The sequence below is a fragment of the Anguilla anguilla genome, chromosome 3 (genome assembly GCF_013347855.1).
Source record: "Anguilla anguilla isolate fAngAng1 chromosome 3, fAngAng1.pri, whole genome shotgun sequence".
Classification (NCBI taxonomy): Eukaryota; Metazoa; Chordata; class Actinopteri; order Anguilliformes; family Anguillidae; genus Anguilla; species Anguilla anguilla.
This window is the reverse complement of record NC_049203.1, coordinates 53,694,486-53,835,909: the sequence shown is the minus strand read 5'-3', so window position 1 is coordinate 53,835,909 and position 141,424 is coordinate 53,694,486. Positions and strand designations below refer to the sequence as shown.

General features: G+C 43.7%; 10 protein-coding genes and 1 long non-coding RNA gene across 78 annotated transcripts in view; 6 read left to right on the top strand and 5 right to left on the bottom strand.

Moving 5' to 3' along the window:
- Positions 1–5,446, bottom strand: part of fhdc2 (FH2 domain containing 2) — a 15,498-nt gene extending 10,052 nt beyond the window's left edge. The window contains exons 1-3 of one of the 4 annotated variants that reach the window (XM_035411760.1): positions 5,257–5,446; positions 2,100–2,648; positions 1,103–1,167 (exon numbers count right to left, since the gene is read on the bottom strand). In XM_035411760.1, the coding sequence (XP_035267651.1) occupies positions 1,103–1,167; positions 2,100–2,522 (488 nt within the window). In that variant the 5' untranslated portion in view covers positions 2,523–2,648; positions 5,257–5,446. Of the gene's footprint in view, positions 1–1,102; positions 1,168–2,099; positions 2,649–3,080; positions 3,135–3,214; positions 3,832–5,256 lie in introns of those variants that run through there. The other 3 variants (XM_035411764.1, XM_035411762.1, XM_035411763.1) reach the window with 3 other exon arrangements.
- A 32,067-nt stretch (positions 5,447–37,513) lies between these two features.
- ogt.1 (O-linked N-acetylglucosamine (GlcNAc) transferase, tandem duplicate 1) lies at positions 37,514–56,562 on the top strand. 7 transcript variants are annotated; one of them, XM_035408557.1, is made up of 23 exons: positions 37,514–37,997; positions 40,796–40,946; positions 41,606–41,849; positions 41,951–42,019; positions 45,665–45,781; positions 45,925–46,004; positions 46,103–46,313; positions 47,307–47,447; positions 48,121–48,221; positions 48,935–49,088; positions 49,195–49,296; positions 49,581–49,760; positions 49,938–50,096; positions 50,354–50,443; positions 50,633–50,758; positions 51,181–51,351; positions 52,197–52,313; positions 52,622–52,786; positions 53,213–53,260; positions 53,476–53,628; positions 54,096–54,348; positions 54,603–54,726; positions 54,971–56,562. In XM_035408557.1, exons 1-23 carry the CDS (start codon positions 37,961–37,963, stop codon positions 55,149–55,151), a joined length of 3,174 nt encoding a protein of 1,057 aa, XP_035264448.1. In that variant the 5' UTR covers positions 37,514–37,960; the 3' UTR covers positions 55,152–56,562. The 7 variants fall into 7 exon arrangements, with proteins under 7 accessions (XP_035264448.1, XP_035264445.1, XP_035264449.1 ...); XM_035408554.1 differs by having other exon boundaries at positions 40,766–40,946; XM_035408558.1 differs by having other exon boundaries at positions 37,515–37,997; positions 46,103–46,298.
- Positions 56,563–57,789: 1,227 nt separating this feature from the next.
- Positions 57,790–64,355, top strand: gcna (germ cell nuclear acidic peptidase). 2 transcript variants are annotated; one of them, XM_035408260.1, is made up of 13 exons: positions 57,790–57,882; positions 58,483–58,584; positions 58,925–59,108; positions 59,195–59,261; positions 59,362–59,411; positions 59,541–59,607; positions 59,853–59,932; positions 60,359–60,802; positions 61,175–61,340; positions 61,423–61,567; positions 61,920–62,055; positions 62,196–62,400; positions 63,493–64,355. In XM_035408260.1, exons 2-13 carry the CDS (start codon positions 58,495–58,497, stop codon positions 63,722–63,724), a joined length of 1,866 nt encoding a protein of 621 aa, XP_035264151.1. In that variant the 5' UTR covers positions 57,790–57,882; positions 58,483–58,494; the 3' UTR covers positions 63,725–64,355. The 2 variants fall into 2 exon arrangements, with proteins under 2 accessions (XP_035264151.1, XP_035264152.1); XM_035408261.1 differs by lacking the exon at positions 57,790–57,882 and adding an exon at positions 57,924–58,100.
- Positions 64,356–65,188: 833 nt separating this feature from the next.
- Positions 65,189–66,100, top strand: LOC118223205 (olfactory receptor 4C11-like). The gene has a single exon (XM_035409446.1). It carries the CDS (start codon positions 65,189–65,191, stop codon positions 66,098–66,100), a length of 912 nt encoding a protein of 303 aa, XP_035265337.1.
- A 2,125-nt stretch (positions 66,101–68,225) lies between these two features.
- On the bottom strand, positions 68,226–71,385 carry cetn2 (centrin, EF-hand protein, 2). The gene is made up of 5 exons (XM_035411699.1): positions 71,219–71,385; positions 70,525–70,683; positions 70,017–70,145; positions 69,633–69,770; positions 68,226–68,719 (listed from the first exon to the last, which is right to left on the bottom strand). Exons 1-5 carry the CDS (start codon positions 71,219–71,221, stop codon positions 68,630–68,632), a joined length of 519 nt encoding a protein of 172 aa, XP_035267590.1. The 5' UTR covers positions 71,222–71,385; the 3' UTR covers positions 68,226–68,629.
- An 8,864-nt stretch (positions 71,386–80,249) lies between these two features.
- znf185 (zinc finger protein 185 with LIM domain) lies at positions 80,250–106,943 on the top strand. 50 transcript variants are annotated; one of them, XM_035411630.1, is made up of 47 exons: positions 80,250–80,496; positions 83,307–83,368; positions 85,426–85,537; positions 86,228–86,347; positions 87,174–87,206; positions 87,315–87,377; positions 87,578–87,628; positions 87,953–88,033; positions 88,522–88,602; positions 88,885–88,944; positions 89,153–89,263; positions 89,597–89,656; positions 89,754–89,807; positions 89,906–89,965; positions 90,877–90,951; positions 91,809–91,886; positions 93,050–93,127; positions 94,287–94,364; positions 95,433–95,510; positions 95,798–95,875; positions 96,243–96,320; positions 96,449–96,520; positions 97,032–97,106; positions 97,556–97,612; positions 97,789–97,836; positions 98,083–98,130; positions 98,231–98,278; positions 98,379–98,426; positions 98,525–98,572; positions 98,673–98,720; positions 98,821–98,868; positions 98,969–99,016; positions 99,263–99,310; positions 99,411–99,458; positions 99,557–99,604; positions 99,705–99,752; positions 100,155–100,214; positions 100,413–100,502; positions 100,736–100,786; positions 101,165–101,245; positions 102,154–102,195; positions 103,320–103,367; positions 103,656–103,721; positions 104,141–104,203; positions 104,781–104,871; positions 105,186–105,284; positions 106,346–106,943. In XM_035411630.1, exons 2-46 carry the CDS (start codon positions 83,353–83,355, stop codon positions 105,282–105,284), a joined length of 2,916 nt encoding a protein of 971 aa, XP_035267521.1. In that variant the 5' UTR covers positions 80,250–80,496; positions 83,307–83,352; the 3' UTR covers positions 106,346–106,943. The 50 variants fall into 50 exon arrangements, with proteins under 50 accessions (XP_035267521.1, XP_035267536.1, XP_035267554.1 ...); XM_035411632.1 differs by having other exon boundaries at positions 80,272–80,496; positions 96,246–96,320; XM_035411631.1 differs by lacking the exon at positions 99,263–99,310 and adding an exon at positions 99,115–99,162 and having other exon boundaries at positions 80,272–80,496.
- Positions 106,944–106,953: 10 nt separating this feature from the next.
- On the bottom strand, positions 106,954–111,266 carry fut11 (fucosyltransferase 11 (alpha (1,3) fucosyltransferase)). Of its 5 annotated transcripts, none has more exons than XM_035411692.1 (4): positions 111,217–111,266; positions 109,233–109,915; positions 108,225–108,847; positions 106,954–107,847 (listed from the first exon to the last, which is right to left on the bottom strand). In XM_035411692.1, the coding sequence occupies exons 2-4, from the start codon at positions 109,911–109,913 to the stop codon at positions 107,700–107,702; spliced, it is 1,452 nt and encodes a 483-aa protein (XP_035267583.1). In that variant the 5' UTR covers positions 109,914–109,915; positions 111,217–111,266; the 3' UTR covers positions 106,954–107,699. The 5 variants fall into 5 exon arrangements, with proteins under 5 accessions (XP_035267583.1, XP_035267580.1, XP_035267582.1 ...); XM_035411689.1 differs by lacking the exon at positions 111,217–111,266 and adding an exon at positions 110,718–110,849; XM_035411691.1 differs by lacking the exon at positions 111,217–111,266 and adding an exon at positions 110,754–110,801.
- Positions 111,230–116,213, top strand: rab9b (RAB9B, member RAS oncogene family). Its single transcript, XM_035411698.1, has 2 exons — positions 111,230–111,483; positions 112,327–116,213. Exon 2 carries the CDS (start codon positions 112,374–112,376, stop codon positions 112,983–112,985), a length of 612 nt encoding a protein of 203 aa, XP_035267589.1. The 5' UTR covers positions 111,230–111,483; positions 112,327–112,373; the 3' UTR covers positions 112,986–116,213.
- plp1a (proteolipid protein 1a) lies at positions 116,063–124,697 on the bottom strand. Of its 4 annotated transcripts, none has more exons than XM_035411697.1 (7): positions 124,427–124,697; positions 121,776–121,962; positions 121,218–121,374; positions 120,619–120,787; positions 120,038–120,111; positions 119,824–119,889; positions 116,063–116,865 (listed from the first exon to the last, which is right to left on the bottom strand). In XM_035411697.1, the coding sequence occupies exons 1-7, from the start codon at positions 124,428–124,430 to the stop codon at positions 116,704–116,706; spliced, it is 819 nt and encodes a 272-aa protein (XP_035267588.1). In that variant the 5' UTR covers positions 124,431–124,697; the 3' UTR covers positions 116,063–116,703. The 4 variants fall into 4 exon arrangements, with proteins under 4 accessions (XP_035267588.1, XP_035267584.1, XP_035267586.1 ...); XM_035411693.1 differs by lacking the exon at positions 124,427–124,697 and adding an exon at positions 122,564–122,972; XM_035411695.1 differs by lacking the exons at positions 116,063–116,865; positions 124,427–124,697 and adding exons at positions 117,895–118,285; positions 122,564–122,972.
- LOC118224289 lies at positions 124,268–127,598 on the top strand. Its single transcript, XR_004764614.1, has 4 exons — positions 124,268–124,351; positions 125,040–125,105; positions 125,230–125,295; positions 127,163–127,598. It is a non-coding gene; the product is annotated as an uncharacterized LOC118224289 (long non-coding RNA).
- A 7,926-nt stretch (positions 127,599–135,524) lies between these two features.
- Positions 135,525–141,082, bottom strand: pcdh20 (protocadherin 20). Of its 2 annotated transcripts, none has more exons than XM_035411686.1 (2): positions 140,950–141,082; positions 135,525–138,141 (listed from the first exon to the last, which is right to left on the bottom strand). In XM_035411686.1, exons 1-2 carry the CDS (start codon positions 141,016–141,018, stop codon positions 135,610–135,612), a joined length of 2,601 nt encoding a protein of 866 aa, XP_035267577.1. In that variant the 5' UTR covers positions 141,019–141,082; the 3' UTR covers positions 135,525–135,609. The 2 variants fall into 2 exon arrangements, with proteins under 2 accessions (XP_035267577.1, XP_035267578.1); XM_035411687.1 differs by having other exon boundaries at positions 135,525–138,138.
- Between the last annotated feature and the right edge of the window lie 342 nt (positions 141,083–141,424).

Below are 141,424 nucleotides of genomic sequence, written 5' to 3'. Positions count from 1 at the left end.
CCTCTAATAGTGCTCCTGTACATGAGAAGTATTCATGAAAGATGCTGAAGTGGCAGTATACTGTGCATCTGACCACAACATTTTTCTCAGAGCCTTGGCATGTTTTGAAGTACTCTGTCACACATTTAGTTTTCTCTCTAACATGCAGAGCAATGACGGAAGCAATGCAGTAAAACAACAACAAGATTTGTTTTGGTGTACAGTAGCAATTCTGAATTTCCACCACAAGAGGAAATACAGTACAAGTTCTGACAGACAGTCATGGTAATTTTGGGGGAAAGTGCTCTTCAGCTGAAGTGCATGTGCACACAAACACACACACAGTGCATGTGCGGGCACAACAGCAAACCAGCTTTGCAAAGAGTTTAGCTAATTACCAAACACCTTCTAAAACACAAAAACAAACACTGATGTTTGCACACTTAATTAGCAACATTCACAGGCAAAACGCACGTGTTTACTTGTCAGAAATGCAAGGAAAATTTGTTTTTTGCCAGAATGACACAGGCAATTGTACGATACACACAGATTGTAAGATATAATAGAAAGCTTTTCACCCCCTGTACAGGATTCTAAGACACCTTTGAAAAAAGCGCAAAATTTTAATGAAGCCCTCCGACTTACTTAAGACACAGACAAAAGGAGAGGCGCTTCCTGTGGCCTTCTCCACGGGGGGCCACTCAGTACTAAAAAAGGGTTTAAGGTTCAAAGCAGGTGTCACCTCCGACCTCCTCGATGGCCATCAACCCCTCTGACCCAGCTGCTCACACAGGATGTCGGGACTATTCAAAACCGTCTGCCCCTTTCCCTGTCTTCACACCTACCGCCGACCCCCGCTTGGGCCACCCTGCCACCAGCAACGCCCCTCCCCCAATCCCCGCCCTTACCCCCCATTTCAAATGTTTACAACTCAAGCACTATTAGAGGGCCATGACCCGACGCATGAATGTTTTCTCTTCGAGACTATGAGGGATAAATTCAATAATAAACTGCCATTTTAGCTGCCAAAAGGAGGACCAGCTTTAGTCCATGCAAGTCTTTACTCCAAGTTTTAACTCTGCCAAAGAACTGAAGATGGTGGACATGAGAAAATGGCTCTTACCTCTTGAACTGTCGCAGAAATATCCCCACATTCATGCTTCGTTTGGCATCCAAAAGGGACACCTGCTGACAGACAGACGAGATGAGTCAGACTAGTCAAAAGCCAAGACTAGTTTTACAGGCAAGGCACCAGTAAGGCTGACATTCTGATATTGATCAGAAACAGACAGAAACACACAAAAAGCTAATGATATTCCATAAAGGAAAGAAATGCAGTGGCAATCACACAACCATATTCTAGGGTAGCATAATAACACTTCATTCATTAACATGAGTTCTCATCACAAAAATGCCCCATGTAAGCTAATAAAATAAGGCACATAACCAAACCTTTCTCTAAACGGCCAAAATATGTCAAAGGTTTTATTATCAGGCAGACAGAGTTGTTTCTGCATAACACCCGGCCAAGGGGTGGTTTTAGGCCAATAAACTCTTAATGGAGTCTACGTGCTATACATGCACCAGTATGCATATACACCATCATGCAATGATCTCAGTCTTTTCCCGAGGAGGAAATAACACTGCCAAAACATGGCAGTTTGAGACCTTCCAGACCTTTCTAGAAGCAGGTCAGTGCCCTGAGGGGAACCTGCCTGTTGATGGGATCCTAACTTGCTTCTTGTAAATCCTGGAATGGCTGAAGCAGTGCACACTAGGAGCACCATTTCTATCCCTTCTATGCCACGCTTGGTGTATGGATTTCTGTACTCCAGTGGACTCACTTTTCCCTGTTGTACATGGAGGGTCCCAAGGCCCTTAATTTCCAAGCAGAAAAGCTTCAGACTACTGTGCCAAACATTTGGCCAACTCCCATCCCTCCCCAAACCATGTTCTTTCTCCTCAAGTCCTGAAGAAACCCCTAAAGAAACACCTTATTTCTGCTCTCCAAGCAGTCAAAATACAAACTTACTTAAAATTTCAGACTCACAGGAGTACCACAAAGGCATACCTGTTTAAAGCCACATCCTCTGAAATGTGACATTGGCCAGCCTGCTCACCTTGTCGGCACTGGGGTCCTGGGGCGACCCGCAGCGTATGAGGCTGCGTCTGAAGCTGGGCACTTTGTCCGCGGGCTGCGTCTCCTTCTGGCTGAAGAGCTCGTCCAGCGAGCGCAGGTCGATGGCGAAGTCTTCGGCGATGGCCACCCCGCTCCACACGCTCCTCCGCCCCTCCACGCGCTCTTTGGGGATCCGCTCCCAGTTGAGGTTGCGCAGCCGGGAGCGGCGGGCGGAATCCCGGCGGTTCAGGGGGGTGAAAGCCGGTGGAGGCGGCGGGGGCGGTGGGGGAGGGGGGAGCGGAGGCGGCGGGACGGGGAGGGTGTCCATGGAGGTCACTTCCGCCGTGGAGCTGAAGGAGTTGCCCGGCGGTGCTCCATGAAAGGCCTGAGGCTCCTTGGTGGCCACACTGAGAGTAATCAGCATGGAGGCCGACGGGCGTGGCTACTCCCCGCCCTCCTGCTTACTGCACAGCTTCCTGCACAGCCTCTTCCACTCCGTGTTCAGCACAGTCCTCACACAGGCACAGCCTTCTGACAGCCACTATGAACTCTGCACAGGAAGGCAACAGGGATTTCAACACCTAGCAAATGGTATTTTTATGAGAAAATATTTTTGGGTAATCACATTTCATTGTTAATACATAAATATCAATGTGTGTGATTCAGAAATGATCCTGTACATGTCTCCTGTTGTGACAGTCTCAGACCACGTGATACCAGTAAAGTACTAAAATTATTTGCATTCTTCCAGACCCCTGATGCAAAATCATTGTATGAAGATTTCAAACAAACATGATTTTTTTATTATCAAAGTCAACGTTAAATTCAAATCCTCTGTGTCCTTTAAAGTAAAGGTCAGTGAACCCTTTTGTGGTTTACCAATACCTCTAGCACACACACGTTAATTAACAAGCAGACAGCGCCACAGAAGGCACACACGCTCCAACAGCTGGCAGCTCTTGGCCTGTAATTAGTCCCTCACGTTAGAATGCCTGTCCCGTGTGTGTATCCCTCGCAGCTAATTCAAAAACCGTTTAAAGTTCAAATTCTCAAAGTTAAACCCTTGATTTAACTCTCAGAAGCTGCTCATGATGCCGAGAGAGGCGGTGGATTTACGCATATACGACAGCAAGCGCGGCACTTCGGCGCGGTCCTCTCCTGCCCTCCTTTATGAACGGCTTGTTTGGTCCCACCCCGTTTACATTACATTACACTCTACGTTTCACTCCAGCTCCACGGCACAACCGAACGTCCACTCCCCTCTTTCTTGCTTGCCTTTTAATTATATACAATGAACTTCGCAATGAGAGAAAACAGCAGGGAAAATACGTTTCGAGCAAACTTCCCATGGTTTTACTATCTTAAATTGTCGGGCACTGCTTTAAAACAGCTGGGAATATAGCTGCATGAGAGTTCGGGAATGCATAAACTGCCCCGTATTTAAGTTTATCTGGCCTTTAAAGCAATCAGTCACCACCGCCTCACGCCTCTGGAGTGAAACTTTCCACTCTGATTCCAAGGAATAAAAACGTAGATCAATCGCCTCTCCTGCTGAACTCTCCAGTACCCACACCGCGTTAAATTGGGCGTTTCGGGCACGTTGGGACAGAAACAGCAGAGATGTAGTTTACTTATCTGTGCTATGGGTTCTACGCGTGTTCTCGGCCCAAACACGCCGAAATTCTGCAATTTACGGATAATGTTTCTCTTTTTAACGTTCGCCAGAATTCACCTGACTCATTCAGTTTGTTTTATTGCTCTTTACATGTAAGGATGGCGCATAAACCCAATTCATAAAACGATAAGATAGCATATCAAAATAAGTACACATGCAAAATTCCCCACAGGACAGTCATAGTAAGACGGTTATACCCTGTGGTGTTTATGTGCGAACCGATGGATGGTGGGGACTTCATTGACAGGTCAATAACACCTGAATCTGGTCGAGACCGTACAATGGAACTATTTCCCGACAAATGATAGAAACGTAATCCTACAGTAACACGACGGAAAACGCTCGAGACAAGAGTCAATGAGTAATGCCTGCACATAAAGCCAATTCTGTGGACGTGCAGTGGGCGGACTGTACTTTATTATTATTATTACTATTATTTAATTACAAGCCGTGACTCATGAACATCCCGAACTTATTTCAAAACGTCCATTAACTTTGCAAGTCAGGGCAATCACGGAGATTTTCACAATTCCCATTAGACCGTTTCCCATTAAAGACTGAGTGTCAAGAAACAATGCTGTCTTTTTTACCGACAGATCTTTCTACAGTTCATCTTTTGTGTGGTCCTACATTGCAGAACAATCATGTGTTAAACGCAGAACATAGGAAAACTTATACGATAGTGAAAATATAATAAGAATCTAATAAACTCAAAAGGCAGCCTGACCAGGGGCCACTGACTTCAAATATTTAGGCTATAGCTACTCTTGGCAGCGATGTACCTGCGAGGTAGGCTACTTCAATCCGTATCTGGGCTGTTTTATCAGTCTCAGATAAACGATTCCCTCGGGCACCACACAGGGGCGCTACAAACACTCACAGTTTGCTAAACCGAGCGGCACATAAATTAAGATTAAAGTTAAAAACAGAACGGTAATTGAATTTAAGTTTTATCTCAGCTGTAAAATACAATGTGCACTCACTGCTATATGTAACTTAGACGGTTTCGATGACGTATTGTTCAGGTCATTTAATGGTCAAGGACGAGATGGGTACTCATATTGCTGTAATTCTGATTCAAATCAAATCCTTCACCTTGGTTGCTATAGCCGAACGTGAGTAAATCTGTTGTGTTGGTGCAAGCGTCTGTAGTCAATATCGCTCCAGTACAATGCAGTACAAATCAAAATGCATTCAGGTTATTAATCACAATATGCTTCATAGTAGCCAAATAAAGAACGAAGCCTTGGCTATCTATATAACAAAACAAAAAACTGAACAAAACAAACTAGAACTCACAGCTGGCCACTCACTAACTCTTCATTGTGGTCCATGTCAGCTGTAAGTGCTCAAATATGTTAACAGCGCATCTCAGTTCAACGTTTACCTACTCCAGTTAAAAGTTTGGTAAATGCTTGTACAGACCTTGGTCAGACCTTATATTCAAGCAATCATGTTTTAATTAAAACAAATCCATACTTACAATGCGTTCCTGAGCGATGTACACGATTCCCGCAATGTTATTCCACTATCTTGCTGGCAACATACCATTATTTACCATCCCTTTACGTTCATGCAGTCCTTGCTCCAGGTTGCTTCTCTCACACTTCCAGACGCATTCTGCCGCTCAGTGTAGTTAGTTTCGAACTTCAGCAACGCCACCTAGAAGAGCGCTTGCGCGCATACACGCCTCAATGAAAGTGGGGGTGTTCACTGTTGCGGCCAAGCTGGATCTTGACAATATCGTTGTTGCCAATGCTTTGTCTCATAGAAGAAACAGCACTTTAGTCGGTGAAACTATGATTTCGTTTTATTAAAAAAAAGTTTCTGACATTGCTTATGCACATGGCTAAATTGTATGAATTAAAACACGTCTCCTCAATTGGACATCGATCAATCCAAATAATATTAACTTATAATAATCTATAACACATTGTCTATTAATTTAGACGTGTTATGCTAAGAATCATTTATTTTGCATTGGATTGAATGGTATGCCTTGACATACATGGAACTCAACAAGCATGTAAATTCAGAGACTCTGATTACTGAATTCTTACACTTTTGTTAATGGCAATGGTCCGTGATAAATTATATTACGTATTACATTACATGCATTTAGCAGAGTGACATACAATGAGATGGAACATCTAGTTTCTTATGAGAGCAACAGTGCCAGATCTGGTTGGCTACAAACATTCCCAAATCATTGAGTCAAACTACAATATCAATGAAACACTCAATGTAAGTAAACTTATGCCAGCCTTGAAACATAAATCCAATCAGATTCATATAGCTATTACCGATATTAAGCCACAAAGCATGCTATTACAATCCTATAATAATTACTTGTGCAAAAATGTGGTGATGAGGTGAAAATAAAAAGGGAGCCATAGATGGAGACTGAATTAGAGGGTCTCAAATACTTCAATTGATATACTTTAAATTTTCTGTACTGACTATACCCTTTTCAACACCAGTAAATTTATACAGATTATTTTCACTAATATTAAGAAGAACATTCTTTTTTCATTCAGTTGTACATTTGATTTGTAATCTTTTTTGTTTGTTTGTTTTTTTGGTTGAAAATTCACAGGAACCCGCTGAAGTGTTTTCAGACTTTACTGGCATCTAATGAGTTAAAGTATTTCAATAGCTTTCATCCTCGATCTGATACAAGGCTTGGTAATTCGAATAATATAATATATCAGTGGATAATAATGAGGAACATTAGTGGCAGCAGTAAGGAGGTAAGCGTTATCAATGTCTCATCAATGAATTAAGTGTAAGGACTTCTGCTAAGCAAATTAATAACAATGAAACTAATAATGAGGCCTAGTGCTATAGAGCCAGTGACAAGCTGGTGAGGTGTAGCTCTTTGCCTCTGTGGCAAGGTTCCCGAAGGAAGACTAACATGAAGATGCAGGACAGCCACTGGAACAAGGGGGCCTTGGTGAAGTGATGACTACCCCAGCACTGGGCTGTCTTCACTGGGGATGTGAGGCTGTGATCTCCCTGCCTGGCGCAGATGGCCTTGATCAGACACTGGGGGTAGTGATACAAGCTGCCACAGACAGATGGTGGGTATCAGGGTTTGGGAAACCATGTAGGATGATGGGAAAATACCTTTTTTGACCAATGAGATGACAGGAGGAAGGAGAGATATTTGAAAGAAAAGAGGGCTATAATAACAGGGAACTTGTTGACATTTTTGGCAGACCTCTAAAACTTTCTTGCATCGAGGACTGCTCTTTGGATTTGGGACCTTCCTGTATTCATAGTGAGTTTTGTCACTTTACCTTCTGAAAGTTTACAACCAGTACATGTACATACACCTGCCTAGTTGGGATTGCTGGTTCCTCTAACTTTCAGAATAACAGTTATCTTTATCTATGTTTTTCAAACTGTGCTCACACAGATAGAGTATAAATGAGAAAACACAATACAGAAAATGAAAAAAACATTATACAAAAGTAGGACAATACTGAACATTGCATCACAGAGCATTAAAAACAATAAAAAAAAACAAAAAAGTGACATCAATCTATGCCCAGAACCTAATATTTTCTAGTATTCCACAGTCTTGGGGCCAGCGCGGCATAAGCTGTCACCATTATCCTTTTACCAGGTTTTTGGCAAATGTTGAGAAACCTGTAGGACATAGCTGGCTTTCAGTTCAGCAGAATATTTAGGTGCTGAGCCGTATAACGCCATAAATGCAAATGTAAGTGCATTGTATAGGTGTTACAATGCTACTACAAATGTGTAACTAGGAAACTGACAAGTGTTGTGCACACCTTCCTGGTCAAGCTGAAGGAGACATTTTCTGAACTCTCAACATAAGGATCCGAGAGTGTAGCCGTGTTGGTTTTATGCAGAATGCTTGGGTCATACAGCATCACCACACCAGAGTAAACCTTCTCAGGAAAGGAGCCCTCCCCATGCACAGTTCAGAATTCAAGGAAATGCCACAGTACAGAGAAACATGTTGTTTTGCCAGAGTGAGGTCAAAGCAAATCAGCATCAAGAGCAAGATGTACATTTTAGAGGCCCAAACCCCATCAGGATGGATTTTACAGGGGAGCTGTGATTTAATGTGACTATGCAAACTTATTGTTCGTAATCATCTTTGTGTGTTATTACAGCATTATGATAGGAAACAGTTACTGTGTGATGCTAACCTTATGGAACCCTTATTAATCTGTAACATCCCAGGTTTGATCATAACCTTTCCTGAAAGAATGTGAAAAGGGGTTGAGTAATCTTGCAATCTGAGTTCATGAACTCAACCATGAAACTTCAATATTAGGGACATCACATCTCTGTCATCTTGTGAATATCTTTATCTGTCATAAATGTCAAGGAAATCTGTTAATCCTTTGTTAATGTGTTGTTTTAATACATTTTTCTGTTGACAAATGACCAAAAAATATTTTTAAATGATTCTTGCAAAAAAAAAAAAAAAAAAAAAGCCTATGCTGAGATAGGCTTGTTTTTCCCCTTGGCTGAACGCCAGGTTTTCAGTGGATGAGCTTAACTGGGTACAATGTACGTCATTAAAACGCTACAACTGATGAAATCCTTTCTACTTGTAATATGTAAATGATGCAACAGAACAGACATGATGGATTGGCAATTTGACCTACCACAAGCTATCAATAATTTAATAACTTTCGGTCTTATATGTGGAATTTAAAAAAAAAAAAAACTTTTTTTATTTGGTTGTAATGTCCAGAGTTTGAGACTGTTATTGAGTGATGCTAGTGTACAATAACTCAGTGCTACAATGTTATTATGCATTGAATGCTGTGCATGTTTAACTGTACAATGGTAATGCCTAGCTTATGTTGCTTTCTGTCGTATTGTCGGGTAGTCTAATGTTACTACCTACCTACTGGACTACCTGTTCCAACCTAGGGATGAGGAATGTCTTACATATGAGGTGTCTTAATGATATGAATATTAATGAGCTGAGGAAACAAGCTCATCCTGTCCATATCTGCAGAACAGGTCATAATAATCTAATCATATTTATAACAATCTAATGGTAATAATTGGGTTTAAAACTTGAAAGAAATATTAAGAAGGCAATGGATTGTCACTTCATTAGGGAATATAACCACTATTTGAATCCAGCTTCCTGGACCTTTAATCATTATTCGATATGAAGGATAATTCATATGATAATGTATGTCAATATACAGTACTTGATTATATTCACTACATGTAATACAAAAGCTCTATGGTGTAATTACATTACAGGCTGATGTACTGAAATGAAATATTTTTTCTGTTTATTTTGAGAGGAGCACAGTAATCCATGCTTTATACAGGGATATTATCTAAATACTCCCAGCCTGCCAGTCTGGATATCTGTTGTGTTTGGACACGGCTGCTGTGGTTGTTTGCCCGGACTATCTGTTCTGTTGTGCAGATTTAGGACACTGTTTTGCATCATATCACAGGCGTTCTTGTGTGGGTGTGAATTGATTAGAGAAGAAACAGAGAAACGGTTAAGAATGTTTTGAGTGCAAATGTGTGAGTTAATGTGTTGGGGAGTGAGAGAGTTTATGAATACATGAGTTTGTGAATGGGATTGTGTCAGTGGGAAACTGAACTGGTAAGGGGGCATATGAACATGTATGGGCATGTGGACATGTATGAGTAAATGAATGAGTGAGTGACTGAGTTGTGTAGTGAGTATGATCTTGTGTAAGCAAGTGAGTCAGTGAGGGAGTTGGTTAGTGGAAAAGTGAGTAAGCGGTTGGGCAAAAAAAACTTTGTCTTGAGAGTTTTTACTTGTTAAATATATAGATGCAAGATAGTCCTATCATACTAAAGTTAAAGCACTTTTGTAAGTTTCTCTGAATAAAAACAAGTGTTAGACATTTGCACTTACAAAAATAATTTCCTCACTTTAGTTGCTCACCAAAATGATGTGAATGTAGTGTGTGAGTGAGTGAGTTAGTGGGCAACTGAGTGTGTGAGATTGGGAGTGACTGAGTTAGTGAAGGGGCTGGTTGGCTGGTGAATAAGTGAGTTGGTTAGTGGCTGAGTAAGTGAATGTGTGATTGTGTGAGTAATTGAGTGAGAGAATACGTGTGTGAGATAGAGACTGGGTGTGACAGTGGGAACCTGTACTGCTGTGAGAATGTTCTTGTGAGAGGAGTCCCTGCCCTTTCTTGGGGATCAGCCCGTCAGGGTCTGTGCGTTGAGTGGCTCCTTGACGGGGGCCTTGCCAGTGGATTAGGACACTCTTTTGAAATCTTAATCTCCAGCCTTTGATGAGCCCGCGGGGGTTACGTAAAGAGAGAGAGAGAGGGGTCTGCTCATCCTTCCCGTACGACCTGTTGTTCCTCGCCAGCACGGCGTGTTATCACGGTACAGTAGACACAGACGACCCCATTCCCGCTGTGCTGGAGCACCAGTCTCGCGGTTTCCCACCGCCTCAAACGATCTGTTTCTCTTTTTAAAATACGTTAGGGGAATTTTTATCCAAAAAGCACCTAAAAGCCACAGCTGGAAAAACCTTGTATTCCTGATCTTACTGTGAGCTTACTGAACCTGTTTGTCCGGTGAAATAAGGGGACATATTAGTGAATAACTAAGATTAGTTGTGCCTAACACTTGACTAATATGTGCCTAATAACTGAAAATAAAGTGCACTTCATATAAGATTATATAAATTATGTTACAAAGATTGGGTTACTTCAAATAGCAAAGCTTATACCAGGAATTACAAATAATGGATAATGTAGCCATTCAAATATAAACAATGTTTCATTTGATTACAGACATTCATCAATGAACCCAATTTAATTGGGGCTAGTTTCTCAAGATGTAGCCTATAGTAAACACATCACATGTACACAAAGGGAAACTTATGTGATGATCATAAAATAATTTTAATCACAAATAAAATACTGAAACAAGAGACCCAAAATTTTAGGAGAAACACATCATTATAAACATTATCATCCTTGCTTGTCAGGAACAAAGATGGCCTTTTGGAATTACGTAATTAGATTAATTGTGTCAGCGAACAGTACCCCCCAGAATAAATGTGAATTGTGTAAATTGTCCAGTCAGCCAGTAGTGGGTTTCTTAGCACAGCTGAATCAACCAGGGAGCAGATACAGGTGAGCTGTTGAACAGCTTAACATTTTCTGTCACCTCACATATAAAAACAAGACAAGACACCGCAAAGAGAAATGACACTTAAAAAGGCAAAGGAGTTGGCAGGCAGACAGCCAGGTAGGAAGACTGTTACAAACAGACGTATGGACACAAACTCTGCTAGCACACGGAGAATCAAACAGAAAGGTCGTGAGACAGGCTGTTGCACACTGATATAAGCACACTGATAGAGAATCTCCAAGAGGATGTCACAGACAGATCCAAACAGACAGAGGGACCAGGAGAAGCAGAGGAACACAGGCAGCGAGATGGAAAGTCAAACAAACCAGCAGTAGAGCAAAGACAGGAGCTCAGCGGCACAAACGAAACCAGGCCTCCCCGTCTCTGTAGGTCCTCTGAAGCATGAGACGTGTCTGTTAGCCTTTTACGCTCGCTGTTATTTTAGCGGCCCGGTCTTGGCTGCGAGCCCTGCAGTGGCGACGTCTATGGGAGGGCGAAAAGATTCCTCAGTTTATCCGATTTCTGTTGTCTGAAGACTGTGAGCTTTCATAGACGACTCCTGATTCACTCGTCTGCGTTTCCGTGTTTGGTGGTCCGCCCTCGGGACATAACTGAAGCAAGCTAATACCTGTCACCTTAAATGCTGCTGTGCCATGGCAGAAGTAATAAAGGTAATTTAAGAGAAAATCTGACAGTGCTAGAAGTCGTTACCAGTACTCTTGCAACAAGCAAAATAAAAGCTTCCGTATTTGAATTGTTTTTATTTAAGTACGCATGATAAGGCATTATAATGCTTTGGTATTTTAAACTGCGGTGGTATTCCATTTTAAAGTATGTGGACCATTCAGTCAAGCAGTGAAAACATCTGCTTCTGTGATCAGGACCCAATCAGTGATAAATGATTTTGAGAAAACTTCAAATGAGTAAAAAGAATTCATAATTTTCTAGAAGCATGTGTGTGTACATTTGAGTGTATATTCACATAAACCAACATATGTTTGTGGAGTGAGTGTGTGAGTGAACAGTTGTCTGTGTGTGTGTTCATGCTGTCACGTACGTGTACGTGTGGTTCTGTGTGTACTATCGACACCTTTGAGAGTGCGGTGGGTGGTGCATTTGTTTTTCCGTGTTATTGGCAGCTTCAGCTTTGCTGTGACACATCTGGTTGTACAAGGCTTCCGACTCCAATTAGGATATCCTGAGACTTAATAAAAGGGATTATCGGCCTGTGCAAACATTGTCCCAGACTCCCCCCCACCCAGACACTCCTTCCTGCTCCCGCTGCCACAGCGATCTCATCAGCCAAGCAGTGCTGTGGTCTCACACTCCTCGACCCTTTGCAGTCACGTGGAAACACCACATGGCTCCATTTCCAATTTACAGTCTTTTTTCAAAGCAGGTCTGTACAGCACAGGGCTGCAGTTTAAGCATACTTATTGCAGATGGTGCCTGAATGGGATATGCTGTTGGCTGGTGAGGGGTTTCATGCTACATACCTGTTTCAGCCTGTGAGCAAGAAACAGGGAGAAGCAGAGAACTTAATATTAGGGCATCACAATTCCTTTGTGATCTTTTCTCTTGCTTTAATTATGACAAATTGATAGCAAAAACAAGAAGAACTGGGGTCCTTCTCAGTACCAGGCGCTGGATGGTTATCAAATAAAAAACAAACTCTCAGTCCTTTCCATTTCCTGTTCATCCTCAACTCCTGCTCGAAAAAATCCGACCTGCAGCAAGCTCACCTCGGCTTCCTGTGCCCTATTTCCCCCCTCGCTGCAGTTCACCATCCGCCAACGCTGCACCCAAACATCTCACCTCCACCCTCCACTCTGCAGACAATGGGCAGAGCTGAGAGCTCAGCCGGGGCAGAGCTTTCTCTCTTTTTTTTTTTTTTTTTTTTTTGGCGGAAGCTTTCTGGAACGGGGCCTAAAGGAGGCTTCTTGTGCGGTGGGAGTGATTGCTCAGTTAATATTCACAGGCCCGCACCTTGTAAAGGGTCCGCGTGAAAGAGAGTTGACAAAGCACGTCCGGCGCACAATGGGCCATCGCGCAAGCAGAGCTGAGAGGGAGGAAGGCCGGGCTTTGAGAGGGCAGCGACGTCCACAGCGAGCCATCAGCCTAAATCACCACCACCCCCTCCATTTGCTGTCAAAGGAAGCCCTTACCCCTCCTTGTCCTAATGTGGATCACAGTCTTTCTGTCGCTATTTTTCCTTTTTTCTACACTTAATGTTCATTTTCTACACCCCTCACTCTGCTTTCATCCCTCCTGCTTATTCTTTACTTTTTTTCTCCTCTGTCATATTTTTTTCCTTCTGTTTAGTCTGCCGATGCTCTTTCACTTTCCAAGCAGCTTATTCTCTCCATGTCTTCGGGGGTATATTACAGATGCTGCTATGCTTATAACCAAAAAATGAAATCAATAGCCAAAGCATCATTATTTCAGTTCCAAGAAGAGCTTTCACAATCTCATAGTTTTACTTTCACACCTGTAAAAGTTCAAGATCACATTACACTGTGATATACAAAACTACAAACTGAAAATCATAGGCAAATTACAAATTGGAAAATGATTCATCCTCAAATAACTCACTTATACAGTGAGCTCCGTAATGTTTGGGACAAAGACATATTTTCTTTCTTGATTTGGCTCTTTACGCTACAATTTTAGATTTGTAACCAAACCGTTCACATGTGGTTAAAGTGCAGATAGTATATAAATGAATAAAAAGTGCTCTAATTTCTACCTGGTGAAGCCAAAGTGTATAAAAATACCCTTAAATAAAAGTGGACAATCTGCACTTTAACCACATGTGAATTGTGGATTATAAATCTAAAATTGTGCGGTATAAATCAAGAAAAAAAGGCTTTGTCCCCAATCACTCACTGTATACATTTTATGGCTCTGCTGTTTCCTGAAGGACAGACGCACAAACACACACAGACACACACTCTCACACACACACACTCGCACACATACACACACAATATTACATTGCATTTAAACACATGCTGACGACTGTATTAACAGGTATTGTTGCAGTAAATGGCACACAATTAAGAACTTTTTCTTTCATATTTATTATTGTCAACTGCTTTGAATTATTCAGAAGCACACATGCTGGAATTATTGTAATATTACAATGTGTCACCACTTTCATTTGGGATCATGCTATTATGTGCAGCCCTAACAGGAAAGTATACATTACCCAACAAGACAGTGCATTATCCATTACAGATACACCCTGACCCTTCTCAAACCCCGAAACAGTACTCAAATGCCTCTAGTGTGTGACATAAAAAGATGAACCCAAACAAACACACACTCACACATTCCTGTTCTCTGACCATTTCCAGCTCATTTTCCCCCTCCCCCTGCTTTTTTGTGCTAGGTGATGATGTCATCCCAGAGACCATGGAGAGGTTGGCAAGGGGCCGTGTGTTGGGGGGTGGGGTGTTGGGGGTTCTGGGGGAAATTCTGGGGGGGGGGGGGGGGGGGGCAGGCCTGGTCCTGGCTGGCCCTTGTGTTTGGGGCCATGGGGATTAGCGCTCCTGTTAGCGAGCGTATGGCTCCCAGGGTCCGCCAGGCTGAAAAGACTCCCTGTTTATTCACTCTGCGTCCGATTCAGACGCTGCCCCATCGCAGCCCATTCAGAGGGAGAGGAAATCACAGCGGTGATGTTGGGGACTAACCCCCCACTCCTGGGATTAACCCCAAACTCCATCTCCCCAACCTATCCTTGGCCCACATTTACAGCCCATTTTGTGGCTCCTTCACATTGCCAGTGGCCCCGGAGCCATTACATAACAAGTGTGGCCTGTCTTTCACCCAGGCTTTCATAAACGGTGGTTAAACAATCTCCGCCCCCTTGCCCCTGCCTTGGCACTGTGGTCCAGTTCCTCCCTGCTCCCCTTTTGAGTACCAGGCCGCTACGTGACACACTGAACACAAGCAGCTTGCGTCACTGGTGTGGCCGTGTGGTGAGGAAGGCACCAATGGACAGCTGGTAGTGTCTGGGGGCCCTGGTGGGGTGTCAGAGAATGCTGGGGCCACACACTGTCAGTAATATAAGGCTATGTGATGTCCCCACGGGCAACTGACCAAAAGCTCTTCTTGGGTGCCATTATTGCAATCAGCACCTTTTGTTCCTGTTCTGTTATTTTGAAGGGATGTAAGATTTAATTGACATTGGACTGGCAAGACTAGTAGGTTGAGTCCGCCATACTTGTGGGCAGGTGTGTCTTTGTGAGTCTGTTATTTGGAAACGCCTACGCTCCCTTGCTTCCATTCTGTCACTCAGAAATATACAGGCGTTTTTGGCACAGATAGCAGAGGATAAAGCATGTGGGAAGGGCAACCGATTCGGGAACATGATGAACGGTGGAGTTATTTTGTTGATGGTAAGTAAACTAGTGTGGAAGGGTGGGGGGGGGGGGGCTGTTGCTAGGCTGCCCCATAAGGGACAAAGAGCGCAACGGAGAGGCAGTGAAGAGGAGAGGCCCTGTTTGCCCACTGAAAAACCTGCATTCAGCGCAGATCGCAGTCACCACCAATTAGGGCTATTATACACACAGCCTGGGCCACTGTCACACAACAAGGGCCATGGAGAAAGTAATGAGCAAAGTATCTACATCACATTTAAAAGGGCCAGTGATGTAATAGCATAGTTTTGAATATAAACAGGAAAATGAAACAATGCAATGGATTGGTGTTATAACAAATGGAGCTGTCCTTGGAATCAAATGGTTTCTTGGGCAAATCCTAGTGCAAAGCTGCTGTTGCACACTTGGATGAGAAACTTCACAAAGATTGCTTCAGTAAATATCCAGCATTGAAAAGTAATCTAATTAGTTCAGCCTGTGTAGGTGCATCAGCCTGGGTAGGGGCAACTGAGTTTGTAACCAGAAGGTTGCAAGTCCAAATCCCAAGTGAAGCTATGCTTTGAATGATCTCTGTTAACGGCCAGGTATATGAATGCCTGCCACAAGGGGATCAAAATAAGTAAAATAATATGCACAGAATGTACAGAGATCAGTATACATCCCATGCATGTTATACATTTCATGCTAGGTACGTTATTAACCCCTTCCATGCTGTAAGGGGCTTCTAGGGGTTTCCCACTGTTCAGGTTCAGCTGAATCAGAATTGATTTGAATCTGTCACCTGGAAACTCCCCTCCAGCCCATCCACTGAAACATCTCATACCCGGTCTGCAAACACAGGCATACGCACGTGGCTCAGTCAGGGTGTTTTCACTTCAAACACACCCCATTCCAGGCTGTTTTTTTGGTTTGTTTTACCACCCTGTGGAAAATGTGAAAGTGTCCCTGATAAACAGGGCTGCTCTACTGGGCCTTGTGCCAAGTGTCCCTCCTGCTGTTATTGGTTTGGTGCCCCCTCTACCTCAGGACCCACATACAAGCAGACACACACTCACGCACGCACGTGCGCACACACACACACACACACACACACACATGCCTGTGCGGTCAAGGACTATGCATATACCAACACACGCTATAACACATACTATACACATGCACACATACATACATGAACATACAAACATACATACTGTACTTACACAGACACACACACATTTTCACATGCATATTTTCACATAAACACACACATTCGATGTTGTGCAAGTTCACACACACACACACACCAAACATTTTCATGCAAACAAGCACAATGTTTGGCAGATCCCCTTCAGTATCTTCATCTGTAGAGTAGATTTAGACTCTTTACGTAGATCCATGTCCCTTCCAGTGGTGCTCAATCACCACACTTTTATATGGATCCATGTGCCCTGGGGAATTCCCAGGGAGTCCCTAAAGTAATGTGCTCTGGTCTAAAACAGATGAAGATTGTCGAGGGTCACGGGCCCCGATGAAGGTCAGGGGTTAAGGTCAGAGGTCATTGCTGGTTATTGCCGATGATTTAGATCATTACTCAGATGGAGGAGGCCCTTGTCTGGCCATCCAGACACTTTGCTGTAAGCTATCCCGTTTCAACAGACCTCAGGCTAACTTTTGACTGTCTTTTTTTTGCTCAAAGCAGCCTCAGCATGTCTTTTCCTTGGACGACAGTCTAAATATGGGGGAAGAGAGAGGAAGCCATGAGCCAGCAGGGAGGGGTGGAGGTGTCAAGCCCTGTCATCCTGTTGTTGACAGACCACACCTGCCTATTGTGCCGGGGGTTGTAAGACAGCAGGGATAACAGAGAGCTTTTTCATTGCCTGTTTGTCTGTGTGTGTGTGTGCGTGTGTGTGTGTGTACGTGTGTGCGTGCATATGTGTGTGTGTTTGTGTGTGTGTATGGATATGTGTGATCGCCTGTGTTTAGGAAGTACACAATTCATTCCTGTTATCTGAAGTTTGTAGATCGCAGGATTTATACCCCATAATTCCCTGGGGCACGGGGAATCCCTGGGGAAGCACAGGGGACAACTCAGCAAGATTGTGTGACTGTGGGCAGCTCACTTTGGGGACGACCAGAAGACTATGTCAGGTTGGGATCCAGCATATCAATACACATTGAAAATTCTGGCCATAAAAAGCAGAAATCACAAAACAAATCAAGAATTGTACCAAACTGTAAATATTTCAAAATCAGAAGTAGGAAATTTCATTGTTGCATGACTTTTACTTTCACTTGCTTCTGTCTAGCTGAACTTTGACCTTTTTCTTAGTTTCTATCTAAATAGGAGCCAGTGAAGTTTCACTCATCAAATAGGGCTGGATATTACCAAACCTTGAATGCTGTTGCATTTGTTTAAACAAAAATCCCACTGGTGTGGAAGGCATGTGCATTTTTTATAAGAGAAACTTAACCTCTAAAGGCCTGAACATTTCCAGTCAGGCAATGTATTCTGAAAATAAAGATATGAGGATAGTATAACAACATAGTTTAAGCACATCACTGAAAAACCAACACTTTTACCTATCCCAGCTATGTGAGCACCAACACCATACAGTGGGAATAATTATTTGAAGCTAGGCAAAAACCTTTTTGAAACTGAACTTTTTTTGTGTGCTCCCACCTGCTTGCACTGGATTAGCCCTGTCTGTAAGTCTTCTGAGATGAGCTGTGCTTTTTTGATCTTTAAGTACACCTTAAGAGCTCTCCAAGATCCATATCCAACAAGGCAAGGCCAGTGGCAACAATAACGGTATCTTCTGTTAGCCAGCCCGTTGAAAATGGACCACAAATGGCCTGGAGCTAGGGTCTTTCTGATTGTCATGGTTCCCAGGAAAAGGTGATTGAGGGCAGTGTGTCTGAGGCAGGGGTCAAACAGGAGTGCTGTGTTCTTAGTGTTGACTGTGTGCGATTAATCACTCTCTTCACGGATTCCATTTCTGTATAAAATGGCTCTTTTTCTGAAGGAAGCACAAGCTTGTTCCCCTGTTGTTCGTGCGTCCAGCTGGAAAGCAGACATGCGGTCATGTCCAACAGTGCCATGTGTTCCTGGTTCTCGCACTCTTAGCATGCTGCCTAGACAATACACAGACACGCATGCAAATACACACTCACACACACATGCACACACACACACACAGATATATACATGCAGGCATGATTCCCTTGCTCTGACTGACCGGATGAATGCTTTCAAAGGTTCTGGCTAAATTTCCAAATTCCACATTTCCCACTCTGCAACTCTGTGACCCCAGTGAGAGAGCATTAACAACCCAGAGATGAAGGTAACAGGGACAGAAAAAAGATTAATCAGCACACAGAAATGAAGATATCTTATTGCATGTAAGACTCCTACTTCTGCTGGAATTGACACTTGAGTACACTCTCATATGACGGTGATGCGTTAAGAAACAGCGTATCACATTACACTGAATGTACTCAAAACACTGACATTGATTTGAACCCATGAACAGCCTGACATGCAAATTTATACCTCAGTCTTGACTTCAGAATCAAGGCACGGCATTTGATATTTCCATCTGTTGACACAAGACGAGAGAGTAGATGGCCATTGATGATATTGAAGATAATGATGACATCATGGATTTAAAGTTTTTTCTTTCAGGCGATGAGTCCCATAAAACTTTTTGATTTATTGCGTTACCTGCTTGCACAGTGACATGATATTAGATTAAGCCTTTTGTTTTGATCCCTGTGCTAACATGCAGTGGCACGTATGGGATAAGGAGAGCTCACGAGTGACTACACCTCTCCCATGATTCATTGAAATCTAATTACCTTTTTGGATTTCACATGTGAGAAACCAGGCCAGATTTTATTTTGGGTAATTAATGAATTATGTTTCAAGTGAGCTGTGTTTCAACTAGCAAACTCAAAGCGTTTTTTTTTTTTTTAATTAACCAAATAATTGCCGACACTTGAAAAAGACAATTCAATTTCCAACTATTATTTACATGCCTATAGTGCACGCTGCCACTGAGTCTCAGTGATTCCTGCATGAAGAAGTGTTATGTCGCAGCAGCATCCAATCGGCCTCCACGCATCCCTGCTCGGCCACAAAAGGGTCTCTCAAAACCCATCCCAGCTGTTAAACGCGCACTTTCTCTTCTGTGGAGATCTAGCCTTAACAAGCCATGCTTGATTTCCCACACACGACGCCACAACAATGTGGGCAGCGGTATGGAGAGACGTTGCCCGCTGAGGATCAGCGGGTTCGATCGGAGCTTTCATCCCCGGTGCCCCCGGTTATATTGCCCGGCGGAAACGTTGGGGCAGCAATCGAAGAACCACGCTCGTTAACAGGTGCTCGTGGCTCCGCCTCCCAGGTGGAGAAGCCTCCGTTGAAAACCATGGCAACCTCTGTAAATACGTTTCTGTAGAAATGAATAAGAAGCAGGGATGGTGATATAATCGCCCCGGGACAAAATGGTGTCACAACAAATAAGACACACCTGATTCAGAAAGAGTTTGGAGCTTGAAGCCAGCAGCCGGTAAAGGCGATGGTGCAGCTGAGGTGATTTATGACAGCAAACAGTCGCACAGCTACGCCCCCGCACCGACTTCCCGCCCCCGCACCCGTGCCTGCCCCTCCCCCTCGCCTACGTGCGATCTGAAGTGGAGGAACCGGGGAGGCAGTTCTTCTCCCCGCTGTGGTAATGACAGGGGCAGAGCAAGGCTTTAATTCCACACTGTTGTTTTTCGCAGGTTCCCCTCAGGTGCCACAGATCCTCGCATTAAAACAGACAAGCGCTTGCCACAGAGCCTCAGGAATCTTCTTGAAGAACAAAAAAAAAAAAAAAATCAGCAAGAGTGTTTGCTACATGTAACACCAGAGGCAAACACTGGCTGCTTTAGGATAAGGGCGATGCACCTCTAGTGTCCCCGCTCCTGCATCTCATCTCAGTTGATCCTGGATGACACTTTTTGTATCATGCTTTCTTTGATCAAATGTCTCAGTTCACATTGGCCTTTACTCTCACTGGGGTGTCTACCAGGCATTGCTAATTACAGGGCTAAGCGTTGCGGAATTTTGTATGACACAAAAAGAATGTGACAAAATGCAAAAACCCTTAAGAGGCAGCATGGAAGACAAGCCCCCGGGCACATGTCAGATGCCTGGCTGAACGAGAGAAATCCAGCGACCCTCCAGTGATCTCCTTCTTCCGAGGACTGGGGTGGGGGGGGGGGTCTGCCCTTCCTCCAAGCGGCATACAGAAGAGGGGATCGAACTTTATGGGTGGCGTTCTAGAATAAATAGCGTTGATATAATTGCAGCCCTACTCAGGAACTTCCTCCATGTTCCGTCCCCCAAAAAGCTGGTCATGCTCGTAGCTTAGATGTTTACCAGTCGAAGAGTTGTTGAACTGGGCCTTGTTTCATGAAGCAGGATTACTAAGTTAGTCGGATAACTGCGCTGACTGAAACGCAGAACAGCTCTTTGTACTTCAGTACATGTTCCAAATCTAGGAGGGTTCCGGGTTTTACCCAACTAGCTCACTAATCCTGTTTTGTGAAACAGGTCTTCTTGATGGCTGATGAGGGTTCAGGTCTGGATATGGTTTCAATAAGTCCAGTGCAGAGAGAGAGAGAGATAGACAGAGAAAGAGAGAGAGCGAGCGAGAGAGAGAGTAGGGCAGGGCTGCTTTCTCATGAGCGTTTATCTGGACTGATGCCCTGTATGGTCAAATCCATCATCATAACTGATTATTACTTTCACAAAAAACAGCAGTGTACTCCTGCAGATAATATCCAGACCAGTCCTCCACATAGCTCACTGACACAATAGCAAGCCTGGCTATAAACATTACTTCATATTTTAGATTTCAGATACAGAGATTAAATATTAAAATCTATTCTGGACTGAACACGTTTAGCATGATTTGAATTTTTGCTAATGCTAACAGGGCAGAACTCTAAATATCTCTTAATCATTTTTTACGTGCAAAAACATCAATGTTTACATTTCATTTAACCAAAAAGCTAGAACACCAGCAATCTGAAAATCTGCAGTCATCAGCTTGAAGCAGAACAATAACAGGAGTAAACAGGGTCCTAATTCCCTGATACACACACTTCCTCTCTCCGTCATGGTGTATCCAATTTTTTCGGCCGGCACATCAAAAGGGCTTTGGAGAAAGGCCTGTGAAGCCAAACATAACACAAGAACAGATTTGTTAAATGACCGGACAGCTCAGCCAATTAAACAAGGGGGCTGAGATATGTGGGAGGGAGGGGGAGGGGGCACTAATGGCCAGAGGCCTGACAGGACGTCTTTGAGCCATCAGTAAAACGTAACCCCCGGTCAGTTCACTGTCAGTCAGGTGGCCAACAGATCAGAGAGACAGACAGAGCAAAGACTCTGTTATTGTTGACCTGGATGCCCTAGATAAGACAAAAGAGGTGGGTGGTGAACATCAGGCAGAGAGGAAAGAAAGTTTAGGAGGCACGGAGCAGGATTTTTGGGGCAGACAGATTGATGTCTGCGTGGAAATGGGTAATAAAATCAAGGGGAAGAGGAAGGGCGAGAGAAAATTGATTTTAAGTACCAGGGTATTTTGTTTCTGCTGGCTTCTTATTTTTAAAGACTGTTTTCCCAAACCCATTAAGCGCTCACTTGCAACCCTGCTGTCACTGCATGCGGTTACCTCTGACAAACACGAGGCAATCAATCGACAGTAGGTTTCATTCAGTAACAGCTTGAAGCAGAAGCTCTCACCTTGTCACTCACCAGCCTTCCTCCCCATTACAATAACAGCCCAGCACTGCCGTGTAGGGTGTGTGTGTTTGGGAGGGGGGATTCACAATTCTCTCCTTTCAAAGACAATTTCACATTAAGCAGAGCATCACCATCCTGCCTCACTAACTTGACTTGAATTTGCATTTTGGATTTTAGAGTTCCTACAAAAAAGTAGTCATCTGAAATCTAAAGCACAATGAAATCAATAGCCTCAACATGGATTTTTTGTGTACACAAATTCACATCTTCATTAAATAAAACTTGCCTAATGATGCTGTACTCAGCTAAGCTAACTGCTCCACCTGCTTCGATAAATTGGGACAAGCCAATAGGGCAGGTGGAGCACTGGGAACAGCATTTTTCACATACCAAACAGATTACAGCTGAATTTTACTGGGGCCAAAAAAATTAGAGAAGAGGCAACGTGTTACTACAAAGAAAAAAAGAGATAAGAAGCGCAAAGCATAAATGAAAACATCAACAAAGGTCAGGCGCGAAAGTAAAATAAAAGAGAAGAATGAAGTAATTGAGACAGAAAGAAAGATGTTTCCCTCCTGTCACTCTCTAGACCCGATGTCTGTGGCGTTCAGTCACTACGGTGAAAGGCCACGACCCATACTGATCCCTAATGACCTCTGACCCCCCAATGACCTCCTTAAACCCCATGGATCCCCTTGGTTGTGGTCTGGTCCCTTGAAGCAGCAGAATGATGCTGAACCGCAGGCTCTGGTTTCGCACATACACATAAACACATCAGTACATGGACACTTTTATGTGTGCACGCTCTACTTTGTTAGCACCACAAAATGCCTTGATCTGATGAGTAAAATATGGTTAAATGCTGATTTAGTGAATATGAAAATGTCCCCTGATGCTTCGAGCTCTTCTTCTACAAAGGAAGCTCCAGCGAGGCACTAAAGTTCATTGCCTGGCAGTGCAATACCACAACCATACACACCATTCTTCAGACAGATTCATGGCATATGAGACCAACCTTGAGCGTTTGGCTCAACCTCGAGTTCTGCTAGAGACCTGGAATGGTACAGGCCCACCGTAGCAATGACTGCATGGTGGACAGGTACGGTGCGTTGGGCATGAGAGCGCCGGAGAACGGGCCTGTTTTCTGGGTCAGCCGCACATGAGAGCGTTGATTTTGGCACGGGGAGCGAGCAGCGGAAGGCCCAGCCGTTCCTGCTATTGTTTAAGGCCGAATGAAGCAGGGAAGGCAGGGGCTAAATCAATGGCTGCCAATAGCTGCCAGGAGAGCATAAATCAGCACTAAGACTCTGCAACACAGCCGTGCTTTCTGTCACTCACGCTCCCGCTGTCTTCCTCTCTCTGCTCATGGACATACATAAATACACGCAGAGTGAGCGGGATTCTGCGTGTAAACTTGTTGGGAATCTCTCGGCCCATTAGTGATGAAAGCACATGCGGGCCACCACCAGTCAACCGTGTATCAGCAGTGGAGGGTACCATTCCAACTTCTGTACTGGGTAGGTGAACTTAAACATAGATCAGCTGAGCACGCAATAGTGCCACATTTACTTAACATCTGTATTACTTTGCATTAATTAGACTAAGATTTTGATGGATTGTAAAAAAATATGTGTTGGGACTTACTGAAAGTCTTGTTCTACATTGCACTGTAAAATAAGTTACTCAATCTATAAAAGTTATCTAATGCTTGGATAAAGATAATCAGATGTCTGTCTGTCTAATAATAATAGCATGCCTGTACTGATCAATTCATAAGGGCACATACATGAGTAAAGGAGTACATAGTATCCTGGTGTAAGCAGTGGTGGGGGTATTCTATTTTCAGAGTTGTGAACGAAAAATCTGGGTGTCTCTTGAGGCTTCAGCTGCTGTACTACAAACCCCAGTTTAACAGCCAGCTGTCCAAGGTGCCCATCCTCTGCCCCTCCAACCTTAGAAAACGCAAGGTTAACGGCACAACCCCAGAAATAACCCCTCAAACCCCTCAAGTCCTGCTGTGCAGCCATCTTTGACACCAAGTCTGTTTTCAGCCCCAGCTGTGCTTCTAATCTTACCCTTGAACCAAAGGGCCTCCCCGCCACACCCAGCAACGTCACTCAAAACAGACGCACAATCCCGCATTTACGGCATGGCCCTCTCTCGTTCCTCAGACAGTACGTCCAGACAGTCGGAGGCACGAGACATTATTGGGGAGTTTTATTAGCAGCCCTGGCAGTTAAGGTGAAGTATCCTGTTTGTTTTCCCTGTGGTCGGCTCCCCTGTGAAAGCATTTAACCTGTCTGCGTTGGTGTTTTAGTGTCCAGCCTGGCAGAAAGCTCAAACCCCTTTTTTTGTGACTTCCTCTCTTGGTCATTCCAAGGCCCCTGCCAGTGTCACAGGGTTAATTAAGTCTGACCGTCACATCCATACGCTGGGAATTTCCCCTTTACTGCCTTTCACACCGGCCATCTTCCCAAAAAATTCCTACAATAATTACATTAATATTCTTGTATGTTCTTCCAGTACAAGAGATCAAGCATTTACAATGGTGGGTCATTTATCATTGAATCAGCTAACTTTATGCTACTTTGATAAGTGCAAGGCATGCTGTGCTTTTGATAAGGCAGCCTCCAAAGTTCAGATGGAAATTTTCCAGTTATCCATTAAATTTCCACAGCTGCAGTTTATATATACTCACATAAAGACATTCACACATAATTGCATTCTTATGAAGCAATTACATATCCACCAATAAAAATGTAGATCAACCTGTTAAAAGTGAATAGGAATCAGTTTAAATAGAAATGCGGTTGCCTGTAAAACTGCTGTGAATGCTGCTCCTGAGATGGCTTTGCTGTTGGTCAGGTCACACATTTCTCTCTGCGGAGGCTGCTCGCTGTCGTTTGGCAGGCCTCAGCGCAAACACGGGGCTCGGCCCGGTTATTGACGTAAGCTGGGAGACGGTGTCGGGCTTGACTGTCGGAAATTTGAACCCATTTCCTAAGATTTCTATAGTGGAGAGCAGTGTGTAAACAGGATTCCCAGGAAAGGGAAAGAGAAACACGGGAGGGGAGTGGTGCGAAAAAAGGGGTGGCGGGGGGGTTGTGGGAGCGGGGTGGGGTTTTTCAGAAGATTAAGCATCAGATTTATCCAATCAAAGGAAGGCCTCATGTCATTTATATACAGTTTAAATTACAACAAGACCTGTGGAAGAGGAAGGAAATAAATGTATAGGGAACTACGACTTTGAGGAGGATAAACAAGGGCCTGCCATTACATCACTGATGCGTATATCAATCTTTTACTGTGAATGATACACTTTGATAATATGCCACATCACAAGGCTAAATCCAAAATCTCACCTCCGCATCACATTAACATTCACTTCTGAAATTCACATTTAATATTAACCATCATCTCTCACAGATGAGCCCCAAATGCCATCCATCATAAACTAAAGGTGGACCAATACACTGTGACATGGTTTTGGAACCGAGACAAGGTGATTTTGTGGCTGATGTTATGACCGATGTTATGACAAAGGAACTTTATGATGGGAGGTGGGAAAAAGCTGCCTGGGCACAGAGAGAGGAGAAAAAGAGGGGGGGGGGGGCTGCTTTCTGCTTTCACACAATGTTCCCCAGTAGGGGCAGGTCACAAGGTACCGTTGGTTATGCAACGCTGGGGTGCGGGGAGGGGAGCATTCGACAGGGGTGACATGGGGGTGATCCATTTTGCTGGACGCGGCTCTCCTGCGTGAGAACTGGGGATGACGCGGTCGTATTTGCCGAAGGCTGGGCGCAGGTCAAACATGCCGTAGCTTTTCATGGTGGGGCACCTGTCACATCCAATATGTGCACAGGGGACGTAGGACTTTTGCCGGCTTTTGATGGTTGCCATAGAGACGACATTGCGAAACCTGCGAGGTGTTTGGTCACTTGTAGGTATCTTAATTCCCGCGGAGAGGCCGGACCACTTGCTGGAGAGACTGTAGTTTTTAATTGCATAAATACAGTGTTCAATGTGCACTGAGGTGAAAATGAGTAGGCAGTCACAGGCACCTCCTTTAAGAGCCATGGGAATTACAGTGATCAAGAGTAATGTCGTTATCATGCACCAATGGTCATTATCAGATTACCTTGAAGGAGATATAACATTTTGTGAAAGGAGAAAAACTGCAGGAAGATAGTGAGAAGATTTACAAAGAGGGGTACTACTGTAATGCAAGGAAAGCATAGGTTTTGTAATATAGCATAGGTTTATAGGAACAGAAATTTATCATTCAGAGTGGTGCTCTGTTACTGTACCCTTGATGAAGCAGTTTAGTCCTAATTGATTAAATTATCAAGCTGTATTAACTAAGAAGTGATAATGAGCCAAATATATACTGAACAATTAGTAGAGGTATATTTTTCTCTTCATCACCAAGTGCCAAACACAAAGCAGAGGTAAGAGTCACATGGAGATTGATGAGATTGGAAATTTTCCACTGTGGGTCTACAGCCCAGCAGACCACTGGCACTCCCACACTGAGCTATGATTCAACAGTCCATACATGGGCCAATAAATCCCCCTCTCTGCCTCTCTGTCTGTGTGTTTGCACAGCACTCACTGGGACCCACACATGGATCTAAATGAGATCTGGCAAACACTAGGAACTGTGGAGTTTTCTGTCTGAACTGAAAAGAGCTCAGATTAAAATGGATTAACGGTAGGGCACATGGGAAATATGGATGGGGGGGATTGGGGGGGGGGTGTTCACGCTAATCCTTAAGACAGTTCCACAAAACTGTACTACACCACCAAATTTTTATGACTCAAAATAGTTTTTTAGTTACCGGAATAATTAATAAACACGTAACAGATTTCAGCATTCACAGATCATGGCCAGAGCACAGATTGGGTGGAGAACAGAGAAAACAGGGAAAGCCCAGAGACACTCATATTCTGAGTACTACGGAGAACAGAGCATAGCACTGATACAGCACTGTCTCATTGGTGACACACATATTGGCGCTCAGAAGCCTGTAGGGCAACTGCTTCCCTGGTGATGAAATGGGATAATGGTACACCAAACCTTCTGGTCATCAGGAGGGAATGACTGAATGGCACACGCACACAGTAAAATATCCAGTGCTATTATAGCTCTAACAAAGTCTGAAATTGATTAAATTTAGTCTCTCTGAAGTGTTCTCTATCAGCATTCATTTAATGCTAATATTTCACTTTACTTTGGCTCATAGCTATTCCTTCAGGATTACCCAAGGGGAAACAGAGAGCCATTGAGTCAAGAGCCCAGTAACAGTTGACAAGCAGAAAAGTTTGAAGTGTTACCTGGATTATGGCGTTTGAGGGCGGGGGACAGGTCATGGACAGGTCTCAGCACCTATTGATACGAAGCACTCAACGTGTCCCAAGCTGCCATCCTCCATGGAAGCTGATCCCCTGGGATCATCACACGAACAGCACTAACAGGGGGTGCTGATTGAGCCCCCTGCCACCGTGGAATGTTCTGGAACATGTTAGGTTCTAGAGCCTTTATGTGGTCTTTCACATGCACGTTGGCACTGATTATTTACTGACTTCAAAAAACTGCCCTTTCAGAGTTTACAAGGCACATATACTCATAATTGTTTTGTTCCGGCAAACAAGCCAGCCGCAAAAATGCGCCGTCGTAAAAACCTTAGCATTACTTCTTGTTTGAAAAATGCACTAAATCAAGTCTAGGTACTTCAATCAAACAGTCTGCACCTGATGTTTAAGATACTGCAGCTGGCAGGCACTGCTGAGTCTCATTATGTTAAGCATCTTGAAAGACACCTGGAGTGGTTCTCTCAGCAAACAAAAACCTAAGGGCAAGAGTTTGGTTAGACTTTGCCATAAATAACCTTTGCCATGTCTATTCACAGTGGGATTGTGCTGCATGCATACAACTTGTATTATTAAGGTTCAAAGCAAGTAGTACATACATCCTATTGTTTTTGCTGGAATTATTTCTTTCTTTCTTCTTCAAACATTCATCCCGCAAGTCAAATTGATGCCAAATGTCCTGCAAACATTCAGGCTTTCCAGATCTACAACTTTTCCATTGGGGCTATTCATGTCCACCATCTTGATTGACCGCCATTTTGTTTTATATGTAAAACTGTTTTTTTCCCCTATGGTTTTTCTATTGGTCCTGTTTGTATTGGAAAGCAAACATAAACTCAAAGAAAAAACAAACATACCACATATCAAAACAATTACACAAACCGTTTGGCCACGATTTCCAAATGAATTTGCATAAGTTACACCGAAGTAGCTATACCAACATTTCATTTAAAATGATCAATAGGGGGCACCACAAGTGTTTTTTGTTAATTCCAGTTAGCTCGTTAAAGCTAGCATGCTGGAACTCATCACATAACCAACAGGCATGTCTCAACACCAAATAAGGACATAATTTCATAAGAGCACGATTGGGCCAAGGGTGACACTACAATGGCCTTCCAAACTCAAAAAAAAAAAAAAAACAGGTATGAAATCTTAACACTTTGGCCTAGAGAGCTGAAATGTTTTCAGGACATGCTAGCTGAAGTGAGATAAATCTTTCATACACCAGTACCTACCACTGATACTGCAGCTGACCCACTCTGTTTATAGCTGTTATCCCACAGCATTACCTTCCTAAACCATAGGTTACAGATGCCAACATGATCTTTGAAGTCATCATACATTTATTAACAAATATACAAAAAAGTATTATGATATATATTAAACTGGGCATACATTAGACAGAAATGTCAAGTTGTAATCAGTCAGACTTATTTAATATTAATACATTGGGTTTTCAAGAAAATTGTTAATGCACGTTTTCATTTTGAGTCTTTTGTTAATGTTCCAGGAAGTTGTTATTTTGTGACAGATTTTTTGACTGTGAAACATCAGTGCAATGTAGTGATGTACTCGGCAAACCTCAGCTGCTCTGTGCAGGATCCATATTCCAGTGTGTTTCCATGCACAGTTGTGACCGCCCAGGTATGCTGACTGGATCAACAACATCAACACGACAGCCCGGAGACACAGCATTGTACACCCGCCCTCTTCACTGTGTACCCACCCAGCTCCTCTTAATAAAAAAACCTCACTAAAAAACAGACAGATAAATGCTTCAGATGAATTTGTTTTGTATTGTCTTGGGTCATTTGCAAATGTGCAATGTAAAGTCATTGCATGCTGTGAGCTTTGTGTGCTCAGGTTATATGATAGGGAGTAGCACTTGGAAAAGGAAATATGAAAAAATATCATAATAAGAGTAAGAGGTCAAAAAGCAGTGGAAACATAAGTACAGACAGAGTGCCATGTGTGTTTTGTGGGTGTGCGTGTACATGTGCCTGAGCGTGAGCGTGCTTGTTTTTGTGTGTGTGCGTGTGTGTGTGTGTGTGTGTGCTCTGTTTTCACTTTCTGACTGACTGACTATGAACTGCATTCTTCTCCAGTGTCTGTTACTCAAATGGTGACAACCATTGCAAGATTATTGTCACAACAGAGTGGCATGTCTCTCTTCACCGCTCATTAACAAAAAGTGATGATTTCTCCATGAACACTCTGGCAATAGCATACTCAGTGAAATGCCTTTGATCTTACTGAGGTATTTATAGGAAATATTGATTGATCCAGTGTTTCCTTTTCCTAATTGACCTTATTTAGAAAGCAACAAAATTTCCCAAGAGAGAGGACAAGACTTTCAGATTTTATGTCATTTCATTTTCATTAAAATTGCACTCAGCAAGAAGAACAATGCGCTTGTTTTTGTGCCAAGAGAGAAATAAATCTTTTCCTCCTCACACAATACAATGCCATTTCCTGACCCAAATAACAGTTTTGCACTGTGGATTAATGCTGGATAAATAGGAGCTGTTTGCCAGCTAAACAAAGATGGTTTGCCAGGCTTTGAAGAGCTTTTCAGCACTCCCAGCCCCAAACTCCTGAACCAGGGGAGCCGATTGAATTACAACCAGATGTTAATACGAGTACAGCTTTCATTTCAATTTTTCTTTCTGAAGTAGCAATCTTTATGTACCTCTGTGTGTCAGTGGGAAGGGGTGTATATGTGTGCACATTAATGCAGGCTGAATATATATATATATATATATATATATATATTTCAAATGAGATAGGATTTAGGAGTTGGGAGCTAGGTGGTACCATTAAGCTGTTACCCTGAGATTCCCCCTCTCTGCCTCTTATTTCCAACCCTCCCCCATTCTTAATCTCCCTTAGAATCTAACCTCCTAACTGTCCAGGCCTGGCCTTCGTGGGTTCTTAAAAAACTAAATCAAAGCAGAGTGTATAAACATGTAAATCCAGAGAATGTGTAATGTTACACCTTGGTATTTCCCTTAAGTGCCTCTGTATCTATGTAGCCACGGTGTAATGGTGTCTAGATATCCTAGATTGAAGTCTTCTTTCACATGAGCCGCTCTTATAGTCCCTCTGCTGGCTACTTTGCTGATTGCAGGCATATGAACTGGAAGCAAAGTTTGAAGAAAAAGAGAATCACAATGAACTTTTATTTGTCATGGATGAACAAATTTGCTTTCTGCAGAAAATAGATTGAAATTTTATTTTTATTTGTGGGAAGAGTGTTGTGTCTATGTGTGGTTCACATCAAGTCTATGGTGAAGTGAATACATAGAGATGTGTCAAAACATGACCAGGACAGTACAGCGCAAACTTGGGAGAGGGGGGATTGAGGAGGTTCAGAGTGGACCCATTTTCAGCAAGGCCAAATACAGCATCAAATACACATTACTGCACATTACAACCACTTAGCAGGCACTCTTATCCAGATTGATGTATAGAAGTGGTGTAATTAACACCAGTTTTATACTCAGGAAAACAAAACTGTGTCCTGAGATAATTAAGCAATTAATATCCCAGCACACTCAAGGTCACGAACAAAAGTATAAGTCCGGTTGCCAATAATTGTGGCAAGAAGGCCAGACCTCAGTGACTTTGAAAGAGGGCTGTGGCAGGCGCTTCAGTGATAAAAACAGCTAATCATGCCGGTATTTCACAGGGTCTCCGGTAAAGTTGGCTTGAATGCCTGAGTGAAAGACATCTTCAGCTAAGGGCAACTGCAGCCGTAAGTGTATATACCTATATTATGATGCTCTTGCATTAGTTTGGGATCCAAGGCAAAACAAGTGAGAAATTATTGGGGTCTATTAACCCCAAATATCATCCTAGGTTCCATGCCGACATCACCTCAGACCCTGTTTCTTATGAAATATCAGTAAGTTGAGCCGTCTTCATTACTGAAGCTCCTGCCAGGAGTGCCCAAAGGCAGGGCACAAATCACTCATCACACCTGGCAGTACGTGTTTGTGCTTACAGTGGTGCAAAGAGCACAGGCAATGGACTACTGAGCGGTGGAGAAATGTTATGTGGTCAGATGAATCAACCTTCGCCATAGTCATAACAAATAGACATGGGCACATGCACTGCATGCCTAAAGACACTTCCAGGCTTGAGTGCTTGGTGAAGGATTCTGCTGGTTGCGTAATGGTACAGGTTCTATTCTCCTAACATGGTTTAAATTACTTCCATCTTTTTGACAATGCCCTGTGTGTGTGAATTCATATGTATATGTGTGTTGGTCTATGTATAAACAGCTTATATACCTATGCTTTGTCCCTTAGAATCCCTCTGTAATGATTAAGCGTATTGCCTATACAGCCAGAATATCTGCTTGCATGCTAGTGTGCATCAGGTCACCAACACAGTCCGTGTATGTGGAGAAGTGAATGTAGCTCTGAATGGGTTTTTTCTGGATGTAAATCCAGAGAGACTGCCATAAAGCTCTTCCTCTTGCAAGCTAAATAATTGTAAAAGGAAAAACAAAACCCACTGAGTCAGTGCACCTTGTATATTTTTATTGCTTTAGTCAGAGGGGAAGCTTGAGTTCTCCTCAGCTGCTTCCCAGTTTTGGAATAAATTTTGCGCAACTTTGCTGTTGTATTTATCGTGAAGGCAAGTGCTTGATATGTAACATGAACGTAATGACAAAGAACAAACAAACAGACACACAGACTCATGCACAGATGCTCTCTCTCTCTCTCTCTCTCACACACACACACATACGCAACATTGGAAAGCATATGTTCACTCTTCCTTTCAAGTTCAGTCAAAACTGACATTTTTAAAGTGATTATTACTTGTTTAAACACAGTAATTAATCCTCTCTGAGAAAGTGGAACTCAACGCACCCTGATTAGGGAGAGGTTCTCTCCTAAGGTGCACAATAAATTGCACGGACTAAACAAGCTGATCAGAAATCAGGACATCGGCATGGCTAAATCTGGCTGGTACCAGCGGTCATTGGAAAGCACTTGGCAAGGATCTGGACACAGTCAGTGCTCTGTGGATGGAAACTGGCAACTTCTCCCAGATTCCTTTGGTTCAGTCAGCCAGTGCAGGCCCCTCACATACACCCAACAGGTGGCACTTATTTGTCACATTTGATGTGTGTAGGCAGCTTGGACATAATGTGTTACAATACTTGCTTGTGAGAACGCTGGCGTCAAAACCCTTTAGGAAATGTCAGGCTGCTAGCAAGGAGCAGAGATGTTTTTATGCGCTGTAATATTGTGCTTTGTTTTAGGATAAATTTTGTCAACGGACTGTTTTTTCCAAGATTTCTGGAAGCCAGTGTCTTGATGCCCTTTCATAAAGACAGTCTTGGAAAAGGGGTGAGAGAGTTTGTTAAAAGGAAGAACACAATTCTAAAAAAAAAAATATTTATAGAATGACACACAGAAATAATGGAATGACATAATGGCGGTATCATATCACCACTGGGTCACATACATATCATACCAACTTCTGAGCAGGCATGTAGAACACATTAGAACTCTGATCTCCTCCCCTTGATATTTGTGTATTCATATCTTCAAAAAAAGCTCTGTAAACTTGTAGTTCCAGGACTGGTTCAAAATGTAAAGTACAAGAGAACAGGGTACCAACAAAATGGGTGCATTTGCATGGGAATAAGCACAGATTTACTCACCCCCCAAGTAAGGCTATCTGCTTTGCAATTTTTGTAATAAAAAAAAAACTCAGCACAAATGAACAGTGTTTAGGGCTGACAGAACTGGCAGAGCGCACCAGCCCATCAATTAAAGCCCCGAACCCCAGACATCACCTCGCTGGGAACGGGGGCTTTATTAGGAACCCTAACAAGATCAGATCGTGACCCCCTCACATTAAAGCAACTCCCAAAATAGCCTTTGTGAGCGGGGAATACACTGTAATGATGAAAGCCGGGCTCACCCCATCAGTGGAGAGGTGTCCACATTGCCCAGCCAGTGCTGGGCCTTGCACAAAGATAAAGCATGTCAAACGTGATCGCCGTAGACACAACCATGACATCATCCTCGATGAGCCATTTTTTTCCCAAGACGACGGCCAAGCAGAGCAGAGGGGAAAAACTGGGGCGCGTGAGCGGGCTCGAACTCGGACGCGTACGCACACAGGCACATACGCATACCGTGTCTGAGCTAACATGTGCTGTGCACACACGGCAACGATGATGTCAGCCCTCTCCTGAAGAGAGGTGCTGAGAGACAAACAGAGGCACACAGGACCCCAATTTCCCCCCATCCTGAGAGGAAAATGTGAAGTTAATGAGTCCCACATCACAGGCCTGAGAGCTCAAGGGCCCTTTTAACAGATACCGCCTGTGTCATTCTGTCAGCAAGGCTCGAGAGAGGCGAGGGATTGAATTGGGCCTGTTTACTTTCCTGCCTTAATTTGCACATGATGTGTGGGTAAAGAGAATGGACACTGGACAGATGGAAAGAGAGACTAAACCAAAATGAGAGGTTCTTCTGTGCAAGAGCCACTTCTTTTATTTTTTTCAACTGCCAAACTTCCAGTCCCACAAGAGAAATCCTCCATAAAATAAGTACATTTCCTCATTTTTTGATGTTCAGACTGTTTATCATCTAGGGTAAATTAAAACAATTTACATACGAGGCATATTTTGTTTCCTGACTCAGATAAGCATGAGAGTTTTCACTACATGGAAGGAAAACACGTTTCAAATGGAGGGAGATCTATCCCCATGTAGTATTTACCACATCAGGATGGCCGTGACTGTATTTAACATAATTTATGGCTCAAACACTGATACTGTACATGAAGAGACCATAACCATCAAGTTTGAGACTGTACATATTACAAGTTACACAATGTCAGTGAACTCCTGGCTGTTGATGAATGGGCATAAAAGCATCTTCTGGCTTAGACCAGAAACCCCCAAATGCCCATATACCAGCCACTGTAAAGTTGGCTGGTCATCAGAAACTTTGGTCAATATCTAAAATTCAAAAATATCCTTCATAGTGCACGAAAACTTACTGGGCCAATGTGTTTGCTATATGTGTGTGTTTGTGTGGGTATGCATGTGTGTGTGTGTGGGGGGGGGGGGGGGGGGGCTGAATATTATTTGAACCTTACACACACTTCTGTGCATTTATGCGTCAACATGTGTATGCCTGTTTGGATGAATGTTTGTGTGGGGAAGAGAGAAAGAGAAAGTGTGGTTGAAGCAGCATACACATGGTTAATGACAGCTGGGCTTAATTCATTTCCAAGCTCTGAGACAAGGCAACCAATCTCCACGGGAGAAAGTAGGGAATGTGGCAATGAGCTCATCTGTGTGTGTGTGTGTGTGTGCATGCATGCATGTGTGAGTGTGTGCGAGTGTGTGTGTGAGAGAGAGAGAGAGAGAAAGAGAGAGAGATTATGTGAATTTGATGTTGTGCTCTTAGTTTGCAGTTGAATGTCTGTACCCAAATTTTTAAAAAAAAACATGTATGAATCTTGCTTGAATCTTAAAATATATTGCTTATGAAATGCTACAATGCTGTTGTCCACCCCCTCCAGGAAAACCACATTTCTGAGCATAGAAACACCACTCTTGTTGTATCTGGCAGACACAACTGACTAATTTTCCATCCAGTAAAAGGATTATGAGAATGAAAAATGATGGCTGGCATGCAAAATACTTCAGAATAAAGAACATTACAATAAAAAAATGATAGATTAGATCCACTAGAGAATGGATAGTGGGAACTACATGTAAAAAAGGAGTTACACCCAACATGTACCCAAATTAAAGATTCAGGGAATTTCAACCTCACTCCAGCCCAGTGGTTCAGGAGACCATGCAACTAGAATTAGTAACTGCCCCCTGGTGGTCATAAGCTGAAAACAGGGGAGGGTGGTTCTGATAATGTTGGTTACCATTATCAGGGAGTAGTAATAGCAGTTTTTATAGCCTTCTTATAAACAGAATGGCTTAGCAATTGTATTATTATTATATGACACAAATAAAACAAAGAGAATTAAAACCAAAGACTTTAAACAAGTAAAATCAGGACAACACAGAAAAACATCATGGCAATTTCCTCACCAGCACAAGACTTCTGATCAGGATGCTTTTAATTACCCTCACAAATACTCAGTTGATCAATTTGGTTATTTTTATATCATTGTTACTTTTTTCCTCAGGTAGTTGTCATGTCTGAATCTCACCAGCTATGAATGTTGACATTACGATACTAAAATATACTTCATTTTCTGTTTGAGTCTGCTCACTGATTTTGGCTCGCTTCTGCTAATAATGTGTTTTGTTTATTTTGTAACCTGTGTCAGATCTTTAAATATAAATTACCTTTTAATATACAGTGGACATGATCACTTCATAAACCTCCAAGGAAACAGCATTTGCAAAATTCAAGCAACCAGGGGAAAATTCTGGTCCTGGTTTGTGATCATGAGTGTGGCCATGGGACTGTGTCAACAAGAATTTTAGTTCTTAAAAAAAGAAATACTCAGAAAAACAAGTTTTAAAGGAATAATGGCATTATAATAAATGTACTCTATATAGCTTTTGACTTCTTCCATATGTTTGAGCTTAAAATATACAGTAGCTCAGTAATGAAGTTGCTTATTCTATACAGGCTTTCCCCCTCATTTTCAACAAGGGTGCCAACAATTCTGGAATTGACAGAAAATTGCAGTGATAGGTGTATCATTTTTTAAGTGTGGCATAATCACCTCACACATCTAAATTTGGGAATATACTTTCATGGGACAATTTAAACTTGCACCATACATTGGTAGTATGGGAGTAGTTTGCAGTGCATCCTGCATTATGTTCCTTCTGCCGTATTTACACGCTAATACTACCAAACCCCTATATTTAAATGGTAAATGGACTGCATTTATATAGCGCTTTTATCCAAAGCGCTTTACAATTGATGCCTCTCATTCGCCAGAGCAGTTAGGGGTTAGGTGTCTTGCTCAAGGACACTTCGACATGCCCAGGGCGGGGTTTGAACCGGCAACCCTCCGACTGCCAGACAATCGGTCTTACCTCCTGAGCTATGTCGCCCCCCACATTTATGATAATATATTTACATTAGCTTAATTTACATTTAGTTGTGCAGATGAAGCAATGTCTTTATACAGGGCTGGCCCTAACCTTTGTGGGATCCCGAAACAAAATTTTATTTTGGTCCGTCTGAAATGAAAGATGTGGAATTATGATGGGGGAGATTATTCTGTCATGTTCCTTCCAGACTGGGCCCCCAAAAGCCCCCACTCCCAATTAAATAAGCTGGATGTGCAGGCCTATGTTTAAGTACAGCATGCTGATGAAGTAGGAGCATGGTGTAATCACAGTCAGAAAAGTGTATGGACTCCAATGGCAGTTAATGCTCAGTAGTCCTACAGTTGGTGATTTGAGGACTATTTCATTTTACATCTACTGTGCGTCCTCTGATAAGCCTTAAACTGGTCAAGTACAAACGTTGTTTTGGAGGCTAATACTTTATTTCTCTCGTTTTCCATGAGGCCTTTTTTATTTGAGAGCTCACTATCAATGTACAATGTGCGCTCATAACAGTAGCCGTTAGTGACTGTATACATTTAAAATCAGACTGAGATTCATCAGTCATACAATATTCTGCTAAATGTGTGCAGGCATTTATGCATGTCATACAGTCATTGTTTGCGATTCTTGTGAATCTACGGCCGATTTTTGAAGGATATCACTCAGATTCCATGTTCTTCAGAATACTTCTGCTACCAACAAAAACATAATGGAAATGAACTCTCTTTCATATCGAGAATTCTAGATAATACTGCATTGTTGCGCGAAGTGATACAACATGATCATAAACACGCCAGTATCTTCCGCCAGTATCGTCACACGATTTCGTCGAAGCAAACCCTTCTAAATACACGCGGCTAAACGTTACTTTATCTTTAATAAATGTATGAAACGGACGTTTAGATAGAAACACCCTTTTTATTTATATTTTTTTTTAGATAAAGCTATTTTCAACCAAGTCGGCTGTTATGGATCTAGCTACTTTGTAATTCGAAAGAAGTCCCAGTCAAAGCCGCCATTTCAGAGTAGAGCAGACGCTTTGTTAGCATAGACCGATCCGGAATATTGCTGCAAAGGTTGACATAAGTAGCCTATACCTTGAGTATCAAACGGTAAAATTACAGAATCGAAATTCCGAAGTATCTAGTTAGTAGTAAGGTGTCGTCGGTAGGTTCGACGAAGAAAATAAAGTTATAACTGTGCCAGTGACCTTGCAATTTTAGTTTAGCGTGATGTCTGATTAGCTCGCAGGCTAACGTTAGCTAGCTAGCTAGTTCCCAGATCAGTTTTCACGCCGGTCCTAGCTATCTGAGCATTCGGCCTGTGACTGGGCGGACAGTAGTATCAGCTAGCTAGCTACGATAACGGAAGAGCAAAATAGCTAAATTTCTTAGTTACTCAAACTACAAAACTGACGACCGCTTTGCGGAATTCTGAAACTGAGGAGGAGATGGCGAGCTCCGTTGGAAACGTGGCTGACAGCACAGGTACGTAAGCGAACATTGGTAGCTAACTGGCGTACAGTTAGCATGCAAACAGAAATAATCGTAACAAATTATCCATATCAGGCGCTTCCTAGCTAGCTATAATCTGTGAATACTACTAGCCACAAACAAGCAACTTTAGCACGAGTAAAGTAACTAGTCTATCTGGTCAACTAGTTTCGAATTTGCGTACGTCGTTAGTCTAGCTCTAGTTCCACGTTGGTGATACCTGGTTAACTTGGGTCACTGTTTTTTCGGTTCCGTTGCCAACCATTTTATATTTTTTTTTACTTCACTAAATGTGAGTTAGTCTAGCTAGTCGTATTTCGTTTGTGTGTGGTTAACGTTGTGTATCCAGGTAACATAGGTGTTTGGTTATAAAGGTGGCCAACTAGATTTTTATTACTAGCTGTGTGGTAGCTAGACGTTTAGCGCTAACTTAACGTTTGGTTGATCGAGAACAGCTTGGCTATATCATAAGGTGGCGACATATAATGGCACAATTCACTCTAGAAATGTAACTTGAATGTTAACATTGTAACGTTAGCTAGTTGCAGGCTATCGAGTTACGGTATACAGCGAGCAGTAAAACCATTATCGTTAGCGTGAACTATGGCCATGATGATGCAGTTTTTAGAATTGGTGGCAGCAGAGTTTTCTATCTAGTCCAGTCTACTATTTATCCTTTCAGCTTATTTAATTTATGTTGTGTCCGTTCATTAGCAAACATTACGCGCGAACTAACCTGGGCACGACTAGTTGGCTGATGGTTAGCCCAACGTAGCTATCTTGGTAGCAATCAAAAGGCTGTGATTAGCGCCTAATGTAAAGTTAGGTGACTCCGCAGCCGTCAGAAATGGAAAATTACTTTGGAAATACTTATTATAACATGTTATTATTTGTGCCAACATATTTCGCTGACTTGCTTCCACTTCCAATTGCTTACGCATTATGATTTCCACCCTCCTCCCAACTATGCTGTGTTGTTTCCCTCGCCTGCTGGACAGCTAGCAAGCTACTCTAGCAGCTATTTTGCTAGTCTAACCATATTTAAACCTCGTAGACTTTCGCTTCGGTAGCTCCACGACATGTCTGCATTTAATTTATCCACTTTCACTCCCATTTTTAATGGTTGTTTAATTCTACGTGTTTACGTAGAATCATCCCTTTTATGTAAATAACAATTTTCACTACGCTGTCAGTTTTTTTCTGACATTAGACACGGAGGCAAGAAGGGAGCTTTCCCAGCGGTAGACTTAGCTATTGTTGTTAGAATTCAGCCGGTCGTGCGTGATATTAAAATATGTATTTATCTTCTCGCTAAATTTAAAATTTTCCGCGTTAGACAGAAAGGAATGTCACACTGGTCTGTTTTGGCACTCTAGGACTGTCCCACGTTAGCTAATAATTAGTTCGCTATGTTAACCCAAACACCCATCCTATAGCTAACAGTGCTAGTGAAACGAATCTTGGCTACACAGCTTGGCTAACGTTATGGTTGCGAATCTGTTCTGATGTCGCAGTTCCGGACAAATGTGTGTGTCGCGCGCATGAATCGCGGGTTGATACCGAGTTACCATAGGAAGTCATTTTGTTAGCTCATGATGTGGAGCAACCCCATTATAGCTTCTGTAAAATGCACATGTTCAATCTCTGCATAACAGTGTTGCGCAAGGTGCTTCGGAGTTAATGCAGTGTGTTTGCTTACTTTAGACCACAGTCCTTCAAAATGTCCTCATACTATCCATTGTAAAGGCGGCAGTTTTCCCGAAAGTTCTGTAAATATTTTTAAAATCTTTCATCATGCACAACAATGTCTGGCCCAATTGAGGAAAAAAATGACAAACATGAAAACATCTGGCGCACAAATAGCTATTTCCATCCTCTTCGACGTGTAAAATATTCATACAAAAAGGTGCTGACCACATTCGAAGTAACTTAGAACTAACATTAAAGTTGTCACAAGAGCTTTAGTTAGCTTATGCTGACAGATTTGGCGACCCAAAGGTGTCACATTACTGTTTTTAAGCAGTGTGGTTATATATGCTGATCATAAGGTATGTGGCTGCATTTGGGCATTGTAAAGGGAACCTCCACAGGAAAGAAAAGAAGCCCAAATGCGGAGGATGAAAAATTAAGAATATACTAAGCAATGTTTGGTACCATAGTTTCCTCAATTTTTTAAGGACATAGGTATGGGAAGAAAGTTCTTCAACACCCAAACTTAGCAATAGATTCTGTCTGTATTGTTCAAGAGCCATTCTTCTCTTCAGCCATACTTACTCTGTAGTGCAAGACGCTGTGTTACAAATGCAAATGCTTTGGCTAATTCAAATCAGCAGCTGTTAACACTTTGCCCCTAGATACAGAGAACCGTGTACGCCCCTTTAGAAAGCCAGACCTTCGAGCCAGAGAGGGAAAGCAATCCCAAAGTAAAAGAAAAAGTCCCAGCTTTAAAAAAAATATAGAAAATTTTACGTGGAAACCAAATAGGATATTCTTAAGTGACCTTTCTCTGCATTTTGAATTCATATTTCTCCCCAGCTGGGGTTTCCTTTAAATGACCTAGTCAGTATTGATACAACATACTGAAGGATGGATTCTGTGGTGATCAGTGGTTATATACATCATGTCATATTCATGAAACTGTTCTCCTTGTCATTTTTTGTTTCTTCTATTCATGTTTTATTTTCTCCTTCCATTTTTTCTAACATTTTGTCTTCCCCCCCCCCATCCCCCCTCCCCCTCCCTGGGTTGTGTTGGTGCTCCAGAACCGACCAAACGTTTGCTTTCCTTCCAAGGGTTGGCAGAGCTGGCACACCGGGAGTACCAGTCTGGGGACTTTGAGGCCGCAGAGCGGCACTGCATGCAGCTATGGAGGCAGGAGCCCGACAACACTGGGGTGCTGCTGCTGCTCTCCTCCATACACTTCCAGTGTCGGCGGCTCGACAGGTGAGGGAGGGAGGGGGAGGGGCGTGGCCTGTGCTCACAAAGCCCGCCCACTGGGGAGTATGTCCCTGCGTGGCAGTTTGGTTTACCTTTTCGGTACGCCTATGAAGCTTGGTTATTCCATTTTTAAAAAATGATGTTTTATTGCTTGGACTAATATGTAATGCTTACTACATGGGGGAAATGTTTTGTGGCAGATGGAAAAGGCTGTGTTTGATATAAACGTCTGTGTAAGGAGAGGGGTGTGATGGAACACTGTTTTATGCAGATGAGGTCTAATAGCGGGCAAAGCTAACACACTCGAGTCTACGTCTGGTTCCAACTGAGTCTGTCAGTCGTGTTGGAGAGCGTGTTTCTGGCAAGCTTTGGCACTGCTTAAAGGCACTCACTTCGGGTATTCCTCTTCCACTTCCTCTCGCCTCACTTCCTTTTCTAAAGCCTGTCCTTTCTCTTCAGCGGGGCCAGAGGTCCTTTTTCCTCCTTACAGGCCGTCTTTGGGCAGCGCTGGTGCCTGGGTTTCTGTCCCCTTCTTTCTCCTTGTGGTTTCGACGTTGCCGCAGGGGCAAAGGAGTGCCGCCCGGCCACCCGGGAGGCGGAGCCCCCAGCCAGCCCCCTCGAAAGGGCCACTCGCCTCTGACGCCTCTCCCCTCCCGCCCCCGCAGGTCGGCCCACTTCAGCACCCTGGCCATCAAGCAGAACCCCATGCTGGCGGAGGCCTACTCCAACCTGGGCAACGTCTACAAGGAGCGCGGCCAGCTGCAGGAGGCCATCGAGCACTACCGGCACGCGCTGCGGCTCAAGCCCGACTTCATCGACGGGTACATCAACCTGGCCGCCGCGCTGGTCGCCGCCGGCGACATGGAGGGCGCCGTGCAGGCCTACGTGTCCGCCCTGCAGTACAATCCCGTGAGTCGTCCCTCGCCACCCCCCCCTTTTCTGTTTCTGCTATTTCAAGAGACCGTCCCCGAGTTTCTCCTCTGAACTCTGTGTTTGCGTTGGTCTTGCAGGATCTGTATTGTGTGCGCAGCGACCTTGGAAACTTGCTCAAAGCCCTCGGGCGACTGGAAGAGGCCAAGGTACGTCCCAGCGCCTCTTCTCCTGCGGTGTCTTGTTTTGTCTTTTTTATTTATTTTATTTTAATTAGATTTTTTTTTTTTTTTACTTTTTTTTTTTTATTCCCCTTAGAAAATAGTTTAATTAGCTTTAGTTTATTTGAATCCCTGAGCCCCTGGCCCCCGGCCCCCATCTCCTCCTGTTGGAGTGACTGAAACTTCTGTTTTCCACCTCCCTGCTCTCTTTCTAGAGAGTAGCGCTCTGTAGCAGCGGCCCTCAGTCCTTCTCCCTGCCACCTCACCACCCCCCCCCCCCCCTTCCCCTCCCGCGGCCTGGTCACTGTAAAAGTACCCTGGGCTTACCGCTGTCCTCGATGGAGAAACGGGCAGAAGACTGCCGGCCCTCCATCCCACTCCCTCCGGCTGTAGCTTTCCTCTGCCGCACGAAGGGAGCTGTTCTCAGGGCTGATCTCGTTCTCTTCCCTGTGGTCTGAGGCGGGTGCGGTGCTTTTTGTTTTTTCGTCGAACGCCTGTACTATGTACTCTCGACCCCGCCCCCATTCCCCGCCCACAGAGACCTTTTTATTTATTGTAACTTAAGCCACAGGCCCCTCCCCTCTACATGTCTTTTTACCCCTCTTGTCTCAGTGCAGATACTCTGCTTCACCCTGGCCTATCTCTGTGTCAGTGCCTTTCCACACAGGAAGAAAGGCTGGACTCTCCCAATTGCAAAACGAATTAAATTCAAGCAGGAAATTGAAATGCTTTGACTTTTGCTAACGGCACATTTCATTCTCAGGAGGGATAATGCTGGCTCGGTCTTGAGTAAATAAATGGACTGATGAAGTTAGTGATCTTTGCAATGCCAAAAAAATAAGATGGCTTCTAACCAAAGATTTGCATAATTATTTCGGTTGAAGCACCATGCCCCCGCCCCCCCACACCCCCTGAATCAAAAGGCAGGAACTGCAGCTCTGTTCATATAAAGCAGACCAACTACTGTTTGGTTTATGGCTCCCCCTCCCCCCGTGCCCCCACTCCTTGAGAATGGTGAGCAGCCAGTGAACTGAATGGTGAACTGGTTTGGAAGTGGCCGTTTTTTTCGGCCGTTTGTCGGAGCTGCCCTGCTGTCATTTCTGCCGGTTACAAGCCATCTTATTTGGTGCCCACGGGGGGCGGAGTGGGGAGGAGCGCCTGGGCGCTGCCTATGCCGCGCCCCCCACCCCCCCCTTTGCTCTGTCGCTCCGCCCCCCCGCGCGCGCTCGCTGAGGGCCCGTGGAGTGCGCGCGCGTGGAGCTGTCTGCCTGACCCCCTCAGCCCCGCCCCGAGTGACTCTGCCAAGTCCCCAAACCGCCCCGTGACCACAAACCCCCCCCCCCACCAATGAAAATACCCCAACCCCACACTCATTACGCCCTTCACTCCTCAATTTGTTTGGCCTTGGCCTCTGGGTTTGGAGTGGGTGATCGCAGTAATCGGGCCTCCTCATTGGTGAAAGCCCCCTGGCCCCTCCCCCCTCCGGGCTGCGTCCGGCACACAGCTCGCTCTCTGCACTCCACCGCACGCACCAGATGCTGGGATAGTGAGACAGATCGATCGCACGCGCAGCAGCGACAGCGTTACCTCTTTATTCCAGATCTGTGGAAGCTTCTAGAATAAAACCATTAAATCCCAGACTTCTCTCTTTACCCATTGGCCAGGACTCAGGCAAGCAGGACAGGATAAAGACAGCAGGGTATTAAACCTGTAAAAGAAAGAAGTAAGGCAGACAAAGAATGAATATATATACATATATATTTATAATTTCTTTCCTTTTCTTTCCCCAGTATGCGATGAATATATTATTACCAATTAAATGTGATCAGTTCATTTGGGGAAGATCAAGCCAGCCAGCCTCCCTCTTTAACAAGTAAAAGTGAATCCAGTAAGGAGTATTTTCAATGTGGGACCAAAATGTAATCACTAAACAAAAGCCTTTCTTCTCTCCTTACAACCCCCTGCCCCTCCCTTAAGCATTTGTATTTTCTATGGAAACCAATGGAAAAGTATGTTTTGCATGAGAAAAATGTATTTAGCTAAGCTTTTGGTTTTTTTTTTTTTTTGTTTTGTGTGTAGAAGATGATTTTTTTTTCCATGTGAAAAGAATGTATTGTTTGCAGACTTTTACTAACGTTCTTGTTTTCTTATTTTGTCTCTCCTGGTTTTTTCACGACTGATATTGTTATTGAGAAGGTTTCAGGAGGGTGACTCTATTCCTGCGTAGGTGCCTGGCGGACAGGAACACTCTAGGGCAACATCAGTCCTCCTCTTCCAGCTGCGGGCGCCCCCCAGAAAAAGTCCAAAAATGTGGTAACGGGTTTGTAACTGCCAGCAAAAAGAAAATCACTCTTCACTCCATGACTGAGTCCTTGTGTTGTGGCTTCCATTGAAGAACAAAAGAAAAAACAAGAGGAAAAAAAAAACAAAAGTAAATAAATGAAAGAAGAAAAGTAGTACTCTTTTAATTTTACTGCCTAGAAAACAGTCATCTTTTTAAGTAATACAAAAGAGACTTGGATTGGAAGCAAAAAAAAAAAAGAGAAAAAAGTAAGAACTCTAACACTTTTTTTTATTTTACTTTTTTGTTTTTACTTGTTAATTATTTTTTTCCTGTTTTGGTTTGTTGTTTTTCCTTCTTTATTTGGAGTTGCAGCGTTCTGCTGAGCAGATGACGCGCTGTGAGTCTGCAGTAACGCAGGGGCTGCGCAGCGACACGGGACAAGCGTGCGCGTGCGAGCTCCCCCCTCTCTCCCCCCCCACACCCCCAGACTCCAGCTCTGCCGGCTGCAGACCCGCCCGCCCGCACCGCCAACACGTCACCCAGCGGCCACCCCCGCGCAGCACAGGGCACCATTGGCCTCCAGACCCCCCCCAAAAATGCCCCCTAACTCACGAAGACGACTCCTCACCTTACCTGAGCGTTTTAGCTCTAGCAGCAGCAGCCCCGCCCCCCCACATCCTGTTCCTGGCAGCGGGGGAGGTACAGGGAGTGTGGCGGCCTGGCGCGTTGCGGGCAGCGCCCGGTCTGCAGCCGGCGCTCGGGGCCGGAGTCGGCGCAGGCGTGGCGCGGCAGCGGGCAGAAGCGACGGGCGCGGCCTCACTGCGCCTGCATTACAGGGACCTTCGCCCGCGCTCAGCACCCGCCATTCAAGGTTGTGGGAGGGGCCCTCCCGCCGACGCACACGGCAGCCCCATCAGGGTCCCCGCGCCCCTACCACACGCGCTCTTCAGCAGCGCCCTTAGGAACGGTCCCGGGCGGGGCGGGCGGGGCGGGCGGGCGGGATTTCGGAAGGCGGGGGACGCGGGACGGAGCCCGAGGCCGTAACTGAAGAATGGCAGGCTGAGCGTGGGTGCCGGTCGGATCCGCGCAGCGTAGGGAAAAAAGCAGCAAGCTTTAGCGCGGCAGATACTCGCGCAGGCAAGCCCATGCTGCAGACTCACTTTTTGCTTTTGTGGAGAGTGAGCACTAACATGCCTTTTGTCTGCTTTTTTTGTTTCTTTTCTTCCTTTTTATTCAATCTATTTTATTTTATTTTATTTTTTTACAACCCCCCAACCCCCCCTCCTCTACCTGTTCTCCTCGCACCTCTCTGCCTCTTTCTCCCGTTTTTTGTTGTTAAACCTTAAAAGGCCTGTTACCTGAAAGCAATCGAGACTCAGCCTAACTTTGCGGTGGCTTGGAGCAACTTGGGGTGTGTGTTTAATGCCCAGGGAGAGATCTGGCTGGCCATACATCACTTTGAAAAGGTGAGCATGTCTGCGGGATACTTGCTGTAGTCATACTTTAACAGTTTAACAGGCTTGTTTGTAGTCCTCAGTGTGCAACGTTCCAGGTAGGTGTGCTGAGAGAAGATTCCTCGATTAACTCTTACTGTACCTTCCCCTTTCAGGCTGTGACGTTGGACCCTAACTTCCTGGATGCCTATATCAATTTAGGGAACGTCTTGAAAGAGGCTCGTATTTTTGACAGGTGGGTGACCCGTCCCTCAGTGCAGAGTGCTTTGCCTGTCAGAGCGCAGGCGAGGCTGTGCGGTGCTGACGGGCACGTTTGCACTCTTCCCTCCGCAGGGCCGTTGCCGGCTATCTCCGGGCCCTGAGCCTGAGCCCCAACCACGCCGTCGTCCACGGCAACCTGGCCTGCGTCTACTACGAGCAGGGCCTAATCGACCTGGCCATCGACACGTACCGGCGCGCCATCGAGCTGCAGCCCCACTTCCCCGACGCCTACTGCAACCTGGCCAACGCCCTGAAGGAGAAGGGCAATGTAAGGATGTACACGGTGTGTGTGTGTGTCCGCAAAAATGTCCCCACCGCCCAGAGCAGACCCACGGAGTCCTGTACTCTGGCCCTGCTCCTTCTACTTGCTCTGTGCATGCGTCTTGCCCCACTCGTGCCAATAGTGTGTCCATGCAGCTCTTTCCCCTTGCATGCGAATAGCGTGTCATCCAGATTTCACCATGCATCTGAGTAGCATATCCATGCAGCTTTCCCCACACATGCAAGTAACGTATCCATGCAGCTTTCACCTTGCATAAGAGTAGCGTATCCATACAGCTTTCCCCACACATGCAAGTAGTGTGTCCATGCAGCTCTTTCCCCTTGCATAAGAGTAGAGTATCCATGCAGCTTTCACCCTGCATAAGAGTAGAGTATCCATGCAGCTTTGCCCTTGCATAATAGTAGCGTGTCCATGCAGCTTTGCCCTTGCATAAGAGTAGCGTGTCCATCCAGATTTCACCATGCATCCGAGTGACGTGTTCAGGCAGCTTTCCCCACACGTGAAAGTAGCATGTTCATGCAGCTTTCCCCCATGCATGGGAGTTGCGGGTCCAAGCAGCTTTCCTCTCACATGCGAGTAGCATGTCCATGCAGCTTTTCCCGTGCATGCAAGTTTTGTGTCCAAACAGTCTTCCCCATACATGTGGATAGTCTGCATGGTTCTTGCCCAACGCACACGGGTTTCATGTCGCCTTGTGCTTTAGTTTCGTCCTTTGCCGGTGTGCTTACTTATGCATCTGTGGTGTGCTGTCTTGTGCCTTCATACCGTTGTTGTGCAACAGATGCTTGGACTATCTGCTGCTTGACTGCTGTAAAGGCGTGCTTTTGCACATGAAGTGCAGTTGCCCCTCGGGGCTGCAGTACTCGCTGGTTTAATGTGAAATCTGCAAGCTGCGCGCGTACGCAGCCTTCCTGCCTGCATCTGAGGCCTCGCCCCAGCGCCCGCGCGGTGCGGCCTAAGGCCTGACGGCCGCCCTCTTCCTCCCCGTTTCAGGTGTCCGAGGCGGAGGAGTGCTACAACACAGCCCTCCGGCTGTGCCCCACCCACGCAGACTCCCTCAACAACCTGGCCAACATCAAGAGGGAGCAGGGCAACATCGAGGAGGCCGTGTCACTGTACAGGAAGGCCCTGGAGGTGAGGGCCTTCACAGTCTCTAATGCTTCATGACGAGCAGTGCAGGTGCTACAGGCTCAGTGTAACAGGAAGTGGGTAAATGAAGGCTGGGTATGCTGTAGGCTTGTTGTTCCCTCCCAACTGAAAATGCAGACAATGGAAAACTTACTGTCTCCTGTGTGGTTTGTTTCTTAATGCTGCTGAAGTTGTATTGTTAGTCTATTTTAAGGTCTATTCATAAACACAGTGGTGCAATACATGGGATTATTGCCTGTCTGGCTCCAAGGCCTTTTTAAAGGAGTGGTTCACTGTTCTCTGTGTCCAGGGGTGGGGTTTTAAGTCACAAATTTTAAACCAAGCCATTCTGTTGAATACAGATGCATTAATCTGATCAACAACCATGCCAAAACACATCCCTGGATACCAAGAACTGTGAACAGTAAACAATTCACCGGAATCTAATTAGATTCTTAATGTACCGTTCAGTGCATTTGAGTTTGCTACTGTCCAGTGGAGATTCCCTTTAATGCCAGGCCTTTGCTGGAATCATTGTTTAAACTGTTGAAGGCAGCACCTCCTCTACATTGTTAAAGCACAAACCTTTGGAAAATATGTAATTGGAGGGTAAATGAAGGAAAGGAGGTGTGAGATGGGTAGGCAAGGCTAGTGTCTGACTTAAACCGTGTGTTGGCAGGTGTTCCCCGAGTTTGCGGCAGCTCACTCTAACCTGGCTAGCGTGCTGCAACAGCAGGGAAAGCTCCAGGAAGCCCTGATGCATTACAAGGAGGCCATCAGGTATGAGAGACCTAGAGCATCCTCAGACTTATATAAGGGCACTCATTCTGTACTTTCAGTAAAATGTCATTACTATAGAATCAGCTCCCTCATTATTCTGATTAGCTGCTTTCACTATCAAAACCCATTAAAGTTATTTTGCCTCGTATATGCATGCCACAGGCTCCTCTTTCTCTCTTTCTGTACTGAATATTTTGCACTGAGACACATTTGTGGAAATGCATGTTAACCCCAGGGCAGGGCTTTGAGAATGCCTATCTAGCTCTGATTGGCCCGTCATGGCTAGATTTGCTCTGATTGGTCAGGTCTGTGTACCAATGTTCGTGTTAGCTAGACTGTTGTGAATACATATAGTCTACACTCTTTCATTGCTCTTTTAGACACATGAGTAAATTAATACCTAATATGTATTTATTTATCCCTCTGTATCTATTAGCCTACGAAAGACATACCTAGCTAGCAACAGAGATGGCTAGCTAGCTCTCACTAGCTAGTGATCTAGAGAGAGAGATGGCTAGCTAGCCATCAAGAGCTTGCTAGATAGGTAGATATTGAGAGCTTGCTAGACAGATAGCTATTGAAAGCTTACTAGGTAGCTAGCTAGTGAGACGGTCCACATTCCGTTAATGCGTTTCGCCATTCAGTTATGCATTGCTGCGTGTTCTGTGCATATGCGATATGCCCTTCAGCGTATCTCCGTCTGCTTACTGCAGGATCAGCCCCACCTTTGCCGACGCCTACTCCAACATGGGCAACACGCTGAAGGAGATGCAGGACGTGCAGGGCGCGCTGCAGTGCTACACCCGCGCCATCCAGATCAACCCCGCCTTCGCCGACGCCCACAGCAACCTGGCCTCCATACACAAGGTGACCTCTGACCCCGCGCTCTCAAAGAGCCCTTCTCCCGCCGTCGCGCCCCCTCACCGTACCACCACACCCCTTATCCTAACACCCCGCCTCTTGTTCCCCTCAGGACTCTGGAAACATCCCAGATGCCATTGCATCTTACCGCACAGCCCTGAAGCTGAAGCCTGACTTTCCCGATGCCTACTGCAACCTGGCACACTGCCTGCAGGTAACTCCACCCCTCCAGACCTCCGCCCTCCCACGGACTTTCTTATCTGTGTATGACATTCTGTCTGGGGAGAGTAAAACCCTGGGAAAGCGTTTGGTTAGTCTCTTGTTTATATGCTTACTCAAACGTAGTGCTTTCTAACTTTAATTAATAGTAGATTTCACTGAGCAGTATTGCAGTCTGCAGTAAGGTTTGGATGAAAGAAGAATGACATCCTTAGCCGCAGGCTGTCGTATGCAAATGTTGGGGAGCTCCATACCGACCCGTCCGCTCTCTTCTCCCAGATTGTGTGTGACTGGACCGACTACGACGAGCGCATGAAGAAGCTGGTGAGCATCGTGGCCGACCAGCTGGACAAGAACCGCCTGCCGTCGGTGCACCCCCACCACAGCATGCTGTACCCCCTCTCCCACGGCTTCCGCAAGGCCATCGCAGAGAGGCACGGCAACCTGTGCCTGGACAAGGTACGCGCGTCACATGCAGAGCGCGATCTGTTCATGAGATCATCATTTATTCTCGGGCAGCGCCAGTCAGGGTAGGCCTTCCTCGGTCTTATTTTGCCTGCGCAGGAGTGTTTCTTGCTGGATACGCGGTGTTGTGTGCTAAGGTGCCGCTCTCTGTGCCTTTGCCTGAAACCACAGATCAACGCGCTCCACAAGCCGGCTTACGAGCACCCCAAGGACCTGAAGGCGAGCGGAGGGCGCCTGCGCGTGGGCTACGTCAGCTCCGATTTCGGGAACCACCCCACGTCCCACCTCATGCAGTCCATCCCTGGCATGCACAACTCCGAGAAGTTTGAGGTACACGCTAGACTCCGGCCAGCCAGTCCATCTCCAGCCTCGTTCAGGCCAGCACCTCATTCTTAGCCTGTTACCTTGCCTCAGCACGATAATTAGCTGTATGCACCAATGCCTGCCTGCCTGTGTGTGAAATCTAGCGAAAATGTCGGTATTAATGAATAAATTAGAGCAAAAGTGAAATCCAGAAACAAGTACGGCCCACATGAGATGGTGAGGGCTGTATTGGGCCTGTAGGTGAAACCCCTCTCTGTCTCCAGGTGTTTTGTTACGCCCTCAGCCCGGATGACAGCACCAACTTCCGCGTGAAGGTGATGGCGGAGGCCCACCATTTTACAGATCTGTCTCAGGTGAGCACCCCAAAAGCTTCCCCCCCCCACTGCTGTACCTTCACGCGTGCTCACCTCTCTTTCACGCATACTCGTCACTTCACTCTTTCTCTCGTACTCACCTCCTCTCTTTCACTCTTACTCACCTCCTCTCTGTTTTGCTTGTACTCACCTCTTCTCTCTCTTTCTTCTCCCTTGTCCCTGTCTCAGATCCCCTGCAATGGGAAGGCCGCAGACCAAATCCACCAGGACGGGGTCCACATCCTGGTCAACATGAACGGCTACACCAAGGGAGCGCGCAACGAGCTGTTTGCCCTGCGGCCCGCCCCCATTCAGGTCAGAGGACGCTGCGTTAGGGCCCCTCCAGGGGGTTCCCCGTCAGGTGTTCCCACACCTTTCCTTCCCCAAATTGACCATCATGCAGCATCCTCATCTCAATTAAATTTTCAGAATCTTTAGCAGACACCCACGACAGGCTCAGGCTACAATTGTTGATATTTGATGTACTTGTACATGGAGGAAAGTTTAAATGATGATTTTATGTGATAAATGATCATGGATCATATCATGGATCTATTTGAGATGTGGCTGGCAGTATGTAAGATGGATATGACCAGATATTTGGAGAGGTATGAATGTTGTTCATAGGACCCCATTTCTAGTGAGCAGATGAAGACATGGTAGTGCCGGTTTATAGCGCCCCCCCTATGGGGCTGCACAGTGTTTGACGGTGGGTCTGTTCTGCCCCGGAATCTCAGGCCATGTGGCTGGGCTACCCAGGCACCAGCGGAGCTCCCTTCATGGACTACATCCTCTCTGACAACGACACGTCCCCACTGGAGGTGGCAGAGCAGTACTCTGAGAAGCTGGCCTACATGCCCAACACCTTCTTTATCGGGGACCATGCCAACATGTTCCCACACCTCAAGGCAGGAGTTTTTCTTTTGTTTGTTTTGTTTTTTAACATACCCTTATGAAAGACCTGAAAGAAAAGCCTGTGCAGGCAGGGTGGGCTGGATGCTCGTATGACTTTAGGTTATGGAAGTTAACAAGTTCTGGCATGTTTTCACTTCATTGTACAATTTGCAGGAATGTGTACATTTGAATGATTTTTTTTTTTTTTTGGTAAACATAGGCCTTATTTTTCTTATTTACTGTTAAGGCCTCTATAGACGTTCTGGAGAGGGAGTGGGCAGTTGGACCCCTGTGTATGCTGGTTTTGTTCAAACCGCAATTGCAATCCAAGAATTTTAACAAACTGTTAATTTTTCATGCTTTTCGTGTTTTGAGGGGTTATTCACCCTCTTAAGACATATTATGTCAAATAGCTATACATTGATTCATCGCAATTGCAATCCAAGAATTTTAACAAACTGTTAATTTTTCATGCTTTTCGTGTTTTGAGGGGTTATTCACCCTCTTAAGACATATTATGTCAAATAGCTATACATTGATTCATCGCAATCTTTCATTTGGTCAGTTAAAAAATGTATTGCCTCATTTTATTGTAATTGTTTGCAGTATAAAGCACAATAAGTACTATGCAAACATGGGACCTTTATTTTTCATGGCACCCATAGCCATTTCTGACTATGGCTTAAGAGGGTAAATAATCCCTCTTAACAAAAAAGCATCTCATTAAGAAGAATCTACAGCTTGTAAAATTCTGGTATTGCAATTGTGGTTGGGACAAAAAGCACACCGTTGTCCCTCAGGACCGAGATTGGGAACCTCTGCTCTAATGGATGTGTTTTGGTTCCACTGTTCTCTACAGAAAAAGGCCGTGATTGACTTCAAATCAAACGGACACATTTTTGACAATCGCATTGTGCTGAACGGCATTGATCTGAAGGCCTTCCTAGACAGCCTGCCGGACGTCAAAGTAGTGAAGGTGAGTACACAATCAGAACCTTTATGTTGCTTATGTTCATTTTTATTTAATGGTTTATGGCACAGGACAAGTCCCTCACCAAAGATTTAGTTTTCTGATTGTTCACGTTAGGAGGTTCTGGTTGGTTAGGCATTTTTAGTACTGTATTACAGTTCATGAATGTTAATAGTGGCACACCCAAGCATAGAAGCTTTTACCAAGTTTCGTACTTGGTCGTGCCCTGTAATAAATATTCATGAGCTGCATCAAATTTAAACCTTCTGGTTTACATTTGATGTGACCTCTAACCCCTGACCTTTCCTCTGTAGATGAAGTGCGACGGGCAGGAGGCCGGCGACAGCAACGGCGCCCTCTCCATGCCGGTCATCCCCATGAACACGGCCGCCGAGGCCATCATCAACATGATCAACCAGGGCCAGATCCAGGTCACCATCAACGGCTTCACCGTCAGCAACGGACTGGCTACCACCCAGGTACTGCGCCCCTCCACAGGCCCCCGCCTGCTGCTGTAGTAACTGCAGGGGCTGACCTCCTAAACGCTGTAGCCACCTTCTGTCAGATGTCCTGCCCCCAGCATCAGTGCTCCGTGTCCCCCTGGAAAGAGCAGGGCAGCACAGGAGATCTGTTATTGCCTTGAGGAGGAATCAGTCAGGTGTAAGATGACCATCTGGACTTTTAATTCCCCCTCAATAGAGGATTCATGTAACATCTCCTGTGGCATTAGAGGACCATTAACTGTAATTGAGCCCTGCTTGAGAGTGCTTTTGAAACACTGCGCAATTTAACCACAGAATTTCTTAACATAGCAGCTGGGTGTAAAACGACCCCTGTTCCTCAAAAGACAACGGACTTACTTTGGTAGGAAAGTTGTCAAATTACCGCATTTGGTTGTCTTTCAGATATTTACTTTGGAGGAGGTTGTAGTATCTGGGACTATATCCTTGGAGGTATGGGTTTCTCTAGTGGTGCGCAGCAACATGCTTGAGATACCGTAACACCCCCTCCCCTTTCTGTCACTTGGACTGGGGTCTTTCTCACGTCATGGTGAAGGGTCTGGGTGGGCACACAGAACAGATGTAGAACACGCGGCCTCTGGCTTTTTCTTATAACTGCCCCTGCCCCTCGGGCACGCCCTCACTAACCCCCAAACGTGCATCTGCAGATCAACAACAAGGCTGCTACCGGAGAGGAGGTCCCACGCACGGTCGTCGTGACGACGCGCTCTCAGTACGGGCTCCCGGAGGACTCCATCGTCTACTGCAATTTCAACCAGCTCTACAAAATCGACCCGCCCACTCTGCAGATGTGGGCTAACGTAAGTGCAGGAAAAAATCTTGCCACCCGCTTCTGTGACCACAGTCACCGGCACCTGTGACCAAGCAAAAAAAAACAGCTTTTTACAGTGCACCAACGTCTGGTGAAATGGCTCGTTTTTCTGTGGTAGCGTTAATGAACCAGCCTCAGTTTTAAGTTTCATATCTACGTGGATATTCACACAAACGCCATTCCATGCAATGAAGTACTGAGCTCTGGTATTAAGGGAACAGCGCTTAGCCTGCAGCCTGCTGCGGTCCCTGTGCTGTCTGCTCTTGGACACACTCCATAGATGGGGGGGTGCAATGCAGGATTAGGCTGGGGCTGCCTCTGCAGTGGTTTGATAAGCGGGTGTGTCCGTACATCAGCATGCGTTCTGTTCCTCGTTGCCAGAACTGTCATATCCTGGGTGCAGGCGGTCTCGTTTGCTCTGTCGTTTGCTGATCCCTTTTTCTGGGCACCCCGCAGATCCTGAAGCGCGTGCCCAACAGCGTGCTGTGGCTCCTGCGCTTCCCGGCCGTGGGCGAGCCCAACATCCAGCAGTACGCCCTGAACATGGGCCTGCCCGCCGCCCGCATCATCTTCTCGCCCGTGGCGCCCAAGGAGGAGCACGTGCGGCGGGGCCAGCTGGCCGACGTGTGCCTGGACACGCCACTCTGCAACGGCCACACCACCGGCATGGACGTGCTGTGGGCCGGCACGCCCATGGTCACCATGCCAGGTGAGCGAGCGGCTCAGAGCTGGGGAGGGGGGACGCACGCTCCCTCAGGGCCCGGGTCCAGAATGACAGCACCGCGTGCTGAACGGCCCTCAGGCTGGCATTGTTGCTTTTCTAGGCACTGACTGATTTATCATGTTAGTGAATGCAGTTTCTTGCCTGTGTTGCTGGAAACTTGTCATTCCTATTGAGGCTTATTTGAGGCCTGTGGCTCTCTGACGGTGATGCCTCTTCCTCTGGGTCCCCCTGCCTTCTAGGTGAAACCCTGGCCTCCCGAGTGGCTGCCTCCCAGCTGACCTGTCTGGGCTGTCTTGAGCTCATTGCGCACAGTCGCCAAGAGTACGAGGATGTGGCTGTTAAGCTAGGCACCGACATGGAATAGTGAGTTTCCGTCTCTCTTGCAGTCTCTTCTACTCTCACTCTGTGTATTTCAGCTCGTACGCATATTTACTTGCCACACAACCTTATCCTTGACTTTTTTATGTGTTTTATTAACATATCCACCTTATCCAACCATGATGGCTGCATGTTGTAATGGGCTTTAGATGAATTAGCTGGCAGTGGCTGCAGGCGTAGTTTCTGCGCCCTCTTCCTGACTCGGTATTGAGACGCGCTCTCCTTGCAGCCTGAAGATGGTCCGTGCTCGCGTGTGGAAGCAGCGCATCTGCAGCCCGCTCTTCAACACCAAGCAGTACACCATGGACCTGGAGAAGCTCTACCTGCAGATGTGGGAGCGCTACGCCGCCGGGGGCAAGCCCGACCACATCGTCAGCATCCAGCCCCTGGAGGCCAGCGAAAGCGCCTGAACCCTGGCCTCTGACCTTTCAACCCTCACCTCTCACCCCCGACCCTGTCCGGCTTTCCTCTCATCTCAGAGACTCTGCTGCGGAGCCTGCACGTTTTTACTCGTCCCCCCGCCCTTCCCCCGTGTTTAGCAAACACCCCTTAGAGCCAGAGGAGAGCCCCGGCTGTTCCGCTCTCCCACTGAGACTCTGCTGACGCACGCACACATGCACATGCTTTCTCTCTCACTCACTCTCTCTCTTTCTTTCTCTCTCTCACACACACCCACACACAGTGGGGCTGGCTTTGTTAATAAGCGCTTCCTACACAATACCCAAAAAGCACCAGTGGCTTTTTTTTTTCTTTTAAGTTAACCAGTATGTGTTTTTGATTGAGAAGTCAAATTTGAGCCCTGCACCAAATTGAGTTTTGTTTTCTGATTTGTTTCTTTTGTTTACTGCAAAAAAAAAAATTACATTAAAAAGGTATTGAAAATGTTGCTGTTTTTCCTGCCAAAAGTGAAGAGGGATTTTATCTAATATGAAGTTTATATGTCAAATCAAATCAGTCCAAATGTCTTTGGCCTCTTCCGTGTTAGACCATGTCTCTGAGCACTAAACAATCAGGATGCATAAAGATGCAGAGGAGTTATTCAGAGGGCCCCCTCACACAGGTTCACTTCATTCATGACCTATGTAAAGGCAGACTTATCAGGAAAGGCCCGGGTAAGTATTTTCACAGCTTTTATTTGGTAAATGTTTCATTGCTGACCATTAAGTTTTTCCTGTATGCGTGAGCAGGTCTTTTGTTGAAGGAATTTTGAAGGCTCTAATTTACCCTGTTCAGAAACAACAGAGGCATGTGGTCTATTATTCCTTCTTGTAGAAAAGAGCAAATGTTCTGTGGTTCCTTAGAGTAAGAGAGTAAATAAATTGATGTCCAATTTTATTTTATTTTAAGATCTGGAACCACTCCTCAGAGCGTGAATGGGTTCTTGGCAAAACAGCCGATTTTGTCACAAATTTCCAAATTGTCACCTTAGTTGTATAAAAACTGCCTTACCTAAGTTCTCTCTCAACTGCCTACTTCTGTGTTCATTGGCAGGGTCGTCTTCAAGACATTGTTTTGTTAACTGGACTGAAAGAGTTGAGAATTTCGGGTGATGTTTTGCTTGCTTTGTTTCTCATTGTCATATAAAATGTTCCAGGTTGTGAATGCCAATTTAGAAAACTTATTCACTGGATCTTGACCGTACTTGAGCCCCACACATTGATGCGGTGAGACGTCTACATGTCATCGTCCAGGTGTTTGTCAGAAGCTTGACTATTCTTGCCTCCAGTAGCTCTTGCTTGGTGTTGGATGTCTTCAGTAATGTGGCCACACTATTGGTCACCCGTTCCAAGTGATTCTGTAAATAAACTGGTTTGCTCAGTAGTCATTTTTTTGTGTTTTTCTTGTGCACTCATAATTTATTGGTACAAACTGCATGCATTTTTGCATTTAGCAGACATTCTTGTCCAGATTTGATTTCATTTAACAATCCATTCATACAGGATATTTTAATGAAGCAATTCAGGTTAAGTACCTTGCTCAAGGGTATAACAATAGTGGTACAACTGGTGCTGCAACCTTGGGTGAGTTTCAAGCACAGTTCCCTAGCCATTACATTATATGGCTTACAGCTGCCAGGGTTGCTGTTTACATTTAATACATGTAATTTGTGCAAATGAATTGGGGGTGGGCACATTGACCACTGTTTTACCACTATGGGTTTAAAGCCAAGTTTTTTTTTTGTTTGTTTTTTGCAGCACCTTTGTGGAGGATTTTTTCCCTATGGGAAACGCTGAGCCAGACTCATTTTGGGGAGTGCCCTGTACAATCAAAACAAAAGCAAAGGGGTGCAAACTAAATGGGAGGAAGTAGAAGACAATTTCAAGTAAATAAGAGTCAAATATGATTAGACTAAAATAAAATAAAACACCCGCATCAGCGCTGGTATTACAGAATCAGGAAATTAGCCAAAATTATATTGTCTTTGAAACAATACATGGGGATCACAACCATATTTTACTGCCAACCGCAGTCTACTACAAAATTAGAAGCAGAAGTATTTTGGATAAGACATTAAAATTATAATCTTTTGATAGAGCACACGTTACGAATTGTATAGGTTTGACAGTGTAACCCCAGAACTATTTTGTTTTATTTAGATTTTTATTTCATTTAGGATACAGATTACCCTTTGCTGCCATCTACTGCAGTAGTGAAGAAAATATCTCAGATAACATTTTAGGCTTTTGGAAGTGACTTAGAAGTGACTTGTGAAGCACGTTACTTAAAGTGAAGCTCGTGAGAACGAAAAATAATCATGTCTTGGCAGGGGCTATAGCGACTAGGTAAGCTTAAAACCGCAAAATGTCCAATGTGGATATTTCTGAATTCATTGAATTTTTCCCCAAACTCGAACAAAATGGCGGCAAAAACGGCACAATACCCTGCATGAAAACCCACCTTCTTACTAAAACTGCACCTGCACACTCGGTTTAACGAATATTTCTTGATTATTCCGAGTACTGTTTCAACATTTTAACTGATATTTGAGATAATAATGCAATTAGGTGGTGTCGCACTAACCACTCAAGCGTTCGCTACATAGGAAGTTGTAACTTGTAGCTAGGTCGAAACAGTTGAAATAACTTCCGGTGCGCCAGATTTGAATAGGCTCCTTTTAAAGGAAAGCTGGTGATACGGGAGGTATGATCCCAAATAATGTTTTGTACACCTAGTTGTAGCTAAATGTATGTTTTTTTGTTGCTGGTAAAATACAGAGAGAGAAAGAAAGCATATGACCAGACAAATGGTTAAATCGACTTAACTGAGAGTATCTATCGACAGCATGCACATCACTAGCTAACTTGGATATCGTTACCTCGGATAGTGACTTGTTACCAGAATATGAGTAAATAAAACGCGTAAGTTACTAGCTAGTATTTCTTAATAGACTACTAGTTTGTTGACGTAATTATCGTGTTGCCTGCTAGATTATTACGCCGACTGAAGGGTCGGTAAATTAGATGAGCTATCTAGTACATAACTTTGTTTTTAGGTATGACACACGTCATTTACAATGAAGTGGCATACAAGACACAGGAGCTAGCTAGCTTGCCAGCATCAGTTTATCCAGTCGATACCGCTGACATCAGTACACGGAATAGCTTAACGTTAGTTATTATATATTACTTATGCATTTCGAACCTTACACTGTATCCTACGCCTGACTTCTAGCTACTTGTTATGTCGTATCCCCAAGAAACTCGTCGAATTGGCCTAGGTAACGGTCTGTTCCGAATATAGGAATTTGCGGTGATGGACGATGAGACCAACAACCTGTTTAAGAGGGTGGCTGGGAAGCTGGGCTGGGTCGGACCAGGAGGACTGGACTCAGCCGAGAAAGAGGTGCATGGACATGTTGACTTTCGTGCTCATTTCTTTAGTTGATCTGTCATGCGTCTGTGGTGGAAAACAAATTCTGTAGAATCTTGCATGATTTGTTGGTTGAACCATTCAAAATTTTGTGTTATAAGTGGGGTTTATACTAAGACCTAGCGTTAAACCTCTTTCGTCTTTATAAATTCAATATATTATGGTGTAGCTTCCTTTTAACGTGGGAGCATTATAAAAACTGTGCTGTGCAGACAGAACCACTGGTGGTTACTTGTTGACGTTTTGCGCTAGTGTCTGGAAACAAGTTCTTGCTGTGAAGCAATTGCACTCACCTGGCTTGCTTAACTTTCAGCTGGCCAGACGCATAGGGAAGGGTAGGCATCCGCTAACTGAAGATCGCAATGCTGGTCCTGCATCGACTGTCGCGCTCGAGCTGTCAGACAGTGACAGCTCGGGTAAGGAGAACTGGCCGGGAAACGAGGAGTGCCGCCAGAACCGTGTCCGGCTTGACTCCAGCAACAATAACGTTGACTATTGTGAGTGGACCTTTACCTTTAGATGCACTGACCTTGGCAGTAGCAGACTTGAAGCCTAGATTCTGACCTTGTGCCTTCTCTGACAGTTCTGGCTGAGAAGGCCACTCCTAAACCAGCTGCCCAGCGACCGCTGTCACGACCACAGAGTAACAGGTGGGAGAAGTGAAGGGGTGGTGATGTGATGTGCTGCTTATGTGTTTCCTATTATTATGTGTCAGTTTTTAACTGGCTCTCTCTCTTTCTCTTACTCTAGTCTACCTGTCCAGCGGGTTAGCTCTGGCAGTGACAGTAGCTTTGAGGAGTGTAAGTATCAAATCTGAGGGCTTTTGGGTCAAATTTGTGAATAGGCCATTAGTACTGCAGTCCTGTGGGCAGATTACCAGTGAAATTGTCTCCGCGTCCCTTCTTTTCACTGTCTTTTTCCCTTTCTAGTCCTGAGTAAAGTGAAAACACCCAAGTCCAAGCCAATGGCAGCACTCAGGAACAGCAGTGATGACAGGTCTGCGCTTTACGTCTCAAGTGTTTTGGGTTGTTCTTTCGTCTTGCTTTTGCAATGATTGTAAAAACAAAAATAAAATATTAAAACTCAGTGTTTCCTCGCACCCTAAAGATCTTCCCCTTCGTTCATGCTCATAGCCTCTGATGTGTCACTAACCAATCCCTCAGGCTTTTGGATTTCATGGTTTCCTCTCACATTTACACTGTTTTTTTCTGTCTTGCATTTTCTTCATTCTTTCTTCACAGCCTCAAACATTTCATCGTGGACAGCTTTTCCTCTGATGATGACTTTGCCACAGAGAGGATGAAGAAACCCGCTCCCAAGAGTGAGCCTTTGTCCGTCTATTTATGACACACTTCCAATGTTCTGTCCTGCTCTCTCTTGTCTTTCATGCACTTGTGGGTTTCAGCTTTATCACAAAAATATCGACTTTCACACATTAACAAGCAATGTTTAGCTTCGTAGGATAGACATTCACCTTAAAATGTTTGTGGTGCTCGGTTTCTTGAAAAGCAATATATATATATGTGCTAACATTGCTAAATGAAGATGCATACATGCATAATGTTGGGCAGTATTGAATGATTTTCCTCTGTAGAATTTTTAGTACTTGCAATATCATTCCTCATTTGTTCACTGTAGGTTAAAGCGGTTTACTAATCACACGTGTTAAGTAAGGGCCCCATATCAAGCCAGAAGAGAGTTTATTCTATGGCTGCGATTAACATTAAGTCCTTGCCCACAACTGCAGGTAAACCGAAGACCCCCAAGTCTCTCCAGGTCCCCCGGCCTGTGGCGAGACGCCCCCCTTCTCAGTGGGAGTCGCCCGTTTTCCTCAGCGACAGTGACAGTGACAGAGATGAAGGAGTGGTCATCAGGAGCACCTGGAAGTCTCGCCACACCCCGCGCGGGCCACGCACAGCTGGGCAGGAGGGCGGGGCCCAGGCGCGTGTTCATTCTGCTTCCGCCTCCGCCTCGGCTCCTGCCCCCACCCCAAGAACCCCCTCCCCTTTCTTCCTTCCCCCTTCCTCCTCCTCCTCTTGCTCCTCGGTCACCCCGAAGCTGACGCACCGAGCTCCGCCCCCGCTGGACGATTCGGCCAGCTCCGAGGAGGAGTTTCTGTCGCTGCTGGAGAGGCTCAAACGGAACCACAGCGTGGGCAGCAACAGCACACAGAGGCCCAGTCCCATCCCAGGTAGCGCTTGCATTGTCACTTCTCTGCCTCCAGACAGTCCCGAGTTGAGAGCTGGCAGATTGGCAGGAGCAGGGGCACTGGACATGAGAAGCTGCTGCATAGATTCACTCATAGATATTTTCATCCAAATATCCATCCTCAGCACATCTGGATGGCATAAAGATAAATGTGCCTGCTCAGAATCTGCTGTGAATTGATGTCCGTGAATAAGCAATGACTTGGCTTCTCTGATTCCTTTGTGCATTCTCTCCTGTGGCCAGCTTTTCCGCAGTTATGCATTTATGCGGTAGTCTTGCAGCAATATTTTGAATGGTCATATAGTTAATGGCTATGAACAAGTTCTGCTTCTGTTTCTTTGATTCTGGTGTTCAGAGCCCAAGCAGAAGCCCTGTCTGTCAGTACCTCATGGGCAGGGCCTGGGCGGGACAGGTCCACGCAAGGTGGAGAAAGGGTCACGGCGTGATGGGACCCCAGTACAGCCAGCAAGCAGTCGACCCCATGTCAGCCTAACAGAGCCTAGACCAGCAACAGGCAGCAGGTACTATCTTCTTCTTTCATTCAGAGTGGCACTACTGGGTAAGGAGTGTAGTGAGTGAAAATGGCTCTGTTCTGGGTTTTAGACTGGATGCCTGCAAGACCCCGGGCTGTTTCCTGCAGACTCTGTCGGCCCCTGGGTCTCTGTACAACCGCAGCTTCAAGCAGAACAAGGAAGAGCTCACCAGCAGACTATATAAACTGTACAACAGCAGTGTCTTTGATAGCAAGGTATGTAGATGCACACACTGTCTAGTTGTCTCTCTGGATAATTGCCCAGTGTCAGGGTTCTGTTGATCTGCATCCCGGAAGAGCCCCCAATATGTTACGACCCTGCTTTGGCCTGACCTGTTTTGTCTAACGCCTACAACTGTTTGTATATGTTTTGTGTTGTTTGGGTTTAGTTCTCGTGAGTTTTTATAATGAATCTGTTTATAGTATGTTCGGGAAATTTTGCACACAAGGGACTTCGTGTTATGTTCCAATTTTTGTTGTCCTTGTTGCTGTATTGTGGGCGGATTTGATTTGAGAGCGCCCCCCTACTGAATGCAGAGGGACGTAACGCGGTTATTTTGTTCCTCAGCTCCCCTCTGACATGTCTGTCAGCTGGAATAAGAAGATGCGGAAGACGGCGGGGTACTGCATCACGGGGCAGGAGAGGGGGGGTGGGAACCGCTACGCCCGCATCGAGCTCTCGGAGAAAGTGTGCGACTCTGCAGGTAACTCCCCACTCATCTGACAGGTCCCTTTTTTCAGTTGTTGACACGTTCGCATGATAGGATCTGTCGTGCAGGTTTGGGGTATGTGTTCCATACCTTTAGTAACCGGTTTGTCCGTTTTCCCCAACCCCACCGCCCAGATCGGCTGAGGGACACGCTGGTCCATGAGATGTGCCATGCTGCCACTTGGCTCATCAACGGCGTGCGCGACGGGCACGGATCCTTCTGGAAGCTGTACGCCCGCAAGGCTACCCTGACCCACCCGGAGCTGCCTATGGTGACCCGCTGCCACAGCTACGACATCAACTATAAGTACCAGTACCAGTGCAGTCGCTGCAAGAACACGTGAGTCCGCCATCTTTTTATTCACCCAACTCAGAATGTTGTTTTTGTGATTGTAGGAGAATTGTTGACATTTGGTTTAGTTTTTGAGGTTAAACAAGAATAACTGGTCCCTGCGGTCTTTAAATATTTCTGTCTATTCATTTTCCATCATAAATCATAATCTGGGGCCTGGGCTATGTTTGGAATTGTGGTTGTGTACCTTTGGACAGGTAACCTTAAAGGGTACATGAAGTTTGATGCTGCCAATTCCATTGAAGGGCAGTGCAATTTAGTCTTCAGACTCACCTTAGTGATGTTGTCACTGACATAGAGGTATTCACAGGTCCAAAATGTCATAACTGTCCCACACTTGCCCCAAGGTAAGTAAATACATGCCCCCGCCAAGGCATAACTGCTGCGTACAGCAGCTTTGGGTTGCTCTGTTATAAAGCCTACCTGAAATATTCCGGTCTGTTATTTTTTGCTAACCTGAGACAGCAAGCTCGTGGCAGATTTGGACATGAATACCTGGTTAAAATTGTAGAGTTAAACTCGCTTGGGTTTCTAAAGAACGGTGAAGACCTTTGATAGGAATAATTAATTTAATCCCAGTCCAGGTTTTATAGATCACAGAGTTTCCTTCCAGCTAAACTCATTTAATTACGTCTTATTTCTGTTTTCAAGTTATGCTGATCTCCATTGTCATCATTGGGCAGTTTCATTTGTTGACAAAATGGCGTAGCTTTAGGTCTGTTTTTGCTAAAAGAAACTTGCAATTTTAGGTAATTAAAGGGTCTCATTTTTATGCATACTCTGTTGAGGCAGCTGTCCTATCCTTGCCTAAGGATCACATTGGAATAAAAAGTTAGAAGAGAAACTTTCTCTTGATCAGCAAAAATGCTCCACTAACAACATTACTTTGAGAACTTCTAGCATATTGAAAAATCAATAAGTGTGAACCCCAGATCAATACTCAATTAAAAGCTGAATACTTAAAGAGTTGTCTGAGAATAGGTATCAGTAAGATCCCCAGGAGCAGATTTGTATTTTAATGGATTGACAGGGAAAGTGTAATAATGCATTAGTGTCATGCGCCTCCTGTTCACTGTGCAGGATCGGACGTCACTCCAAGTCCCTGGACACGCAGAGATTTGTGTGCGCGCTGTGCACGGGCCAGCTGGTCCTCCTCACCCCGGCCAAGCCCCGGGGCGCCACCCCCTTCGCCAGCTTCGTGAAGGAGAACTACGGGACGGTGCGGCAGGCGCTGGGGGGTCAGAGCCACGCGGACGTCATGCGGAAGCTCAGCGCCGACTTCGCCTCCAAGACTCGGCTCAGCCAGAGCTGAGGCCCCTGGCAGGGGGTCCCGGCCGCACCCTGCGAGGGTCTCGCATACCTCACCCAACTCCTCACCTGAGCCATCAGCTTCTTCTCCTAGTCCTGACCGAGTTGTCAAAAGCTGAACTGGTCCGAACTGTTCTTAAGATGATTTTGCTTCCAAAAGGAACATTTCAGTGTCAACAGCTGAATGGGGTTTGACCACGTTGATCGCTGCACAGTTGACTGTTTACTTTTTATTTGAATCCTTCAATCTATCACGGCTGCACCAAGTTAGCCTGGTTGGCTTGTGTTACATGAAGTCCTGCTTTACGGAATCTTAATTTTGTACTTAATGTTATTTTATTTTATACAATCTTGGCATTATGTGAAACTGGCCCACTACAGATTCTGATTTAAAATTGACAGGAAAGGGATTTTTAAAAAATGTCTTTATGCATAGCCCTGAAACCAGTTATTGATTATGCACTGGTCTTCATGAATAATCCTCAGGTTTCATTGTAGCATTTAACTTGTTTTAACTGGTCTTTTGCCTGTTGTTGATGTGAAGTCTAGTCTTTCTAAGTGTTGAGTATAAATGTATCCCAGACCATTCTGTGAAAATTTTTGGAATTTCCTAATAAAGACTTGCTCAAAATGTGGAAAGTGTGTAAACTGTCCCATCACCCAGGGTATCATCATGTTCAAAGTCCACAAAATGGTTCCCAGCAGCCTATGCCCCCTTAGGGGGTGGTGTGAGGGAGGGGAGGGGGGGCAGCATTTTAATTTCCTCCTTTCTATTCAGTGCAGCGCCAGTGTAAATAAAATTGTCATCTGTTAGCACATACACCTGATAGAGAAGGCACCTTACCACAGTGAAGTGGTGCTTTGTGAAACAGAGATGCAGACAACACCACAAAGCACAGTGCTGTACACACTGTAAGGAGATCTCCACAGCCTTCTCTCTGTCGAAGGGACCATTCATCTGCTCTGCTTCTGGTAGACCAGGACCATCCACGGCAACTTTTTAAAATATTTTCTCAGATTTTTTTCAGATGTACCCGTTATGGATGGGACGTGTGAGAGACTACATATTTGATCAGAGGTGTGTTTTTTTTGACCACTTCCAGTTGGAATCTGTATGAGAGGTAAGCATGTTCATATTGTTATACCCAAATGTGGACAGACTGACCGTTTACATTTCAGAATGTTAATGAACATGGATTGAGTAAGCCTACAGAAGGTTTTGTTGCTGTAAGACATGTTTCTTAATTAGTACTACCAGAATTGGACAAACTGATGTGGTTAAGATCATTACACAGTGGTAAACAAGATCCCTCCTGGCCTTCAAATGTTGTGGGTTCAATGCAGAAGTGAGCCATAAAAAAAGAGTAAACTTACATGGTTTGATTACTTGCTGCCTCTGTGGTATCTGAAGGTGGACCTCTGTAAAAAAGCATTACAATTAGCTCATGGTGTGTGTTGTAGGCAGATCATGAGGACGTGCAATGAGACGGGGATGTGGGTGTTGACTCAGATGGACTCGCACCTTTACTATGAAGTCCTGCTGTGTTCCTCCAGCCTGAGCTATGTGGTCAACATGCTCCTGAGTGGCCCCTTGGTGCTAGCCATCACCAGGCCACCTTCCCTGCTGAGCAAACTGCGCTTCCTGCTTCTAGTCCACCTGCTTTTCTGTGACAACCTGCAGCTGCTCCTCAAAACCACCACGGCGGCGCTGTTCATCTCCCAGTCGGGCATGCTGGTGTCGCAGTGCCTCATCCTCATAGCGGCCACCCAGGCCTGCTCCATGGTGGAGATGCTCCTTAGCGCCGCCCTGGCTGTGGATCGCTGCGTGGCCATCAAGTGGCCCCTGCGGTACGAGCTCCTCTTCAGGCCCCGCTGCAAACAGGCGCTGGTGGTGGTCGCGTGGGGAGCATCCTTGTTCCTCTCTGCGGTGGCTCTGTGCATGGCGCTCACCCACGTACAGGTCAATGCTGACCTGCCGCGCTGCCGCCCCCTGGTGGTGGGCCGCTGCCTTTCTGAAAACTTGGCCCTGCGGGCGTTCTGCATTTCGGTCAGTGCCCTGGTGCTGCCAGCCTCCTACCTGACCACGTTTGGCTGCTTTCTGCTGCTGTGCCGGGACCTCCACGGGCTCCCGCACTCCCGCCGAGCTGTGGTCACCCTGGCCCTACAGGCCATCCAGATGCTCTGCTACTCGGTGCCCGTGGTGCTGAACAGCTACCTGCTGCCCAACACCCTGCAGTACGACACCTTGGAAATCGCCGTCTCCAACGCCTACAACCTGGGCATTTCGCTGGTTCCGCTGGTGTACGGATACCGCTCCCGGGAGCTGCAGAAGAGACTGCTGCAGACCCTGCCGCGCAGTGACATCAGTCCTGGTCAATGATGTGGACAGCCCAAGCTTGCCTCATACATGGTTTCTTCTCTTTATTCACAAACATGAGTTAAGCAGCAAGTCAAATAGGCATTCATCCTCTAAGCCCTCAATGTGGAAATATTGATAAACCTCACTCAACAGCCCGATTCGGGAGGGAGTGAATGCTAAAGTCTGAAAAATATCCCTCATCGGATATGGCATGCACGCACAGAAATGGGTACTTTTTCCATCTAAGCCAAATCAAATGCAGAACAAAAGGCTTGTTTCTGTTGTGTGGTTTTCCAGGGAAATAAAGCTCTTGACTCGTGCCCTCTCTGATTCTGGCCTCCAGATTATGATGTTTTGTGTTCAGTGCCCCTTGTTGGGTACACACTGAATCATTTTGGGTTCATTGATGCTGGAAACAGCCTTGTTATCAGGCATTGATTCAAGCCCTGCAAGCTGAATCAACACTGCACAGAGAAGGCCACATTTAGTTTTTTACCAGGAAGTAATACTGTAACCAAATAATCTAAAAATTGAACTACAGCAGATGAACGTCAAGAGGTTTGCCCTTGTTCCTTTTAATTGTTCCAATGTAACATCAAAGACCATTAAATAAAAGATGGATTCATGAATAGATGTAGCAGAACCACAACACACAACAGTAGACCAGAATGTAGACCAGCACAGAGACAGAACAGAAGCTTAAGAGTTGTTTATTCAATACTTTGATATTTAAATAGAATATGCAATCCATTTGTACAAAACATCCAACAAACATTCAGGAGCAAAGATATGCAAAGAGACAAAAAAAGCAAATACTGGTTTGAAAAAACTGGCCACACGATCACTTCAGACACAGTCTACAGCAGCGGAGGGCGAAGAGGCGAGGGCCCTCTATGACTTGAGCATGGCCCACTTTACTGAGACTCAGGCACGAAGACGAGGGCTGTGTTCAGGATGAAAAAGTGCTGCACACTGTGTTAGGTGTACGGTGTGATGTTTCTTAAAATCATCACTTGCTGGTCCTCGTTAAGGGTCTGGCCTGGCCACCAAAATGGGCCCAAAAATGCCTCAAAGATTGGTCCAAACGTTTCATAGTGAATGTAACATTCAAGGCAAGTTGCAGCCTCAAACTCTGAGCTTGCTCAAAAAAAGACTCTAAAGACACGGAATAACCAGGAGCATTATTTAGGCATGTGAAGGAGGCCACAGAATACTGTTTTGAGATGTTTTTGAAAGTAGAATGATTCTGTGTTTGGCACATCAAACTGTCAGCTTAAAACAGTATATGGATGTTTCTTTATACAGTGAGCTCCATAATGTTTGGGACAAAGTCATTTTTTTTCTTCTTGATTTGGCTCTGTACTTCACCATTTAAGATTTTTAAACAAACACACATATTCATACATAGTTAAATATTATATTCTAAACTTTTATTTAAGAGTATTTTTATTCACTTTGGTTTTACCACGTATAAAAGACAGCACTTCCTTTCCATGCAATGACTGCTTGAGGTCTGTGACCCATCACCAGGTGCTAAGTATCTTCTCTGGTGATGCTCTGCCAGACCTGTACAGCAGCCATCTTCAATTCCTGCTTGTTTCAGGGGCTAGTTGCCTTAAGTTCTCATCAGCATATGAAACATGTTCAACTGGATTCAGATCAGGTGACTGACGATGCCAGTCAAAAATTTTCCAGTTTTTGGCTTTGAAAAACGCCTTTGTTGCTTTAGCAGTATGTATGGGATAATTTTCTTTCTGTACGATGAAGCACTGTCCAATGAGTTTGGAGGCATTTGGTTGAACACAAACAGATAAGATGTTTCTATACACTTCAGAATTCATTCTGCTGCCATCAGCAGATCTTTACTGAAGACACGGGAGCCAGTGCCTGTGGCAGCCATACATGCCCAAACCAAAACACCCCCACAACCATGTTTCACAGATAAGGGGGGGGGGGGTGCTTTGGATTGTGGGTAGTTCCTTTTGGCCTCCTATGTATACGAAGTGCAGCAATTTGTACATGAAACCAAAATGTATAAAATACCTTTTAGTAAAAGAGGCAGATCTGCACTATAACCACACATGAATTGTTTGATTGCAAACAGTGTATAATAGTGTAGTGCAGCCAAATCAGGAAAAAATTGTCCCAAACATTATGGAGCTCACTGTCTAGACGTACGCGTAGTGCCTGGTGATAAAATCATACTTTTTCATTCGTCATAACAGGCATTCAAACTCTGCTGAAGCCTCATGTCTAACAGAATGACAAGGGCTGCACTCTAAACCAACTGGCAGTGCTGAAGCGCATCGCAGAGTTAACTCTTTATTCGGTTTTTGTTGAACAGTCCCTCACGGTGCCACATGAAGTGTACAGTTGTTGAGGGGAAGCAATGAAAGTGTCAGACCACTATAGCATAACCTTGGACTGTAACTGACCCTGAATATACTGGTGAGATGTCGTGAAAAGATCTGTTATTTGGCCTACAGAAAAGTGGGCATGTAGAGTCATCAGGAGAACCCCCCTCCAATCCACTGAGGCCCAGTCCACCCCTCAGTACAAGCTGGTCTTCTTCATAATGCGCAGGAACTCTGGCTGGCTCACCTCCCCGTCCCCGTCTCTGTCAGCCTCGTCAATCATCTCCTGGTGGGAGGATCACAGTCACATGGACACATGAGGAGCAGTGTGACGGTACAAAATGCCACCCAGCTTTTACATGGCTCTTGCCACCATGCCAGTAATCCTGGTTGATCCACATACCATAAATGTCAGGACCCGGGTCTCAAAATGTGTTTTAATGTGTGTTTTTGGCATCTAATTTATTAGCATTTAATATAGCTGGGAAGCTTTGTCTTCTAATGATTAAGCATAAGCATGTTTCTTTATGGCTGAGTGCTGGCACTACAGGGAGAACAGCTGACCCAGTTTATATGTTGCCCAAAAATGAAATCAGTCTTAATGGCCAACTTATTTGTCAATTTGTCATAATGTGTTCAGAAAACATAGCTAATTGACAGAAAATCTCCCACAGCAAATGTCAAATCCAAAGCTGTTAATTTGGGGCCTCGACCAAAAACATTTCTGTTACATGATATTGCCCTCACTCACTTGTCAAGGGTGACAAATATTTTTTTTGTCATTAAAAAACAAACAGAAAAAAAGCCCCAGCAAAGCTTAGCTCACAAATGTATTATTAATCATTTCCATTTATGATTCCCGAAACAAAGAAATGTATTTAAAAAACTAGATCACTTTCTGATTTTTTCCCCCCAAAAAGTCAGTTACACATGAAAGTATGATTAATTGTGATTTATTAACACTACTAAAACAAGACATTCCCAGCAGAAATTAGTCATTTTAAAAATGAATTACAAATTAATCTAAATTGTTTCTGATAAATTCTTAGGAATTCTGATATATGTTGTATGAACTCTTCTTGGCATGTAAAAAACTGGAGACCTGTGCAAAAGCACAACTTTATTGACAGTGCTGCAAAGAGGTTTGATGAACGAGAACGCGCGATGGATTTTAGTGGATCCGCCCCCTCCCCACACACCTGCAGCTCCTCGTCCGTTAGGTTCTCTCCCAGCTCTTTGGCCACCCGCTTCAGGTTTCGGAAGGAGATCTTTCCCGTCTCGTCGTCGTCAAAGAGGCGGAACGCTTTGAGGATCTCCTCCTTGGAGTCCTTCTCTGCCTGTGGATCCAAACGGGAGCAGGTTTTGTCTTCTTTTCTGGTTTGAAGCGCCCATGCTGGAATAATCTCAGTATGTCGACAGCCTGGGTTACAGGGGCTCGTCATGTCAAGGCAGTGTTCCAGCGTGTGGATGGGCGCCACAGTCTAGTATCAGACCCAGACCGTGCAAGGGCCATCTACAGCCAGCATCCCTGCAGGGCTGCTCGTAATTAGAAAAAAACAACACTACATTCCATTAAGACTCACCATTTTCTGCGTCATAACAGACAAGAAGTCATTGAAGTCAATCTTCCCAGTGCCCTCTTTATCAACCTCGCTGATCATTCTCTTTATCTCTTCTTTCTTGGGCTCGAACCCCAGTGCTCGCATGGCAACCTAACACAGGATAGACACACAAACTTGTCAAAAATCACTTCATAAACCTCAATGGTGTTGCTTGCATGTCTTAGAGAATAATTAGCATCTCTCATCCTCATTAATGTACACTCAAGTTCTTCCACACCATTCTTGATGAAACCATTTCTATATTGACCTCGGTGTGCCTGGGGGCATTGCCATACAAATTTTGAATTTCCGTTTAAAATACAATTTCTGCAACTAAATTAACAAAAAACACATACATCTAAACTGCAATTAGTCAGTCTGGTCTCAAATAAACTTCAATAGCAACATAAAAGTAGCCTATTAGTACATCTGCGAATTCTGCCAATTAAAAATGGGTGCAGTCAAAAAAAAAAAAATCTAGTTACAAAACCTTCAGCTCCTTAACGTCAATGTGCCCGGAGCCGTCCGTGTCGAAGAGCTCGAAGGCCTCTCGGATCTCCTGCCGCAGCTCCTCCGTGAGCTCTGGCTTGGGACTGGTCTTCTTACGCTGGGTAACGGCCCCTAGGGACGGCTTCTTAGCGCTAGTGGCCTAGAACGGAAGGAGGAGAGATGAAGTCAGTGAAGCAAGACTGGGGATGGTGCAGGTGTGGGAAGTGTGGACGGTGCAAGCCTAACGAGGGAACACTATGGAGCCACTGACTTGACACTTGTTAGCTACGCAAAAAGTGAGAAAACAACAACGCTACTATGATACTCCGTGACAGAAGGACATCGCGTATAAAGATGTTCATTTTCCATACCCTAGGCCTTAACATTACTTCGCCCTGCATAATTTGAATAATGTCTTGTGTTTAACCTGCAGCCTGTGGCGCGCAGCAGCTGCACGTTTAGCTTCCTGTGCACAGGGACTAACGCAACACTAAGCCTATAAGCAAATTCACACAAAATAATCGTTTTATTTTAAGTACCGTCATAGTCTGATACCAAAACCCGTTTTTTGTTGCCAGCTAATTTACCCATTCCGGGCATTAACAAGGTAGCACTACCTTCCAGTACCTCGCTGAACGCGAACAGCAGGCGTAAGTAGCTAGCTACATGTTAGCTATAGGAAAACATTTCCTTACCATGTTAACTGTTCGACAGCGACGCAGAACTGTTCCACTCTTTGGCTTCCGTATATCACGTTATTATATTTTATTGCTACTAAGAATCAGTCAGTAGGCTATAAAATACACTAGCTGGCAAATACCGCGATGGCTGCGTCAGTGGGAGGACCTGGACATCACTCTGTGCGATGATTGGTTAGACAAGGAATGGAGCTGAGGGAATTTATTTTGATTTTTTGCACTGCAATTGGTTAATTAGAAAATATAAAGCATCCTAATAATTATAGCGGGTAGAAAATCAGTGGGTATGGTTTCTCGTTTCTTTAACCCTGTGAGACCCAGTGTTGCAAAAATGCAAGATTTCTTTTCAGGCACCCTAGAGACAATATTTTTGCCAAATATCTGTTTAGAACATTTCCCAGTTCCTTAGGCCCTGTACTATATTTTAGCAACATAAGTGGAGAGAAACATTTTCAACTGTTGGAGTACACACAACATAGGCTCCTCGGGCAGCTCCATGTTGTCTCTTGTAACATCTGGATTTTCCACCACTTGAAGTAAGTAAATGGTAAATGGACTGCATTTATATAGCGCTTTTATCCAAAGCGCTTTACAATTGATGCTGTACATTGCTGTACAATTTACAATTGAAGTAAATTGCCACTAGTATTTTTTATTGGGATGCCAAATGTGTCTAGCACATGTCAGGGTTCAAATTACAGGGGGGATTGGGGGGCTCTGACCCCCCTAATTAAGACTTGGACACCCCCCCAAAAGAGGTAAAAACAACAGGTCGGGGGGTTCAAACCATTTATATATCCTTCTTACCTGTAATCGTAAATATTACAATATATTTCCCATCAGTAGCGTCACTAGACACCAACCCTAATGACGCCACTGATGGGAAATATACTGTAATATTTACGATTACAGGTAAGAAGGATAAAACAAAAATGTAACTCTTACTTTAAGGTCATTTTGACCATGTTGCAAAAATGCAACATTGTGACTCCATGGTAGCACAGTCATGTGTGTATTAGCAGGCAATAAGCTGACTGTTTCATGCATTGTAGTGAATGTTAAATTGGAGGGTGACCAACACCCCCCTTTAGTTCCCCCTTTGCCACCACCACCGCCCCGCTTCAAAATACAGAAAGGATAGTATTATCCCTTCATTTTCCATGAGTTATAGTGCATTTTGTGCTTGTGTCATTATTGTGTAATGTAGGCCTAGTTTGAGGGTAACCAACTACCCCCTTGCTCCTCCTCATTCCTCTGTGGGGGTTTTAAGGGGCAAGCTAAACTACTGAAAAGTAGTTAAAATCAGTTAAAATACTGATTTGGTTGGCAAATACATTACCCTTTTGTGGTTAGCTACAGTTTACTTTTAACTGACCCTGTCAGGATCAACCCGTGACACCAATACATTTCTTTTGTGCATGCACATCTTTTACTCCTGCACAAGTGTGCGTGCGGCTGTCCTTCCTTCAGAAAACACTGTGCTGTTTTAGGTGGGGTAAGTTAGTTTAGACGCCTGGTGGAATGTCTGCAGATGCTATAAAATCAGTGTCTGTGTTCAGCAACACATAATACGTTGAGTTAAATCGGTGCACCTGTGTGACCGAATTAATGCTGTTTTACTGTGTGTGCCTGCGCCACCAGGTTTGTAGGGTGTGTCATTGGTGTTTCAATATGGATCCAATTCTCCAAGCTGTGGCCACACCCTTTTCATCTGAGACTGCATTGATGGCACTCACCCTATAATGCAGAAAGCAGGGGTACAGGTTAACACAAGACACAGTGTTGAGGTTTTCATTGACACTTCCTAAAGAATGTACCTGTGAATGAGAGCGAGAGTATGATAATAAACATACAGAATAAGCTGAGTCTGAGCATTTGGACGCATATCCCTGCCAATGTTTTTTTTTTTTTTTTTTTTTTTGTGTTGTAAAAAAACAAAACAAAATCAGTGTTGCCAAATCTAATGCTTCTGTTGCAACACAATGCTTTCAGTCTTACCTTCATGCTCTCACGCTTTCTCACACCAGATCTATTCACAGATCCTTTAGATGACTTGCCAAACCACATTAACTTCCTTTCTGCACAAAGTCAGATATTTTCCCCTAACTGCAATACCTGCTCAATTTTCTTTGATTTGACTCATTTGTTGGAGATCTGTATGTTGGAGATTAGTAGCTGGCCAATTTGTTTCTTTGCATTTGTTTGTTTATAGCTTACTGTTTAACAAGTTTATCGATAAATTTAAAAATGAGGATAGGATTGTCTTACTTTCTTAAACTTAAGGTAGCAAAAGATGTGTATGATATATGTAAGAACGTATGCATTAGCATGAATGTCAGTTGGGTTTTTTAAAACAAGACTTCATCTGTCTGAGTCACTATATTGTCTATAGTGTGATCTTTTCCCATTTTATTTCATTCACGACAAGTGGGGAAAGTGACACACCAAAATATGTTGACATATGTCCTGCTGTATATTATAAATGGATCCTAACCAGTTGTATCAGTGCAGAATTTGGGGGAATCAGGCATCAAGGAAATGAAAAATGCCCTTAGTGCAAGAACAATATCTGTAATATTTAGCCTAGCTTTCATCTTGAGAAAGAAGATCTGCCATGAAGATATTGGTATTCACCAGTGGTGGGCAACTTGGGATTCAGTCAACATTTGTTCTTATATCTTTGAATAACAATTCAAATTCAAGTATGAATGATATATTTTTTATTTTGCAAACACAGTTTTGCAAGTTCAGTGATCACTAAAATGGCGGGAAATAATTGTGGCCCAAGTTTGCTTCAGTGAGTAAGCGTTATATATGGGACGTCAATTCAAGGTGCCCCTTCATTGCCCCTTTACTGATTTACTGAAAAACTTACTGCTTAAAATAGGCGAGTTTACCTTTTGGGGTTTATTATTTAAAATATAATTAATTATTTAATTTATATTTAAAATGTCATTGAGCTTTGTATATTGGGCTTCTAGGCCAAAGGTCATCTAGCACTGGTCTGGAAATATCAGAGATTCTTTAGAAACACTGTATTGTTTTTCTTGTATATTAACCCATCAGAATAATGTATCATCTTTCATTCTACTTCTACAGCTGGTTCAACACTACTGAAGGAAGCGACCAACATGGGTGTTCATTTTATATTGTCCGCCTATGGGAGTTTTCAGAATTTGTCCTGAGGATATTATTATTATGTGCTGTGCCAGTGGGAATATCACAGGGCATGTCTCTTGGTTGCGGCATCCGCAGCACTTAAATCTGAATGCAGGAAATTGCATTGAGAAGCTTGCATTGTTAGCCGTGCCCCAGGTGGGGAGATGGGACATCTGTGTACGTTTGCTGATCCACCAGAGCTCCTGCAGTTTGAGAAATGTTCGATTCACTTGCTGTCCCTCAGCTTTCCCTCAAGGCCTGCTGAACAGACAAGCATTTCTCTGAGCTTCCCACTGTCCTCGAAACTGTGTGACAGTTTCATACAGGAAAGCCCTGAAGCTGAAAATATGTCATATTTCCCACTGTCATTGAAATGTCACAGAAAGCAGTAGGCTACATTTTAACCTTTATTTGCAGGAAACAATATGTAACCTACTTTCTTGCTTATGTCCTTGGTTGTCCTTTAATATAAGGTCAGTGCTGTCATATGTCTAAAATTTGACTAGCCTGTTTGTTCAAAATCAAAAAAACACTGGTGGGTGGTATTCTTTACCAAAAGCACCCACAGGCATGTGTTTGGGACACACAATGGGCCCTATTTTCATTGTAACGTAAGCGCAAACATGCCTGGGCGCAAGTGGAATTGCTTGTTTCCTGGATATTTGTCGCCTGTACCAGGTTTACTGGTTTTTTGTCTGCAGTTGTTTACTTCAACATGGCATGGGCGCAGCAAAAGGGGCAGGCCAAAAGAAATATTTGGTGCCGTGCGAGTTTGGTGGTCAATAATGTGTTTACATTTTAAACCAGACCAGACCAGGTCTAAACTCAAACGCTGCAGCATTATGATATTTTGGTGACGCTATGAATGCACCGCACATATCAATGCATGTACACATAACAGGTGCCAGAAATATTTTCAGTTAGACTATTCAGTATACAAGATGTGTTAATATGCAGTCCAATGTCAGCTATTTAGGCATTGCTCCAGCATGGAATTAATGAATGTAAGCTAGTTGAATGAGGGACACAAAGTAAGTGTCAGGCTCTACACCTGACAAATAGTGTAGGATATAGAACGCACTGACAACTTTCTTTCATTCAAGCTTTTGGCAGGGCTAGGTCAAAGATTGAGCAAACTTTTGGAATGTTAAAAATGGGTTTCAGATGTCTCGACCGGTCTGGTGGTACAATATAGCCTTCAGAGGCTTTGTGGCCTGCTGTATTATACATGACACGGCAGCTGCAGTGTAGTATGATGGTTAAGGCACTGGGCTTGTAACCTCGGTTTAATTCCTAGCTAGGATGATACCGTTGTACCCTTGAGCATGGTGCTTAACCTTAATTGCTTTGATATATATATATCCAGCTGTATAAAAGGATGTAAAAAAAGGATGTAGCCTACATTCATCTTACCAGGTGCATGTCTAGAATTATTGAAGCAGCTAAAGTGGTGATTTTTTTTTTTTTTAAATGGACAGCAAAGAGGCAAAAAATTTTATAGTCATGAAGAGGCTCCATTACGCTCTTCGTCCATTACAAAATTACCAGTTAGCTGTGGCCCTAAAGCACATTTTTAAAAGGGAAAGAAATCGGATTGGCTAAATCCCCCATCACAGCCAGTTACAACAAGCCAGCCTCTTTTACAACTGCGCCATAGTTGTGCGACTTGTGCTAAAGCCTGGTGTCATGAAATTACCAAAACTGGGTTGGATATGTACTTATTCGTCAGTGCCTTCAGTTACAGCTAGCGTTTTGCAAATGCGCCTTGACTGTTATAATAGGGCCCAATGTACTTTAGGTATCTCAAAATAATTTCCCTTTGCAGTTATCCACAGAGCTGTCTATGCCCAGTAAATATGACTATTGCAACAATACAAAACAATAGAAATAAAATCAATTGCATGTACCTTAAATAACAGTTAAAAGTCAGGGAAAGTATCCAATTGAATACTAACCCTGTTGATCTTGTGGTGTATGTGGCATGCACTTCCTTTTTATATATAGATATATATTTTAGGATGTCCCTCTCATTCAAAGGCTAGCAGCAGAACATAAAAGTTAGATTTACTTCAGCACTCTGTAAACTTTAGAACAGGAAAGGCTTCTCCAAACAAAAATAAGCTCCTAAATATATATTGCTGGAAACATATTGCTACAACTCCACTATTTCAGTACTATTAAGTTTTAAATCATAATGTTATATGAAGTTGTTCTAGAACATACTATATGTTTAGCTGTCATTCAAACATTCAGAGTATTCAAAGAAACATCAGCATGAAAGAATCCAGAGTATCCAGTCCAAGTATTCAGCGAAGCATGAGGTACTGTAGCCAAAGTAACAGACTGTGAGCTTGAAATAACCTCACTTTTATGTAAGAAATAATAAGTCCGATCAACAAAACCCAACACACTGCCACTATTCGTAAAATGTTATGAAATGTGCCTGTGTGTACGCCCATATACAGGGGACAAAATAAAGGAAGCATGTTAGAGTATAGGAATATCAAGTCAATAATAACGAGTTGAGCCACCCTTCAGAACAGCTTCAGTCCTCCTTGGAATGCTGTCATTCAAGTTTCAAACGGTGTGTACTGGGATATTGGATCTTTCTTCAAGAAGGAAAGCTTCCAGTTATTTTGAAGGAGGTGGAAATCAACTTCACACTCTGTTCTCCTGAACTTATATTAAAGGTTCAACAGTGTTTAGATCTGGTGATTGTAAAGGCCATGGAAGGCATTTGAATTCATCCTGGTGTTCATGTACTGTTTTTAACAGTATCTATGAGAGTGTTATAGAGGCAATAGTGTTTGTAGCATAGGGTGCACCTGGTTTTGTAAAATGGCTTTATAGTCCTTGGCCATATATGACCATGAAGTTTGTTATTATTGATATATTTTGTGCTTTTAACATGCTTTTATCTTCTATCCCACCTCCCCTTCCCTTAAGTGGCTTTTGTCACTTGCCAGGCCGCCATTGTAAATAAGAATTTGTTCTTAATGACTTGCCTGGTGAAATAGAGGTGGAATAAATAAAAAAAATTAAAAATTAAAAGCAATCATTGGCATCAATGAATCCCATGACATGACTTCCCCTACCATTTCAAATCCACCACCATGTCCCCATGTTGGCAACAGCTGGCAACAGACGTTATAGGTTGAGGGCTTTCTCCAAAAATAAACCCAGCCAGATGTAGGCAAAAAGTGTTAATGATGACTCATTAGACCATATTACTTTTTCCATTGCACAGGGGTCCAGGGTTTGTGCTCTTTACAGCTGGTTGTGTGTCTTTGTGCAGTTGCCTTGGATACAAGAGGTTTTCTAATGGTGGCACTGTTGCAAATATGAGCTTTGTGAAGCTCAGACCGTATGTTTTTCCACTGAGACTGGATCACAGAGGTGTTGATTCAGTTCTGTACTGATTTGTGAGCCTGTAGTTTTGTGGTGTTTAGAAACTATCCTATTACAGTAAGTGTCTGTCTGTTGCTGTCAGTGAGCTTTGACTTGCAACCATTGTTCCCTTTTGCCGATGCAGATTATTTGTGTTTAGCATACGCTGTTGTAATTTTATACGCTGTGCCTCTTGCCACAATAAACCATTTTGCTATTTATTTTGACTGATAAGCCTGCAAATCAGGCACTGATTGGCCTCTTTGAAACTGTGTTCGTTCCTTCATGTTGCTTTGGAACATCACATGTCAAAGTGATGATTACCAGACTTTGCTTATAGCTGACACATACTTCTAATTACATTCAACTTAATATTACTCACCTGTGTATTTGCCCTTTTCTGATTTAGCTGCTTCAAAGTTAAAATTATTTGTGGTGTTTCTGTTATATTGTCTAACCCCTGTATAAATATAATTAGGTTGTGTAGACTTTAAATAATTTTCTTTGTTAAAATGCCATGATTTCAATTTCTGAGGTAAGTGAAAGTGTTAGAATGGCAAGCGACTGAATACTTTTGCAAGGCACTTAAACAATTAGGCTAAGGAAATAATGCTAAAATATTGCAAGATATCTTTACAAAAATATGGTTTTACATTATTTTCATTCTCATTTTCTCACTAATGGCTTTCTGCAAACACATTCAGTTGTATGTTTAAGCAGCTAGCTGCTTGCCACATGTCACACATGCCCTTTAATTCATTCATAATGCAATGCTCATTAGATCTAGAATGGTATGCAAAGAGTCAGGTTAATGCTTCTAAAGGTTCAGGTGTGTGAATTCCTCAATTATTATACATATGGCTGACAAACTCAAAACATTTCTGATATGAATGATATTTATTTTAAATAGGTTGATTAAATCATCATAGAATGAATCATGGCAGATATTTACCCATCCCAGGTGCAAAAGAAATGTAGTCTTTTAGGATTGAATTGAATAAAGAAGCATGATCTCACAATGTGTACCTATGCCTAAAAGTAATATAACATCCCACTGCCTGTGCTCTCCTTATTTTATATTCTGAATCTGGCTACAGGTCTGAAGACCCCATAATGCTAAGAATTATCATTTCTGATTCTGACTGCTTGGATCTCTACTCTACACCTTGAATAGCTTTTCCAATTCCAATGACCCCACTGTAGAAGCCCATATTGCACACCGTGGTGAACCCTCTCTCCTGCGCATGTATGCTCTGTGATTCATAGAAACTGAGGATCAAACTGGGTTGTGTCATTTCACCATGTCTATGTCATGAAACGAGTTCTTTAGGTGGGACGGCCTAGCGGAGACATGCCACTGGTCTTACACCCTGTTTCACTCGCCTTTTTTTCTTCTGTCACTCATTCTCTGTCGCTTTCTCGCTAAGGTGGACACATTCTCATGGTGGATCCCAGGCACTGAAAAATGCTGGTCACAATGTGGTCCTTGTTGCAAATGTTGTTTCTTATCTGGAAGAAATACCCCTCCCCTTGTATGAAATGCATGACATTGATGGAGTCCTTTATGGCTTAGAAAAAGGGGTACATTTTTTTCACCTTAAATTACTGACATTCCTTCTCTCTGTGTGGTGAGTGGGGTTGGTGAAGAGAGGGGCGAGGTGTATCTTAGATACCTCAGATTCTCTGAACAATGAAGAGAGGCGGCGTCAGGCTGCTGACTCACGGCCGAGAGACGGAACCGCAGGCAAAGTGGCCTAACTGGTTTGGGCGATGGATGGCTGAGTGAGAAAGCAAAGCAGAGAGCATACCTCTGTCCGCCGGACCCAGTGACACTGCGAGTTAATGAGATGTGACACGTCTTTACTGCTCGGCCAACAAACTCGCTGACTGAAAGTTAAAATGCTAAGGAGTCAATGAGTGACCTGCGAGAGTTGCAGCATAGCTCTCTGCTGTTTTATCCTGGTGAAAAGGATCAGCTTGTGAGGCATGTGTGGTATGACTGTTTATTCTGCCTCGGTGTGGTGGGGTGTGGGAGGAGCAGTTCTGTAAACTTCAGCAAATAACAAGACCTTATGAGCTGCCATTGACGACAATCACCGAACATGATTGGAGGGAGGCACAGGCCTGCTGTGGGGGTGGGGGGTGATAACGGTTCATCGACAAATACAGAAGAGTTGATCATATTATATGCCCGGGACATGTGTCTGTTCCTCTCAATCTAGTCAGTTCATTGTCCTGGCGTGTCACTTTAAAACTGCTGTTATGGTTTTCAGAGCCTTGAAGCCTGGAAAAAAATGTCCTATTTTAAAATTCTGAGAAATTAAGTGACCTTACCAGTCTGACAGGTTGTGAAAGAGGTTTGAGTTGGTGACAATTTAAATATGAACATATCATGGGTTAACCATCTGGAAATGGCCTCTTAGATAACCTGCAAATGAGCGTAAAGTTCGCTAGCTAACCTGCACCTGTTCTGTCGTCTCAGACCCTTGTGACTGCAGCCCATGGGTTGGACCGGAATGCTTGTTTCTCCCTGCAGAGAAAAAAGGCAGATGAAGCAATAATAAACACAGTATCAACCTCCCGCCCCCACCTGCACACGCCCAGGGGTGGCGGAGCTTCCCTGACTGGCTGAGCTGGCTGTGCCGAAGCCTGTCCTCTACCTGTTCAGTGTGAGAGGCACCTGTCAGACGAAAAGGACTTTCACTCTGCTCTGACCAGACATTTCCCAGGTGAGTCCTCCTATATCCCTGCGCCCCTGCTTCCTGTGCTTCCTTACTGGCGGAGAAGTGGCTATGTCCATGGTTACGGATGTGGCTTTTGTGTTTGGCTTGATTCAGTCAGTGTAGTATGAGAATAGAGGCACAGGTTCCAGGGTGCCTTGATGGGAGCGTGTGTGCACATGTTTGTGTCTGTACAAGTGTGTGGACTGAGGGCTTGTATGAAGATGACATTTCCATATATGTCTCACTCATTGTATTCTCATTCAAATATATTTTTATTTTCCCACATGAATCTTTTGGGGAAATCTGTCCTGAAATCTGTTTGTCCTTCCTTATATTTGTCATTTCTGTCTGTAAGAGTTTCTTACTTCAGCAAATTCCACATTTTGATAACCCCCTGGTCCTTTGTCAGTCAGTTATTTCAGTCCCTGACTGTAGAGTATTTGTAATTTACTTCTCTGTAATAGGGGCGTGTTACTATGCGCACTGTGGTGCACTGGGGTTGTACATATATGTACAGGTGCCACACCGTTTCCTCTTTCCTCATATTTGTGCAGTCATGATTCATTCCCCTTGTGCCCAAGCCACTGCATGTGGCTTGCAGAAAAGGCTTGGGGATAATCAGGCAGAACGTTTGCATAGTATGTCTACTGTCCTCGAAAGCTTTGTATGAGACTTGCTTTCACTTTACCTGATTGAATTTCTGAGAAAAGCACAATGCCGTTTTCTTTCACTCTCTGTTAACATTGTAAGTGAGTGTTGTCCTTGTGTTGTTTTTTGTGGCACTTCAAAGGAAAGACGAATGATGCAAATACATAAACTGCTTTGTCCTTAAAATGTCAGAGTCAGGTGGAGGGATTATTGTTAAATTTATAAAGATTACCGAAGTGGTATGTGCACTTCCAAAATTGACAGAGGGCAGGCATCGTTAAGACATAGCAAGCAACATGGTGGCTGTAACAGAGACTTTATATCACCCAATGCAGTCAGCTGTGATTTGAACACCTGCAGTTCCATTTCCATTTTTCTTTGCCAGATGATTAGACTCAGAATCTAGTTTTCTGAATAAACATGTTGCAAAAAAAAAAAAAATTTATCTGAATGAAAGATAGCAACATTATATTTGTAGATTTTCTGGTTAATCTGGCATTACAGGCATATTTCCCATCTACATTACAGTATGTGAGCAAAACACAGGAAACATGCACACACAGTTTACACAGCTACAGAACACACACACTCATACACATACACACACACACATATGCATAACATACATACACTATATGACTAAACGTATCTGGACACCCCTTGGACTGGGGCTGTTGTTCATGGTTTGGGCTAGGCCCCTTAGTTCCAGTGAAGGCAAATCTTAATGCTACAGCATGCAATCACATTCTAGACAATTCTGTGCTTCGTCAACAGTTTGGGGAAGGCCCTCTCCTGTTTCAGCATGACAATGCCCCCGGGCACACAGTGAGGTTCATATAAAAATGGTTTTGTCGAAGAACGAATGGTGTCGAAGAACTTGACTGGCCTGCACAGAGCCCTGATCTCAACCCCATCCAACACCTTTGTGATCATTTGATAAGTCAGCTGTGACCCAGGCCCAATTGCCCAATCAATGCCCAACCTTGCTAATGCTCTTTTGGCTGAATTGAAGCAAATTCCTGTAGCAATGCTCCAGAATCTAGTATAAAGAAGAGTGGAGGTTGTTGTAGCAGAAAAGGGTGGACCAACTCCATATTAATGCCCATAATCTTGGATGAGATGTTGGATGTCAGGTGTCCACATAATTTTTTGCCATGTAGTGCACATACGTGTGTGTGTGTGTGTGTGTATGTGTTTATCTATTTCACTCAATTAAAATAGATAAATAGAAAATTAAATAAAGACAGAAAGTTAATGGAAAGGAGAGTTAGAGAGAGGGCTTTACATTACAATAATGTAATTGTCATCAAAGAGTTTTATAGGTGATTAAACACTCAGGGCACTTCTGTACTTTAATTCTTCTCAGTGAACTCACCCCCCACCGTTCTAAGAACCCTTTCATTCATCTCATTCAAAGCACTCCTGAGCACTCCAGTCCTCCAGCCCTTGTGGCTGCTAAGAGCGTATAAGATGAGCATTCAGTGTAAGTGTAGGGTTACATGGCTGTGTCTCTTACTCACTCTGCGCGATCCTGTGCGTTCTGTTGCGCATGCAGTCAGAATGCGGCAGGACTGGATGCACCGCATGGCTCAGCAATGAGCTTCTGGAATGATGAGCGCGTGTCCTCCAGACGGGAGTCGTTGTCAGGCTGGAGGTCCAGGGGGTGGTGGGATCGGGGTGTGGACCTGTAAACTCTGTGGGCTTCCTTTTTCTTCTTTAAATGTAGTTCGCTCTTCCTCTTCCTCATACACATTCAGCTGAGTATGGAAGTGTAGCCTTGAACTGAATCACGTTGAATATATTTCTGTTCCGCATGAATGAAAATGAAATCAGACTTCAAGCCTCCAAAATCAGACTCTGTTCTATCTTATCACCACCGCCAAATAGGATTTATTGACTTTCAGTCATGTTGTTTGTGCAGGCAGTCTGTGATGGCTAGTATAGCTATTATACCTGTGGTTCTTTTTAGATTGTCAGCTCCACACTGGCACTTGGGCATGACATGCTTATTGTAGGAGTCTTTTATACTTTCATGCTCCTGGGTCTCTGTAGAAATATGATTACATAAATTATCTGACATTTGTACAAAAATATCAGTCTTCTGCCAGATGGGTCCTGCCTACAGACAGGCCAACTGACATCCATCCACATGTCTCTGTGTCACACAGGTTGGACAACTGACAAAGTCAACGCAGCAAGCAACAAGCATTGAAAATGTCAATGTCAAAAGGTAAGTGTCGGGGATGACACCTGTAAACAATTTTGAAACTGTAAAATTGTGAACAGCATCAAGACTATGTCATTGTGGATCAGAGTGTGTCAGTGTGCCTGATGTGCAAGACAGACTTTGTATGTGTCAATGTCTGTAACGTAAAGGACTTACAAGTGCTTTCAGTTGTGCACTTGTAATGGCCTGATAAAGCCCCTGTTTATGCATTTGGAGGAATCCTGTGCCTGATAATATCAGTGCAGAACATTGTGAAGAGCTATTTTGCTCTTTGAATTCTTCAGGGTGATTATTATAGCTTGTGTTTTACTCATATCCATTTGTACATGTAAATATTTCCTGAAGCTGTCCTGGTTAAGCAGCAGCACAAGAATAGAATGTTCCAGTTACGACTGTGAACCAAAAACCTGTTCCAGAAGAACTGCCACATATTGGTTGGCCGTAAAATGCTTCTAACTAACTGTCACCACATTACATCTAAGGAAACCCTTTGAACAGCCCTAGCATATTACTTTCATTGAACCATTTACATTTCTCTCTCTCACTAACATTCCTCCCTCACATTCACACACCCGTCACCCCTGAGTGGTTGATAACAAAAACACGACAAGTGCTAATCTGATTATTCATTCCTCGCTTACCTGTAAAGGGAGATCTACCTCTTCTTTCTCCGTCTCATTCTTTTCATTACTTGCATTTTTTAAAAACTCTTGCATAACATTGGGTAATCAGTTCAGTAACTGAATGTTCATCCTCACAGTTCATGTTCTTGTTAGGGTTTGTTTACTTTTGAATGTGACTTTTTGTTTGTGATTAGTGTAGTTGTGTGCTGGTGTGTATCAGTGTATCTTCTTCATATATCTGAGGTGTGTTAAGCTGGTGATTTTATGTTTTAGATAGTCTGACACATCCCAGTGAGCAAAAGCCAGATCCTAGATGACTAGAGAGGTGGAAATCTTGCTTGACTGACATAAACAGATTAGGTTAACCCCAATATAGCTGAGATTTTACACAGATATAGTCTGGCTATGTACTAGTCAGCTAAAAAACGTTCACCTTTCAGCAAAATGTAGCCGGGTGTTCACCTGAACATCTAGATGGTCTTTCACTGACTTTTCATGTCAGAAGTATTCTCTGAGATGCATGGTGTTTGTTGAATTATGGGCATGTGTCTGATCTTGATGATGCATGCATTTTTGTAGTGTATTTCACAGGTATATTATTTCCTAGGTTAAAAAATTATAGAAACTCAGTACATTGTTCCTAATGAGCTGATACAGCATACAAAAAATGTAAAACACACGTGATTAGGTGGAATCAAGGCTAGTGCATCTCTAAAACTGTAACCTGGGATTGGTACTGAATTAAGCAAACTATTTCATATTTTATGAGAGAATAATCACTGAATTGACAATAGTTTTATGTGTACTGTTATGAAATGAGGACTATGGGAAAATTTATTTAAATGGTCTTGTGAAGCTGCTGAAGCTAATGCGATCACTGTCTTTACAAACATGTTCTTCATGGCTATCATTTTTATATTACGCACTGATGGCTCCTGTATAGCTAATCAATAACTCGTCTTCAGTGAAAATTGTAAATAGCATCAAGACTTTGTCGTCGGAGTGTGTCAGTGTCCCTGACGTGCAAAACAGTATGTGTGTGTGTGTGTGTGCTGTTGGTGAGAGTTAGTATGTGTCAATGTCTTTAACGTAAAGTACAATACATGCGGTTGTGCAAATGGTGTAAGTTTGTGTGTCAGTGTGAGTTGGGGCATGCTAATGTGTTTTTGTTGAGTTGCTGGGTGTCAGTGTTTGAGGTAGTGAACTGTTGGGAGTACGCATCAGGAATAAGATGTGTGCTGATGTACTTATCCAGTGTGTTGTGTCAGCCATTGCGGTTGATATATGCTAGAGTGTGTTGGTCATATGTATCAATGGATAATGTGTGTGAATTAGTGGTTGCGTAGATGTTTTGGAGTGTAGATGCGTGTTCATATTTGATGATGTCATGTGTCAGAGTTTTGGTTTGTCTGACATGCCCTTTGTTCATGATTTTAGGCGACAGGCAGTCTGTGCTTCGGACAACAAAGGTTCGGACAGCCCTGAAAGGAGACAACAGCTGGATACAACGCCGCGCTGAGGCTCAAGCGGAGCAAGAAGAGAAACCATGGTAACGTAGCACTCAGGAAGCTGGCAGGCCGAGTGGACATATTTTTGCTTAGAGAAAATCATTTTCCCTCAATTTAATTAGGAGTGGAGGAACCATGGTAATCCAAGGGTCAAGGAAATCCGGGCGGACCAACAGGGAATACAGAGCCTTCGAAGAGTTTGAGTTTTTGCTAGAAAACATTATTTTCTCTTGGAATGTTATTTTTCTGTTTCATTAAATGTGTTTTCTCATGTTCTATAAGGTGCACTGCAGACCTTGTGATGGCATGACATTAATTTCTGTTCTCTGCCCTGTAGATGATACATTTTGGTTACATAAAAATTGATCACAATTGGGAGAAAGGATTTATAATTTACATAAGCTACTAAGCATTTGTCCCAACGAACAATTTCAAAGGAAACACCTTTGTGACCGGACCTAGTATTCTGAAAGATGAATCAGGTGGAATCCAATGACTGCAGCTCTAGAACTTAGCTGTGTTGTAAAATATAGAACTCAGTAGGCTCACCCTGAGTGCTGAATGATATGGATCATCATATTTCAATTTAATATTCAGTGATAAATAGACATGTCTGTCCATTCAGTGCTTTTTTTTTACCAACAATGTGTCTGTGCTAAACAGTGCCTCCCTGTCTTACGTTCCACTACCTTCCTCTCTCTCTCTCTCTCTGTCTCTCTCTCTCTTTACAGGCTCGCAGAGGTTAGAGGGACACGCACCAATGGAGATTCTGATGAGTCCAGTTCCGTGTCCCCGCCCACCAGCCCTTCTGCGGCCCCAGCTGCAACTCCTCCATCCCCCACTTCAACAAGGTAAAAGCCTCAGCATATGAACCCATGCAGTCAGAGGGACAGACTGTACACAGCACCTTTAGGGCCATATTTATTAAGTATGCCAGAAATTACTGCCAGGGCTGCAAACTTCTGTGTTGCGGCATGTTTTAAATTTTGCGGGGTATTTACTGAGACTGGTTAGGCAAATAAGAACAGAAAACTGTGTGGGAGGAAATCGCAGCTAAAGCAAATACTGTCAGTGAAGTGAAAAGATCTATAATTGACTTTAAAAAACATAGGCAAGACATCAGGCCATGCACCAAAGAAAAGATGGTATATACTGTAATGAAATCATTCATTAAAGGCAGCTTCCAGAAGCAGAAGGGCTATCTTATGGAAACTACTGCCCATTAGATAGAATTATGCAATTTGGGTGAGCTATCCCTTTAAATGGGATTTATTTTTGTCACAGGAAAAATACAGCCACACTGTCACCTTGTGCAGAGAGAATGTCAACACATCTCATAAATAAAAACGCATTTTTAATATTTTGCCTTGTTTCATTTCGCACCCAATAGCCAGCCATCTCCATCATCGTCTCTCGACTTCTCAAACAGGTGACTCTTCCTAAAGATGGAGTCACGTGTGTGTTGGCAACCACATTTGTGATGACGTTACAGTAGTCACACACAACCTGGGCATTGGATAGAATGTGTATGATTTCTGTTTCTGTACATGTGCTCATTTACTGCTGGGGATATCAGATGAACATGTGTGCGGTCAGTTGCACCTATCACATTTGGGAAATTAGCGATGGTCTCTCTCTCTCTCTCAGTTTCTTTCTTGTTTTCGTTCTCTCTCACAGCCCAAAACCACCATCCGCAGGATACCTGATCAGGTAAATCAGACAGTCCTCAATTACATAATGGGTGATGGCAGCCAATTAAATAATAATAGCCTCCATATAACCAGAGAGTAACGGTGTGTTTTGCCTTTTATCTTATAGAGGAGTTTTCACAAAAACCGACACCAAAAAACCAACTTCCCCATTACCATATAATGGCTCCAGGTGAGTATCGAAAGATTTAATGAGTAGCTGGGTGTAGAAAATGAGTTATGTGGACTGTAAACTACAGTTCTGTAATTTACCAATCTTAAATTCATCCCCCCAGCACACCAATGGTGTGTGTGTGTCTGTGTGCTTGAAATCTGGATCTACATTTCCTGACCCATTATGTGAGACCCTACTCTCCCTCTCTGTTCCACCAGCCCCTCCAGTACTTTCACTCCCAAGAAGCCAAGTGACTCATACAAGAAAATGTGAGTCATTTGTTGTTGCTGTTGTGCATTTTTGTATGTGTGTGTGTGTATGTGTGTCTGTGTGAGAGACAGAGAGATAAAAAGAGAGTGATAAATATATATAGAGAGAGGGTGGAGCACTTCTGTTTTGGTGTTTTGCCCATGTGTATTGCATTGTCAGATGGGCGTATGTGTCAGTTGTGATGTGTTTGCATATGTCATTTATGTCATTGTGTGTGCCTGTGTCTATGTATGAGTAGCGTTTATTGTGAACTGAGTGTGTTTCAGATGTGACCTGCGTGCGTGTGCGTACCATGCTTATGTGTGTTTCTGTGTGTGTTCTAGAGCGCCTCATTCTGTGCGAACAGCTTCAGAAAGCTCTGCCCCAGCTGAGACAACACTGTCCTCAGAGGAACAGGACAAGAGGTGAGAGGAGGCTCTGGGTAGGATGTCATAGTTACAGGTTGAACACAGTCTCTCAGGTCCTTAGTTTTTACTGCGGTTACTCCTTGAACCATGGGCATAGGCCTGGATTTAATCAACATCTGGACTTAACTTCCAAATACATACACGTCTTCGCTTTTTCTCACAGAGACCATTTGATGAATTAATTTTGGTTTTCTCTGAATTCGCCAAGCTATGTTCGTGAAGACTTACCTTTTTCATACCACCGATTTCATACCAACTGTGTGCAGGTTTCATGCTAATTGCTTAATATTCCATACAAATACCAGACCCATTTACAGCCTGCACAATGTCACATACTCACAAGAATATTCCTCAAACTACTCTGCCCTGTGTTGCTAAAGGGTGATGAGCTGCAGCATGACATCGCTGAGAGAAAAACACATTTGCATCCGATTAGTCTTGCCCCTTACTTTTTCTTTCTTCTGTATGTTCTGTTTTCCTGTTAGAGCGGAGGCAGCCAGCAGCGTTCTCAGAACCTCAGCGGCTAAACAGCGCTCCTATGTCCTCTCGGCAGCCAAGAAATACGAGTGAGTCTCTCCATCCCTCTCCCTCCATCTCATTATTTCCCCTACTATACGATGAAAGATCTACAGGAACACGGCCTTTTGCATTTGATTTAAGTTGTGCTTTCCGGTGCAGTAATGATCTGTATGTTCTACGTTTGGTTTTCAAGTGTGTGGACATCGGTTACGTGCCACAGTATGAGCTCTGCTTGTCACTTTCTTTAATGACCAAACAAAGTTTTGTTGAAAGTCTCTCTTTTCTGCTCTGATTCTGACCCGTATGCTGTACATGTCTGCAACTTTCAGGTCCCCAGAGAAAGCAGACAGTCCACTGTCTCCTAACAGTGTATCTTTCGTAGCTAAAAGGTATAGTGCTTATGCAGTGCATTCGCTAATATAAATAGTAGTATGGTATGTGCATGTTAATATCTTTGGGACGAATCGATAAGTCAGAACAAAATTGGACCAAATGTTGTACTGAATAATCTGCTTGAAGAATCAGCCAAATAATCCTGTCGCTTTAACATAAAATGCAACACTGCTGATATAATTATGTATGTGCATCACCGAACAGGGTGGAGATTAGCGACGAGGAAGAGAGTGCCCCCACTGATGCTCAAAATGATGTCACCCCTCGTGTTCCCACCCCCCAGGACACAGTTCCACAGCCCACAAAGCAATCGAGGTGAGAGTCTGTCCAATCTCTCTCTCTTTCTCTTTCTCTCAGACTAGCTTTCTTATTTTCTCTGTCTGTATCTCTCACTCTGCCTCAGTCTCTATCTCACAATAGAGGAAGTGTGAATGCACACTCATTCAGGAACACAATTTACTAAATAGCTTTAAGTATGTTTTGAAATGAGTATGGCCACTGTTAAATCTACATGCAAGATTCACTGGCCTTCAGGTACAAAATACATTGTGTACCTCAGTTATGTGTCTGTGTCCCTGTCTTAAAGTCACCTGTCATTCTCTTTCATCATCCCTTCTTCTAACAATTTCTCACTTGCTACTTCAACAGCCCTGCAGCGAGCACAAAGGTTACCATTTCTGACACAAAGATCTCTTCTGCTACGTCCAGGTAAAAAAATAAAAATGAAATAATAATATTCATAATATAATGAAATACTGAATGTATGTGGAGCACATATAACATTCTATGTCTCTCTCCATGATAGTTCTGTGGAAACAAAGAAATTGAGTCCTGCCCCAAGTCCCTCTGCCCCAGTCAGGTACTCCAGCCAAGCCTCTCATGGTGCTGTTGTGAATAGGGTGCTGTTTCTCTCCTCCAGTTATAAACCAAGTGATCATCATTTCTGTTCTATTGCAGTACTAAAGTCGTCAAGCCAGCCTCAGCCCCAGACACAAAGGCCAGTCCTGCCAAAATCAGGTAGGGAACTTCAGTGATATTCTCAGGAGAGCGTGCTGAGCCGCTAAGTGGTTTGTCATGGTAATACGTTGGGTTGACACATAGAGTATTGAGGCTGGTGCATAATTGGCTGTAGCCTCACTCAGTGGAAGGGAGGATATTAGTAGACCAGGTTGTCCCTGCCTCATCTTACCAGAGTGACTCTCCAGGGCCATCATCAGGCATCTACAGTCTGCCTGTGTTGACTGTGGATGGAATATGCACATCAAACGGCAATGACTGTGCAACTCTGGCAAGTGACTGGCAGTATGTGTTTCATTGGAAAGTTTGTACACTATGAACTGAGAGATGATGTCACAGCGATGAGACAGGCCTCCAAATACAATTCAAATGTGAAGAAATTAAAACATCAGTTCCGTAATTAATGGGAAGCACTGTTACTGGGACAGAGGGGAGGCAGGTGAAGAGGCCACACACGAGCAGCTGCTGTTAGAGGGCAGCTGGCTTTCTCCTCTCTATCATTTACTTCCCATATGAGAGCAAAAGGGGAAGAGACCAGCTTCAAAATAGAAATGAAACTAAAAGAATGAGGTCATGCTATGCTTTAATAGTAACATGCAGCATGTGTACACAGTGTAGACTGTGTCGATGCCTGTTTGTTCAAGGCATGAAAGGAAAGGCATTGATGCATGAATAAATATTTAATGTGTATCCATAGAAAACTGTCACACAGCCCTTTACAGTGGGTGTTTTCCAGGGGGAATAAAAAGCAGATGACCCAATTGAAGAAAAACTGTAAAATGATGCCCTTACTCTGTAAAAGCCAGTCAAGCTGAACTCTTGGAAGAGCTCCTTAGTGCTTGCTATTAAACAGTCAGGGTGACTATAGGGTTTCTGATTACCATGTTCCTCTCCCTGACTCCCCTCTACAGTCAGGTGGTGAAAGCTGAACCAGCACCGGTATCCAGCAAAGATTCGGGAAAAGATGTCCTCACATTGACTAAGAGGTCGGTCACTGATGGGACTTCTCTTAAAATGTTCTGTCTCTTATCTCTCCTTTTTTATGCGACTCCATCCTTGTCCTGGGAACTCTCTCTCTCTCTCTCTCTCTGTCTCTCTGTCTCTCTCTGTTTCTCTCACTGAGCACAAACTGATTGGGAAAATATGGTGTCTTGTGATGGTCAGCATCTGCATCAAGTGCAAAATCACTGAGGCTCTAGGTTGAAGAGGCAATCAGAAGGACATGCCCCAGCATAGAGATAGGGTGGGTAGAGTGGTAGGGAGGTCCCAACCAGATATCTGAGATCTAAACTACTGTTAGTTTCTGGGGGGAAAACCTTAATACAGCTTATACAACAGGGTGACTGGCAAGGGGTCAGGCTTTCTCTCCTAGCGCGTACCAGCGGAAGTAACGATTTTTGGGCTTCTTAGCACAAGTAATGACGTCATAAACCTGCAACCTCGTAGGACTGTGCTGTAACGTTTGAAGAAGATGCTCCCTAAAATTCCTGAAACTTTGATAGAGGTTTGCAGTATGGAAAGTGGGAAGCTATCATCCACACTACATATTATATTTATTTTGAGAATATGAGGAATAATTTCATACATCAAAATGATTTGTGAATCGTGATGATTTTGCATTCTAACCTCAATGCTGTAATCTAACTAATTCTGCTAGGAGTATCACAAACTGGAGTCTTGGAGCCTGTGCAGTCTTGTGCGTTCCCGGTACAGGAAGCGATACGATCTGCTTCCGACCTCGCCCATTGAAAATAGTGGCATCCCGTCGTCCATCCATTTATATACTGTCAATGGTGACTGCAGGTTTTCTGACGGTAGTGTAACTCTCTATCGCCCCCTGCAGTCCACAGGTGGAAGCTGAACCAGCCCCGTCTCCCACTGATGATTTAGAGAATGACGATCTCATTACGGTCACTGAGAGGTTGGTCACAGAAAATGTTGATTGCCTTGTGTGTGTTCAGTGGGAGTGAGATGACGACCTTTCATAATGTGCCTGACTTTTGTAGAAAAAGAAGTCAAATATGTTTCTTAAGCACAATCCAATATCTTATGATAGAAAACAGAACACACAATCTCTCTCTATCAATATCTAAATCTTTAGCAATATACACAAGGGAAGATGAATAATATGAAGAATAAAATAGGAAAAGAGAAATGTGACAAAGCAGTTAAAATTAAATCTTCAGTATAGAGATAGGGTGGGTAGAGCGGTAGGGAGGTCTCAGAGCATGGGGGATACAGAAAAATAGAAATTCAGAGAAGATTACATTGGCACATAGGCATATCTTTAAGTTATCCTGTGGTCTGTGGTACTGTAAAAGCAAACTGTGCCTTAGATGTGAATCAGATTAATCCAGCCCCATAAATTCATGTGTGTTATGCCTAAAGCTCGGGTGAGTCAGACCCCATCAAGCAGAGTCTTCCTGACGTTCTTGTAAAAATTGTTTTATATGTTTGTATTTGTAATTTAACAGTGGGGTGAATTTCCAGGTGAGAGGACAATAAGGTGAAACCAGATATCTGAGATCTAAACTACTGTTAGTTTCTGGAGGGAACACCTCAATACAGCTTATACAACAGGGTGACTGGCAAGGGGTCAGGCTTTCTCTCCTAGCGCGTACCAGCGGAAGTAACGATTTTTGGGCTTCTTAGCACAAGTAATGACGTCATAAACCTGCAACCTCGTAGGACTGTGCTGTAACGTTTGAAGAAGATGCTCCCTAAAATCCTGAAACTTTGATAGAGGTTTGCAGTATGGAAAGTGGGAAGCTATCATCCACACTACATATTATATTTATTTTGAGAATATGAGGAATAATTTCATACATCAAAATGATTTGTGAATCGTGATGATTTTGCATTCTAACCTCAATGCTGTAATCTAACTAATTCTGCTAGGAGTATCACAAACTGGAGTCTTGGAGCCTGTGCAGTCTTGTGCGTTCCCGGTACAGGAAGCGATACGATCTGCTTCCAACCTCGCCCATTGAAAATAGTGGCATCCCGTCGTCCATCCATTTATATACTGTCAATGGTGACTGCAGGTTTTCTGACGGTAGTGTAACTCTCTATCGCCCCCTGCAGTCCACAGGTGGAAGCTGAACCAGCCCCTTCTCCGGCTGATGATTTAGAGAATGATGATCTCATTACGGTCACTGAGAGGTTTGTCACAAAAAATGTTGATTGCCTTGTGTGTGTTCAGTGGAAGTGAGATGATGTTCCTTCATAATGTGCCTGACTTTTGTAGAAAAAGAAGTCAAGTGTGTTTTTTAAGCACAATCCAATATCTTATGATAGAAAACAGAACACACAATCTTGCTCTACCAATACCTAAATCTTTAGCAATATACAAAAGGGAAGATGAATAATATGAAGAATAAAATAGGAAAAGAGATATGTGACAAAGCAATTAAAATGAAATCTTCAGTATAGAGATAGGGTGGGTAGACCGGTAGGGAGGTCTCAGAGCATGGGGGATACAGAAAAATAGAAATTCAGAGAAGATTACACTGGCACACAGGCATGTCTTTAAGTTATCCTGTGGTCAGTGGTACTGTAAAAGCAAACTGTGCCTTAGATGTGAATCAGATTAATCCAGCCTCATAAATTCATGTATGTTATGCCTAAAGATCGGGTGAGTCAGGCCCCATCAAGCAGAGTCTTCCTGACTTTCTTGTATTAATTGTTTTATATGTTTGTATTTGTAATTGAACGGCAGGGTGAATTTCCAGGTGAGAGGACAATAAGGTGAAACCAGATATCTGAGATGTAAACTACTGTTAGTTTCTGGAGGGAACACCTCAATACAGCTTATACAACAGGGTGACTGGCAAGGGGCCAGGCTTTCTCTCCTAGCGCGTACCAGCGGAAGTAACGATTTTTGGGCTTCTCAGCACAAGTAATGACGTCATAAACCTGCAACCTCGTAGGACTGTGCTGTAACGTTTGAAGAAGATGCTCCCTAAAATCCTGAAACTTCGATAGAGATTTGCCATATGAAAAGTGGGAAGCTATCATCCACACTACATATTATATTTATTTTGAGAATATGAGGAATAATTTCATACATCAAAATGATTTGTGAATCCTGATGATTTTGCATTCTAACCTCAATGCTGTAATCTAACTAATTCTGCTAGCAGTATCACAAACTGGAGTCTTGGTGCCTGTGCAGTCTTGTGCGTTCCTGGTACAGGCAGTGATACGATCTGCCTCCAATCTCGCCCATTGAAAATAGTGGCATTCCGTCGTCCATTTATATACTGTCAATGGTGACTGCAGGTTTTCTGACGGTAGTGTAACTCTCTATCGCCCCCTGCAGTCCACAGGTGGAAGCTGAACCAGCCCCGTCTCCCACTGATGATTTAGAGAATGACGATCTCATTACGGTCACTGAGAGGTTGGTCACAGAAAATGTTGATTGCCTTGTGTGTGTTCAGTGGGAGTGAGATGACGACTCTTCATAATGTGCCTGACTTTTGTAGAAAAAGAAGTCAAATGTGTTTCTTAAGCACAATCCAATATCTTATGATAGAAAACAGAACACACAATCTCTCTCTATCAATTTCTAAATCTTTAACAATATACAAAAGGGAAGATGAATAATATGAAGAATAAAATAGGAAAAGAGAAATGTGACAAAGCAGTTAAAATGAAATCTTCAGTATAAAGAAAGTGTTTGATACAAATACAGGACAACGAGCTGAAAACTGCACTAATCAGCCTCCCTTTCCCAAACACCTCCCTCCTTGTCTTAAAATGTTCCATCTCATTTATTTCGATTCCTTCCACTCCCCCACCCCCTCTCTCTCTCTCTCTCTCTCTCTCTCTCTCTCTCGCTCTCACTCACACACACACATGGAGTGCAAACTGATAGTAAAAATAGGTTAGCACATGCACAAATGTGACAAGGTAACTCGCTGTATGTGACGGGCTGACTCATAAGGTGTCTTGTGATGGTCAGCATCTGCATCATAAAGTGCAAAATCACTGAGTCTCTTTAGGCTTCAGAGGTCATTGGGAGGACATGCCCCAGCATGGAGGTAGGGTGGGTAGAGGGGCAGGGAGGTCGCAGAGCATGGGGGATACAGAAGACTATAGATTGGCACACTGGCATTCTGTGGCATTGTGATACCGTAAAAACCAACTGTGCCTCAGCTTTTAGAATGAGAGGGAATCCAGTGCCATAAATCAGACAAATTCATGCTTTTAAGGATAAATTAAGGATAAAGATGGGATGAGTCAGGTTCCATCAAGTGGATTCTTTTTGACTTTCTTGTATGTAATTGCTTTATATATTTGTATTTGCAATTGAACAGTGGGGTGAATTTCCTAGTGAAAGGACAATAAGGTGAAACCATATATCTGAGATCTAAACTACTGTTTGTGGGGAACCCCTCAATACAGCTTATTCAACAGGGTGACTATGTTTTCTGATGGTAGTGTTCCTCTCTATCGCCCCCTGCAGTTCAGAGGTGAAAGCTGACCCAGCCCCAGCCCCCAGTGATAATTTAGAGAATGATGACCTTATCGCACTCGCTGAGAGGTTGGTTCCCAAAAATGTTTATGGCTTTGTCTGTGCTTACTGAAAATGAGATGTCATCCCTTCACGGTGTGTCTGACTTCTGTAGAAAAAGAAGTCAAATGTGTTTCAAACATATAACTGAAAAGCACAATTGAAACTAGATCACACAATCTCCCTCTGTCAGTGTTTCAAATTTTTGTAAAATGAAATGAAATCTTCAGTACACAGATGTACTCCCTCCCTCCCGGCCCTTATATCTTATTTATTTCAACTCCTTCCACCGACCCCTCCCCCCCCCGCCCCCTCAGTACGGAGGTCTTGGTGGATCCTGTCCCCAGCACAACTGACATCGAGTACAGTCACGACCTACTCTCTGGTCCAGACAGGTAGGCAACAGAGGGCAGGGACCTCCTCACACAGCTGTTTGTTTGTATCCTGGCTTTATCCCATACGTTCTCTAACCTTGAAGTCCTCAGCAACAATACCGTAGCATTTTGTATTATGGCAATTAAGTATTGAAATAGTATTTGTGCTACAACAGCGCCAATCAGTAGCTTAGCAAAAGATTGATTCATATATACTTGGTGGAGTACAAACAGTTCATCGCCGTGCTCTGCTGACTGGTACACCGTTTTTGCATGAATATTTATGTCACACATAGTGGAGCACATTGTAAACACACAAATGCTAGCTGCCGTAGAGGAAAGGATGAAAATTAAATTTAAAGTGTTTTTTTTTTCCTCTTACACTCAGCAGCCAATCAGAAAAGACGGTGGTCTCACTGGACAAGCTGGCTGTTGATTTCATACCCATCGACACCAACAGGAAATAGTGAGTTAGAGAGAGAGAGAAACAATGTTGACTGTTTTGTTAATTCACTGAAAGGTCCCAGCGTGTTATTCTCCCGATCCTCACGACCCCTCTCCCTCCTCTGTCCCAACTCTTCATGTCTGGCTTAGCCTCAGCACAGACAGGCCTTTGGAAGATACCCGTCAATCTCCGACAAAAAAGCAACCAGCAGACACACAGAGGTACAGAACACAGAATGTTTTTTTTCCTTTTCAGACTTCTCTTTAGATGTCACATATGTTTATGTCTACTGCTCAGAATCCACAACCATGACGGATACCTCCATTTTAATATCTCTGATTGGACTGGTGATTATTTTAAAAAGATTGGGTGTGTTCTCAATGAACTCACTCAGTTAGTCAAAGATAAAAAGGAAAATTCTCATAAATCAGATAATTAATTACTTGCACTTGCTGGAGTGGTTGGGCACTACAAGAGGTGATTCCCATCACATTTGTTAACTGAATCATGTAAATCACAGTGTTAACACAAGGGGGCACTAAAGCTCTGTGCTATGTTTGTGGCTTCATCCTGCTCCACTGAAGTCAACACAAATGGCCTCCCTGAAATGGCAGGCTAAACATGCTGACTTATTATTATTATTATTATTATTATTATCTTTCATACATTATCTTCAGAACTGTTTTCAAGTATAAGAACAAAACTGCAATAAGAACAAACTCTCTCTCACAGCCCACAGGTCTTGGTGGATCCCTTGCCCAGCAGTGCTGACAACCCGAGCCAAAATGTCGTCACCTCAACAGTGAGGTAGGCAGATGGAGTTACATCTATGGTCCTCCAGCTTTACCCAAATGACCCATGTCTTTCATATGATGTGGTCAGCAGAGCTCACTGTGCATTCAAGTCTGCTCTGGGCAGAGGCTGGCCTGTCCTCCTAGGAGGGGCTGAGGTCTTAGGAACAGTGAAAGTCTGGGACACATGCTGTGCAGCTGCAGGGGTTGTCAGTTCCATCCCTCCTCAAGCTATGTTAGTCCCAGTATGACAATAACATATTAGCATGACATTAGGCAATTCATCTCATGTCAACTGTGAAGGTTTTAAGCATACAGTATGCTTATTTAAGCTGTGTTTCAATACCATGATTTTAGACCGTGTCAAACAAGCAACAAGACCGATTCTTTACCCTGAAGACAACCTTTCCATTGATCACTGTTTCCATACCCCCCCCCCCCCCCACCCCCACCCCCCATTCACAGTGTCAAGGAACAAAAGACAAAGTTTGAGGACCTGAGCAGCACACAGACTACTATCAGGTACTGTCACTATAAGAATCCATCACTGTAAGAATCCAACACCCTTAAAAACTATGATACCACAATTACAGGGAGAAATACATCGTCCAAGCTAAAAACAAATGTCTTTCGATAATAGGCTTAATTCTCGATCCATTGCGATATTAATATATCTACGATATTATTCTATTTTACAGGACAGTTCAATCATCATCTGAAACAGTCAAGACTACAACTACCAAGAGGTATTATCATTGTCCTGTAATTGTAATTAAAATGATAATTTGTGATATTGGTTGATATGCATCTCATTATGAACAACTGATATTATTCTGTTTTACAACACAATTAAGTTGCCATCTGAAACGATCAAAACTACATCTACCAGGAGGTATAATCACTGTCCTGTAGTTGTAATTAGAATTAGAATTTGTCATATCAGTTGATATTCATCTCATTATGAACAACTGTTATGTTATTCTATTTTAAAGCACAATTGAGTTTCCATCTGAAACAGTCAAGACTACAACTACCAAGAGGTATTATCACTTTCTTGTAGTTGTAATTAATATTATAATTTGTGATATTTGTTGATATGCATCTCATTATGAACAACTGTAATATTATTCTATTTTACAGCGCAATTGAGTTGCCATCTGAAACAGTCAAGACTACATCTACCAAGAGGTATAATCACTGTCCTGTAGTTGTAATTAAAATTATAATTTGTGATATTAGTTGATATGCATCTCATTATTTAAAACTGTGATATTATTCTATTTTACAGTACAATTGAGTTCCCATCTGAAACAGTCAAGACTACAACTACCAAGAGGTATTATCACTGTCCTGTAATTGTAATTAAAATGATCATTTGTGACATTGGTTGATATGCATCTCATTATGAACAACTGATATTATTCTATTTTACAGCACAATTAAGTTGCCATCTGAAACGATCAAAACTACATCTACCAAGAGGTATAATCGCTGTCCTGTAGTTGTAATTAGAATTAGAATGTGTCATATCAGTTGATATGCATCTCATTATGAACAACTGTTATGTTATTCTATTTTAAAGCACAATTGAGTTGCCATCTGAAACAGTCAAGACTACAACTACCAAGAGGTATTATCACTTTCTTGTAGTTGTAATTAATATTATAATTTGTGATATTGGTTGACATGCATCTCATTATGAACAACTGTAATATTATTCTATTTTACAGCGCAATTGAGTTGCCGTCTGAAACAGTCAAGACTACATCTACCAAGAGGTATAATCACTGTCCTGTAGTTGTAATTAAAATTATAATTTGTGATATTAGTTGATATGCATCTCATTATTTAAAACTGTGATATTATTCTATTTTACAGTACAATTGAGTTCCCATCTGAAACAGTCAAGACTACAACTACCAAGAGGTATTATCACTGTCCTGTAATTGTAATTAAAATGATAATTTGTGACATTGGTTGATATGCATCTCATTATGAACAACTGATATTATTCTATTTTACAGCACAATTAAGTTGCCATCTGAAACGATCAAAACTACATCTACCAAGAGATAGAATCACTGTCCTGTAGTCGCAATTAGAATAATAATTTGTCATATCAGTTGATATGCATCTCATTATGAACAACTGTTATGTTATTCTATTTCTAAGCACCATTGAGTTGCCATCTGAAACAGTCAAGACTACAACTACCAAGAGGTATTATCACTTTCCTGTAGTTGTAATTAATATTATAACTTGTGATATTGGGTGATATTTCTCTAATTGTGAACAACTGTGATATTATTCTATTTTACAGTACAATTGAGTTCCCATCTGAAACAGTCAAGACTACAACTACCAAGAGGTATTATCACTGTCCTGTAATTGTAATTAAAATGATAATTTGTGACATTGGTTGATATGCATCTCATTATGAACAACTGATATTATTCTATTTTACAGCACAATTAAGTTGCCATCTGAAACGATCAAAACTACATCTACCAAGAGATAGAATCACTGTCCTGTAGTCGCAATTAGAATAATAATTTGTGATATTGGGTGATATTTCTCTAATTGTGAACAACTGTGATATTATTCTATTTTACAGCACAATTGAGTTTCCATCTGAAACAGTCAAGACTACAACTACCAAGAGGTATAATAACCATCCTGTAGTTGTAATTAAAATGATCATTTGTGGTATCGGTTGATATGCATCTCATTATGAACAACTGTTACAGAGCTCATCACACAGACTTGATTCGCTGAAACACTTCATTTACTCATAAGCTTTATGCACACTGTGCCAACGACAAACCCAACACCACTGAACAAGTGAAAATTATTCATGAATAAAGTTGCATCATAAGAATGACTACATAACAGTGCCACATAAAGTAAAAAAAAACATCAACTTTTTTGTTCAGCTCTGTGGATTTGCTGGACCCCATTCCAGTGGACACAGCCCAGAGCTACCATCATAATAATGTTGATCATCTTTTTCTACAAATTTTTGCTGTGATAATTTGAATAACCATAATTATTCATAATCTCTCAGCTCCCAAGAGCCTTTGATCCCACTGAGCTCCCGAGAGACGCTTCAAAGCTGGGAAACCAGGTGAGATTTCTGTGCAGTGAAGAAGATCCAGACCGATACTCAACAGCACTGTGTGGAGCCTTTGTGTCTGTAGGGCTGTTGCCTCTAGATCTTAAACAAAAAAGAAGAAACGGACCTTTAATTCTGCAGTTCCTCACATATCAATAATACATGTCTTTGCATGCACATGCATCTCTGTATGTTTGTGTGTGTTAACAGAAAATATGTCTCAAACTATGCTTCGGACAGCCAGTCAGCTGACAATGATTCAGACAGCAAAACTGAAACCCTGATCACTACAGAAGAAGAGTAAGTACACACTCACTGAGGGACAAACTTCTGCACACACAATAAAACACGCATACACAAACGTGCACAAAAACACAAAAACAGACACTGAGACTGACGCAAACACACACACATGCACACACACACATACACACACAGATTGTTTGAAGTTCAAAGATGATCAAAGCGTTTTTAAAGATCACCCGTGTGTTAGCGATGGTGATGTAATGCCTCGTGCCTTTGGTGTGTTTCAGGCTAGAAGAGCTTGAAGCAGTGGGAGCAGACGACGCTGAGGATGACGGGAAGTGAGTCACTGTTCTCCGCGCTCAGCACTTCGTAGTGTGGGCCACACAGCGAGGTGCATTGCACTGCACTGGAAAAGAGCCTCAGCACATACTCACCCTTGGCCTCACTCACTGACTTCTGGCCAAATTCACAATCTGGCCCTCTGACCATCCCCACTTTCATTGGCTGAATAAATCCATCCCTCTCCCGCTCCTTAGATGTTATCTGATAAGCCTTCTGGCACAAAATGGCTTCTGTGCATCACCCAGGTGCAGCTATGCATTAGTGGGGGTTTAAGTGAGATTCTGCCCTCAATTATATGCTATAAACTCCACGGTAGGTATACAAAGACAGTCCTAAACTGATGCTGATTCCACTCTCTTAATTTGGTACCTCAGATATAGGGAGGAAAGCAGCACACGCTGGAGCAGTTGGAGGACACAAAGCATAGCTTCCGAAACAGAGGCCACAGAAGAGAGGTATGTCTGCCCCCAACTGCTGTCCTCACTCCGCACGAAGCTGCTGATCTGATCACAGAACGTTGGAGCGTTAAACCTAGTTACCCTCACCAAGGAGATTATGTAATGACGTCCATCCATCCGTCTGTCCGTGACAGACATATTGGGAAAAATAATGGCTCGATTGCAATGAAATCTCAATGAAATTCATGTTCCCAAGAGGAAGAAACCTATTGATTTTGTTGACCCCATCGCCTTGTTCCTAGTGCCACCAGCTGGCCAAACATATCTCGAAAAGCAATGACTGGATTGCCAAGACATTTGCTGTACACATTAATGCGAGTGGAGATTGCTTTGCCTTGGTGGTCACTACTCTCTACTGAGTACATTATTTCTAGTTCTCTGATGTTTTTTTGGCTGACATAAGTTTCTGTCCATTATTAGGAAATAATGGACAGAAACTGTCCATTATTAGGAACATGTCTTGTACCTGACACATTCTGGCTCTCAGACAGAGGATCAATGGCTGTGACTGACACTGAAGGACTGACAGTAAAGGGTTAATTTCAGTATACATATATGAACTAAAGCAAGGCTTTAAGTAGGGCAGTGACAAGAGGCTGAAACTCTCCCATGGAAATATTAGGAGGGGCTCATTTCAATACCAGTAAACTCCCCCATTCTCATGTTCACCTCACCATTAGTACAGAGTAAGGACAGAGAGAGGGAAAAAATTAGGAGTGGAAGAGAAAAGAGAGGGTTGCATTGAACATCAGAGCACAGTTTGGATTAGAAGAAGACAGACCAGAAGACAGACCAATATCTGTGGAAATGGAGGGCTTTACTCAGAGAATTCACTTTACCTATGAATCCTGCAGCGGGACAACTAGGTCCAAGCTGGTGATACAATATCAACCTCTTCCTTGCAGTGAGCCGGAGCCACAGAGACCCCCGTCAGTCCCCTTGGACAGGTGAGTTTGTTTTTAATAAAAAATAAAAATGCACCAGTGCAGCACACGTTTATAAGTAGATTCATTAGTTTAACTTGTTACGTTGGCAACACTTTTTTCTTTTTATTGCTTGCTGTTGACAAACACACACACAGACCATAGACACTCACACACATTACATTACATTACATTACAGGAATTTAGCAGACGCTCTTATCCAGAGTGACTTAGACACCCTTTTTTTTACATGCACACACACACACACACAACGGACAGCGCAGCTGCAGCAGTCGCACAGCGCTGTTGATTTGACTGTCCGTAAGGGACCTGCCTTGGCATGCATATATGCATTTTCTGTCATTTATACCCACTAGGCTGCCTTGCACACGACACACACGATACCCAAACGCGGTTGGCAGTGGCGGTCCACTGCACTGCCGGTGTAAAAGCGGCATCTTGGTCAGTTTGCATGGCCAGAACACTAATGTCCGCGGAACACTGACCAAACATTTCTCATTCTCGACATCTGCGCTGCCTGTGTGTGAAGCCGGTCGGACCCGCCCGTCCATCATGGTGACATCACTGAGTAGAGATGCTGGACGTTAAGGATTTAGGTCAAGTGTGTGAGAGCACAGCTGTGTGAGCACTTAGTGGAGAACCTCTTAGGTTACCAGTCGTTATTGTGGAGACCCACATATGAAGTTACGTTGCCAGGGCTGGTGCACAGCTCTTTCAATGCAGCCTCCATTCACTGGGCTCTGCTGTAATAGCGTAATGATTCTTTGCTCTCCTACTACCTCCCGCATACTCAATTCTCTCCCTTCACATCCAGGCAAACGCACTATTTACTCACTGTGTTCTTTTAACCGCACAGAGAATCCATTGGCAATAACAAAATACCATTGCATGTGTTTGACCATGAGGTTGAGAGCTGTGATAACAGTGCTACCATATAATGTCACAGTCATGTGGTGAGAATATTATCTGGTTCGCTGGATTGACTCTTACAATTTTGTGACACTTTTGTCATAGTCATCTGTCGTGCTTTTTTTCTGCTTGACTCCAAATGGTCAAACTTAACTCTAAAATGTGAAACAATTATGCAACAATATCCTGTTTATCTCCTAACTTTGAAACCACTGCAGGGCCTTGGAGAACACCATACAAGAGCTCGATTCACTCGAGCCCAAGAAGTGAGTAAAAGATAAAACAGGACTGGATGAGCACACAAAGACCACAGCCCTGAAACTAAAGTTCACATACTGCATGCTAGGTGGCAGTGTAGAGGAGGGAGTTAAGGGCCTGAAACTTGTACAGTATCTAGAAGGCTGTGATTTATAATAATAATAATAATAATAATAATAATAATAATAATAATAATAACAACAACTATGAATAAAATTACACTATGTGCTGCTATGTTCATTTAATGCACTTTGCATTTATTGCCTTTTCATGTTTATTCCCCACCTCTCTCTCAGGAGCTTTGTGTATGTGAAAGAGTACGTCAATTCAGAGCTGGCCAACAACACAAGCCAAAATGGAGGGTAATGACTGCTTTAAAAACTTGCTTCCCAACAAACCTAGGATGTTCCCTGTGATAAAGCTTTACTGAGAAATTTGGAACAGCAGCAGTGCCCCTGTATCTGAGTGATCCTTTAGAGATTATTAAGAACATTTGGTAGAGCATGAGCTCAGTACTTGCACTTTAAGCCAGCCACACTTTTGACTCGCACGTGTCAGGGCAGACGTCATTCCACCAATCTAAGCATTTTGGATGAATATCTAGAATTCATTTAGAAATTGCTTACTTATTGTCATTGTCATACTTATTGAGGAATTGTTACCTTGTATCCCTGCCAAATAAATGTCATGACATAAATCTGCCCTTTAACTGGGGATATGACCACCTGCTCATGTCATTTTCAAGTAATGACATTCACCGATTGTCACTCTTTGCTTCCAGAAATGAATATGTATCCTCACGCACTTCCTCCTACTCCTACAGCAGCCCTCCTACCAATTTCAGGTGAGTCCTCTATGATTAGACCCAAAATGCAGCACTCTTACTCAAAAACCCACAGTTCACAGCAGCAGCAGTCCCTTATGTTTCTTCGTGTCCTTCCAAACCCACAAAGCACCTGATAATATGTCCTCTTATATTTCTGTTTACTTGACTATACATGAGACATGAATCCTCAACTCGTGAATCCTCAACTTGTCTGATTATTGCACACTTATTTAAGCTTTTCGACAAGCTCCATATCCTTTATTTCAGAATGATTGTTGAAGCACTTCAGTGCCCCTTCCCAGAGCATAATATTCACAACTGGAGCAAACAGGCAACAGATTTAATAAAGCAGTTACATAAATGCTGTGAGTCTTTGTGGAAACCCTTTCAGAATATAGAATCTCTAATCTCTACATATGCCTGGTACAATATGTGCATTGATATATACTGCATGGCTGATTTTGAGGATGCTTGACTATTTCTTGCCACTGGTCCCCTACAAGAACTATGCGGTGTCTCCATCCGTTTCAAAATGGTTGACTGCGATGTCCAGGTCATCTGAGGACTCCATTTTCTATTTTATTTGGTCTGCCAGGAACTGCACATACTGCGGAGAGCTGGTAGGAAGTGACGCAAAGATCACCATCGAGGACCTGAACATCTACTGCCATCCGAGCTGCTTCAAGGTGCAGTGTACCCCTAATGCCTTACAACTGAGACTTTTAACACCCCGCTTGACTGACATAATTACACTGTTAAACTTCACTTACATCACCACGTCTGCTCAGGCTGATGTGCTGCTTGTGAATCTAGCGCAATAATGTAATATTGAGTTGCTGCCTTTTCCAGTTGCCTTGAGGGATGACAGGTGATGTTCCTGTTATATTTTTAGAATTTTCCAACAGAGGAGTTGTCAGATTTGATTGATGGTTGTCAGTGCATAGCTGGAGGCATGCTGATATCGCTGCAATAACAGAGTTGTGGTCCTATATTTCTGTAGTGTGGCGTGTGCAGTAGACCCATGGGAGACCTGCTGTACAACATGTTCCTGCATCACTCAACGGTCCACTGTGAAACCTGTTACTCCAATCTCTTCTAGGTGAGACATAGTGCTTTCACCAGCAGGGGGCAGTATGAAGCCAGTTCTCCATCAGTGTTCTCTTCTGCCACCAGCTAAGGAGATGCAGGGTTATTACAGTAGAGTTAAGACAAACTATGACATATCCATATTTTTGCCAAACCATAATTAAGCAAATCCCTTCATTTATGCTTTATTCCAGTTTGGCTTATCTCCATTTCATGCTCAAGAAAAATCAAATTTGATGCCAACAAACATTAGTTTCCTTTCCCCATGTCATTCGTTTTTCAATGAGATGAGAACTTTATTTCACAAAATGTAAACAAAATTACTTTTAAAATGTTTTTAAATGTTTGCAGGTTCTATAACACATTATTTCTAAGCAGTGAATTGAGTATTTTCTCGATGATCAGCAAATTCCTTATTAACACTCATTTCCAAAGACACCCATCATACATTTTTAAACATTTTGATTGTTGTTTGTTTTCATCTCATGGAAAACAAATGGCTACTGGTACAGAGATCCATCTGGTAGGTTTCTTGATCTCAGCCTCTGCATATTATGCGACATAGCTCAGAAGGTAAGACCGATTGTCTGGCAGTCGGAGGGTTGCCGGTTCAAACCCTGCCCTGGGCGTGTCGAAGTGTCCTTGAGCAAGACACCTAACCCCTAACCCCTAACTGCTCTGGCGAATGAGAGGCATCAATTGTAAAGCGCTTTGGATAAAAGCGCTATATAAATGCAGTCCATTTACCATTTACCATATTAACCCTGAGATGTGGGAAGTCTAAATGTCCTTCCCCTGCCATCTGACAAGGTCACTTATCTGGGTTTGACCCACAAGACCTCTGACTTTACAGTTTACCAAGCTGTGTGTAGATTCTAGTGTATTACAGTCTACCAATTGGTTAAAAATGAGTTTTTTTTACCATTTCAATGCGGTTATCAAGTTGCTTAAGGGAAAAAAACTATAACTTGATTCTATACATTTTTAAACTTAAGTTGTTTAATAGTTGAACTTCAGAATGATTTTCACCACCCATATGACACTAATGACCTTGTTTATTTTGCTTCACCACAGCATCTACATAGGAGATGAAAAACTGCAGATGGATAAGGATGGAGTTTTACTTCTTTTAACGGAAACAAAATATACTATCCTAGAGTATATACTCCACGATACTGTGCCAAAGCACAAACTTTATGTTTATACTGCCTGCTTTTGATTGGAACTACTTTAAAAACATGAATATCACACTGGGAATAGAGCAATTGTAGCAGGATGTCTGTAGGATAGGGTTCTGATATCCAAACCCTGCATGTCTTGACTGTTCTATTTCATTATTTTCGTTGATTCTCATTACTGTGTTACTGTGTTATATGTATGATTTCTTATCTTGAACATTCCTCTATAATTTGTCAGCTTTTTGGACATATTCTACGATTTACATTGTAAGCAGCATGTCAAAAAGTTAAAACATTCTTATGAAATATTAAACTTAACCACCATACTTTTGGAAGATTGCAACATACTGGATTTGAGTATAGAAAGAGGTGGTCTGCTATGATGATTGTAAACCAACCATACTTTTAAAGAAAGGAAAAGCTGAAAGATTAATTATAAGTCAAGAGAGCAGGTTGCCAACTACAAAGGTGTACTGGGTTAAATAAAAACGGTTCAACACATGCTGTTTTTCCACATTTATTTTTTAATTGTTTTACTTTACAAAAATGATAAAATAATCCACTTTCATATGAACAAGATTTAAATATGCACATATAAATATTAACCATTGTATACATGAGCAATTACAGTACAAAAATATGCAGCAATCTGTACAAATGGGTTGATGTAGCCTAACTCACTGCCAACACACCTCATCTGTACACACTTTGAGTTTAGGAATTGAGTCAACACCACAACTCCATGCAAGCAGTCATTACAAATATACTACCCACCTTTAATCCTGTTAACAGTCCTTTGGTATTCCGCAAGCTTATAGATATTGATAGTAAGGTATTTATAGTTTTTGGATGGATCAGGTTTTTTTTCAGACTTAGGCTACTCTAAATGAGTAAGACTACATTTATAGATGGAATACAAGATCATCTGTGCACACGCCCTGCCCAAAAAATATACACACATATATATACATATATTTTTCCTGAGTTTATCATTGTAAAAACTGTGACAATAATGAAAGTGAAAGACTATGGCTGTGTGCTTTGCTGAGAGTGTCTTGAGGTTTTTATTTAAAAAAACAACAAAAAAACATCCTATCCAACCTGATGCCCTTTGCAGTGCCCAACATGATGGCAGCAGACACTGCTGACCTGACTGCAGACACAGGTGATGGCACCAGTCTTGAGTCTCACTTGTCTTCGCCCTCCCTGGGCTGGCTGAGTGTCTGAATGAGGTGACAATGCGCATGTCTTCAGTGCCCCCCGGCCCTCTTCACTGCCAGCTCCTGGATGTGGTGCCACAGTAACCCAGGGTCGGATTCATTGTGCTGAATCAGGGAGTTCAGGCCCTGCGCCTGGTCCAGGCTCTGCCAGTAATCCTGTGGCCACATCTGAAGCCAGCTGAAGGTGCACACACACACACACACACACGCGCGCACACACACACACACATACACGCGCACACACACACACACATACACGTGCACGCACGCACATACACGCGCGCGCGCGCACACACACACACACACACACACACACACACACACACACACACTTACGCACACACACAGAAAAAGGAACGCTTCGTCACTGTCACTCAGTGAACACCCAACGCGAGCCAATCCACAGTTGGAAAATGACATTCCTTCAGTCCCTCTTTAGACACAGATTACATCTGGCTGCGCAGCTGCCATACTGTGAAATGTCAGAACTGCTTTAACTGGGCGCCGCGAATGCTAAATGAAAGGAGAGGGATGGAAAAGCAGCCAGACACTCACCCGTCGTCGGGAGGAACGTCCTCGACGATCCCGTAGCCGGGGGCAGGCAGCGGGCATCCCATGTGAGAGTTGTTGGCCATCCTGGGCTGGGGGCGCGGGTGCTGCCCGGGGTCGCGCCGGTATGCCCGCTCGGCCGCCAGCCGCCGGTTCTCCTGGTCGCACACGAAGCACTCGAAGCCGTTGAGGTAGTTGGGCTTGCTCATGTCGTTGACGCCCCACTCCCGGCTCTTCAGCGCCTCCAGGAGGCGGCCGTTGGTGACCCGCCGGGGGTCCTTGTACTCCAGGAGGCGGGCGTATTCGGCGTCGTCGGAATCCAGCGCCCGGAGGTGCTCGGCGAGCTCGCGGGGGGAGGGGAAGTCGTCGACGAGGACGGCGGAGCTGTCGTTGGGCAGCCAGTCGGCGACGGAGGGCGAGCCGCGGTAGACGGGGACGCAGCCCTGGTGCAGCGGCCGCCACAGCTTCTCCGTCATGTAGTCCGGGCACAGCCCGTTCTCCAGGGCCAGGTGGAACTTGTAGCGGGCCACGAAGCTCATGAACTGCCTGTCCTCTCCCGTCGCCGTGCCCGTGTCCTCCAGGTGCTCAGGCAGGGGCTTGTTGTTGAGGCACTTCCCGTACGAGTCGACCTGGGAACAGAGGCAGGGTACGAGGAAGTCAGATGAGGGATCACTGCATGTGTCAAGCGCTGACTGATTCTCCAGGCGTTGTCTGCCACTTAGTGTGCGCGTTACTATGTGAGATGGATGTATAAGTTTGGCAATTAGAATACTGTGATCTCAGTCATTTTGACAGGTGTACATGGGCAGATATTAATGTGACCACAGTTTAATCCTGTTACTGCAGGACAAAGAAGACATTATGACAATGTGGGTATTCGTCGGGTGAAATTTAACCCGACCAACCTGGTCAAAGTGTGGTTTTGGAGCTTTTCAAATCACATAGGTTAATGCACTTCGGAGCATTAAACTGTGTGCAGGGATAGCTTTCCTTTTTAGGGAGGCGACCTTTTACCTCGATGTACTTCATGAGCTCGCGGACGTAGCGGTCCCGGTCAGAAGGGACGTCGCAGTGGGACTGCATATACAGGACCGGCGCCAGCCCCGCCTGCCGCCACCGGTTCTTCTCCTGCAGCAAGACCGAGGGCGGGGCCAGCAGGTACTCCAGCGAGGGCAGCCACTGCAGCGTGAGCGGGTAGTCCGATTCCCGGCGGAACGTAGCGGTGTAGTTGAAGAGCCGGATGCCAGGGGCGTGGGACAGGACGTAGTTGTTCATGGGAGACTCCTCGTGGAACAGCGCCCAGGCCTGGTGGGGCAGTCGGGGCAGGGGGGCTTCGTACGCCCGGAAGTCCGTGCCGTAAAAGATAATGGCGGAAGTTCGGCGGTACAGCTGTACTTTGCGGTTGCGTGTGACCAGGCAGGACGAGTGGGCGCAGTCGATGCGCTCCGTGTCCCCGGGAAAGTGGGGGAACAGGCCTGCGCTCCACCACAGTAGGATGGGCAGTTCTTTGTTGCCACGGGAATCGTTGTTGCCGGGCCCACGATATGAGCTCACTGTTGCGAACTCCATGTCAGACAGAACACTCTGGGGCAGGAAGGCCTCCCTGTCCCCCGAGTCCACTGGTTCCTGAGCCCAGCAAGGCACCGCCACAAGCAGCCATAACAGGGCAACCAGCATACTGCCCTGCACAGCCATCTCTGAAATAGCATATTAAAACAATAAATAAAAAATGAATCTGCGAAGCAGAACTTAGATCTGTTACATTTACATTTTGCCTCTGCTTACGTCAAATAGGCTACGTATGCCATTTTAGAGAGAAGAAGGTTACCAAACTAAAACAACAATTGCACAACTTATGGGATAAAGTGTTACAGTTTAAAATACGTTCGGGTCAGAAGAATTTTGAACCAAAAAAAGGTTTCTTCCTATGGTGCACACTCAATCACTGCAGTTCACTAGCGCCTATGTGGCAGACTCGGGCGAATCAGAAACCGCTGTGTTGTGTGAAAAATAAAAACAGCAAGTCGCTTTATAACGTTTGTCGGGGAAACATCGTCCAGTTTGGTAACAAAAACAGTAAAAATGCGACTTCGTCCACGAACCATTCCTCAAAGGAGAACCTCTTTATCCCTATGTCAAAGAAAACACAGCCAGCCTATTTATAGTCTAAAAAAATAGCCTGCAATATGCACATCAGCATAGCTCGCATGCATGCATTTTTGGGACAACCGACATATAAAAGATACAAAGAGCCTTAATCGAGTTGTTTAAAAGGAGCAAAAATAACTACAGAACAGCATATATTGTTCCATAGTAATTTCGCTATATTTCGGTTCAGTTTGGGAAATTACGAATTTTCTTCTTGTCCACGAAATGCAGTTCAACAGGCACCATGGTAACTGCGACAACTGAAGAGCTACACTGGCATTCGCCTTCCCACACTAGCCCATCAGACAAGACAATGCACAAGATTAGCATTACAGAAAACAGTTATCCAACCGTTTTTAGTTTGGCGCAGACATTTCTTTTCCTTACGTGCTGACCAGGGAGTGTGGCTAACAGGAAGTGCAACGGGGAAATGGGTGGGAATGAAATCATACGCTATCGATAGCTATACATGCAATGTGTCGGTAATGCTGAAGAAATATGTTGCAAAGATGTACACCTTTCGTATAAAATGTGCTGAGTCGTTACTGATTTATATTTTCTCTAACATATCCGTGTGATTAAACTGTATTTTTCAGGATGACTTTGAACACTTTCAGCATCACTGCACTCATCGCTGCTAGAAGCGTACTCGTGCACGCGCAAGAGGCGGAAGTGGTACAACAGCTATCCAAATGGCTGTTCCAAATGACCGATCTATTACTTAATTTACTTTTGGACGGTAACTACATAAATAGCCTTTATAATGGCAATACTATTCGTAATATTATTTTAAGACATGTCTATTTGGAACACAGTGCAGCGTATCTACTGTTCTGTCAAGGCGACCGACCATGAAATACTGGCGCAGGGCTTTTCACCAGACTACGGCATACAGTTGCGTATATATAAAATCCTGCAGCGATAAGAACCACTTTTCCCCGTCCAACTACTGAACTGTAGAGTTCATTGCGTCCAACAGTCTGCAGTCTGACTCAAAGTACGCGCAATGGGTGAGAGTGACTGGAGCGCGCAGCACCGGCGAGTGCACGTTAAATCTCAGTTTGTGCTTGTGGTGGTGCGCGCCACGACATCAGTAACGTCTGTTGTGCAGAATGAGGTAAATTTATAAACTTTTATAAAAACCAGAATCGCTGATATAGTTGAATTTATACATCATAAAATTACAAAATAGCAATATTCAGTTGTATGTCTACTCGACTTTCCTAAATGTTTGTTGTGTATGGTTTTTTAGCTAGCTAATACCAGCTAACGTAGCTGGCATTTCAGCAATAAAGTCGCACATCGATAGTACCTAGCTAGCGAATTACAAATATGTGCTTTCAGTTGCTGCTGGCGAATATAGCTAGTTATATTCACAGATGCACATGTGGCGTCACGCGATAGTTTGGAGATGTCGTAGCATTTGCGAAGCTGGTGGTGTTATTGTTCGCTGTGTCACTAGCCAAAAAGCTGTACGTACAGGTGGATGCGAGATAGTGAGATAGAAAGCAGGCAATGTAATGAGCGTGCGCAGTAACAAGCCGGCTGCTTCCTGCCATATATTGTCCACGACGCTATGTGCGTGCTCAGATTGGGAAAAAAACAAACACTTGCTAACAACAACAGTGATTCACTTCTATGTGTAACTTGTTTGCTCGCCGTCCGTTCTGACATGTGCAAGTCAACCACGACAGCTTGTGGCTAAATCAGTTAAACATGAAATGCGTTTAACTTAAAAGGGGGAAACACCATTAAACTAACGTTATAACAGGATTAGAAACGAGTCGCTTGTTTCACATCCTCCTTTGTAGATCGGCACATGATATTGCTTGCTTTAATGAGCACACGACTTTCACAGACACACGTAGTGAAAAGCGATTGGTCTTTTCAGTTGCAGGCAATGTAAGCAGAGTTGCGTGACCGAGTTTGAGTGTTTTCCCTTGGTGTGCGTGTGCTTCAGCAGGTGGCATTAAAGCGGCCTGGCCTTCTGCCTGGGAGCGGGCCACGATGAGCGGGAAGAGCTTGCTGTTGAAGGTGATTCTATTGGGAGACGGCGGGGTGGGGAAGAGTTCCCTGATGAATCGGTATGTGACGGACCGCTTCGACTCGCAGTCTTTCCACACCATAGGCGTAGAGTTCCTCAACCGCGACCTGGAAGTGGACGGCCGCCTGGTCACCCTGCAGATCTGGGACACGGCTGGGCAGGAGCGCTTCAAGAGCCTGCGCACGCCCTTCTACAGGGGCGCTGACTGCTGCCTGCTCACATTCGCTGTGGATGACCTACAGAGCTTCCACAACCTAGGCTGCTGGAAGAAGGAGTTCATGTACTACTCGGACGTGCGGGACCCAGAGCGCTTCCCCTTCGTGGTGCTCGGCAACAAGGTGGACAAAGCGTCGGAGCGGGAGGTGGGCGAGGAGGAGGCGCGGGCCTGGTGCCAGGAGAGCGGGGGCTGCCCGTACTTTGAGACCAGCGCAAAGGATGACACCAACGTGGGCGCGGCTTTCGAGGCCGCCGTGCGCGAGGTGCTGGCGGGAGAGGACCAGATAGACCACGCGCTCCTGAGTAGTGCCATCGATCTCCACGGCAACCGCAAGGCTCCCCGCTCCTCCTGCTGCTGAGCCCCATACGCCCCAACACACCTACAGTATAACCCCTGCCCAGCCCTGCCCCTCCCTTCTGCTCCCATTCCCACCCCTGCTACTTGCCACCATTTTCCCTGCAGGTTTATGGAGTCCCAGTGTCATGTGGCAGTAGTACAGGTACAAGCCCTGCTTCAGGAGCTTACTCTGAGAGCCTTGAGGGATTTTGTAATGGGTACAGTATTATACCCCCTGCTTTTTCCCCCCTTGTGGTCCCACATGCCTTCCTACTCTTCCTCCTTCTTTCATTCTGAGCTCTTTGCCTGTGGGGTGGGGGCTAATTAAGGCAGTGCTAAGCTAACCTCCAGTCTGAGGGCTGGTACAGTCTCATCTATAACTGCCCTCCTGCACCTTGGCCTTCTCAAGAGCACATGCAGACTGCCCGTGGCACAATAGATGACTCATACTTAGCCCTGGAAATAAAGGCTTTGGTTTCACAAGGGCTCAGATGAAAGCATCTGCCTGCCAAAATGCCTACTTTGTGGCATAGGGGAGGGTTTGTCCAGAGGGGAATAACTGCAGAAATAAATAACGCGCAGGTCCGGGGTTTGATTTCCGGTATGGTTCCGAAGCAACACTGTGCTTTGACCCCCGCAGCAAAAAACTAAGCCGTCGTCTGCGGGTGAATGTGAATGCCCTGTCTTTTGACATCATGCTTGATCTTTGATTTTTGCTTGGCTCTTCTCATTTCTTTCTTATATCGTCAGAACAGACTGGCGATAATGAACTGTTAGGGTACGTGTATTGCCGTGCAAGAGTAATTGCAGTAATCTTGCAGAAGAAAAGGGAACTTAATTTTATTTGTTTTTGTGATTTATAAATCAGCTCTTTTTCCTGTTACATTTCTATTTATACGTTTATTTAATAGTGGGTACGAAGTGGTACTAGGCCTTTTACCTTTTTCTTGACATTTGGAGCACTTGTTACACCTGTTGTCTAACTTTTTAATTTTGTTTCTAGATTTTGTAGATTGTGCAAGTGCCCTCCTGTACCTACATGGCTGTGTGTGTGTGTGTGTGTGTGTGTCAGTCAGTCAGTCTGTGATGCCGGGGGTTGCACTTTAGTTTGCAGACATTCCAGTTGCATCACTGACCGTCGTGCTTTCCGTGTGGCAAATATTTGTCCCCTTTTGTTACTCTGACCCTGAATGCCCATTTCCGCCCCTTACCTTGGCCATTTTGATTTGCCATGGCTTTCCTGTGCATGCCAAATTACAGAACCTTCACTGGACAGATATATTGTCTTTGGCATCCAGCTGATGCAGCGAAATGTAGCACGCAGTCATAAATGACCTTCGGAGACATTTTAATACTATTCTAGTCCATTAACCACCTAGGCCTGTCAGCTTGGCGAATACCATACTGCACATATTTATCAAACTCATACTTAACACTTGCGAGAAAAAAACAATAACATACAATTTTGTAATAGCTGTCCAGCAATCCGTTTTTATCACAGCCGATCTTGTGAAAATTGTGAGCATGTGTTTTGTTTATCCGCCCTGTGCTATGGAATTGGAGAGTGTTACTGGCAACGATTTTTCAGTGTTAATACAATAGCACAGATTTTTTAAAGAACCAACCCTCTTCTCATTACCTCTCTGGCAAACTACATTAGAAATTGCACACTTTGGTACTTTTCAATGACCGTGTTAGCGGACAGCTGTTCTAATCAAAGGTACATGTATTGTTTTTGTTGCTGTGGCATTTGTTGCTGCTAATGCTAATGCTTTGGCACTACAGTCTGTATTAACTACTTATGTTTTTAGGATAATTGTTTTTTAGGTGAACTGTTGTTTCTGGGGAATGTTCTTGTAGAAGCTACAAATTCACATTAACCAGATTTGTTATAACTTTGGCCTTGCACTAGTGCTTGCATGCAAGTTTTACCAAAATTATCAGCCTCTTTCTGGCTTTTTAATTTAACAGTAACAGGTTACCAAAACCGTAATCTGATTTAAAATTCATAACTTGGACAAATGGGTGCAAGTTACTGGAGTGAGGTAGACTGTGAAGATGAGAATGAGGTACCTACGTTTCCTTTGCTGATATCACAGTGTGTACAGAGCTATTAGTCGGTACAATACCTGACTGGTTCATTGGTGGGGGTGGGGGGGGGGTGTTATCCTATTTACTGAGTTACCAATGGTACATTCCACTGTATGGTACATCAACATTTGACATGTCAGTGAGGCATTGATCTACTGTTACAATGTCCACAGGGCTTTCTGTTACACAGAGTACTTAATGTTCAATTAGGACATATGCTGAAATGTCAAGCGGGGTCACTCCTGCCTGTTATTTTATATTTCAGAACATTTTTAAAAATAAGCTAATTTGTGGTCAGATTGCTCTTGGCTGCCTATCATCTGCTCCTGTTGTAAATGCCCATCAGTAAACGAAGGTCTGAACATTTAGAACATCTGTAGATTTATCCCCACACAGTACTGTGTAGGAAACATGCAAAGAGATACATATGGACTATTAACACAAGTATTGCAGCTGAACTTGGGGACCTTGGGATTGTAAGATGGATCAGTCCAGTCCCAGTTTGAACTTTTGTCCTTAAATTTAGATAACCGATTTAAGCAGTGTTATCTTTTAAAAAGCATTATCTGATAATTTTTTAAGTGGTTTCAAGTGCTTCCTGACTGCATCATGTACTGGGAGTAATAAAAAGTAACCCTTGCCTTTTACTCAAAATTGAGGGCAATCCACAAAGCTGGAGAATTGAATCAGACCTTGAGTTCTCTATGATGGTATTTGAGAGCACAAGTTATTTCAACAGTATCACTCACCACAAAGGTGTTATATAAAATTAAATAAAAAAACATTCTTGTTAACAAAATATAAGTATATGGCAGAACTTTTTTGGCTGTTCTGTTATGGTTTCCCTTCATGCCAGATGTATTGATCATATGAGGTTAACTTGCCTTCACAGGCACGGTTGTGTTAAAAGGGTGCCTGGTCCATTTAATTTGGCTAGTTAGCCGATATTTATAACATGGGTGAGAGGGTTCAGCTAATTGTAGTTCTGTTTTGTTTTTGAGCCGAATGGGGTGGTTATAAATGCCTGTGGTCCTTCAGATTTAAGAAGGATATGACAGCCTGTGATTATTACAATTACACTATGGAGATGAAGACTGTTTACAAACCTAATGCTGTCTAATATTAAATACCAACATTAATAAAAAAAGTTCTAAAAATATTACAGCAGTGTGTGTCTTGGCTTGCATAGAATGTAATGATTGAACACTTATTTTTTGAATGTGGACTTCAGTTTTGAAAAATAATTCCAATACTGCATTTATTAAGTTGGTGAAATATTTAACAGAAGCCATTCATTTTCAATAATAAAAAAGCAACTAAGTCAGTTTACTCAACACATTTTGCACAGGCCCTGTTCTATACTGACAATGCAACAGCAATATTATTTTTTCATAAGAAAATATTCAACTCAAAGAAATAAAACTAAATTTTAAGTACTACCTTGCCGAATGTAGTCAAACAGAGTCAAACCACATTGCATACAACATTGAAAATGCTGTTCGAAAACTGAAAAGGGCCAACCTTTCCCTAAATGTACTACATCACCCTCTGGTGGTAAATCACAGAACATTCAATGGGTGCAGTAAACTGGTCCACTCGGCAGTCATCCAAATTATGGCAGCCCTAAAATGGAGGGTTTTTGAATCTCTTCAAATGTCCAGAGCAGGAGGGGTGTACGGGGAGCACAGACTCCCATTTTGCTCTTTTTGGAGGCTTCTGAACGACACGAACCCCTGGCCGACGTCCGACTCCCGCTTGCATCTCTCCTTCAAGTGCAAGCGACCCACGACCAGTCGCAGGAAGCACTGAATCTGTGAAAAGATGAACAGGGAGGGAGGGGAAGCAACAGAACACAAGCCCCAAACACAAGCCAGTGGGATCGCTGCAGACATATTGAACTCATTCTGGCATACATCATGACAGTCAAACCAGCTGTCAGTCTTCATATCGCCCGGAGCAACCCACAATTTCCATGGCAGCTTTGTCATCCTTTTCAATGATAATTTCAAGTTTATTTTTTTATACACACTAAGAAAAACATGCAGAGGGAAAGTAACTTAGCCAGTGAGTTTGTAGATTTGCATTTTCCACAGTGGTGCTGTTAATCTAATTTAGCCTACAGACAAATTATATGAGGCCAGGTCATGTGTGATGTCATCCGAAAATAGAGCATTTAACATTTTTGTTTCTGGCTACAGCATTTCTAAATGCCAGCAACTGTGGCACTCACATGAAATCTGACTAAAGCTGCTCGCTTGCCACTATAACAAATCACATTTCAGTTCTATGCATCACATAGTGCTTGATGACAGACACCGAAGCGTCAAAGCGGCAACATGAGAGTAGACTTTCCTGGGGTCAATGCAGCCAGAACGCAATGCACATTGCTACTAGCAAATCTCTCGGCAATGAATCACAAACGTGACCCAACAACCAGATCGCAAAGCTCATCCGTTTTTTTTTTTTTTTTAAACCTCTCGCGAGACGTACACTCCTCAACACGATGGTCTAATAGGACAATGAAGTCTTCATGCAGGTATAGTTTAGTACAATTTATTTAAAAAGACGCCGTTACACATTGAGAAGTACTTACAATACTAATGGTAAAATCACAGTGAAAAAATGGGATGTTTAAACAATGTACTATCACATCACACTCAACAAGTGCACTTAATTACCACCTACCCACATAAGGGGGTTACACATCACAGCTGCCGAACTATAGCACTACAGGATTTCGGCACAAACAGCCCTTAAAAGTGGTTTGATTCATTGGCATTTTATATAGTTATACGATCAGAGATGGGAGTTCTTCGATGCCATGTACAAAAATAGACTGGATCTTTTTTTATTTTTTACATTTCCTTTAGACTGCTAATTATCTACCTGAAGGACAGAAAGCACTGTCTACATGTGCGTCCATCTGCCTCAGTTACAGAAAGGAGGCGAGGTGGTTAATTCCATCCCCTCCCCTGTCCCTTTCTCTCTCCATTCCTCTCCCTGAACGTGTCATTATAACAAGGCATTTGATTCCAACATTGTGCCTGCTGGAGAAGGGCTCCATTCAGCCTTCCTGAAAGGTTTCGGGCCTCTCTTTGTCCATGGGCTCTTTCCCACTGACCCTCACGCAGGGCCTGGTGACAGGCTGGTCATGGGACACCCCCTACGATTGCCCCCCAGACCAGCAACGCCCTGTCCTATTGTGGGAGCCGCTTTAGGGCTCGCTGGAGGCTGTGAGAAGTGATCTGGGGTAAGGATCAGACTGCAAACACAGGCAAGTCTGGTGCCATGGCAACCAGATGTGAGTGATGCCATGGCAACGAAAGTTCGCTACGGAGTTTGTCTTTTGTGCGTGTGCGCATAAACGTGTGTGTGTGTGTGCGAAAGAGAGAATGACCATGAATTGTGGACGTTTCACTAGCTCCCATTTGTCAACTTATTGTTTCTGGTGCATCTCATCATCTGGTACATACATCATTTCAATAGCACAGTCTGTGGCACAAAAAAAAAGAAAGCAATGGCCAGTTTTCCCACAGATGAGACGTACAGCTAGAAGCGATCTTTTAGGAAAGTCCACATATTAAACGAGGAGAGAGGGAGAGGACAAGAACAAGACAGACAACACCTTACAGCCGACTAACAGCAACACAACCAAACCCAAAGAGCAGTGTTTAAAATTTTAAAACAAAGCAGCATCTAAAGAAAAGAAGGCAACGATATTTATACCATGCCTTCTAAATGCACTCTCCGGCATCACCCTCCACAGTGAGCAGACAGTAGAACCCAGGGGAGTGGGGGGTGGTGGAGGAGGGAGCGTGAGGACGGAGGTGCTCGTCTCTCTTTCTCTTCCATATGAGACACAATCAAACTATGCTAGTCCTGGAGTACCCTTGGGGCATTGTAGTGCAGTAGTCCCATATGTGGAAGTTTGCAGATGTGAAGGAAGGGGCGTGAGAATTTGGTGGTTCCCCTCGGGGGCTCTTCAGCGGGGCAGTGGAAACCGGGGTGGAGGCCCTAACACCGTGTGCCTATGCCCTTTCTCCCCAGATACCTCAGCACGGCAAAGTTATAGGTGGTGGAGACCATGTAGGTGAGCTAGAGAAAGAGAGAGACAGTGAGAGAAAGTGATAGAAAAAAATTAGAGAAAGTGCTTGGTGAAAACGACCTCGATACCAAGAGCCCAAAACAGTGTCACGGGTTTAGAAGCAGTGTGAAGAAAATGTTATGTTTTTTCCACAATGTTAAAATCTTAATACTATAATACATCTAAACCAAAAACTACTCCCAACTATAGTAGGCTAATGCCAAATTTAGCCACTGCCACTTGCAAACAGTTATGCTGGCTATTTTTAATACTTTTATTTTAATCTAGATTGAACATCTGAATTATAATTGTACATCATGAAAAAATAACACTTAGCTCATTTTCAGAGAAGGGCGCATTGTGGTTAAACTCTTTGTCTGAGAAATCCACATTCTCATGGTAAGCAGCATTCATTAGAATTTGTAATCCCCCTCCCCCTCGACCACAACTCAAAGGCAAATCGCATCACCGGAGACAAGTCACATTACCAGTACACAACAGGCCCACAATTTTCCTCCCTTATTTTCTCTGAGCTATGAGAGGGAGCAGGCAGTCACGGGCCAAGGCTCAGACAGACATCAAATTCCCATACTCCCACATCAAGAGGGGTTACATGCCACATCGCCCTTGTGCTCGCTGCATAACTCCAGCTCGGCCAAACTCGCCGCCTGACGCAACCACTTACCAGTGCCAAGAGTGTGATCCCTGCTCCGGCAAAGGCGGCTATGTAGAGGTCGTAGGTCAGGAAGAACTGCAACGGCACAAGAGCACAGAGTCAGTGCCGCCCTGCATGTCGGGGTGACTGCGTGACAATGGGCGCATTATCCCTTTCCCCCCACATGGCCTGCGCTGCGATTCAGCAGCGCAGTCACACGGCGGGCCCTTTTGTTCTCTCTCACCTCCCTCGTTTGGCAAACGGTCGACAGGGTCATTCCGCAAGCTTTCCCCGGCAACGCGTTCCAGGGCAGCAATCCTGAGGGATCAATACAGGGAGTCCTTAGCGCCCTCCTCCCCTTCTCAGCCGAAGCAGTTAGTGCTGTGGGGGTCACAAAGCCCTGGCGACCCTGTGACGCTTCGCCTCGACTAAACAACCAACAGCTGAACCAATCCGGTCATAAAACATGGTCACTGTCAAACACATTACTGGTCCATTATTTAACATAAATATTACATTAATATGGTACTATTTAATGCTAAATATTTGACATTAACCCAAAATAGGTATTTAGCTGGTAAGAGCACTCCGGGTCAAAGGGCCTTGGGTATGTCCAACAATAGAATTCCTTTACTTTGTAACAGAACCACACAAGGGGACCCTATGCCATGTCATGCTATGTAATACTAGCCTGACTGCAATGAGACAGGTCTGAGAAGAGGAAACGGATAGAAATGTTCTGACAGACAGGACACAGAAGACCGGGGTCCAGAGTAAAAGGTGCGGGAATGGAAGAGGCCCCTTGAGTCTGCGGTCAGTCCGTACCATACTGCCTGGCGTCTATGCACAGCTGGTTGATGCTGGTGGCCGTCTCAGACAGCTCGTCGATGGTGTGGCACGTGGTGGCCATGTTGTAGAAGAAGTAGACGGGCAGCGCCGAGATGGCGAACACCAGGAGCCAGATGACGGCCAGGACGTAGGTCACCACGATGAACTGAGGGAGGGAGCACACGGTCACGCTTTGAGCTACCGCTGCACACTCCAAATTATTACATTCATAACCCCCCAATGTGGCCTGTCTCCTAATACCTAATGCACAGCAGTTTGAATCTGATCAGGTTGTACTAGAAATGGGTTAATGAACTAAATGGAAGAGATGTGTTGGTGGTGCTCAAACCACCTTATGGCAAGACATGGAATAGAACTGCTATGCACTAATCTGTAGCTAAGATGCATTATGAATGTCTCTCAAACCATTCTTTTTTTTTTATATACAGAACTAATGTTTAACTGGTTTGTGAAAGTAAGAGTTTGGTAGTACAAGGCAGCTCCGTGCATTATGTTGCTCGTTCAGCCTCACTCTTACTCCCAGCATGCTGTATGGCCCTGGACCCTGGGGCTCAGGCCCCCAGATGAACCCTCACCGTTGTGCTGAGGCAGCGCCCGCACACCGTGCTGCGAAACTCCCCGAAGGTCTGCTTGACCGCGCTGGTGGTGTAAAAGCCCTCTGCCAGCAACAGGATGCAGTAAAGGAAGAAGAAAGAGGCCAGGCCGTAGATGATGTACTGGAAATACTGGATACTAGAAAGGAAGGAAGATATTAGGGTATTAATAAGGGTGCAAACTCTCATCCCACTGATCTTTCAGCAGTTGAGAGTCAGTGATAGCCATGGCAACAATGCAAAGCAAAGCTAAAAGAACTAGGCTCGTAAGATGGGTGCACATGCTACGGTTTGGCAACACTGTTGTACCCTTGAAAAATGTACAGTGCCCACTTAACCTAATTTAACTGTGAACAATATCCAGGTGTATGAATGAGTAATGTGGCTATGTAAATTGCCCTAGATAAGGGAATCTGCACTGAGAAAAAGAAACTAATGCAATCAGTACCCCATGTTTTCTTTCGTTTAACCCTTTTTTGGACATGTTCTTGTGCAGTACAGGTGCTAGAGACACACGGCCACAGGACGCGAGCGACTCACAGGTAGGCCATGGTGATGTAATCCTGCAGGTTGCGGGCAAAGTACGTCTCAATGAGACGCTCCGTCTCCGCCAGCGCCTGGTGCCCACAGCCGCAGAACAGCGCGATGCCCGAGAAGCACATCAGGGTGGCAACCAGGGACGTGTAGGGCACCCCACCCAAACAGCGCACACAGCAGTCATAACAACCTGGGGGTCAGGGAGAAAAAGTACCAATGCACCTCAACAACAAGCCATATTCACCTCTTACACAACAAGGAGACAGAGACAGAAGGTGAGAGGGAGAGGGAGGGAGAGAGAGAGAGATACTGCAGAGAATAAGGACCAGGAGGAAAATGCATTATTATCATTATCATAGAGTAACACACTTTCTATTCCACACATCATTCACGTCTGCAAGGTACACTGCCGCTGATTATTTATAACCAGCTACTTGTCTCCCCGAGGGCTACAATCCAGCAGGTCTGCAAAGTTCTCTATGAGGCTCCTAACTCTCTCACAGCTGGGAAGTTACACTTCTTCAATCGAGACGATGATTAGTTGAATCAGGTGGTTCGCCGCACAGCTGTAGAGCGACTCTGCATGCGCCGTGTCCCTCCATGACCGGGGTTAAGAAGCTGTGCTTGATGCGGATCCGTTTCAATGAGTATGTTCTCAGAGATAAACCCAGCAGACCGCAGCGCACATAATAAAACACCCCCTGCCGATGTACCCCTCCAACCCTGACTGCACAGCTGCTTCAGAAGCAGTTCCCGCGGAAACGACGACGGCGAAGCCACGACTGCATTACTTGTTCGAGGAGCGTGTTTGTCCAGCGGGACGAGCAGAACGCACGGCCTCTGATCCGGAGAATCAAGGGCATCCGGTTTTAATCCTTTGTCACTTTCCATCTTCCAGGCCGAAAAAGGAGGAAGAAAAACAGCAGCACCGATACGAAGATTACGAGGTTCCGTGGATAAAGCTCTCCTGCTTCATCCCGTGTCTGTGCATATCCACCTGCGCGGCCCTCTGTAAGCGGATGCGGGGCTCTTATGCATTCAATGAACAGGCCGTCCATCCCAGAATGCCTGGCACAAAGGGGTGGAGCTTGGAGCGGTAGGTGATCGTAGAGAGTAGCCCGTACCAATAGCAGCCCTGCCCCACTCTGTCAATGGCATCCTCAGAGCACATGAGTGTGAGAAAGGATGGGAGGCGAAGAGGCCCTGGGAGAGCGCCTCCTTTTGTGGAACGGTGAGACAATGCCTTTTGTCTTGGGGCATTATGCGGGGAACAAGGGTCAGCAATGTCAAGTCAACAAAAGGCCAGAGCCTGCCTCCCTCCTGCATGCCGGCGAACAAACACACTTTTGACAGGCTGGTGCGGGGCAGGACTGGCAACGTCACTGACAACCATGCCCAGGGCACAGACGGGCCGGGACTGGTACAGCTACAGTTGGCACTGCTCCCTGTAAGGGTGGAGACTCCATGGTGCACGTGCAGACAGCACTTATCACACACAGTCTCTGGGCAGCCCTTTCTTTCTCAAATTTGCATAATCAGAACAAAGAACACATTCCTGATATCAAAATGGCAGGAAGTTTATCATATGATATGAGTGGGCTTGAAAAAACAATGCTGTGAATAGTGCTGTGACAATAAGCAATACAAGAACCTAATCTTGATGTACATAATATCTTAACAGTGCACACACAACCCATGGTTAGATACAGAGCTGGATATGGGGCACATTTTGCCAGACCACAGAACTCCTGGTGTTTAATGTATTTGAATAAATTCTGCTACAATTATTAAAATGGTTTGTGCACGCATTAAAACAGAACCCAAAGCATGACAGTTAAAATGTAATAAAGAAAAAAACGTAAACTCCATCACAACCATTGAGTTAATGGCAGAAGTGGGAAAAAGATTTACTATGACACGCTATCAATCAATGGGTCACCAGTCGGTTTTTATGGAAGGACTATAGTTATACAGCAGAAAGTTCTTTATTATGTGATAATATGTGCGGTCTCAACAGCACTTATTTTAACTTAACAGAACACGCACACACTAACGTAGCATTAGCAGACGCGAAGACAACATTCAAATTAACCTGGTCATGTTCTCAGCTCATTAATTTTAAATTTACACCTGGCTGCTAACTGAAGACCTCAGTTGACCTTTCATATTGACCTCTGTGACGTAAAAATGCAAAGGTTTAAAATAGAAATTAATTACAAAATGATCAAATTCTATATATATATGTTTTTTTAAACACCATTATAAACAGATTTTCCGTTCGGAATAACATCTGCATTGGCAGACCTAGTCAATGAACGCCATTAACTGATTTAAATTAGCCATCATCCTCAACGATAAAATATTAAGCTCGTTGATATTCGTGAGGAAAACTCCCAAAGAGGCTGAGTTGGACTGCAACAGAAACATATTATCAGCACGCAATATAAATATTTAATGAGCGTGCAATTCAGTTTTACTCAAACCGGCGGGCACCGAATCTTTAAAAAGCTGTCCCAAAATAAGCCGGCAAAGTTCAGAGGACTGCTGCTGCTTAATTACTTTGCATCAACCCAACACCTGTAAGTAAAAGTTTAAACCCGATTTAAGTTCACATGATTACCGAGGACATTTTTTTTAAAACAACCATTACTTACCCATCTTCCAAGCGTGTGAGGTTACTGCTACTTCTGCTCGCCTCTGCACTGGAATCTATTCCAACTATAATATGCGCGACTTGTCCGCAACTCTTCACTATCAATCTCACTCGTTCTTCTGTTTCGCCAACAATGAACATACTCCGTAGATTCACGAGAGTCGAATCTTAAAGACACAATGTCGCTTTTCAATGGACTGCCGGCCCACACTAGAACAGCCCGGGTTCAAGATGGGGAACAATAGTGAGGTCAAGGTCTCTTGCGCCTCAAAAATTTTACTCAGTTCATTGCAAGTAACCAGCAGCACGCAAATTTGCATACGGCTCTTGGCCAGTCTTAAAACAATAACAGCCTGCAAATAAGGGGGAACAACTGAAATATTATCATGATGGAACAACCTACCCCCCCATCAGTTATTGCTGAATTTCAGCTTTAATGCACCATAGTCTTTCAACGACATATTGGTTATCTGTATACTTCCTTTAAATGTAAAGCATGAAGCTGGTCCCATTTCAACCCACTGATCTTACTTTCGTAACATTATGTACCTACTCTTGAGGCAAACAGTCTATGTTACATTTGTTTATAACGGATGTTTGATACATGGCTCCAGGTGTTTTACAGATGAAATAAGGCAAATGTAAAAAGGCAAAGCTGGGCATGGAGAACAACAATCAAGGTGATTAAAAGAAATAAAACTGAAAAACAGTAATACAAATTTTGCACAGCCAGAAGTAAGTCTAAAATAGCATGTTTTCAAAATATATTTAAAAACAGTTTATTCCTCTGGTATTATTTTACAGGCTTAGGATCCCGTACAGAGAAGCCCAGATCACTGTTAGCCTTTTAGATCTGTGTTTGGTGCAATGGTAAGACCCTTATTTGATGGTTTAACAGTCTGGTTTGCACTCAGGGTGCCCACATTTCTGTACTGCAATCAGTGGCTAAATTATGTAGTGCTTTGAAAGTGTTCCAATAGCATCTTATCATAACATCTGTACATGTCAGCACTTATCAGGAGTGTTCGCTTATCAGGAGTATGCACTTATCAGATTCCATGTGGTCCTCTTGCATGTCACATATTTTGATAAATATGGTGTATTTGTAATGAGAACCACATTATTACTTATCCTACAAGTACTTAATAATGAGACTGAAGGAGAAGTGTCTTGACGGCCAGATTCTACTACATGCTTCAGAAATATTTATATCACAGATCCCAAGCCATTCAAGAAGTGATTAAAAAATACAAAAAAGCATAAAAGTATTTACTACTGTCAGAACTAAACACACCCTGTATATATTTAAGCAAATTCAATGTCAAATGTTTTGTAATAAAGAAACCGATTATTATAACCAGCAAACAAAAAATAATGCTGTCCTTTTTCTAACAAAAGGATACTAACAATGTAAACATTGGACCATATTTCCCCAGTTTTTAAAAAAAATCATGTGACATCATCTGTGACCCAGCAACACAATCACACTTGCACCTCAGTGACTTGTATTCACTCTAAGAATACCAGTCCGAGGTGGCTTGTTTATGCTACTTACTGAGTAATAAATAAGAGACTGGCCTGCTAGATCTTTTTCACTTGGCTCTAATGCCAATTTTACAGAGTACCGAATGAGTGAGCTGCCTCAATCCACGCTGTGCACTGGAGTACAGTGGCTATTGTAGCCATCTTGTATATTATTCAGACTGCAACTGGGACCATAGACTCTGGAACCTGGCTCCATCTGACAGAGAAAGAGCCAGACTGGCACTGTCTTGGGGTCAGAGATTAAACAGGCAGAACCCTGGCCTTCCCCATTGGTCCCCTTCCTGAGGAATGGCACATAGAAAGAGAGGGGTATCACTGCATGGGATGGAGGTATCGAAGAGAACAACAGAGACAACAAATGGCATGCAGATGGCAATGACACTGATGATGCAGATTAGAATGGGGACAATGATACCAGTGTTAGCCCGTAGGCCCCTCGCTCCGCCTCCACCTCTGCCTCATGGTTACGACTGGCTTGGCTTTATGGCCCAGACTTAACAATGGGTCCAGTGTATGACCTGAGCCACTGGAGCTAGCACCACACTGCAGTGGTTCTCCTTCACAAAAATGTTTTTTTTGTCTGACTGACCAGCAGGGATAGTGAGTTCAATTGTTACATTTTTCCACTTCAAAGCAGATCAGGGCATCTACTGTTGATATGGAAGAGAAAACAAATAGAATGAAACTGTGTAGGGCAAGAGTCTCATGCCCTGAAATCAGCCGCAATATCTCTGGGTTTACGATCGATGTCTTTAAGGCAAGGTTGCCACATCTCACGCTTTTGGCTCTGTCCCATGCTCTCATGCTCCACAAACAAATCTCAAGGCAAATGAAAAGAACAGCTAAAACCAAAGCCACTCCCTGATTAAATAAATTATGTATCTGTTCACAAGTTCATAAGCATTACAGGGAGATGGTACCCCCCCCCCCCTCTAATATTTCACTCGCCTCAACCCCCCTCACCCCCCACCTCCAGTTTGCGATCTGCATAAACCCCCGGTCCACTATGTCAATAAATCACATTCCAGCCAAAGTTGGCATTTCTGATTTCAGGATAGCGAGAACACACAAAGAGACAGACTGTAGCTCTGCAAAGGGTAGAGGACATACGTATTGTGCCTAGTTTACACTAACTGGGATTCAGCTGTACCTCAATTTAGTCAGGATTTTGTGATGCTTACATTATCCCTAGGCATACCTCAGCTCCTGCTGGAAATGGATTCTCTTGGATCACATTCCCATATGATGCCCAATGCGGTCAACAGTGGGCAGGGTGGAAGCAGGCATGATCATCATGAGGTCATGTGATGAGGAATCATCATGGCTTGGCATATGTATGTCTCTCATTTGTTTTATGTAACTCATTACTGTGGAAAATTTTATGAAATTAGGTAAAGGTATCCACATAAAAGGACACTTGTATTATTCCAGAATCATATTATGCTGAAGTGTCACTGATTTTGTGGGAGTGCAAAGTGCTTCTTAACATCTACCAGTGTTAAGATATTAAGTAGCCACATAAGTGGAGCTGTTCACTGATACAGGCATGTTGTGCTGTTGACTACTGAAAAGGACCTGTGGACAGTCTCACTTAGTCAAAGCAACCTCATTCATTAAAGTATTGGTGAATCTATTTGCCTAACAGGAAACTCTTGATTTTCACTAATGAGTACATTTACACATTACATATTGACACATGAACCTATTATTGGCCTGACAACATTGAAAGATTTATTTTCCGTAATTGCACTGTGCAAGTTTACCTGCAGAATACAAAAACTCTAACATGGTAGCAGTGATCAATAAATGAATATACAAAATAATGCAGGTCTGCAGTAGTATAATGATAATGTGCTCATATTGTTCACTTGTTTAAATTAGACATTTAATTCCCGAGCACTTTGCTGTTGTATATTCACAATTGTAACGTAAGGGTGGAGAGAGAGACAGCTGACCTGTTGCTAAGACATTGGATCCAGGGAATATAAATGAAAACACAAGCATCAGCCATTTTAAAGTATTTTAAGTCAATATGGCAGGTCAGGTACGCTTGATAGTGACTTGTGAGAACAAGGAATGTTCTTTAAGGCGTCATGCAGTATTTGGTTTGATGTCCACATGGGGGCAGACATTCTCCCTCACTACAAATAAAACTCCCAGCTGCCTGGTAAACTTGAATTTAAAAGGTCATGAATGTTGTGTGAGCATCAATATCTGAGCTCAAATGGGCAGTATTGTCTGAGAAAAATTGTTTTATTGTGGCATAACCCTTCAAGCCGTGTTCCCTGAAAAGAGAGGATTTGGGAAATGGAAGTCTGTACAGTAAAAAAAAATGAACAATCCTAAAATGTACTTGTGTGTATGCATTAGGGCTGTCAATACTGGCCAAAAATGACGGCCGTCATTTAAATAAATAAAAAATTAAGCAATTAGCCTAGTTAATTAAAAAACACATACGATCGAATATGCTCGAATATATGTTATAATTTTAAATGTTGAATTACTTGTCCGAATTTGACCAACTTCCGGGTTGTGTTAATTGCGCGTTAGAGCATGTTCACAAGACGGAAAACCAATACAACGACAGACGTAACTACCAAAGGTACAATTTATTTGAACATAAACATAAACGTTGAAAAAAAATCGTACACATGAACATTGGAGATGGCTTTTATTATGGACAAACAGTACATTTTTATCATCAGGTGTTGGCATTAGTGCTACGAGTCAAGAGTACGCATGCACGGCAAAAAAGAAGAGATTAAAGTGTCAAAACGAAACGCGTACCTAAAAATAGATAGAATAAAATTGTCACGCATTTTAATCTTTTTGCCGTGCATGCGTAGGCAATTTGAATTCCCCCTATGTCAACACGTTCATATTGTTTTTGTTTACATAGCATTAATGCACACAATTTTGATAAAAATGACTAAAAAGAATTGTTGATGCTGATGGATAATTTACATTAAAGTGCTATGCTATTAAACGTTAAAAGTATAGGCCTACTTACTTGGACCTTTTGGCCAAAGGACCTAAGCATAGTTCTCCGCCCAAAACGCTATAGCGTGGGAAAAGAAATGGATAAAACTAACTTGACTGGTTAGGGCATATTATTCCAATGACATGCCTGCAGGTTATTTGTCAAAACACCAGACGGCCCAATTGCAAAGACGGCAGCGTCAATGTCTTTTTTATTCACTTAATCCACTGTTCCTTTTATTCACCATTCCCAGCGGAGGAAAATACGTGTTCTAATCGTATCAGGGCTGAAGTGAGTGTCCAACAAGCATAGCAACGAGTAGCCTAACGACCCGACCCAGCGACAGAGGAGGCGCTAAAACGCGAGATTTATTTTTGGTTTAACACAACCCATGTTGAAAGAGACAGCCGCAATAAAAATACGCGTGCGTGACAAACACAAGGAATTAACGAACTGCCATAGGGGCAGTTGGCTAAACTTGTGTTCTGGTAAAACCTGCTTTTCAATAATAATTTTTTTAAGACTGGAAAGGAACATCTGCTGTTTTCTAACTTGACTTCGAATTTCAGTGGAACAGGAAATCCATCTTCTCACAATTGCTACTTATATTTTGAAAGACATGGCTGAGGTACAAGAGAGTCTGGAAATGTGGGAAGTGAAGGGCAGTTTGAGAAGATGAATAGGTGCCAACTAGATGTGACTCCACATTAATAGAACACTGTCAGAAATCTAGAGAAAAATACTATTGGTGTGTTTCCAATCATCTGAGATGGAACACATTCATAGATTTTAAGAAAAATCAACTAAGAACTGTGGAATTTCTCATATGACACCAGCAAAAAAATCACACCCTAAAATAAAGTTGGCTACAATACATTTCCAAAAGTATGTGGACACCTGAGCATCACACCCATCTGTACTTGTTGAACATCTCATTCCAAAACAGTGGGCATTAATACAGAGTTGGATCACCCTTTGCTGCTGTAACAGTCTCTACTCTTATGGGAAGGCTTTCCAGTAGATTTTGGGACATTGTAGCAGGGATTCGCTTAAATTCAGCCACAAGAGCATTTGTGAGGTTGTGCACTGATGCTGGGCGTAAGGCCTGGCTCGCAGTCGGCAATCCAATTCATCCCAAAGGTGTTTGGGGTAGAAGTCAGGGCTCTGTGCAGGCCAGTCATGTTCTTCTGCACCAAACTCAGCAAGCCATTTAGTAATGGACCTTGATTTGTGCATGGGGGCATTGTCATGCTGAAACAGGAAAAGGCTTTCCCCAAGCTTTTGCCACAATGTTGAAAGGGCCTTCCCCAAACTTAGGCCACAAAGTTGAAAGCGCACAGTTCTCTAGAATGTCATTGTATGCTGTAGCATTACGTTTTCCCTTCACTGGAACTAAGGGGCCTTTCCCTAACCAGGAAAAACAGCCCCAGACTGTAATTCCTCCTCTATTAAATTTTACAGTTGGCACTATTCGGGCCAGTACAGTTGGCACTATGTATTCCACCAAACCCAGCTTTTTCTGTCAGACTGCCTGATAGTGATGCATGATTCATCACTCCAGAGAACGCATTTCCACTGCTCCAGAGTCCAATGGCGGTGTGCTTTACACCACTCCATCCGATGCTTGGCATTGCGCATACTTTCTTTTGTCTTTGTTGTTGTAGTCTATTCTAGTTTATTGTTTTTGGCCGGAACCCTTGAGGGGGAAGGGTGAAGGTGGATGTTTATTTGTGTGTGTGTGCGCTCTCTCTCTCTCTCCATGCGGCAACCGATGGTCCACTCCTGGAACTGTTTCATCTCCCTCCCAGGGGTGTCACAGTGGTGTGTGACAGACAATACCTGATTTCTGTCAAACCAACATACAGGCTGCTTTTGAATCACACGTCTTACCTGTGTTTTCTCTTTTTTTGTGGTACCTGGTATGTTCCACGCTGTAAAGAAGACTATTTTTGCTTTGTTAATAAATTGTTATTGATCTAAACCTTGGAACTACAAGTTTTACATTACAAAGAACCAAATTCCTCCAATTGGCAGGATTTCGAAAGAGCGCTTATGATAATCATTAACTTTTGAAATAACCAATCACTTCCTGGAAGCATTATAAAATGACTGGTTCATCCTTACCGTTTCTGTTAGCACTAAAGTATTGAGATGGAGAAATTTGTGTTTCACTTCAGTTACTATGTATGAGCCAAAAAGGAGAACAATCTGCTCACTGAACTATCAAAGAGTATGAAATGGAATTAAGTTCTGGGTGAATTCAATACAATTTCCTCAGCATTGTCACAAGCTCAGTGGAATATATTACTGTTTCAGTGTAAAAGATTCCCAAAAGAGGATGATTCAGAAAATGATCCTTAGCTGTTGGTCATAAATAACACAGATCCCCTTGTCAGGAAATTTGAGCAATTGGATAGTGATCTCTATTTTTATAGAAAATATTTATGAAGGGCCAATAGCACACGTTTAAGTACTGCCTTTCAAAGTGGTAGAACAAATATATTTGTCAGCCATGGCAAAGATAACTAAAACATGAACAAATTAAAATTTTGTTCCAACAGGTTAACTGGTTCTGTGGTGAACAAATATTTAGAAATTTCTGTAGGATTTGGTTTGCCAGTTCAAGCATTTGTTGTGTAATTTGACACCCATTGCCTGAAGGTTTTTACTGCACATGCTTCATAGAAAAATAATTTATACGAATTAAGCTTTTTATGATTTTTGTCATTATATGGATTTATGTCACAGTTTTTAATGATGATCTCCTATGGCATTGTAACTTTCTTTTTAATTGTGTCTTTAAGTGCATATTTCTTTGCATTGCTTGAGTTGCTTGTCTTTGCTCTGTCCAGCTTTATTTTTAAATAAAATGTGCAACAATGTACACATGACTGATATATTTATCTTTAGACTGAATCGCTCAACATTACTAATGAAAGGGACCTGGTTAAAACAGTAAACTGCTAACAAATGTTTCTAAAATCAACACCTCTCCTTAACCCCTGAGGATATTTTGTTTCCATTTAGTCGTCAACTCCCTAAAGAGGTGGCTTTGTAATTTGCTTTTCTATTAAACTCATGCTCTTGTGACTCTGGTGGTACTCCTGGGTAAACCTGTCAACATAACCACTCTATGAATCATCTCAGTCGTACTGCCACAATGCTGCGCAACCTTCTCAGGCTATCACCACAGTGCTATAGAGAATTCTTAGTTCAAAATGAATTTACAGATATTTATGATACAAACATACAAACAGGCATGTGCACATACTGCCCTGTGCTGCTTGTTTAAAGTCCCCCTGTGTGTTGGTGGTAATTCCTCGTGTCTTTGGTGTTTCAGGAAAGCATGTGTGTGCATGCTAAAGTGACCAAACAAGAAATCAACTGTTCGTTACTGACGTTATTAGATATCTCATCATTTAAAAAAAAGCTTAAACAGTGCATTAAACATTTGTCTGATGCTTCCTGAGATTATTTGTGAGGAAAGAGGAAAGAGATTAAGAGATAAAATGATCTGAATCTCATTCCTAACTGCAACTTTTTGCCACAGTGATTTTCTGTTCAGTTTTCTTTTCTTGTTTTTTGTTTGCCACAGATCTGTTCAAACATGTATAGGCTTTAAGGGGGGCAGCTTGCCAGTACATCAATATAAGCACACGACTGTATCAGTTAATTTCAGCCCTGGAAGTGCATTCTCACTTTGCTGATAACTCATTAGCTTTATATTGTGTGGTCTAGATGAACAATTCTGTAATATAGATTAGCAACAACAAATTCATGAATGAGTGAGTCACAAGCAAAAACATCTGCCACTGCATTTCCATGCAGACACAAATCACTGAAAGTAATGCATCTCAAAAAGGTGCTTTCCCCTCTGCTCTTCCATCTTCAAAACATCCCAAGTTCATCAGTATTTAGTTGTTGTAATACAATTATGACCAAAGAGGGAAATAATTTGGCATTCAACGCTATGCCATTGGTATTCACCAAAAGATTTATCAGATTTTGTCAGTTTACAGCAAATTGGCCCCTGAAGAAATAGACTTACACGGGGAAAGTGCATCAAACAGTAAATCTAGAAAGCTACCAAACTGTGCAGATAAGACCCTCATTCATACACTATGGACCAGTGATAGGTTTCTTTGCCTTCCTGTGATCATAACTGTGTCTGTGTCTAAGCAATCTGAATAAAATGACAGCTTAACTGAATTCTGAAATAGTCTCTCAATTTGATCGATTGACAGAGTCTCCATCATCCGCATTACCTTGGACTGTGTTCACTAGCATGAACTCCATTGGTCCTCTCACACAATACAGCACCTTCAGCATAGCTACGAGTGGCACAAACTGTCATAAACTATGGGACATAATACCTACAGCCTGGGCTGGCCACAGCAAAGTGTGAGAGAAAAAGCACACATGGGCTAATTGAAAGATGAAGCTTTATATCAAGCCATGAATGCTAATCAGCTATGTGTACATATGAAATAGTTCACTTCATTTTGTAAATTTATCATTGGTCTCCTACCTGTAACAGAATTGTCCTTAAATATATTATCTTTGAAACATCTTCCAAAAGTCATGGGAAATATACACCTGACCTTAATGAGAACCCTACTTGGTGTGATACATACTTTTAATAGATGCCAAATCTTTTAATTTATTTTTTAGTTGAATGCAAGACATTGGTGAGCAATGTAAACATATATATTTGGCAACAATTTCTTGAAACCAACTAAGCATAAGTGTTCCTGCCTCTCCGCATCAGTGAAGTCTGACACCCTGAGATAGTCAGGTGGACACAATGCAAAGCAGAATGCTCTTGAGTGAAACCAAATCACTTTGGTGCCTTTTTTCTATCGCATGTAGTAGGGAGTGGGGGTGTAGGAGGAGCCTCTGAACTGTGGCACGAGAATGCTCGCTATCAGGTAACAGAACACTTTGTGACTTGAGATGGCTCAGTATGCGCCTCTAATTCGCCCACTCACCTGTTCACAATGCCAGACTGGTCCCCTCCCTTCCCTCACCAACTCGGAGAAACTTTCAACACCAACCTTGAATGGAAATCCTAGACCTCTTTGTGCTCTGAAATCCCTCAAACAGCCACCCATTAGAGTATGACATGAGTTAAACCCCCAAAGTCGGGTCGTCAAGGAGATTACGGCCGACAGCTTGTCTTCACTCCAATCACCAGGAACCTTTTCCTACCTTATGGATGCTGATTATTCTAAAAGACCAATGATAGTTACTTTAACAGAGAGAGTGAGTGAGTGAGTGAGAGAGAGAGAGAGAGAGAGAGAGAGAGAGAGAGAGAGAGAGAGAGAGAGAGAGAGAGAGAGAGCAAGAGAGAGAATTGTTGAATGGGTTAAAATACCTTTTCTGGACAATTTAATTAGTGCCTGAGGAACAGCATGGCCTCAGCCAAATCTCATACAATACCCACATCTAGAGGCTAATGGCTCACTGTAAAAAATATAATTTTAAAAAATGTATCTTAGTTCTTGTGGCTTTATGTGTTTTTTTTTCCTATTGTTGTATTCTTAATTATTTTGTATTTTCCCTCTTGTGTGTGACAGCACAGCAAATCTGGGAAATGTCAAATGTTCAGAAACTAAAATATATAATGTCTCCTGCAACAGAAACACCCCTTTACAACAGCGTTCTCTTGTGCAGTTTCACTCAGACATGAGAGAAATGTTATTAATGTTATGTTATTAATGTTCATAATTTGATTTGAATCATATGTGCTACAAGCTTTTTCCAACAGAAGCCAATGTTAAAAGCTAATGGAGCAGTTGTAAAAGTAGTTTATGATACTATGATCAACATTATAAAGACCACAAACATTTATTATAGTTTGTAAACTCACACTGTAATGATTTACGACATGATAATACATTCTGGGCAACATTTTTGCCTCCAAGTGCATTCTGAGAACATTATTTTCTATTTTTTGGAGGCTGGAGACCTTTTACCAGATTATAAATTTGTAATGTACACAAATAGACAACCAATTGGAATCAAATATATACTTTTCCTGCTTGAGTTCAATATGAATTGCACTTTTGGTTATAACTTTATGTAACATACACTATATGACCAAAAGTATATGGACACCCCTTGGTATGGGGCTGCTTTTCGTGGTTTTGGCAAGGCCCTTTAGTTCCAGTGAAGGAAAATCCTAATGCTACAATCACATTCTAGACAATGTGCTTCCCCAATAGTTTGGAGAAGACCCTTTCTTGTTTCAGCATGACAATGCCCCCAGCACATAACAAGGTCCATATAGAAAGTTCTTTTGTTGAGAACGGTCTGGAAGAACTTGACTGGCCTGCAAAGAACCTTGACCTAAACCCCATCCAACACCTCTGGGATCAATTGGAAAGGCAACTGCGAGCCAAGCCCAATCACCCAATCAGCGCCAAACCTCACTAATGCTCTTGTGGCTGAATGGAAGCAAATCCCAGCAGCAATGTTAGCAACATCTAGTATAAGTTGAGGATGTTATAGCAGCAAAGGGTGGACCAACTCCATATTAATGCCCATAATTTTGGATGAAATGTTGGATGTCAGGTGTCCACATATATATAGTATAAATAAAGAAACGTCTGTATTTCTGTATAAAAATGACAAAATATGGATCTTGGTTTAGGCCCATCTCACTGTACATCTGTCCAATCGACAGTACTGTAGGTCTCCTTCAGTTTCAGTGGGATTTCACAACCTTTAGAAACATGCTTCTGGTGGCTTTTCCGTAGTGTTCTTTGTTTTATGAACAATATAACAGTTCCCAGGAGCATAATGGCAGAACATACCAACATGCCAAGGCCCACTAACAGGATGTTTTGGGCGTATTTAACGTCCGATGGGTCCCCCTCACAGATGGTCTTTTGGGAGGGTAGGTGTGTGAAATGGAAGGGCACAGGCATAGGCACAGTGCTCAGAGTGCAGGGCTCCTGCGTCTCATTGACCAGGAGATTGACCCACACAGAAGACTGCAGGGGGATGGGCTCTCCGCCGTCACTCACCACGATGAAGAGGTGGTGCAACCCGTGGTCGCTTAGCAGCAGTTGCTGGGCAAGCGTGACGTTCCCCGAGCGTGCGTCAATCAGAAACGGACTGCTGCGGTGTGGCTCTGAGGCCACCATGCGGTAGCTGATGTCAGCGTTGATCCCAGAGTCTTCGTCGATGGCGTAGATCTTGGTGACAGTGGCCCCAGTGAGGGTGGCGGGGGACACAGTCAGGCAGGACAGGTTGCTGGAGGGGAGGATCACTTGAGGCCGGTTGTCATTGACGTCCTCCACAAAGATGGTGACCCGGGCGGTAGAGGAGAGCGAGGGGTGACCGCCATCGTGAGCCAGGAGCCACAGCTCATAGCGGTCCTGCATCTCACGGTCAATCTCGGCCACGCAGCGCAGGGTCCCCCGGGCATTGTCCATCATGAAGGGGCTGCTGCCATTCAGCACCTGGACCTCCACTTTCCCGTTGCCCCCAGCGTCTGGGTCCCTGACACCCACCACTCCAACCTGGCCAAGGCGAGGGAAGTTCTCTGGGATGAAGAAGATGAAGTCTGTGTTGGCGAAGACAGGCTCGTTGTCATTCTGGTCCAGCACGCGAACGGACACACTGGTGGTAGATTCCAGAGCAGGAGAGCCATTGTCCCTGGCCAGCACAGTGAAATTGTGAAACTCCTGATGCTCTCTGTCCAGAGTGACTGCCACTGACACACGGCCAGTAACAGGCTCGATGCTAAACATGGCTGCTGTATGAGGGCCTAGTCTGTAAGTCACTTTGCCATTCAGCAAGCTGTCCAGATCGGTAGCTCTGATGTGCACTAGGGTCATCCCAGGTGCATTGTTCTCCTCCACTTCCACCTGATAATGGGGCTGCTGGAACTGCGGGGCATTGTCATTGACGTCCAACACTATGACTGTGATCACCATCTCCTCACGCCCCCCAGGGAGCCGGCTGTCTTCAACTCGAATGGAAACATGATATTTGCATATCTGTTCAAAGTCTAGGGGCTTCGATGTTAGCAGGAGGTAGTTGCCAGTTTGTGGTCTCAGAAAAAAAGGCACCTCCCCCGCAATGGATGGGGCGCCTTTCACAGGGGACGCGTCTTCCAGCTCCAGGAGGGCCAGGACTGTGGGGGGCTGGTTCTCCTCTATCAGTATAGTCCCTTCTCGATGCTCTGCTATGTACCTGATCTTCATCACCGGCCTCTGGCTGGCTGCCGGGAGTATGGATACTGTTACCTGTGTCACAACAGGGGGGCAGGATTGGCCGGTGGCCAGGATTCGCAGCGTATACTCAGCGGGGCCATTGCTATCAATAGCGCCAGCCAGGGTAATCTGCCCACTGTGGCTGTCCAGGGAAAACAGCTCTCTGGACTTGTCAGAAGTCTTGGGACTGAAGGAGTATATGATCACACTGTTGGGGCCGAGGTCGGGGTCCACGGCCCTGACACGGGTTACTGCCGTGCCCCTAGGCGCATCCATCCGGACAAAGGCGGACTTGGGGCTGTCAGGGCGGAATGCTGCACAGTTATCATTGATGTCAGTCACTTCCACAACCAAAATGGCCGTGCTGCTCCGCGACGGGACCCCGCGATCAGTCGCGACCACGGTCAGGAGATGGGTGTCCCGGGCCTCCCGGTCCAATGGCCGTCTTACCACCACCACCAGCAATGGGCCTGCCTCTTTTGCGCTGAAGAACCCGTCAGGGTCGTCCAAGCGGTACCACAACTCTCCATTACTGCCTGCGTCATCATCCTGAGCCTGGTCATCCAGAAGGAAACTGGTCCCCACAGCAACATCCTCTGGCATGCTGAGGCGAACCTCTTCCTCCGGAAAGTGAGGCGAGTTATCGTTGATGTCCTCTACCTCCACGGTGACCTTGATGACCTCCTCATCTGGGCCGGCCACTGCAAGGTGCTGGATCAGACACGCCCCTGTTGTGGTTGGCAGTTGTGGGCACATCTCCCGGTCAATGGTGTGCATAGTAGTGTACAGGTCCCCTGTTTTTGTGTCCAGCTTCATGTACTTATTGGAAGTCAGGAAATTATATGGTGGAGGAAAGTCTTGGGCAATTCTTCCAATTTTGATGCCCTCCGGCTGCTCCTCCTGGACAGATAGGTGGATCTCTACACTGCTGCACAGCATCTGCTGAAGCAGAACCAGGCCTAGAACCTTCTGAAAAGAAGAGTTTATATTAAACATCCTGCGTAAATAGCAGCAGCATTATACAATCACTGTATAACCATAACCAAGGGTGCAGTACCAGCAGCCTTTATGTGCAAATCCTTGATGGAACACTGTTATTATACATCTGCTTGATATATAAACAGCACTATATCATGTATTGGTACCCATTTATTCATGATACCAGACAAATGGCACCTTTACACACAGACTAGCCTCTGCTTGGTCAGAATCAGTTCATGCTGCATAAACTCTAATACTAATATTGCTATTTAATATAATAAATAATGCAATTCACTATTACATTTTTTTTCAATGCAGAAAACGTAACTGCAAAAAAACACTGGAAAAAATATTCAACAATAAAAAAATAGAAATGTTAAATTCAGAGCCACAAGATAAATCTATATACAGGATGGAATAAGTCAGTTCACTTCAAAGTCAGTGTTCAGAGTTTAGTACGCTGATTATATCTGCATCCTGTCTCACCTGTTATCTAAACCAACAACATGTTCAGGCAGGATGAAATTATTTGAATTATGATCCAAAAAAAAGTGCAGGGGGTTCATTTCACTACTTTGAAGTGTGTGTGGTGTTCCTTTACTTCCAATATAATAAGATACTAGAGTCATCCATTTCAGATTTATTTTAATTATTCAATGTCAATTTCCAATTTATTACAAATAAATGTATTATATTATTATAATTTATTATAGACACTCACCAGCCACTTTATTAGGCACACTTGCTTGTTAATACAAATAGGCTGCTCCTCCAAACTGCAAATCATGTGGTTGGAACTCAATATATAAAGCAGTTTTGTCCAGCCAAACATTAGAATGGGTAAGATATGTGATCTAAGAGACTTTTACCATGGTATGATTGTTTGTTCCAGATGTGGTGGTTCCAGCATCTCAGAAACAACTGTCCATGTAGGATTTTCATGCACTACAGTCTCTAGTGTTTAATGGTGCGATAAACAAAAAAAACATCCAACGAGAGGTAGCTCTGTGGCCGGAAACACCTTGTTAATGAGAGAGGTCAGAGGAGAATGGGCAGACTTGTATAAGCCATCAGAAAGACCAGAAATGCCCAAATAACAGCTGTTGACAACATGTGTGCATAAGGTCATCTCTGAACTCTGACCACCTCAAACCTTGAAGCAGATGGGCTACAGGTTCCACTCCTGTCAGCTAAGAACAAGAAGATGGGGTTACAGTGGGCACATTATGACCAAAACTGGACAACTGCAGATTGGAAAAACATTGCCTGGTCTGACGAATCTCGATTTCTGCTTCTACAAGCAGACTGCAGGGTCAGAATTTGGCGTAAACAGCATGAATCCAGGGATCCATCCTACTTTGTGTCAACAGTGCAGGCTGGTGCTAGTAGTGTAATGGTGTGGGAAACATTTTCCTGGCACAAATTAGGCCCCTTAATATTATTTAAATGCCACAGCATACCTTAGCATTGATGCTGACCTTGTGTATCACTTTATGACCACAGTTTCTCTTTTTCAAATTGATACTTTTAGTAGGTTATTGCACCATGTCATGAAGTCCACCTCATGTCAAACTGGTTCTATGAACATGACAGTCAGTTTACTCCAATGGCCTGCACAGTCCCCAGGTCTCAATCCAATAGAGCACTTTTAGGATGAGGGGGAATGGGAAGTTCACAGCGTGAACGTGAGGCCGAACAATCTGCAGGAACTGCGTGATGCTATCAAGTCAGCATGGAACAAAATCCAGAAGGAACGTTTCCATCATCTTGTTGAATCCATGCCGCAAAGATTTCAAGCTGTTTTGGAGCCAAAAGGGGATCCTATCCGGTAATGGATAGGTTTGCCTAATAAAGTGGCTGGTCAGTATATACGCAGTTGCAGTTCAAATCCATACTAACATGAGACACATTGAAATACTGACAATGTGAAGCTTAAGTGAACTAAACCACTGAGAATAATGTTAGGAAACCATAATAAATGTTTGAATACCTGGTGGAATGTAAGTAAGCTCATGTGTAAATATAAAACAATGTGTGTTGCTTTGAAAAGTTGCTGTCAGATGAGGACATGATCCAAGCCATGCTTTTTAACATTCTGCTCACTCAATCTACTTACACTCTCTCCAGTTTTCAGATGCGATAAAGTGTTTTTATTTTCTGTATACAACACGCAATAAAGAATATCTAACATAGATGCATTGCTTCCATTTAATATGGCTGTTCTGACCTGGATTCATAACTGAAATAACTGCAGAAATGTACCCATTATTCTCTCGTTCTTGACTAACAGGCGTCATAACGATGACTTTTCTGACAAGAAACAAATCCACTGACAAATGTGAAGACAATGTTAAATTTAAGTTACTACCAAGATTGCAGTACAAAGTCGTTTAATTCATCATATAATTATTATAAATGAACAAAAGCAGAACTGTGCAATGCAAAGTAATCAGTCCCATTTGTTTCCAAGGCTTTTGTTTTATATCATTAAGTGTGTCGTGTGGCTCATGATGTCAAATAAACCAGAATCTATGATGGAAATCTGGTGTGGAACATTCCTCCTATTACATAGTAATGTTTCAAGTGACATGAAGATATCTGATGATTACAAATAATGTATCAGTCACATTTTTTTGTTACATTTTCTTGACAAGGGCACACTTGTTTCAGTTGATGTTTATAGAGCCTTCCTGGCAAAATTTCATTGTAAATCGTGTCAAATGGAGACCTTTGCAAATGACAGGGAAGATCTATAGAGGCGCAAAGCCGCTCAAAAGATAGCGCACGTGTACTGACCTGCAGTGAAGTGCTCCTGCTCATATTAACACATATCCCCGGGTCCTTTCTCACAGCACATGTTCCCATTGCTGGAGGACTCCAGTGCACGCCAGACTGCACAGTGGCAGCATTCGACTCTGCCGTTCCCTCTTCTCAGGTGAGCGAGGCCAGGGCTGGGCAGGGTGCAGCCAATCACATCACTTTATGTATGAGCATTCTGCTGCGTGTTTATAGTATTATGTATGTAGTGCGGGTTTCCATGTAACCCTGTTGATGTTCTCAGTAGCATTGCTGAACAACGTCATAATGAAAACAACACAACAGCCTCAGATAAGAGAACAAAGCAAATATGTCAGGAGTTGTATAGTGTTTACACAATTAGACCTTCCCTGGCGTTTCGTAGTTTATGTATCACCATGGAACAATAATAATAAAAATAAATATATAATATGCAAACTTATTCTTAGAAATTTACTTATAAATGTATATTCCT

Coding starts and splice junctions, on each gene's coding strand:
- ogt.1 (XM_035408554.1), top strand. CDS start 37,961: ATGGCGAGCTCCGTTGGAAACGTGGCTGACAGCACAG. Junction 40,947..41,605: donor CAGTGTCGGCGGCTCGACAG/GTGAGGGAGGGA, acceptor CCGCCCCCGCAG/GTCGGCCCACTTCAGCACCC. Junction 46,314..47,306: donor GCAATGTAAGGATGTACACG/GTGTGTGTGTGT, acceptor TCCCCGTTTCAG/GTGTCCGAGGCGGAGGAGTG.
- gcna (XM_035408260.1), top strand. CDS start 58,495: ATGGACGATGAGACCAACAACCTGTTTAAGAGGGTGGCTGGGAAGCTG. Junction 59,608..59,852: donor AGGAACAGCAGTGATGACAG/GTCTGCGCTTTA, acceptor CTTTCTTCACAG/CCTCAAACATTTCATCGTGG. Junction 61,568..61,919: donor GCAGTGTCTTTGATAGCAAG/GTATGTAGATGC, acceptor TTTGTTCCTCAG/CTCCCCTCTGACATGTCTGT.
- LOC118223205 (XM_035409446.1), top strand. CDS start 65,189: ATGAGGACGTGCAATGAGACGGGGATGTGGGTGTTGACTCAGATGGAC.
- cetn2 (XM_035411699.1), bottom strand. Junction 70,146..70,524: donor TTGACGTTAAGGAGCTGAAG/GTTTTGTAACTA, acceptor ATCCTGTGTTAG/GTTGCCATGCGAGCACTGGG. Junction 69,771..70,016: donor CTGTTATGACGCAGAAAATG/GTGAGTCTTAAT, acceptor TTGGATCCACAG/GCAGAGAAGGACTCCAAGGA.
- znf185 (XM_035411630.1), top strand. Junction 98,869..98,968: donor AAGACTACATCTACCAAGAG/GTATAATCACTG, acceptor TCTATTTTACAG/TACAATTGAGTTCCCATCTG. Junction 103,722..104,140: donor AACACAAGCCAAAATGGAGG/GTAATGACTGCT, acceptor CTTTGCTTCCAG/AAATGAATATGTATCCTCAC.
- fut11 (XM_035411688.1), bottom strand. CDS start 110,612: ATGGTGCCTGTTGAACTGCATTTCGTGGACAAGAAGAAAATTC. Junction 108,848..109,232: donor AGCTCATGAAGTACATCGAG/GTAAAAGGTCGC, acceptor CTCTGTTCCCAG/GTCGACTCGTACGGGAAGTG. Junction 107,848..108,224: donor GACGTTCCTCCCGACGACGG/GTGAGTGTCTGG, acceptor GTGCACCTTCAG/CTGGCTTCAGATGTGGCCAC.
- rab9b (XM_035411698.1), top strand. CDS start 112,374: ATGAGCGGGAAGAGCTTGCTGTTGAAGGTGATTCTATTGGGAGACGGC.
- plp1a (XM_035411693.1), bottom strand. CDS start 122,663: ATGGAAAGTGACAAAGGATTAAAACCGGATGCCCTTGATTCTCCGGAT. Junction 121,375..121,775: donor TACATCACCATGGCCTACCT/GTGAGTCGCTCG, acceptor CTTCCTTTCTAG/TATCCAGTATTTCCAGTACA. Junction 119,890..120,037: donor CCGTTTGCCAAACGAGGGAG/GTGAGAGAGAAC, acceptor GTGCCGTTGCAG/TTCTTCCTGACCTACGACCT.
- pcdh20 (XM_035411686.1), bottom strand. CDS start 141,018: ATGGGAACATGTGCTGTGAGAAAGGACCCGGGGATATGTGTTAATATG. Junction 138,142..140,949: donor GCAGGAGCACTTCACTGCAG/GTCAGTACACGT, acceptor TCTTCTTTTCAG/AAGGTTCTAGGCCTGGTTCT.